General features: G+C 47.6%; 4 protein-coding genes across 5 annotated transcripts in view; all 4 read right to left on the reverse strand.

Moving 5' to 3' along the window:
* Positions 1 to 14,692: 14,692 nt before the first annotated feature.
* Positions 14,693 to 40,989, reverse strand: LOC141979967 (extracellular serine/threonine protein kinase FAM20C-like). Its single transcript, XM_074941582.1, has 12 exons — positions 40,953 to 40,989; positions 39,266 to 39,349; positions 31,611 to 32,438; positions 28,532 to 28,707; positions 28,305 to 28,383; positions 26,033 to 26,125; positions 24,438 to 24,553; positions 23,595 to 23,775; positions 22,113 to 22,222; positions 16,580 to 16,661; positions 16,268 to 16,327; positions 14,693 to 15,930 (listed from the first exon to the last, which is right to left on the reverse strand). The coding sequence occupies exons 3-12, from the start codon at positions 32,105 to 32,107 to the stop codon at positions 15,657 to 15,659; spliced, it is 1,668 nt and encodes a 555-aa protein (XP_074797683.1). The 5' UTR covers positions 32,108 to 32,438; positions 39,266 to 39,349; positions 40,953 to 40,989; the 3' UTR covers positions 14,693 to 15,656.
* On the reverse strand, positions 36,774 to 41,091 carry DNAL4 (dynein axonemal light chain 4). The gene is made up of 3 exons (XM_074941583.1): positions 40,953 to 41,091; positions 39,266 to 39,349; positions 36,774 to 38,205 (listed from the first exon to the last, which is right to left on the reverse strand). Exons 1-3 carry the CDS (start codon positions 41,022 to 41,024, stop codon positions 38,041 to 38,043), a joined length of 321 nt encoding a protein of 106 aa, XP_074797684.1. The 5' UTR covers positions 41,025 to 41,091; the 3' UTR covers positions 36,774 to 38,040.
* Positions 41,092 to 55,608: 14,517 nt separating this feature from the next.
* NPTXR (neuronal pentraxin receptor) lies at positions 55,609 to 78,982 on the reverse strand. Its single transcript, XM_074941585.1, has 5 exons — positions 78,351 to 78,982; positions 59,401 to 59,623; positions 58,487 to 58,740; positions 57,729 to 57,908; positions 55,609 to 56,886 (listed from the first exon to the last, which is right to left on the reverse strand). Exons 1-5 carry the CDS (start codon positions 78,960 to 78,962, stop codon positions 56,662 to 56,664), a joined length of 1,494 nt encoding a protein of 497 aa, XP_074797686.1. The 5' UTR covers positions 78,963 to 78,982; the 3' UTR covers positions 55,609 to 56,661.
* A 52,597-nt stretch (positions 78,983 to 131,579) lies between these two features.
* The window catches only part of CBX6 (chromobox 6), a 14,048-nt gene continuing 2,315 nt past the window's right edge, over positions 131,580 to 143,312 (reverse strand). The window contains exon 5 of one of the 2 annotated variants that reach the window (XM_074941587.1): positions 131,580 to 133,775. In XM_074941587.1, the coding sequence (XP_074797688.1) occupies positions 132,864 to 133,775 (912 nt within the window). In that variant the 3' untranslated portion in view covers positions 131,580 to 132,863. Of the gene's footprint in view, positions 133,830 to 143,312 lie in introns of both variants that reach the window. The other variant, XM_074941586.1, reaches the window with a different exon arrangement.

Raw genomic sequence — 143,312 nt, forward strand, 5'->3', positions numbered from 1 at the left:
GATTGCGCTCTATAAATATATCAGAGGGATAAATATTAGAGAGGGAGAGGAATTATTTAAGCTCAGTACCAATGTGGCCACAAGAACAAATGGATATAAACTGGCCATTGGGAAGTTTAGACTTGAAATTAGTCGAAGGTTTCTAACCATCAGAGGAGTGAAGTTCTGGAATAACCTTCCAAGAGAAGCAGTGGGGGCAAAAGACCTATCTGGCTTCTAGATTAAACTCGATAAGTTTATGGAGGAGATGGTATGATGGGATAACATGATTTTGGTAATTAATTGATCTTTAAATATCATGGTAAATAGGCCCAATGGCCTGTGATGGGATGTTAGATGGGGTGGGATCTGAGTTACTACAGAGAATTCTTTCCTGAGTATCTGGCTGGTGAATCTTGCCCATATGCTCAGGGTTCAGCAGATCGCCATATTTGGGGTCAGGAAGGAATTTTCCTCCAGGGCAGATTGGAAGATGCCCTGGGTTTTTTTTGCCTTCCTCTGCAGCATGGGCACAGGTCACTTGCTGGAGGATTCTCTGCACCTTGAAGTCTTTAAACCATGATTTGAGGACTTCAATAGCTCATAGGTGAGAGGTTTATAGCAGGAGTGAGTGGGTGAGATTCTGTGGCCTGCATTGTGCAGGAGGTCAGACTAGATGATCATAATGGTCCCTTCTGACCTTAATATCTACAAATCTTTACAAAATACAGTGAAACCTGTATTAAACAGTGCATTTCCAAAAGGCAACACCCTGGGTTAAGCAACTACATTATGACATCCACAAGTTTTCCAATGCAGTTTGGTTCAACTTTTTGTTAATGAACAAACTCTACCTGGCAGATGAGTTTTGAGGCTCTCTTTGCAGATTGCTTAAGACTTTTTTTTCCACAATGTAGACAAAAAACCTGCTTGGAATTGCAGTCCCCCCTGAGGTGAGGAATGGTAGTTGGTGGTACAGTATGCCGTACACATGTGGTACAGGGAAATGTTGGCCAAAGACATTGGGGCAACAACATGCTCTTAAGAAAAGTGCAATGGAGCCTTCCATATCCATGCAAGACAGACAGGGGACTTGAAAAACATTGACAAAGTAGGACATTTTAATTAAAAAACAACACCCTGATTATTTCCAAGCATGACAAAGAAAGATCAGTAGAATGCTATAAAGCTTTGAGAGGGAAGATAAGAATCACAAGGTACATCTGAGACCTCCAACAAGTCCTTTAGCAGGACAGGAAGAAACAGTCTTGACAGTCAGGATAGTTTAAGGATAAAAACAAACAAGCATGGTTGGGGTGGGGGGTGGAAAACACCTTTTGGTCCTCCTGTGTTTATCACAAAATAGGGCACAAACCCATTGTTTCACCTTAGGTCTCACCTTTCAGTCTCAAGATAGGCTGAAGTATGTAAATGAGGTGACCAGAAGTTATGTCAGCTACAATAGCAATCTCTTAGACCCAGGGTCCCACTTTCAGGAAGAAAATTAAGGTGGCTCTGCAGCATCCAAAGCAGCCTGGGAAAGGAAGATCACCTTCCCTCATTCATAGCCAAGGGAAATGGATAGATTTTTTGCTGTTGCTAGAAGCAGCCAATTCGCCATTAAACCACAGCTTCAAAATGTTGCATGAAGCAAACTTTCTCTACAGTAAAAATAATGACTAGATCTGCTTTGTATTATTTCCTTTTTCTCTTCCTGGTCTCTTCTGTTTCTTCTAATTCAATCCCTTTTCTACAGGCTTGCAGAATCTGTTTCCCCACAACTGATTTATCTGTGGTTTTTCACCCTTTACTAATGTTCCCATTGATTCCCCCCCGCCCCATCCTTTATCTTTCTTAACAATCATTTTGTTTTATGATTTGTCTTTCTTCTGTCACATAGGCCCCAATCCTGCAAAACATTTAAGCACAGGACTTCAGTGGTATTTCTTGCATGCTTAGGTGCTTTGCTGGATCAGGATGTAGTCTCTGGATTGGCCAGTCCATTCCATCTGGCCATAATTCACCCCTGAGGACTCTGCCATTTGGATTCCTTTGGAAACCCTGAGTCCCCAGACTGGAATCCTTCTTTTCAAAAATTCCTGCATTAAGACTCAGAGTCCCTGTGTTTTGCAGACAAAATTACACAGGATCGTTTCAGGGAACAAGACAAGATGTCACGTTTATTATAATATAATTTGATTTATGACCAATAACTAATATCTAACACCTATGTATACACACACACACACCCCAAATGTTCTGCAGCTGCTGTATAGTTACCAGTCCTGAATGTAGCTTGAGTTTGTGGCTTGGGTTCGTAGCTTATGGCTGCTAACTGGCCAGGAAAGCCGGGCACAAGGAAGGGCTGGGTCTCTGTTGGGCATGCACTGATGCCCTTCCATGTTGGCAGCAGAATGTTACCCTCCAAAGTCTTCCATCTCATCCATCCTTTTTGTAGGCTTTAGTTTGAATCCAGAGTCTATAGGTCTTGCTGTGTCAAGCTGCCTCTGGGTTCGGTGTGATTGATCACCCGTCAATTGCAGACATGACTTTCAGCCTAAGACCTGGCTTTGATGTTTTTTCAATTGTTCTTTTGTTCTTTTCTTTTGAGGGTGGACTTCTCTTACTTTGTCAGGGCTGTTGTCTGCATCTTCAGCCACTGGGTGTTTATAAAAAGAAAAGGAGTACTTGTGGCACCTTAGAGACAAACCAATTTATTTGAGCATAAGCTTTCGTGAGCTACAGCTCACTTTATCGGATGCAGGAGCTGTAGCTCATGAAAGCTTATGCTCAAATAAATTGGTTAGTCTCTAAGGTGCCACAAGTACTCCTTTTCTTTTTGCGAATACAGACTAACACGGCTGTTACTCTGAAACCACTTAAGATGAGCTAATACCAGCAGGAGAGCCGGGGGGGCGGGGGGAAGAGAAAACCTTTTGTAGTGATAATCAAGGTGGGCCATTTCCACAGTTGACAAGAACATCTGAGGAACAGAGGTGGGGTTGGGGGGGGAAGAGAAATAAACATGGGGGAATAGTTTTACTTTGCGTAATGACCCATCCACTCCCAGTCTCTATTCAAGCCTAAATTAATTGTATCCAGTTTGCAAATTAATTCCAATTCAACAGTCTCTCGTTGGAGTCTGTTTTTGAAGTTTTTTTGTTGAAGAATTGTCACTTTTAGGTCTCTAATCGAGTGACCAGAGAGATTGAAGTGTTCTCCGACTGGTTTTTCAATGTTATAATTCTTGACGTCTGATTTGTGTCCATTTATTCTTTTACGTAGAGACTGTCCAGGTTGACCAATGTACATGGCAGAGGGGCATTGCTGGCACATGATGGCATATATCACATTGGTGGATGTGCAGGTGAACGAGCCTCTGATAGTGTGGCTGATGTGATTAGGCCCTATGATGGTGTCCCGTGAATAGATATGTGGACACAGTTGGCAACGGGCTTTGTTGCAAGGATAGGTTCCTGGGTTAGTGGTTCTGTTGTGTGGTTGCTGGTGAGTATTTGCTTCAGGTTGGGGGGCTGTCTGTAAGCAAGGGCTGGCCTGTTTCCCAAGATCTCTGAGAGTGATGGGTCGTCCTTCAGGATAGGTTGTAGATCCTTGATGATGCATTAGAGAGGTTTTAGTTGGGGGCTGAAGGTGATGGCTGGTGGCGTTCTGTTATTTATTTTGTTGGGCCTGTCCTGTAGTAGGTGACTTCTGGGGACTCTTTTGGCTCTGTCAATCTGTTTCTTCACTTCAGCAGGTGGGTATTGTAGTTGTAAGACTGCTTGATAGAGATCTTGTAGGTGTTTGTCTCTGTCTGAGGGGTTGGAGCAAATGCGGTTGTATCGTAGAGCTTGGCTGTAGACAATGGATCGTGTGGTGTGATCTGGCTGAAAGCTGGAGACATGTAGGTAGGAATAGTGGTCAGTAGGTTTCCGGTATAGGGTGGTGTTTATGTGACCATCGCTTATTACACTTTATTTAATCAGGACAGGCTGGGGCTGGAGGTTGATTCCATCATCCATATATACCTCATTCACACATCTAAACTAAACTAATAAGATTACAGCAGGGTTTTGCAAAAATGAAGGTTGCAGCAAGCTTTTACAAAATTGAGTGAGCATTTTAAAATGGAGTTTGGGACAAGTTAAAATGGAGTTTGAGTTACAATATGGACAAGTGTAAAGAATAGAAAACAATGAACAGAAGTTACAATATAGAAAAGCATAATGAATGACAAACAGGAACAGAAGTTGCAATGTTGAAACAGTGTCAATTTCAGGGATTTAAGCAGCAATTGGATTGAAAGTGAAATTTACAAGGGCAGAGACCTGAACAGCTGTGGCTCTTAACAAGCAGCTTAATTGTCAATTAGCCAGTTATTGGGGTACCTGGTTTTATGAATGAATGTAGTTTCATTCATAAAACTTTACTTATGAAGTTATATTAATAAAGTGAAGAATTAAAAACAATTTCATTTATCAGTTCTACACCTGTTGGGGCAGGGGTGGGGGAGCAGTTGGTGATCTCTAGCTCACCCCCAGTGTATCTGGACAGTTTATCCCTCTGATATTGCTCCCTCTCTTTAATAGGTGGTGGTGGAGAGTGGGGCATGGGTTAATTCCACCCCTACTGAGCACCTCTGATGGCCTGGCCACTTCACGGGTTCTCATATCCTAGGGTTGGGTGCTGCTTCTGCTTTCAGGAGTCTGACTATGCTGGGAACTGTTTATATGGAATGTCAAAGAGATAGAGCCAAATTTAGCCCCAGGGTAAGTGGGCACGTTCTCACTGACTCCAAATCCTTCACACTAGCCAGGTGCCTTTACAGCCAGTATTGGTTACAGCACCTCCTGCAGCTGTAGGAATCAGTCATGCCCAAACAGTGCTCCTCTTTTTCCCTCAAGTCCTTTCCCCCTGTTCCCATCCTCTCTGGAAAAAATGATCAGCACTCAACCTAGCTCACTCAGCAGGCACTTGACCTGCCCTCCTCTGTCCCGCTCTCTCATGCCATCATTATATAATTGGGGCAAATTTCCCCCCATTTTGGGAGAGAACAGGGGCTGCCAGCCTTTTAACCAAGCCAACACCCGCCCACCCCCAAGAAAGAAAGGAAAAAAAAAATCAAAAAATCTCTCAAACCCAAACACAGAACAACAAAGCCCCTGGTAACTATTAAGGACAGAGGGCTGGGCAGGAAATATGAAATTCCTGTCTCCTGGAGCCAGCACAATGAGTGGTAATTTCTGCCATTTCACAAGCATAAAACCTGGGGGGAAAATATGCTGCCCGTTCATCTCTAGAGACATGGGTTCACAAATGACATGAGATTAGTGGGTCACAGCCTATCCCCAGTCAATGTTTTTTTTCTGCTTCTCAAAAGTCAGCGTAAGGATGTAGAATCACAGGTGCTGGAGACGGCAAAGACCTATTTGGATACTTCTCGCACGTCCCTGCCTGCCCCTTGCCCAGAGCAGGGCTGTTCCTTATAGTACATTCCCAGGGCTTTATCCCATCCCTTCCCTTGGGAGGCTAGGTCACAATGCAATAGGCCTGCCACAGGCTGTCAGGTAGGAATGGTTTCCTGACATCCAGCTAAAATGTTCTCTTTGCTCAACTTCATCCCATTTTGGCCGTGTCTCCACCAAGCTCTTCCTTAACACCCCCACCATTGTACAGCTGCTTGTGCAGCTCTACCATAGGCGTGTGCAGCACATTTCATTAGGGTGTGCATCCAGCGAATTTTATTTATTAATTTTTTTAAAGGCAAACATTTATTGCATACTCAATCATAAAGGACATATTTTTATTCATCAAACAAACTAAAGAAACTAAAACTTAACTAAACTTAATGTTTTTTAAATTAACTAAACTTTACTTAAAAAATACAAACTTAAAAAATGAGACACAAAATACCAAATTTTTGCTGTAGTGATAACCAGGCGTATACAAAGATACAGTCAATTTTCATGATCTTTGTCTTTAACCAGATAATGAGCTAACGCAAATTGACCAAAACAGATTAAGGTTTCTTCATCTTCCTGTCCTAGAGAATGAGACGTCGCTCACCAGGTGTTATGGACTTAAATTCCTCAATCACATCATTGTAATTTACTGACGAAGCCAATTCTTTTCAATGTACAAAATCATGAGTGAGTCGAGGCACTGCTGGGACATTGTACTTCTTAGTTTGTTTTTTACATGTGCTAGTTTCAAAAAGGCTCTTTCACATGAACAGCTTGTAGCAGGTAAGACTGCAAAGCATTGAGTAGATTTGTAAAAGGCCTGGAACATGGAAGACCGATCCAATTCCTTTAGCCAATCAAGCCACTCTCTGATGGTGTTCGTAGTGCTACCTTTAGGAACAGAACCGTCATAACCCCAAAGCAATCTGACTTCAGCTTCCAACTCATCCAAGGACACTTTACATTTGTTGGCAATGATTCTCATATCATCCCTGCCAATGTCTAAGCTCAGCAGTTTTCCCTGGAGTCACAATTTTACAAGTCTCCTGTTCAAATCGCTGGTCAATGCCGGTAATCACTGAGTCTAGGAGTGAGTAAAATGAAGTTATGCTCTCCTGCTCCTCTTTTGTATCAAAGTGATGCTGGGACTCAAATGCGTCATCAATACAAGTGGACATTTTTCTCTTCTTAACTGGAGGAATTGATATATCATTCTCTACACGCATTTTCATACTGTCATTGAAAATAGACTGAAAATATTCTGGGCCACTTCTCATCGCAGCCAAAGAGTTACACAAGCTTTTCACCCCCGTCATTGCAGTAAGTAAGTTGAGATCTGGAGCCTGAAGAGCCTTACTCACTTTTACCACCATCTGTAGAATAGGGTACAGCATGTGAAGGGCAAAGATGAACTTGAATGAATTTAGGTTTCAGAGTAGCAGCTGTGTTAGTCTGTATCTGCAAAAAGAACAGGAATACTTGTGGCACCTTAGAGACTAACAAATTTATTTGATGTGACAAAGCTCTGTCCTTGCCTCTGTAGGTCCTGCGTTTCCTGGTGGATTTCGCTAGCCTCAGAGGCTCACTGTGACCCTCCATGTAACCTTTCTCTCTCTAGAGACAAGGGTCACAGTCTATTGAGCCATTTTCATCATAAGCCAGCAAGGGAGGTGAGGAGAAGTTATCCTTCCTTGCACAGTCTCTGTTGTCTCCCAGTCTCAGTGATTAATCAGGGGGCAAAGGGCTGGGGGAGGAGCCTGGGCCCACCCTCTACTCCGGGCTCCAGCCCACGGACCCTAATAGTATCAGCTATGGTAGCTGACCTTTTAGAAACATGACAGGTACAATTCTCTGGGCTACTTCCCCCACAGCAGCCCTCACTTCCTCAAGCTCCACTTCACCCTTACCTCAGGGCCTCCTTCCTTGTGCCTGATATGGTGTGTACTGCTCAGTCTCTCCAACAGTGCAACTTCCTCCCACAGCTCCTGACATGCACACCCACCTGACTAACTGAGAGGCTTTTAACTAGTTTCAGCCAGCTCCTGACTGGCTTCAGGTGTCCCAATCAACCTAGCATTCTCCCTGCCTTCTGGAAAGTTCTTAATTGGCCCCAGGTGTCTTAATTGACCTGGAGCAGCTGCCATTTCACTTATCCTGGTACCAGGGATTTGTTTAGCCTGGAGCTAATATATCTATCTCCCACTACTTTTCTATAGCCATCTGGCCTTGCCCCGTCACATTGAGCATAAGCTTTCGTGGGCTACAGCCCACTTCATCGGATGCATGCAGTGGAAAATACAGTAGGAAGATTTTATATACACAGAGCGCATGAAACAATGGGTGTTACCATACACACTGTAATGAGAGTGATCAGTTAAGGTGAGCTATTACCAGCAGGAGAGAAAAAAAACCTTTTGTAGTGATAATCAAGATGGGCCATTTCCAGCAGTTGACAAGAACGTGTGAGGAACGGGGGGGGGGGGGGGGAAATAAACATGGGGAAATAGTTTTACTTTGTGTAATGACACATCCACTCCCAGTCTTTATTCAAGCCTAATTTACATTATAGTGTGTATGGTAACACCCATTGTTTCATGTTCTCTGTTGTATATAAAATCTTCCTACTATATTTTCCACTGTATGTATCCCATGAAGTGGGCTGTAGCCCACAAAAACTTATGCTCAAAATAAATTTGTTAGGCTCTAAAGTGCCACAAGTACTCCTGTTCTTTTTTTAATGAATTTAGTTCATGGATAAGGCCCCTGGCTTTTATTTTAGCATCAGGAAGGCGAGTTGTTTCGATATTCTCTTGTAAAGCTTGTAAAATGATGGAGTAGTTTTGTTTTACAGCAGCCACTGCTTCTGCTCTGCATGCCCATCTTGTGTTTGACAGGGACTTCAAAGTCTTCAACTGGGATCCTACTTCTTGTGAAATCTTCTCCATTACTGCATGTCGCACAGGACTCCCCTCCATGAAGGCATAAAGAGTCTGAATAACACGAAAAAAATCAAAGACAGTTCTGTTTTGTTTACTTGCAGTGCATGCATCTTTTAGGACAAGGTTCAAACAATGCGCATAGCAGCATACATAGAGTATTTCACTGTTTCTTTCTTTACATTTCATTTGAACTCCCACAGTACATCCAGACATAGTAGATGCGCCATCAAAACAGACAGACATCACTGATGACCAGTCAATTTTAGGAATGCCAAGGACATCTTTTAACTGGTCAAAAATAGACTGAGCATCAACTGTTAATAGTCTCTGAACAGACACAAAATGTTCAACTGGACTATGTTTTTCATTGTCAAAATACCGCACCACCAAGGACATCTGTTCATGGTGTCCACAGTCAGTAGTGTCGTCGGCAATTATTGAGACCATTTTTCCATTTAGTAAAGACACGATCTTTTGTTGCACAATGTTGTGCAAGGCTACAATTAAATCATTTTGGATGTGATTACTCAGATAGGTAGCGTTTCGAGGAGATTGTTGCACGTGTTTTGCCATTACAGGATCATATTTTTGGAGCATATTGACAAGATTTAGAAATAAGCCTTTCTCAAAACTGTCAGCTTTTTCACTGTGACCCTGAATGGTCTCCCGCCTTTCGCCAAACACAGAACAATGCCAATCAGTTGCTCCATTACACTTCAGTTATGGCAGCGTTCTTCTTCTTGCTTAGATAGATAAGCCTGCTTGCCCTCATCCAACAATACATCAATAGGTTTCCCTTCATTAAAACTTGACCATGAAGAACAGCTCGACACATGAGATTTTGACAGTTGGTGGTTTTTAAAAGATTCATTAGCCCTATGCCAGTTTCTGAATCCCTTATCAATAAATGCTGGATCAGTGTGACCTTTGTTTGCTGCATCATTAAAGGAGACGAAACGGCAGTAAAAGCAAAATGCTGCATCCTTTGATGGGCTATATTCTAACCACTTATGCTTTTCATACCAATCGGACTGAAAACGTCTTTGTTTCTTCCCTATTTTACTTCTAGGAAACATACTCAATCTAGGCTGATAAGGACCTCTAGATAATTGAGACTGGCCTTCTAATCTATTTTTTGGAATATCACAGACCAGGTCATCAGATGGAACATTTGATGGCTTTGAATAGGAACTACACTGACCTGAACTAAGAGAGACAATCTGTTTCTGTTGGTCATTACTCAGTTTATTGCACGCATTGGAACTGGTGGCGGCATTATCTTCATGTAAGTTCTTAACCGAGGAGTCCGAGGTATTTGCACTACCATCAGCACATTCATTATAATTCAGTTTGTCTGCTCCTTTTCTTATCTTAACAACGAACCGATCCATATTTTAAAATTAAAAGGGGGTATCATACGATTGAATTAAAACATAAAGCCACGGGCTTGTTATGCTATTTCAGTAGAGTACACGCGACAAAGATTACAAACACTGTAGACCCTGCGTTGGGCATGCCTGACCCGGCCACTTATATAGGTCAAAGAATTTTCTAGAATAGTAGTCAGAGGGGGAGGGGAGGACCAATGGTAATGCGGCGCCGCAGTAGTGGGGACGCATGCTGCGAGTGAACGCGGGCTTTCTATACATTTCCACAACATCTATATCACGCAGTTCGGCGCTTATTGCATAGTACAACATAATACAGCTGCGAAACGAAGCATTTCTGATGGTATCTTCTAGATTGAGCACTGAGTCCCATTGGGTAGATAGAAAGATTAACCTAAATAATCTATTCAGAAGCCTGTGGAACCCCATAAGATTGGGTCCCTAATCCATGAACTATTAGAACTCATTTACAAAACTTTTCTTAAATATTACATTAATATATTGTCTCATCCCTTAGAATTAGAATTTATAATCCCTATTCCATGATGAGATATAATGTATCTTAATTAAAACTATAGATATGTTTTTTCCTCAAAAATCCAATTTAAATAAAAAAATCTGATATTTTTGTTTTTTTTTTAAAGTCATTAATTTTTATCCACCCTAACAGCTAGGCAAGGGGGGGATTGGGAGGGGGGGAGGATTAGTCCCCAGCAGGAGCGAGGCAGGGGCCAGGGGCAAGAGCACAGTGGGAAATGGGGAGCATTGGTCACCAGCTGGAGTGAGACAGGGGCCAGGGGCAAGAGGAACACAGTGGGGCAGGGGGGGAGGATTAGTCCCTGCTGACTGGAGCAAGGCAGGGACCAGGAGCAAAAGCACAGAAGGGCGGGGGCTAGGGTTAGACCCTGGAGCAAGGGAGGGGCTGGGGGTAAACTGCAAGTGCAGCAGGGCTGGGGAGGGGGTAAACAGGATCCCTCTCACTCCTTCCCACATAAAGTGGGTACCTACCTTCTCCCTGGTTCTAGCCCATTCTCTTTGTTTCTCTCCGCACCGAGCTGAGGGTGGGGGTGCACTGAGTACAGGGCTGGGGGTGCAGGGCCTGGGAGGGAGTTAGGGTGCAGGAGCAGGCTGGGGGTTGGGGTGCAGGGTCTGGCCAGGAGCTAGAACGAGGGATGGGGCTCAGTGTTCGGGCAGGAGGTAGGGGTGTGGAGCACTTACCTGGGGCAGCTCCCATTTGGTGCGAGGGGTGCAGGTGGATATGTGGGCAGGAGGGTGCAGGAGCTCCCCGTTTGGTGCTCAGGGTCGGGGTGGGGATGTGGGGGGGTGCAGGAGTCAGGCCATGGGGTGTGGGGGGGGGCTGGGTATGTATGGGGGGTGCAGGATCAGGACATGGGGTGTGGGGGGCTGGGTATGTGTGGAGGTGCAGGAGTCAGGGCTGGGGTCATGTGGGGGGGTGCAGGAGTCAGGGCAGGGGGCTGGGGTGTGTGAGGTGGGTGCAGGAGTCAGGGCTGGGGTCATGTGAGGGGGTGCAGGAGTCAGGGCATGGGGCTGGGGTGTGTGAGGGGGTGCAGGAGTCAGGGCTGGGGTCATGTGAGGGGGTGCAGGAGTCAGGGCAGGGGGCTGAGGTGTGTGAGGGGGGTGCAAGAGTCAGGACTGGGGTCATGTGAAGGAGTGCAGGAGTCAGGGCAGGGGGCTGAGGTGTGTGAGGGGGGTGCAGGAGTCAGGGCTGAGATCATGTGAGGGGGTGCAGGAGTCAGGGCAGGGGGCTGAGGTGTGTGAGGGGGGTGCAAGAGTCAGGACTGGGGTCATGTGAGGGAGTGCAGGAGTCAGGGCAGGGGGCTGAGGTGTGTGAGGGGGGTGCAGAGTCAGGGCTGAGATCATGTGAGGGGGTGCAGGAGTCAGGGCAGGGAGCTGGGGTGTGTGAGGGGGGTGCAGGAGTCAGGACTGGGGTGTGTGAGGGGGTGCAGGAGTCAGGGCAGGGGGCTGGGGTGTGTGAGGGGGGTGCAGGAGTCAGGGCAGAGGGCTGGCAGTGTGTGAGGGGGGTGCAGGGGTCATGGCTCGGGAGGTGGGCTGGGGTCGTGGGGGTGCTCCCAGCCCCCTGCCCTGAGTGGCTCACAGCAGGGGGCTGGAGAGGGGTATACCCCGATTCCACCCCCTTTCCCAAAGCCCTGCCCCCACCTCTTCTCCACTTCCTCCTCTTTCTCCCCGGCACACCGCTGGAGGAGGGGCGAGTGTGCAGCACGCTGGGGGAAGAGGCGGGCGCTTGGCTGCCGTGGAGCCGCGGGGCAGAGCCCGGGGCGCGCAGCACCACCGAGCTTCTGCCGCTGCAGGGGAGAGCGGGGGCGGAGAAGAGAGGCCGCCCCCCATCTCCGGCAGCCCTTTTTTTTTTTTTTGCTTTTGGGGCAGCCCTGGGCACAGCCCGTAGTAGCACTGGGGAGAGCTCTAGTGGGAGCAAGGCTCTGGTGTTCATAGGGCCAGGTCATTTAACCAGCGGAGAGCAGGCCTAGACAACATGGGGCTGACGCCCTGGCAGCCAGCCCACACCACAGCTTTCCCCACCGCTGGGCTGGACTGCAGGGTATGTCTACACTGAGTCTCAGCGCTTGGGTCAGCTGACTTGGGTTCACTGGGCTCGGGCTGCCCGAACCGCAGTGTAGATGGTCAGGCTGGGGCTGGAGCCCAGACTCTGAGAGTCACCTGCCTCACTGGGTCTGAGCCCCCAGGCGCCAGCCCAAGCCCCAACCTCTACACTGCAATTTTACAGCCCCACAAGCCTGAGTCAACTGACCCAGGCCCGCTGCGGCCGAGCTGCCGGTCTTTTATTGCAGTGTAGACATACCTTCAGTGCCACCAAGGCCTTAGTGATACTCCTTTAAATCCCACCGTATGCCCCTCTGTCCTTGTTGTGTACAACTCTGTTACTCGTAGACTGAATCCCCCATTTATCATCATTGACCAAACTAGATGTATTTAAACTCTTTTAACCTCTCCCTGTAACACAAGCTCTCCATTCCTTAAAGCAAGAACACCAGTACCTAGCATATCCTGGACGCTACCACAGCCTAATAGTAGCACCAGCACCCCCAACCTTGCTAGCAGCACCTGCCTTCCCCCTGCCCCCATCGCAGCTTTTGTTGACGGAAACCTACTGCAGATTAATTTCCAACTCCCCCTAGAGGGATTAGAGGGATAATCTAGGTGCTGAGCCACCAGGGCTAAATATGGTGCTAGTCCCTGAATAGATCTGTGCCATTTAAAAGAACAACTCTCATGTGTGAGAGAAAATTCAAGCAGGGGGCATTTGAAGAGGAAAGGCAGATTAGTGATCCTGTTCTCCCAAAGCCTTGGCTGGCAAATTTATGTGTCTCTTTGCTGTGCCTTTAGATAACTGTGCTGGAACTGCAGGCTCACTTGCTCTCCTCCCCGCCCCCCCAGACCACAGTCCAGGTTCTTCCAAGTGCAAAATCATGTAATCCCATCAGTAATTAAAAGACGGATGCCTTTTGTTCCCATGAGAGCTGCAGTGATGTCACCATGGCACAGTTTGTGAAGGATTTATCAAGAAAAACGGAGGAGGGAAAAGATCTGGGGAGACACGTGATCCAGTAGTTTAGACACAGGATGGGAAATCTTGAGTGCTAGTCCTGGCTCTGCCAATGGCTTCTTCTCTGACCTCTCACTTCACCTCCCAGTTCCCCATCTGTAAATGGGAATTACCCACCTTGCAAGGGAGATTTGGGTTCCCTACCCCCGATTAATACAGTACCTGAGCACCCCAGTTTTTAATGTAGTTCTCCTTATAATCCTGTCCTGAGGTAAGGAAGCACAATTAGTTCCATCTTACAGAGGGGGAACTGAGGGACAGGGAGGCTAAGTGACTTGGTCAATGTCACACAGGAAGTCTGCAGCGGAGGAAGGATTTGAATCCAGCTCTCTCCAGCCCCAGGCTGATGCCTGGAGCACTGGACCATCTTTTATCTCTTTTTTTGGTTGTGAGGATCTAGCAGGTAAAGTGTTGTGAATGTGAACAGTCCTGTATATTGCTATTACCCTTATTCAGGGAGAATTAAGAAGTGGTGAAAGGCAATTATATGAGAATCTGCAAAGGTTTGCCTCCTTATTGGAGGTTGGGGTGGATTCTCTCCATGGCTCTGTGTACCAGGGATTTGATCATTCCAGCTCCGCTGGGGCTTTTCTACCACACTGGACTAATTTTCCACCATTGCTGTCACTGGGGCAGTTTCACTGGCAGGAGCTCTCCTGTAGGCTATCTGCCAATGTTTTTAACCACTGTATCATCCAACCCTGCTCAGAACAGGTCTAGAGATTTAAAGTGCCAGCAGTCACTAGCACCTTGTTTTCACGCTAGGATGAGGGCAATGATCTATACCGAGCAAAGGAAGAGTACAGTGTAATGGCAGTGGCACAAGCTGAGATGCCAGTGAAGGTCTGCAGTGGCAATACGAGATCCACCACAATCACAGTAATCAGGGGATAGCCGTGTTAGTCTGCATCCACAAAAACAACGAGTCTGGTGGCACCTTAAAGACTAAAGGTGCCACCGGACTCCTTGTTGTTTTAATCACAATAACGACTGCTTTTGCTTTACGCAGCTCTTCTCTGAATTCTCCAAGCTGCGCACAGCAAACTAGTAGAGGAGTCATGAATGGAACCCAGAGGAGTCATGAATGCACCTCCCCAAGCCACACACTAATCACTACACCATGCTTCCCTGGTGACCTGATGCACCCCCATAGCCCCCCAGTTACTGTGTCCGTGAGTTTCCAGCCACGGCAGCGCAGTCCCAGCTAGGCGAGGGTTATTTATTAACTCACACGTCACAGGCTTATCTCTGAGTGACAAAAACACTGAAACACCTTAAATGTAGACTAAGAAGCTATGATTTTTTAATGTGACTGTCACTGTACAGACAGGGAGTTCCCACTGGAGGCTTTCCCCCTGCAAAATATTCATGTTATTTACTTGTATTCCAGCAGTGCTTTGAGACGCTAACCAAAATCAGGGCCCCATTGTGCTAGGTGCTGTGCAAACACATAGTGAGAGACAGTCTCTGGCCCAAAGAACTTACAAATAAACAGACACAGGTGAGAGAAAGGCATGATTATTATCTCCCTTTTATAGAAGGGGAGCGGAGGCACAGAGAGATGAGTGACCTACCCAAGGTCACAGAGGCGATGGCCCAAAAAATGAACCCAGATCTCCTGAGTCTCCACAAGTGTCTTATCCACAAGAGCAACCTTTCTCCCTAAGTAGCCCGGGGTCCTTAGCCTTACCTAAACCCAGGCCTACACTACATACTCCCTTCAAGACTATAACTGCATCGCTCAGAGATGTGAAAAATCCACTCCCCTGAGCAATGTCGTACCGACCTAACCCACCATGTAGACAGCGTTATGGCGGCAGGAGAGCTTCTCCCACTGACATAGCTACCGCCTCTCAAAGAGGTGAAGTTATTATGCCTATACGAGAGCTCTCTCCCATTGACTTAGAGCGTCTTCACCAGAAGTGCTACAGCGGCGCAACTGTGCTGATGCAAGTTTCTAGTGCAGACTGGCCCTGCTGGCTCCAGGACTCTGTAGGAGCTGAACGCTTACCGGAGTTTGAAATCTACTTCCCTCCCTCCCCTGGGTTCACTATGTAGGGTTCCCCCCTCGATTACAGCCAGACCTCCCATTTGTCTCTCTTTGCCCCACTCACTTCCCCATCTAAACTGTCTCCCTCTCCCCACCATCAGTAGATCCAGGGACTATGCCCCCAGTATGGGCACCTAGCCGTGGCTGCACCAGTGCTGATTCTCGTTCAGCAAGAGTCCAGATTGCAGAGGCAGCCTCAGGGCTCATGGTGGGAAGTAGTGTCTGCTCAGCCCATCACGCTTGTTTGCTCCTTGTCTCTTGGTGCTGCCATATCCCTTTTTGCAGCTTTCCCATGTCATCCACTAGCACTGCCTTCTGGCCTCCCTTTGCCATGCACACGCGCACCATGTCCAGTACTCGCTGGAGCCGCCGGTCCAGCGCCTTCAGGTGAGGCTCTGACAGGATTGGCGAGAGGTGGTCTGAGGCCAGCGACTCCCGCATGACATCACTGAGGCGGTACGGCTCCGTGGCAAGCAGCTGCAAGCGCAAGAATGTCGACTTCTTGATACTAAGAGTGGGGGTGAGGGGAAGGGAAGAAAGGAGAAAACAAAAATCAACCAAGTAAAGGGACAGCTGCAACAACACGTGATATTCATGCAGTGCCGTCCATCCTGACTGATCCACTTGCTCACCCACTGCTGAAACAGACACCTCTGGGGTGGGCCACAACAGCCACTCTACTCCATGTGACAGAGATCCTGCTTTTCCACTTTGAAAATCCAGTCGCCCAAGCCCAGACAGGGCACTTCCTGAACCAGAACAATCAGATTTCCACTGATTCCTTGGAAAGCTATCCCCTCGGGGGTGGAATGGGGCAGGAGGGAAGGGGTAAAGAAAGCCATTACCTGCAGCACTGCTGGAGAGGGGCTAGGATGGACATTTCATCATGAGAATGTCTTCCAAATCTAAGGAGAGCAAAGAGAGTATCGATTTCCTGAATGAGTGTAATGTGCCCCTTATGGGCTGTGCAATATTGTCCATCCCACCTGGGCCAGAGACCTCAACAGCAATATGGCAATGACATCACAAGCAACGTCTGGACTGCCACATCATTCCCAGCATGTGCAGAGACACCCCCGCCAGAACCTTCCCCTGGCCTCCCTGTGTCTGCTGTTCTCCATACTCCTTGTCAGCAGGAGTCCATCTCCCACCATTACCCTCGGCCGTTGTCCAGGTGAAGGAGGAAGGTGTTGTTACCAAACTTCTCAAAGGTCTCATAGTGGTGTCGGTCCATGTTACCTGCAGAAGGGAGAGGAGAATGGGGAAAGGGGAAGGGCAAAGGGGAAGGGGGAAAGCAGCAGAGAAGATAAACTGGACATTCTGCTTTAAGCACATCCTGCGCTCCAGGGATAGCGTAGACAAAGAGCACGTCTACACTACAAAATTATGTTGACCTAAGTTACGTCGACACAGCCACCACAGTAATTATATCACTTTGCTTGTCCACACTATGCTTCTTGTGTCAGCAGTGCATGTCCTCACCAGGAGCCAGGGGCACTGATTTAACTGTCAGTGTGGGGCATTGTGGGATGGCATCTGAAAGACAGCAACGGTTGATGTAAGCAACGCAGTGTCTACACAGACACTGCGTCGACCTAACTACGTCGACCTAAGCGCGACACCTCTCGTGAAGGTGGAGTTATTAAGTCAGTATAGTGGGTGAGTTTAAGTTACATCAGCGGGAGCAACATTTTAGCGTAAACACTTACAGAGTTAGGTTGACGTAAGCTGCCTTATGTCAACCTAACTCTGTAGTGTAGATCAGGGCAAAGAAAGTGTCTCAAGGCTCATGGTGGGGAGAGGCTCAGTTAGGGCTGTATGTAGCCTTTCTCCTTTAGAGACGTGGGTTGAATGTCTAGTGGGTCATCAGTGAAATGAGTTTGGTGGGCCTCAAAATCACTGCTTGTTTGACAGGAGTGGCTATTTCTCTTCAGGGGAGGTCCCAGGACTAGGACAGTGGGAGATGCTACAGCTCAGGTCTGTGTGCTTGTAGTGTGGGGAAATGGAACTGCAGGAGAGAGCTGCATGCCAGGCCTGAAGTGCAAAGGTACAGCTGTGAGTGTGGAGGAACTGGGCAGGACTGGAATAGCTGGGAGTGGAGTGAAGCAGGTGGAACTGTGAAGGGAGAACTACATGGAGAAGATGGCCTGGTTTCTATAGATCCTCAGGGAGTGAAGATAGAAGCTAACATATTTTTGGACCCCTGATGATTATTTTTGAACATCCATGGAGATCATCAGAGACTAGAACAAAGCAGTTGAGATGCCGATCTTTAAAAAAAGGAGAGAAGAATGATCCTAACAATCACCACCCAAGATAATGGAGCCATGCGCAATAAACAACACAAGATTTATCAATAATAGATCTTGTCAGTCAAACTCTCCTGCTTTTTAGATAGAATGACAAAGGTGGTGGCAGTGGGTCACATTTGGATCTTAGTAAAGCATTGGATATTGTGGCTCACAGAATCTTACTCTTAAAATTGATGTCAATATCATCTTGGATATGTCACTGTCCTGTGGACTGGAACCTGGATGAAAACGCTAAAAAAGACTAACAAGCAAGGGTACAGTAGTGAGTTAGAGGAGCAGCCTAGAGACAGGTACTGCAGAGATCAGTGGTGGAGCCATCTTAGTTAACATCTGGAAGAGGGAGGGAATAGCATGTTAATGGTTTTCACAGATGGTACTCAACTGGAAGGAGCTGCAAACCCCAGTGAGGAGAGAGAAATAACAAAAGGAATTTAACAACTGTACTGCTTTAACTATACTGCTATAGCTAAATCACCCATGGTTCCTGGTTCCCCCACAAGGAATTGCCATGAGACGCATTCCAACTTCACTCTAATTAAAGCAAAAGCTATAGGTTAAGATATTATGCTGAGCAAGGATTTTGACAGAATTGTACCAGTGTCTGGTGGGATTGACACAGAACCCTAAAGAGAGCACATCAGACTTGCTGGATGTGCTAGGGATCCTGGCAATCTGATTTTGTCTGCACCTGGAGACCCTGCTCAGGGACAAAATATGAAGCAGATCACGTCCACAGACTGTTTTTCCACACCCTGCTGACAGATTTATTGACAGCAGCATCCAGACCTCACCTGCAGTGACCTCAAGAGAAGCAAGGTCTGATGAATTTCTGCTTGAACACATACATTCAGTGGTAGTACTGGAAGCAAAAAAATCAGCAGAAAGTGATTGGATCTGCTTGTCTCCAGATACCAAAATTCAGTCTCATGGAACACTTACTATGTCAGGACCCTGAGAACTGTAAGGCGCTGTAAATGGCCAGGGAAACTCCCGTAGAGTTAAACAGCTAATCATGACAACAGAGATAAGCAGACAAGTCACAGGGATCAGACTGACGGTCAATCAAGTCCAGCCTCCTCTCTTTAGCAATGGCCAGTGCAATACACTTCAGGGGAAAGTATAACACTTGCTTAATGGACGATTTATCCAGTAATATGCCTATGCGGGGAAACAAGTGAAATAAGCTAACGGGGAAGATCTCCAAAGTCCCTTGCAGGACACTGGTGAGATACCAGCCAAGGAGATACCAGGGATGTAGCTGTTGTCCAAGCAGCAGAAAGAAGAGTCGAGAAGAAAAATGGTGAACACTATTCCAGTATGTTGTCAGGCGTAAGGCATCCAGGTGCAGCAAAAGGCCTGCTCCAGAGGGTGAACACTGGCTAGCACAATGACACAGGCCAAGATTTTAAAAGGTGGTGATTAGTGATTTGGGGTCTCTGATCTGGGACAGCTTAAAAGGCCTGATTTGCAGAGGGCCAGCACTCAGCACCTTCTGACAATCAGGCCACTTTAAGATGTCTCAAGTTGGGCATCTAAAATCACTCAACACTTTTGAAAGTCTTGGCCATAGTTCCACATTTATTCCAGCAGAAGAAAATTAGAGAGATGGAGGCATGTTCTGTTACAGACCCCTTACAGTTTGGGGAATCAACATTCAGACATCTGCTTAAGGGAACAACCTTGAATTCTGGGGTCAAAGTACAGAAGTGTTTGAAAACATGGATAATGCTAACAGAAGGGTCAAGGGAGGAAAATGGCCTGCAGAGAAACTGGGAACTCCCAAAGAGGGAGTGAAGTTGCAATGCTCAGCAATACATTCGTAAGTCTTATTGCCCACAACAGCATGCCCCATTAATCCGTCTGGTGGTATTTGATAGGGTGTAACCTGAACTGAATCCCGGAAAAGGACGAGGCAGATAAGTAGCAGAATGAAAATCGAGAAAGGGATGAAAGAGAAGAGATCACTGAGGACAAATCTAAGACATTAATTTCCAAGTCTAAGTTGTGTGTGGGACTTGGAGGATCAATCTGTCCCCAGCATGGAGCTGAGACTGAAGGCCTCCAACTATTCTCACTGCAACAATCTGGGGCACCCTGAAAGCTATTAACGGACAATAGCCATAAATGGAGCAGAAGTAAGTCCAATGGCACCAGCAGCAAAATCAGCCTAACTGCTTGCATCAGTGACAAAACATAGTGGAAAAGGGAAACTGTCCAAGTTATGTAACCAGTTAAAGAGATTGGGACTCAGCAGAGACAACAAACAAGCAGTGATCAAGACATGCTCTTCAGATCCCTCAGTGAACAGAACATTGTGAACAACACCGAGGCACAGCACTGGAATACGTCCACAGCAAAGAAGAAGGGTCTGAAACAGGAGGGGTAGGAATGAGAGTGGTAGGGAAAAAAACACTAACAGCATTAGCCAATGACTGGGCAATAGCCATCACTGTCTTTTGGCTGAATGCCCCTGTGCAGAAAATGCTGTATATTGACTGTAGCAAAGGTTCAACAGCTTGGAGATAAGTTAAAAACACTAGCCACCCAGTGTAAGAGCACAAGACATATAGGCCACATAGATTTACATCCCACATGGCCCCACTGAAGTAAATGTAAGTTCTTCTCCCATCCTATGACAGACATTTAGAACATAACCAACTGGTTTTTATTCCTGGCTTCAATCATCAGATGTGGGGTTACAAAAGATCAGGTCCCTGTCACATGGCAGGGGTCAGGATGCACTGACTCCGGATGTCTACCCAGCAAATCAAACCCTGTGGCTGGCCTGTGCTAGCCAACTTGGGCTCACACGGCTGTTTCATTGCTTTGCGGACTCCCGGGCTTGGGCCACAGCCCAAACTCTGGGATCCTCCCACCCTGCAGAGTCCAAGAGCTTGGGCTCCAGCCAAAGCCTGGAAGTCTATACAGCAATGAAACAGCCCTGCAGCCCAAGTCCCGCGAGCCCAAGTTGGCAGGCATGGGCCAGCCACAGGGTTTTCTTTGCTGTGTAGACATACTCTCTGTGGCTACCGTAACAGCAGGATTTAACCGTTTTTTTGACCCTTGCTTCCCAATAGATGGCACCATAATGCTCTGAATGCCTATTGTGAGAAGGGAGAAGACAGATGAACGACAAAGCTCATAGATGCTATCGAGCCTTATTGCCTCAATTTAAGGAGTTCCCAGGGCCACAACAGCTGGAGAATGGGATAATTTCATTAGTTGGTACTATTTCTACGACCTTTGCACGGGAAATTGTGACTTGTTGGCAGTGCTCGAAGGGGAGAGCCATTGGCTGTACACTTCAGCCCGGAAGATGCAAAAACAGATGTAGAAAATGCTGGCCAGCTAAGCAAAGCAGGATGCTGAAGTTAGATGTGTGGGGGTGCAAACCTTGACACAGATAAGATAAAAAGGCACCTTTACTAAAAGGAAAGTAGCTCTCCCAATGTGGTGTAGACCAACAATGCTGTAGGTTGGTCAATAAGGAAGCATGTGAAAGGACAATATTATACCCACTGTTGTGAATGTTACCCTGGAACACTTGACAAGCTGGGCTTCATCCTCCCAAACAACAACCTGAACCTCAGTGATCTAGGGCAGGTCATTATGGTGCCAGTGGCATTAATAACAGTCAAGAAGGAAACGGCTTTCTGCTGGTAATGGAGAAAGTGTAATATATAACCGGAGTGCTAAGAACAACATTTCAGAACGGGGGAGAGTGGATGAGCCCAGGGTTCATTTGGTTTAAAACAGAATTAAAACAAAATTCTGGAAGTGAAAATTAAGTGTAATGATGGAAATACCTAATATGGTGTGAAGTGCAATACCAGAGTGCAGCCAATAGAGGGCAGAGCATGGGACTCATGCGGTAACACTGAGTAACAGCTGTGAAGGGGTAGTGTGGGAAAGCAGGCAGGGAGACAGACAAGTTCCCCAGAAGGGGCCCTGTCATTGCCCTGTGAGTTCTGTCTGATCTATAAATAAAAGCAGAAGTGGCATGCAGGATCACGTGCCTTCCCAGATTTGCTGCTTGGCTTGTACTAAGCATGCTCAGTAATACTGCTGAAGCCAGCTGCCCTGACTCTGCCCTCCTACTATCTGCAGGCAGGGGTTGTCTGTAGGGTTGCCAACCCTCCAGGATTGGCCTGGAGTTTCCAGGAATTAAAGATTAATCTTTAATTAAAGATTATGTCATGTGATGAAATTTCCAAGAATACAGACAACCAAAACTGGCAACCCTAGTCGTCTGTGAATAAAAATGTCTATGCAAAAGCCTCAGAGCCTCCTTGCAGGCATGAGTGTGTCACACGTGGGCAGATCTGTAGCCCCAGGCCTGGGAAGGCACGGGCAGGTTGTTAGAGGGGCACACACTCACCCATCAGGAAGTCAAGCACAGTCATGTCTATGAGGTTGAGCAGGCGGGAGCCACTGTCGTAAGGTGGTGTCTTTCTCACCTGAGCACAGTAATTCTGATTCAGCTCCCACCTTAGAAGAGAGGCCGAAGGGAGAAATCACAGGGTGTCCTGGGCTCCGGGAGTGGGGAGATCATCACAGAAACTTTGGATGACTCTTTTTAACCATTTGGGCTTCCCTGGGCCTTCTCAACCCCCACACCCAGGAACGGATTTCAAGGGACACTCCATGGTAGATGTCTAGGGTTGCCAACTTTCTATTCGCCCAAAACCGAACACCCTTGCCCCACCCCTCCTTTGAGGCCCCACCCCTTCTCCAAGGCTCCACCCACCGCTCACTCCATCCCAGCCTCACTTACTCACTTATTTTCACTGGGCTGGAGCAGGGAGTTGGGGTGCGGGAGGGAGTGAGGGCTCTCGCTGGGGGTATGATCTCTGGGGTCGGGCCAGGAATGAGGGGCTGGGGGTGCAGGAGGGGGCTCTGGGATGGGAGGTGGAGCTGAGGGGTTCGGAGTATGAGAGGTGTCTCCGGGCTGAGGGAGAGGGTTGAGATGTGGGAAGGGGTGAGGGCTTTGGACTGGGGGTGTGGATTCTGGGGTGGGGCCAGAAATGAGCAGTTCAGGGTGTGGGAGGGGACTGTGGGCTGGGACAGGGGGTTGGAGTGTGGGGTGTGTGTGAGGCCTCTGGCTGGGGGTGCAGACTTTGGGTGGGGCCAGAGATGAGGGGTTTGTGGTGAAGGAGGGTGCTCCGGGCTGGGACTGAGGGGTCCAGAGGGTAGAAGGGGGATCAGGGCTGGGGCAGGGGGTTGGGGCATGGGGGGGTGCAGGCTCTGGGTAGTGCTTACCTCAAGCAGCTCCCTGAAGCAGCAGCATGTCCCCTCTCAGGCTCCTATGCAGCCAGGCGGCTCTGCACACTGCCCCATCCACAGGCACCACCCTCGTAGCTCCCATTGGCCGCAGTTCCCAGTTAATTGGAGCTGAGGAGCTGGCGCTTGGGGCGGGGGCAGCACACGGAGCCCCCTGGCTGCCCCTACGTGTAGGAGTCAGAGGGGGGACATGCTGCTGCTTCCAGGAGCCGCATGGACCCACGGCAGGCAGTCGACCGCTGTGCCGTCGACTGGATTTTTAATGGCCCAGTCAGCATTGCTGACCGGAGCCACCAGGGTCCCTTTTTGACCGGGTGTTCCAGGCAAAAACCGGACACCTGGCAACCCTCATGTCCCCTCTCATGTGTGGCCATGGTGTGGGGAACACCACCACTTTCAGCTTGCATCCCTGACCCAGTGCCTTGACACTGTCTGTACCACCTTCCCCACTCCCTCCTCTTCCCCGCACAGCTGTCAGTCTTCCTGTCCCGCCGCCATATCTCTCCTGCAGCCCCCATCCCATTGCCACACTCACCACCCACCCCACTTGCACCCCTAACCTCCCCTCCAACACACTTACTCCGCCTTCTTGCTCTTGTGGTACGAGCGTCTCCAGGGGCTGCGCCAGGAGTGGCGTTTGGCCAGTTCCTTGTCGGGCAGGAGGGCCGCCATGGAGCCCTCGAGCTGGTCCGGTTTGCCACACAGGGCGTGCTCCGTGGAGCAGTAGTAGGAGCACTCGCCGAAGAAGCAGACATTGCTGGCTGGGGGGAGCCGGTCAAATCAGGACAGAGCAAAGGTCAGCAAAGAGCAGCAGTCCCAACCCACCCAAGGAGTAACAGAGCCTATCCGGTGAGTGCGATGGCATGCTGCCTGAGGAGAGCTCACCTGCAGAACGTGGACAGTAATTCTGTACAGCAATCGATCTGGATTAGAAGAGAGCAGGTCTGCTATCATTGTGCACTTAACCTAAAAGGGCTCCAATGTGGCTGGAACGCAGCAAGGACATAGCTGGGATCCCACTATAACACCCACAGCCTGAAATACATGGCTAGCAGGAGATCAATGGGCTGGGGGAGAGGACATGCCCACTGGTAAAGTCGTTGGGAAGCCTTGTATCTTGGGAAAGAGGCATTCAGGCAGGTAACTCCAAGGGAAGATGGGATTCCTGGGCAGGTAATCCCTAGTGAGATGGAGCAACCAGGCCGATAATCTGGATTGGAGGAAGACATAGAACCCAGGCAGATAACCCGGGAACGGCTCCAGAGCACTCAGGCAGGTGTTCTCTTTCAAGATGCACTGCAGATCATTCCTTAATCACATGTGGGTTGGGCAGTGGCAAGTGGGGCGTGAAGCTGCCTGTCACCGGAGTTGCAGTTCCCCCCGCAGCAGCCCAGCCGGGGAGCTTGTGACAGAGAACACTCACCTGGGGAAATGAAGAAGGTTCTAGCCAGTTTCTTGTCAGTTGTGATGTCACGAATCTCCTTAGTTATATTCACCAAACGGCCAGACACTGGGGGGATTCTCCGGAAATCCAGGATCCTTCGGGGACAAGGAGAGCACACAAGGAACTAAACAAAACGCAGGACCAAAGCAGTTTCTTCCCTAAACTGAGTGCTTGTTTCACAATGAGATGGAAGACGCAGCAATAACAGCAGCATCTGCAGCGACTTTAGCTAGAGTAAAAATGACAAGGGCTATTGATCACCATGCTCTGGTGTGTAAGATGTGGGCTCAGGAAAATCTCCGCTACTCCACTGTCGTAATATTGCACAAATTAGGTGCAAATCACAGGGATTTTGCACCTTCCTCTGAAGCTTCAGATACTGGCAGGTGTTGGACATGGGTTTCTGGGCTAGATGGCCCCCATGGGTCATTGCCCTGCTCTCCCTTTGGTGGAGGTTGTTTACAGGTGATCTGATCCAATACAGCAACTCCTAAGTTCCTGGAGAAGATACGCTAACGCAGTGTTTCTCAAATGCAGCCACCGTAGCCACATGGGGCCACCAGGGGCTTTTCTTGCGGCCACAGCCTCCTGGACTGTGACTGGGGGGGATATGATGGGGAGCAAAGCAGCAGCCCCTCCCCCTCCCTGGTGCGCCAAGATGCACTCCCTTGGTATTGGTTGTGAGGGCTGCCAGCAGGGGTTGGGCCATGCCCCACTCTGGAGACACCTGAGGCACAACACTGAAGGAGCAGGCAGCCGGTGAGTTCCCCACCTTCCCATGGGTAGTGGGGCTCAGACTTTGGGCTTCAGCCCTGGGGTGGCGGGGCAGCAGGCTCTGGCCACAGGGCTTTGGTCTCCAGCCCCAGGCTCTGGCTGTGCAGTAGCGGAGCCCCAGGTTTTGACCACATGGCTTCGTGCTCCATCCCCCAGTCTCGGGGCTTCAGGCTCTATCCCCCCGTCGCGGGGCTTCGGACTATCTGTGTTTAGGAGAGGCCTGTACTGGAAGTGCCTGGGGTCAGTATTAGGGTACATCAGCAGAGCTGTGTGGCAGGCCCAGAACTGGCCAGGGGTAGGCCAGTGGGGATCCTATGGGTCCTGACAAGAGTACATGGCAGAGCTGGACTGGGGGGAAGGCGAGGGGTGCTCTAATGTCAGGATTGAAGGGTATTGACAGCTGCTTGTATCAGGGGGTCCCAGGACTGCTAAAGTAGGAAATGCTGCAGGTCAAGACTGAGGTGCATTGGCAAAGGCATATGCCTTCCAGGGCCAGGTTTGGGCCCATTGAATAAGCAATGTGTGTGCAGGATCTTATGAACGAATGAACGTGGAGCTGAATCTACATAGCATCGTAGATGTGCATGATGTTTTGGTGCCATACACAATTATTTCCCCAAGGTGCTAACAGTTTGAATTAGGATTCTCCTCTTTCCCCACCAGATGGAGAAAGGGGGCTCCCTGCAGACGGCAGATCCTGTGGCTAAGATCTCAGGGCTGCTGCCAGCCCCCTTTAATAGATGTACTTTCTGTCCCCTGAAGAACAGAGCTGGGAGCTGGAAGGGCTTTGAGGCGCGCACCTGTCCAGGTGAAAGGCTGCTATTTCTGCATTGTGTCGTTCAAAGTCCGAGAAGTAAAAGAAATCTGCTGGGGTCTCTTGGTCCCGGGTCTGCCTGAAATGAAAGGGAAGGGCAGGGATGGGACAGAGGAGGTTAAAGCCTCCAGTGCCGAGTCTAAGCCTGCTCACCACTATGGGAGAAACTTAGAATCATTCACTTTCTGATCTAGGTGCATGTTTTATGTCACTTCCCTCTCCAAACTCACTGTGGACACCAGAGCTGTGGAAACCACCTCCCATCCCCATTTATGAACTGCCCCAGTGTCACCCTATCATTTTCTATATGTTTCATAGATTCATAGATTCCAAGGCCAGAAGGGACTATTATGAGCACCTAGCTCAGTGGTTCTCAACCCCTGGGGCTGCTTGTGGCCCAATCAGCACACAGCTGCAGCCCATGTGACGCCCTCAGGGCCATACAGCACACAGCTGCAGCCCACATAATACATAGAGAGCTGCATATGTGGCCCACAATGGTAAAGAGGTTGAGAACCACTGATCTAGCCTGACCTCCTGTATAACCCAGGCCATAGAACTCCCCCAAAATCATTCCGCAAGCAGATCTTTAGAAAAACAGCCAATCTTGATTTAAAAATTGCCAGTGATGGAAAATCCACCACGGCCCTCAGTAAATTGTCCCCATGATTGATTACTCCCACCATTAAAAATTTACACCTTATTTCCAGTCTACATTTGTCTAGCTTCCACTTCCAGCCATTGGGTCATGTTATACCTTTCTCTGCTAGACTGAAGATACTTATAGCCTATAGGGTGACCAGACAGCAAGTGTGAAAAATTGGGACGGGGGTGGGGGGTAATAGGAGCCTTTATAAGAAAAAGACCCCAAAATTGGGACTGTCCCTATAAAATCGGGACATCTGGTCATCCTAATAGCCTATAAACAAGTCACCTTAACTGTCTCTTTTTTAAGATGAACAGATTGAGCTTTTTGGGTCTATCATTGTGTCAGGCATGTTTCCTAATCTTTTAATCATTCTCATGGCTTTTCTCTGAACCCTCTCCAATCTATCAACATCCTTCTTGAACTGTGGACACCAGAACTGGACACAGTACTCCAGCAGCGCTTGCACCAATCCCAAATACACAGATAAAATAACTTCTCTACTACTACTTGAGATTCCCCTGTTTATACATCCCAGAATTGCATCTTTTGGACACAGCATCACACAGGGAGCTCAAGTTCAGCTTATTATTCACCAGGAAACCACCCTTTTTCAGTCACTGCTTCCCAGGATAGAGTCCCCCATCCTGACATTCTTCCTGTTATTCTTTACATATACATGCTGTAGGGTGACCAGATGTCCCGATTTTATAGGGACAGTCCTGATATTTGGGGCTATTTCTTATATAGGTGCCTATTACCCACCACCTCCTGTCCCGATTTTTCATACTTTCTATCTGGTCACACTAACATGCTGTCAGGCCCATAGAGAGAAATTAGCAGCCCCAGTACATCGTGTTGGCTGGGGCCTCACCCCTCCCATTTCTTTATTTATTTACACAGATATTACAGATGTTTTGGGGGGCACCCTGCTCGGGACCCCCTGGTACAACCGTCCTCCCTGCCCCCCACCACTTGTAAGTCCTGCAAGTTGTGCAAACAATATACAAAATGACAGGTTTCAGAGTAGCAGCCGTGTTAGTCTGTATTCGCAAAAGAAAAGGAGTACTTGTGGCACCTTAGAGACTAACCAATTTATTTGAGCATAAGCTTTCATGAGCTACAGCTCACTTCATTGGATGTGAATATCCGATGAAGTGAGCTGTAGCTCTCAAAAGCTTATGCTCAAATAAATTGGTTAGTCTCTAAGGTGCCACAAGTACTCCTTTTCTTTTTGCGAATATACAAAATGATCCACTCTGAGGATTTGCTCCCCTCTACCACTAGAGGTCGCACCGCCCCATCAGAAACAAACAGCTGAACAGCACATCTCATTTGTTCCCAGGAAGAAGGTGCCAGTGGGGGAGGTCACCTCAGGTCCCCACCAGCTTCCCTTATAGGGGCCCTGGTAAGTAAGCTCATGGAATAAGGCTAGAGTCCCTGCCTCCCTCAGTCTCCTAGCTGGATTTCCTCACCAGGTAATGAAATGATTTACAATGAGCCCAAGCCCAAGCCCAAGCCCAAGCCCAGGGTGTTTGGATCCAGAATGTTGGTACAGGCCCATTTCTGGAACTGACGGGGCCCTGGCCCCTCTCCTGCTGGCCTTACTCACTTCATGGGTTTGAAGAGTGCCTCCCCGTAATTTGGGAACGTCATGATCAACTTCAGCTGGGTCCCTCCAGGTTTCTGGACTGAAATGATACAGACGAGAATCAGGGCCAGGGCAGGAGAAAAGGGGAAAAGAGAATGAGGAGAGGGACAGACAGACAGACTCAGAGAGAGGGACAAAAAGCAACGCAGACACGGAGGGCACACGGGGGAGGCAAGCGAGACTGGTACCTGAGCCGATGATTTTCTGTGTAGCCAGTTCCTCCAGCAGGGTAGGGGTGATGGGGTCCTGCCGGGAGTACAGCTCATAGCGATTGATGCCAATGTGGAACCTGAGCCACGTGGGGTAGGTATCATATGGGGTCTTCCCAGTCGGAAGGACCATCTCTGCTTTACTGCTGCTGACCCTGCAGCCCCAAAGCCACCACCGCATAACAACAGGGTTTAGGACATGCACAATGTACTCTCCATCTCCAAAGTGTTCCCGTATGGTCACACCAAGACAAGATCAGCCCCTTCTCACACACCTATCAGCAAACAAGAAGCTGGGAGGGGACCGGGTGGAGAGGAGCAGGGGTGGCGGGTATACGAGGCTTGGGGAGGCTAAGCCTCACCATACGGGGCAAGCAATGCTGGATGTGGCACACCTCCCTTTGGAGGCGCCATGACCTGCCTCCTTTGGAGCACTGCCAGCAGTAGGGTGACCAGACAGCAAATGTGAAAAATCGGGACAGGGGGTGGGGGGTAATAGGAGCCTATATAAGAAAAAAGACCCCAAAATCGGGACTGTCCCTATAAAATCGGGACATCTAGTCACCCTAGCCGGCAGAAGCTCCTGAGAGGTGGGGATGCCACCAGCACCTGGACCATGGTGCTGCCCACGCTCCGCCCCAAGGTCCCTCCCCGCCCACGGCTTGCTCCTCTCTACCCCCTCCCACTCTGTCGCTTGCCCCTAAGGCAGGAGGGGGCAGAGAGAAGGGAGCGTCAGGTGGGTGGGGCATCAGGGGAAGGAGGCCGAGCGGGAGCAGGGCTACAGTCCGGGTGCCGGCGCCCCGCTTCTAAGGAGCTTCCAGCACTCAGATCCAGCCTCCCCAAACACAAGAGTCATGCGCAGCCGATGGAAAGGAGATAGGAGGAATGGCAATACAAAGAGAGGGTGGGAGAGCACTCCCTGCTCTTCCAGGCCTAGGCTCCTACACACACCTCAGTCCTGACCTACACCATCCCTGGATCTTCCTGGACTGGGCCTCTCCAAAGTATCCTCTGCATCTGGTCTTACCAGATGACAAGTATTTTAGGACAGACTAAACCTTTGGCTCACAGTGCCTGCTGGGCACAGAAGAGGGAGGATGCATTATTTGATGATCCGAGAAGGATTCCACAGTATCACTTTAAGAAAGACAATAGATTTAAACCTCTTAGTCCTGCTTTGCATGTATTTTAACTTGGAGTCCAAATCTAACTGAATTTCCCCCAGCATAAGGATTACCACCAGAGTGTACAGTTAGTTGTATGATACCAGTTACTTTAAAGGAGGCACCTGTATTTATATATTTTTAAATGTTAGAACAAAGGAGATTCAGAGTTATTTTCCAGAAACAACCTTAACACCGACCCTTTATCCTGACCCACTATTTCCCTTTGATTAGTTTGTCCTATACCTCTGATTTACCTGGGGAGAGGAGTTCACGTTATCTCTGTTAAAACTATCATACAGTGTAGTTTCTGCACACTTGCATTATGATGTTATATTACAGTAGCACCTAGGCCCAGAGCCTTAAATGTACTTAGAAGCCTAAATAGCTTTGAGGATCTGGGCACTTGAGAATAGGGCCCCATTGTGCCAGGTACTGCACAAGCATAGAACAAAGAGACAGTCCCACCCCCAAAAGAGTTTATACTCTAAATCTACTCCCTCCCCTGGAAGTATACTGAAAACTACATCATCTAATAGTTATACCTTAAACAACACATACCCATCTTTCCGGTTACATTATAGACATATGACAAACTAATCCTCTGAGATAGATAGGGTTAAGATTGTTTGTGGAATATAGCTCTGAATTTCCATTCTTTCTAACTTCTATTTTTAATAACTACAATGTGGTTCCTTTCAAGTAGCTACTATGTATTTACAATATTAATTACCAACTGGCTTTTATTTCTTCATCTAGGAGTAGTGGTGACATGGGCATGTGGGGACGCAAATAACCACATACCAACAGTGTGATCGGTGCACCACCAAGTCCCTTGCAGATGAGAGAACATCTCATGAAATGCAAGGCAGGAAGTAACGCTGAGATTGTAGGTAACTTAACTGTTGGTCATCTCATTTCAAAGGGGGGCAGTCTGGAGAACAGGAACGCAAATGGTGAGTGCTATGGAGTGGGGGAAGAGGACTTCCTATGCACTGCGAGATTAAAGACTATTGAGTTTGGAAAGGAGATGAGGCGATAGAATAAAGGTACCTTATATAATAAAATGAATTGTATAGAGATTCCCATTTGACTTCCTTTCAGGAGACAAGGACAAGGGGGCCCTCCCATTACAAGGAAGTACATTTAAAATGGACTAAAGGAAATACTTACTCATATCGTCTGATTTTGGCAGCCCAGTGAGACACTTTAAAGGGGCCTGATTGTCAGAAAGTGCCATGCACCTGCCCTCTGAGGAGCCTCCAGTGCAGCTCGCAAAATCACTAGTCACTTCTGAAAACACAGGCCATAGCCAATAACCTGTGGAATTTACTGCCACAGGACAGCTGAGGCAAATAGTTTAGTAAAGTTCAAAAGGAGGCCCTTTATGAGATGTGGAATAACAGTGACTCTGACTAGGATAAAGTTACAATGGCCCATGCTCCTGTGCAGAAGCTGATCACCCACTGAATTCAAAACATCCCCACCCCCACCAAAATATGGTATGGTATTGCACAGTTAGGTGCATTATGGGGATTTTGTGCCTTCCTGCAGAGGATCTGACAGTGGCCACTAACGGAGGAAGGCCCATGGTTGGCTTTATCTATACATGGGTAACAGCTTAGGATGCCACATTTATGGTCACAGCTCTGTGCTAGAACACAAGCCCTGCAAGGCTGGCTGGCCAGCCGGCATTGCATCCTTGCATTCTGGGATTGGGACCTGGCTCTTCTAAACCAAGGGGGGAAGCATGAGTTGGGACATCAAAATAATTATTTACCCAGGGTCCAAATACATTTAGGGCCAGCCCTGGCCACGATACCACTTTAGATGGACCATAGGCTGGTCTGGTTACTGTGTTCCTAAAGAATACACTGGGTCAGGTGGTCTCTCACCATTCATCACTCCCACTGTTTTTCAGCGTGAACTTCTCTTTGGGGTTGACACTGAAGAGCTTGTCTTTCTTCACCAGTTTCGGGATTGGGATCCTATAGAGGGGATGCTCAAAGAGTGCTGCCATCTTTGACCGCCCTGTCCATGCCGACTTCACATCTTCCCACTGGTGCTCAAAGTCACCATCTCTGAGAACCATCTTGCTTCCACCACCTGCTGGTGGCCTCCCTTCCAGTGAGCGGGAGCCTTTCTCCAAGGAGCCATTGCTGCCACTGAAATCCTGAAGGATCCGCAGGCTCAACTTTTTTTGAACTGAGACTAACGGGCCAGCTGGTGGGAAGCCCAAGGGGTTTGCTGCTTTTGGGATACAGCTGCAGGAGCTGGGAGCAGCTGGGAGAGCCAAATCCAAAGCCATGTGCATCAAGAGAGCCAAGAGGAGGAGAAAGAAGAGCAAAATTTTAAACTTCCTCTGGAGCAGAATCTGCAGTCGGCGTAACATCCTCTCCAAGCTGATACACGTGGCAAGGAGCGAACATCCACGTGTGGGTAGGATAGAGTTAATACTTATGCGGTGTGATCCCCTTGCCAAAAACAAGAAGGATGGAGAAGTCCCAAGCAGTGTAGCACCCTGGATTTAGAGTTTCAGCGTAAAAAAACAAGGGCAATGCAGAAGTTGGGGTTTGCAGGTGAAAACTAAGCTAGCAACACCTGTCACCTTCTCTTCTGCTGCTGTTGCTGTTTCAGGACAAAAGGTGATTGTGTCTCTCCATGGCAGTGAGTCCGGAGCAGCTCCAAGGTCCCTTGTGGAGAGGACCCCCTGGATGTGGCAGCTGTCAGCAGGACAGAGAGAAGAAGGGAGGTTGCAGCTTGGTTTATCAGTGTTGATAAGAGAAGAGCAGGCAGTGCCAAGGTTAGAGTGAACAGGGCAAGTTCCAGATCAGTTTCAGCAAATTGTTCAATGACAGAAGTGACTGCAGACAATCCCCTCACCTAATCCACCCTGCAGCTTCTCTCCCAGACTGCTCTTCACATACGCACTCAAGTACCCCCCCTGTTCACACTGACATACAATCGTACATAGCCCCACACACTCACCCTGACATACCCACTCACATACCCCCCAGTCACCTTGCCATATACACTAATATGCCCCCATCTACATCTGCATTTATATCTACGTGCATGCACCTACATATTCATCCACCTATAAAGAACTTGCTCCCACCTCCTGCTCACAATGGGACACTCACAGATAACCACACACATATGTAAATATATTCACTCAACCACATATACACTAACATCCCCCCTCATACCTACAAGGCCTCTTGAACATACCAACCTCTTCACTGACATGTACACACAGAGACACTCATACTGGATATATCAACAATTTAAGTATTGGCAGAGCTAGAAGAGAGGGACGGGACTGGCACATCAAGGGTGGCTGCAGATCAGGAGTGAGGTGTGCTGGCAAAGCTGCTTTAGGGGTCCCAGGCTTGTTGCTGTAAGTCAGGAGCAAGGTGGATGGTACAACTGCTTTGGGGAATCCTAGAACTGGAATAATAGAGGATGTTTTGGGTCAGAATTTAGGTACATCATCAATTCTGGGGTGGGGTTGCAGCACTGGAATAGCAAGGGGTGCTGATGTCATGCTCAAGGTGCCATGGAAGAGTTATTCAAGTACCTGCACTATATGATACCTGCCCCTTGCACTACATTGTTTCTGCTGATACCGCACTTTACAGAATGGGACAAGTAGGAATCAGAAGTGTGAGAGAGAAAGCTGCATCTTCACTAATGGGTATGGAGGATTTCAATCTTTTTGAAGAGTTCCTTAACCCTGGGAAACCTTCCTGCAGGAAATTCACCTTTCCAGTGACGTATAGTCACACAAAGCTGGTTCCATCAGGAAGGCCACAGAGGTAAACAGAAGGGAGAGCTTCCCGGATTTAACCAACCCTGCAAAGCTTGCAATCACAAACTTAATGCAACAGGCAGTGGGACCCAGACCATCTTGTGGGTGAGAGGCCAGCACTGGGGTACAGGAGTCAAAGAGATGCCAGTTTTCCCTTTTAAATCTTCCTTTCACCTAAGAGATCTGGGGAAAGGAGAATAGATAACTCAGGGGGCTGGGGCTAAGATATGAAGCCCTTCGTGGCCATGTCAGCAGATCCAACCTGGGCCCAGGTCCAGGGGGCTGGATGGCACCAGTGGGCACACACAGAGCCCCACTTTCTTTACACACATTCCTCTGACTCAGTATCACTTCCCTCCCTTTCACACTTTTCTTTCTGACACAGTCATACATTCTCTAGGACACATGCACACTCTCTTGAACACATACACACAGAGCTGCTGTGGAGAGAACGATGAGTTCTCTGCTTGCTCATGTCCCATGGTGCAATGGTTGCCTAGTAACAGTCTCCAGCTGACGCTTTCGGCCGCCCCAGATTCTGACAATGCTATATTTCATTCCTTGGCGCTGCAGTAATAACATGGCCGATAGTAAATGCACAGGTCTTATTTCCCCCTTTAGTCTCTGCTAAAGACATTAACTCTTAAGTGCATCCGTGTTCTGGGCTCACATGAGCAGAGCTTTCCAGCAAAATGACTGACTTCAAAGTCCTGCTGACCTAGCCAGGCAGCAGGGAGTGGATAATGCTGAGGGACTGGGGAAGGGCTACAGAGCCCTTCACAGGGCGGCCACTGGTTCCAAGCTGGCCCTGGCCTGGGGGAACAAAGTGGCTCAAAGGGATTGTGGATGGAATACAGACCCATTAGGTTCCTGCTTCCCAAAACCTTTTACCACCATAAGCTATTCAGTGGCTTATGTCAAATGAGTTGGTTACTGCTTTGTGAATGGGGACCCCCCACAACTGAGCAGTGGGGTTATCTCCTATGTCACAGGGACAGGTCCGAGCTGGGTCAGCGTGTGGGGACCCCACACCTCCCCGGGTCACAGAGCTGGGTTTGAGGTCAGTCTGTGTGCAGGGATCCCATACCCAGCTTGTGGGCTCATCATCATCATCAGTGTATGTGCGGGAGCCTGCCCATTCATAAAGATCCCAGCCTTACGCGAGAAGTGTTCAAAACCCTCATCCCTTGTGACAACAGTGAGTTAGTGTCACAGTGGGAAGCAGAAAGGAGGCTGGGCACGGCGCTGGCAACCCTCAGGCTCTGCATCACTTCAATGCCAGCATTAAATATTAACCAAAAGATTTTTCACGGAGTCAGGTCTGAGCCTGCAGCGAAACGAGAGATGGAGCGCTTCAAAGCCAACACTCCTCATCTGGCTGTGTAGCAGTGCATCTGGTTGCCATGACATCATTGCAGGGAAGTGATCAGATTCCTGCCTCCCATCCCCTGCCTGCTGGAGTTGAGTCACCCTTGGGGCAGGGAGTCCATGATGGTCATTCCCTCTGCGACCTTTCCAGTGCTTTCATGGACTCAGGGACTCCCCACCATGCAGTCCAATAGCAGAACGTTATGGATCCCTGCTCCCCTTCGCAGTAAAGTAAGTCACAAATGATTCACTGCTTATAATTGGATTTTGAAGGATTGTGGCCTTTCCCAACTGGCAGATAGGAAGGGTCATGCTGGTTGGTGCCGACACATGCCACCCTGCAGTTTTCCACCTCCCTCCCCACCTGTGACTCAAGCACTGTTTGATGCTAGGATGATGGTAACAGCACATGGACTGGGTGACAGAAAAGTTACACTAGGACAAACCTCTCCTCTCCCTGCCCCTTAACACAGGAGAAACACACTTGCTGCCAGCCCAATAGGCATTTCCTTGAAACTCCATTGCACTCATGGAACACGTTTGTAAGGTACGCACTCCAGCCAATAGTGAAAATGACTGTGGCTACTCCCAGAACAGGGTAGGCCCCAGAAAGGCCCAAGATTGCTGTCTGTAGAGGGAAGTGCTTGTTGGGAAAGGCATAGGAGAACATGGGAACCTCCCAGATTCCTAAAGCAAGTGCAACTGGGGTAACTGAGGGGTTTTATCTTCCTGACGTGGGGTCTAATTGCTGGGGACCAGCCAACTTCAGCAGAATGTGCTTGTTTTGTGCAGGTCACAGAGACATGGCTACAGCCACATGACCAGCGGCCAGATAACAGATGACTGGTGGGGCCAAGAGATTGTTTGCTGAGGTAACCCCCCTCCCTCTGTCTGATCTCTACAGGTCAACCTGACCCTAGCATGGGCACCCATGACCAGGATGCGTGTGTGTGTGCGCACACGTGCACAGCTATTAACTATTCATTAGCATGAAAGAAATAAAATTAAAGAAACTAAAGTGTCGTTTCAGAAACACCATAACAGCTTGCAAACCCACAAGAGGCAGGGCCTTCCAGAGTCACTTGCCTTACTTACCCTCTGGGCCCTAAGGAACGTAAACATAGCACTGAGGAGGATGGAAGACTTAGAACAAAAGGACCAAGATTTTCATTGGCTAAATGTCTGGATCACCCTGGAGCCCTTTCCAGTAGCACTACGTTCGTTTTAAAAAAGGGGGAGCTGGCTCATTTGTGGGATGCAGCCTGTAGTTTCTATGAGGTAAGAGAAACGGAAGTAGATGGCTCAGGGGATATGGGGATTTGCTACTCTAAGTCCCCACTTCCACATTGGCAGGAGGGGAAAATTTATTTCCCATCTGACAGGTGAGGCCTATGTGAAAGGACACAGGGCCTTTGCTCCTACTGCAAGTGGCACAGATAGTCTCATTTAAAAAATAAATTCTGATGGCTTTTGTATTACTAGATTATTTGTTTACAGTAGAACCCATGGTATGCCAAACATTTTTCAGATGTTCAAGAAAGGATGGGCCCTGTCCTTAGAGCTCACAATCTAAAGCAAAACAGAGATTAGGGGACAAATGGGGATTTTTTTTTTTAAAACGCAAGTCAATTATTTCCATTTTTTTCTTTCCAAAGGCCTTGTGGATAGACAAGAACTGGCAGGGACTGTAGCACTGTTGGGCTCTTGTCTGAGAATGCCAACAATTCAATGATCCACAGAGACTCAAATCCATTTTAGAGGTTGCCCCTTTAGATCAGGACTGAGGCAGATTGGCAGAAGGTGTGGAGCGTGAGTAGTTTGCCCTGCTGCTGCTCATATTGAACCTGCTCTAGAGATAAACAGACGACTTTGCTCTCCAGCATTGTTGATCTGGCAACCTTCCCTCAGCACTGAATCCTTCCACCAGCACAAAACCAAAATTAAAGAGGACAGAACTCCTTCCTCCCACTGCTACAAGTCACCCAGCCAACAGCAGAATAGTGAAGACATATCCCAAGCATGAAGTCTGAACTAAATCACAGTTGGCTGCCTTCCCTTTGTGCCCCCACCTTGATGGGTTCTAAAGAGAAAACCTCAAACACAAAAGCCACCATTGTAATAAACTTTTTATTGTTAAAAGAAATCCCCATATTCATATAAATAAGCCATATATGTAAAATACAAGTAGGTTCATTCTCTCTCTTAACACCTTCCCCACAGCTTCAAAAAGATAAAACAGACTCAAGAACAAATGTATATTAAATCTCTGATGACTGACAAACTGGCAGCTCACATGGAGCCCCCCCCACTACCAGCCTCTAAACAAGATATGGAGTGTGCACAACACTGGCACCTATGGTGTGCAAAGAGTTTTTGCCTCTCTTAAGGATGCATTCAAATGCTGTATTGAGTTTTCACCCACTCCCCCGTGTGCCAGAAACTGCAAACATTTTAGAGCTATGCCGCTGCTCAGTGGGTGTGAAAAGGAGGGGTCAGTTTGCATAGCAACCACCCACTGGGTTTGGATTTCTAAATTGTCACTTTCTTCTCACACCCAGGCAGCTCAGCTGTCATGTTCTTGTCCCAGAGAGTGGGAGAGAGGTGCAGGACAGCAGACTTAGCCCCCAGCACTGTTTGGGACAGTGGGGGAGGATCCTTCACATGACCTGTTCCAAAAGGTCATCCTAGATAGGGACAGAAAGAAAATGAGAGGGGAGGAATACTGTCAACATTGATCATCACCTTTCCGTGCTGTAGGAGGGACTTCAGAGAAGAGAGAAAATAGCGTGGAAAGACAGGAGAAGAAGATGGCATGGCTGGATTAGCACCCTTTTCCCTTTCACACACACTCCTAGCTCTGATGTATGGCTTCATAAACAGCACCCCACGGGATAACCTACACACCAGATCCCTTCCTGCCTAACTTTATTGTTTAAGCAACGAGACACACAAGATCAAAGTGAGATACCCCTTGAACTTGGATTAGATAGCTCAGCAGATTTACACACGCACAGACACAGCGTATGAAAAAAAATCCCCAAATTTTCCTATTAAAAATAAAGCCCTGCCTCAAGATTGTACAAAAACCTGTGAAAGGAATGAAGAAATCCCTTGTTTGTGGTGAGCCTTGGACATGAGGAGATGTGTCAGGAGCACTTCCAGACACAAACAGCCAGGCTGCCGCCAAAGAACATGTACAGCAGGTTCTTCACCTCGTGGGTGATCTCAAAGCCAAAACCCTCACCAATCACTACATGCCACGAAGAGCCAAACTTCTTGTCCATTGTTTCTTTGATCATCTTAGCAGCACTCTGAGGAATAAAGAGAAAGAGTCCAGGAGTATGCAGAGGGAGCAGCAGGTCAGAGAGATGGGAGGGGTGTGTTTGTGCATACAAATTCCCCACTGTTGCCCTCTCTTTAACATGACTTTCAGGAGGAGGGTGAGAGTTAGGGTGAGGTTACAGTACAGCAGAGCTCCACTGAGGAGTACCCAGACTCCTTTGCTGCAGACTTCTGAAAACCCAGTAGGAGATATTAGAGGTCTGTATTTAGAACCTGATTCTTCTCTCACTCACACTGGTTTGAATCAGGACTTGGCCCATTTAAGTCACACAAGAATGAGTTTGACAGGAGAATCAGATCACTATTCTTTATTGTTTTTGAGGGAATTCCTTTTTCCTTGCAGTGAATCAGCAAGACACAACTTTTGTGACTGGGCCAGGCTGTAAATACCTCCTTCCCCCCACACCACACATCAGCTAGAGAAGGGATGGGAGATGTGGGGAGATGCTGGAGAGTGGCACAAGGCATTTTTCCCAGCCTGGGGGGCAAATGGAAGATATGAAAAACTCCCCCACTCTCCCTTCTAGTTCTTACTCATTCCCAGCACTGAACATGCATTGTAACAAGCAGACTGTCCCCTGTTGCTCAGCCAGAAATCATCTGAGACCAAGGGATAACGGGATGTACTAGACCAAGTATGTTAATTCAGGAGGGAGCAAAACCCCCTTACCTGTGCAGCGCCCCCAAGTGATACTTGGATCAGAGACCTCTCTCCCACTTCGCTCAGAATACAGAAAACTGGCTTACAAGAGCCAATGGGACGCAGACTAAGTTAGAACATGCCTGAAGCTTCTCTCAATGCTCGGAGCCTAGTCTGAGACTCCAATCACCTTTCCTCCCCCTTCCCTTTTCTCCTTGTGCCCAGTGCAGGAACAAAGCAGCAGAAAATCGGGACCAGAGTGTCTGACCTCCTTTCTGCCTCCCCCTTTACTCTTGCTCCAGAAGATTCTCCAAGTATGGAGACACATAGACAGAGTGATTGCAACCAGCATGTCCAGACAAAATAACCTTCTTCGCACTGACTGTTACCTCATTGTTGGTGGCGTATTTCTCACAGGCGGTGACACACAGCTCCATGGCCTCCACTCGCATCTCCTCTGGCATGTCTGTGTGCTGGGAAAAACAAGCAAACAAGAGGGAGCTCAGCAACCCAGAGAGCTGGGCACAAGACAGAAGAGCAGATAAACTGGTGTCACCTGCTCCCTCCATCATGCCACAGCTGTGCCCTACAAATCACACATGCTAGCTCCTCTGCTCTGTACCACAGAGGACGCAAGAGCATCACCAATAGGAGCTCAAATGCCAAGGGCCTGAGATCAGAAATAGCTCTGCCTTTGGAGAAATGCAAATGTTCAAGATGGAAGAGGCTTATTAGGTCACCTCTTGTTCATCCCTCCCTCCCAGTCAATGCAGAATTGTTCCCTTCTTATATTCCAAAGATTCAGTGATTTAAGTTACAAGTGATGAAGTTTCCAATTTTTCCTTTAGGAGAGTATTCCACAGCCTAACATACCTTGCAGTGATAGCTATTTGAGGCTTTCCCTTCGCTCAGTTTCATCCTTTCACTCCTAGCTGTACCTCTGGGATCCTCCTAAACCATTCCTTTCCCTTCTTGGTGTGCTTCATTGCCACATAGCCAAGTTAGACATATTTAGGGCCAAATTCAGGAGTGTTGTGAGCAGTGGGGAGAGTTGGAGAAGAAAATGGGTGTAAGTGACAAAGCAATGAGACTTGTAACAATTTGGCATTCCTTGTGTTTCCAAGACAAGCATGACACATACAATGAGTCAAGGTCTGCTCTCAGTTGCATCAGTGTAGTCAATGGGAGACCAGAGTAAGTGAGGGCAGAATAAAGGGTTGAGAAGAGGGAGGTATATGAGAAAAAAATAACTAAAGGGGGAATTAAGATAAAGGGAAGGTGTGTTAGTTGTTCTCCTTCTAATGTCTTTTTCCTATACATCCCACCCTCTCCTGTACGGCCTCAACATGTCAGCTGCACTCATTTCTGCACAGCCACTCAATGCCAAATAGGTAAAAGTTATGCTCCGTTACTACTTACAACTAGTTTCTGAACAATTTATACTACTATTTACAACACTGGTGATTATAGCCTTGACACTCCCATGGAACTGCACCTGTTTATTCCAAGCTGAATTTAAGATTTATTTATCTTAACCTTTCCTCATAGATCATAATATTTTGTGCTCATATTTTGCTAAAAGTAGGTAGGCAGCCCTTGGATATTACTGCAATAAGCCCTACAGGGAAATCTAAGTTACACATAGTTTCCCCTCTGTTCCATTATCTCATTGCCTAGAGAGGTCTTTTTTCTAAGCTCCTCTGAAAAACCCCAAGCTGCACAGAGTACCCTGAATGTGGTGGGAGTGCTGTAAAGGCAGCATGTTCAGCGCTGAAGGAGTGGGGTCAGAAAGGGATTGCTTTCTATTGCCCTAGCTCGCTATGGCTGACTGAGTGGCAACATTAGTAAACTTTGGAGCAGGCTGCTTCTAAGTTGCCTCACAGTAGAGTGGAACATGGGGAAATGGTAGGAGGGTGCAGTCCTCAGTCAGAATTGGTATGATACGATCATATTCTTGTAGCTACTCAGAAGTTGAGGACAAACTGGTTTGGAGGGTAGGTACGAATGAAATACATTTATCTCCCATCCTTGTACCTTGACATTCTCATGATCATACATGCCCACCCTTGTTCTTACCCTGATCAGCGGGAAGCTGTGAAGTCTTTTATAATCTGCCTCCTCCTTTTTCCCCTCCCCGGTGTCTGCCATGGTCCTTCCACCGTGACCCTGAGAGGGGGCAGAGGTGCCTACTTAGGACCAGCCAGATGCTGCAGTGCAGGTGGGCGAGAGGGATGGAACTCTCAAGAATCAGGGAGAGCACAGTTTCAGCAGAAGCAGGTGGTTCTCTGCCCAACTGGTTAAAAGAGGGGGGGGAAGAAAGTTTAATTTTAAAAAAGTTAGTTTGATCACTATGAGAAGCAAGATGTGAATCCTGCCATCTCCTCCATTGCTTACTGCTTCTCCATACCTTTTCCAGGGTATATAAATTAACCTGGAGAACTCTGTTACAAGATATTACAGAGACAAAGAGCTTACAAAAAGTTGTCACTTTCCATAGTCAAGACTTCAAATGTGCTGCACCTCTCAGGGGCACAACTCCATAAAGAGACATAGGGCTCTGACTTGATGGCAGCTTGGTTGCTAGTGAGGGGACAGGACACAGTGAAATTACAGCAGTGCTTTCCAATAGCCGAACAGAGAGCATAGCATCAACCATCCCCTGCCTTAGGCTGTTGTCCAGTTCAGGACACAATACAGTTTGCAATGCGGCCAAAGTATGCATGCAACAGGAACAGATTTTGTGTGCATTTCAGGATGGAAATAGTTAATGCGTTGTTTTGGTTTGTTTTTCGACTTCTTTTTTCAACTCCAGGGTTTGCCAATCAGGGAAGTGCCACATCAGACTCTGTTGCACCACTTCTCTGGGCCTGTGCCTGGCCAGTCGCTCAGAAGGTGACACAGTCCTACAGCACTCTCTGATGGGCAAATTCAGAACATTTCACCTTGGTCTCCTCTCTGGTTCTCCTATCTGGCATAAGACACTCCCCTATCCCCTCAGAGAAAACAGGAGCATCATAAGAGGTCCTGACAAGCTAATGATCCATCACTGGGCAATGACACACCCAGCACCTCTTTGAGGCCATAGTAAAGCCAGTCTACAGACACACTAACTGAAGTAACAAGTACTAGTGCTACGGATTCTCCCAGAAGGGATTGTGGGAGTTTTACACATCCCTCTGAAATACTCAGTCAGCACTGAGTCACAGATGGTGGAAGACAGGATAGCAAACTAGATGGCTGGAATGAGGCAGTTGCTTTGAGTTGTTGCGGTGTTTCAGGTTTATCTCCCAAACGTCACACCCACAACCCCAGGCCCCATGACATACACAATCCAGCTCCGAGTCCTTCATATACAGCAGACAGTTTAAACACACAAACAGGTTGGGAAGAAATGCTGTTGAGAGGCATTTCACCCATAAGTCTTTTAATTTTAAATGGAGCTGGTTTATAACAACCCCACGGAAGCGTCCTTGGAGACCCGTTCCTGTTTTGCGGCATCAGACCCACTTCTGAGCACTGCACCTCCTTCACACACCCCCTGCTCCAGGCATCGGACCCACCTGACATGGGGGCGATGGGGGGTAGAGGGCAAAGATGGTCTGGATGGAGGAAAAAAATCACACACACATAGAGAATGTTTTGGGCCTTGGTGTTTTATGCAGGGATCTTCACTGGGTGATGGGCAAGGGCGGGTTATCAGAGCCCCCCCCCCTCCCCCGCACAGAGCACAGTGGAGACCCCCACTGGGTGGCTGGGGCCATCAAGCCATAGAAGGACAAGAGCCGCCCCACACCCCATCACGGAGGGGCCCTGCAGATCGCACAGGCCGGGGGAGGGGCTATCACCAGAACCTAGAAGGGACTGGGGGGAGGGGACGGCGCTATCCCGGGCGGGGGCTGGACCCTGGCTGCGGTGGGAGCCCCCGCTGGGTGGAGTCCCTGGCTGGGTGGAGGGGGTCTGCCCGCTGACAGCCCTGGCTGGGGGGGGCGGGGCAGGGACTCGGTCTCACCTGCGCCTCCTCGGCTCTGAACCCCAAAATATCAGCTTCGCTCGGTTGTTAGGGAGAGAGACGTGCTTGCCTTAGCAACCAGCGCCGGAAGTCCCGCCTCCCCTTTCTCATTGGTTGGTTTGGAAAATTCGAAACGTCTTATTGGTTCCAAGGTTTGTCGATGGCGTGAAAGGGTCCTTCCTCCTCCTCGGGGCTGGGGTGGTAGGCGTCCAATACCTGCCTGATCACATGTGAGCTCAAAGTATTGGGAGGGAGCCCCTGTGTCAGTGGTTCAGGTTCTTGAGGGGTTGTGCTCAGAGCAGGCACTAGTTCCTCAGCGTCACGGGATATAGCTCCCACGCCCTGGCACGGCACCCTGACAACACAGGGCCACCCACATAGCAAAACCCTGCCCGCAAGAGCATGACACTGAGGCTGCCATGCCATGCCAGTGGTGTGCACAGCACCACCCACATTGAGATAGCAGGGTGCGGGGAGACCGCTGCACCGTGCACTTCCATGCCCTGGCACCACCCATGCCATGACAGTATAGCACCAGAGGCTGCTCAACAAAATCTACAGCCCTAGGCAACACTTCCATGTGCCCCATACCACTCAAATTGACCCGGCTGCCGATCTGTCATGACAAAGGTGCGGCCAGGCCAAATGTGATTTGCTAGGCAGCTACAAGTGGCGTCACACCCTGGAGTGCGGCATTGCAATATCACTCAAATTGGCGCAACAGCCCCTCTGTCATGATGGAGGGGCCAGCTGGATCAAATCTGCCACCCTTGGCAGCTGCCCAGGAATCTGCTACCCTAGGCAGGTGCCTAACTGATATATAGCTAGAGCAGCCTCTGCATGGCACAGTGAGACCTGCATACCATCACATTGCCATGCCATGGCATAATGCATGCCATGACACTATGGCATTGTGACACGTCCATGCCACAACACTATCCATGCCACGGCGCCACTGAGACTGGCAATTCATAAAACTGCCCTACCGTGACAACACTGTGAGGGCATCCTGCCTGGGCATCACTGTGCCACAGCACTACCCACTCCAAGACGCCTTCATGCTGCTGCAATGTGCAGACCTGCCATGCTGTGATGTCATGACACTTCTATGCCACCCCAACACCTTGTCTTCTCGTGCTGACATTACCTTGAGGTTCACATCCCTGTTCATTAGTCCTCTGCAACAAGATCATTGCATTAGCAGCAGTGCTGCAATGCCACCTCCTTCCCCCTTGGAGGTGGGGAGTGTAATATTTTCAATAGACAATTCTTCAAATAGATCAGGGCAGTTCTGGGGCCACTTGAGGGCTTTATGAGCTATTTACAGCATTGCCACAGACCATCAAGGTTTACAAATGGTACTGAGCCCAAAAAGGTTGCAAACCAATACTTTAGGGCTTGTCTACACTTGAAAGTTAATTAAGATTAAGGCAAGTTGTGAATTTACAGACCAATAGCTGTTCCTGAATAACTCTCTTAGTCTGGAATATGAGTGCTTTGTTCCTGTTTAGCTTTAACCCACTTTCACCCATGGCTATGCCACTTCCTTAGCATGATTATGGACAGTTGTGGCCTGGGAGAGGGGTGCCCCTGGACACCAGATCTGTAGAGAAGGGGCCATTGCTACCTAACCTCAGGCTTTTGGCTTGAGAAGGAGACTTTTCTAATCAGCCATCAAAACCTAAAGACCCTGAACTGTGCATTCTGATCAGACAGACTGCAAAGACAATAGACCTTGAGCTCTACCATTATCTGAACACACTTAAATTTTGGATGTAATGTTTTCGGGTTTAAAAAAACATTTTTGATATTAGGCCTCCACCCCTTTTAAATAGCAGAGAGTGCGGCTGGGAAGGGTCTGGAAAATCTCAAGCTTTTGAGTTTCTCATTCTAAACTCATTTGGGAGAAGCCTAAGACTTTCATGTTGGGGAGGAGAAAAATGCCTGTATGAATCTGGGGGGCGGGGGTGAGGAGGGGTAGGGGAAGGGTGTTATGGTTCAACAAGGAGCTGGCGTGACACTAACCACTCTCCCCCTCCCCTCCGGCCTCAGCAAAGACCTTTATACATTTCATTTCTGCTTGCTTTGAGGGTTTTCTATACCTGTAATTGTCTATGAAATCCTCTACGTCCCCAAAGTGCTGCATCTCTCGCTATAGAGTAGGTCTGGTAAAAAAAACAACAGAATTTCTGTCCTGTCAGAAATTCTGAGATTTTGAAATTTCATTTAGTCCTGAATTGGGATGAATAGTTGAAAGCTCAGCATTTTTTGCAAAATGAAATATTCTGAAAATATTTTGTCGCCACCTTATGAAAATGTTTCATTTCAATAAGGTTGAAACATTTCATTTTGACTATAATATAATATTAAGTAATCAAACAGTTTTAATGATTTCCCACTGAAAATTTGGACAAAGTCAATATGTTCCTGTGAAACATTTTGATTATGTGGAATCAGCATTTTCAGATGGAAAACTATTCCTTCAGAAAATGTTGATCAGCTCTACTGTCCAGTTAGCCAAGCATTGACCCCCTTCTAAACTAGAGGTTGAACAATTTAATAGGGCCTTTGGGCTAGATTAGCCCAAAGTCAATACATGAATGGCATCCCCACCAGCAAGCTCCAACAGTGTCCCAGTGGTTCATTTCCCTTACTTAAAAATGTGTTAGTCTGAAATCGTCTAGCTTTAACTTTCCATTGGCTTTTGTTGTACCTTTGTCTGCTAGATTGAAGAGCCCATTATCAAATTTTTGTTCCCCCTGTAGGTTCCCGTATGGTCTGTGATTGAGTCCTTTGTTTGATCTAATCCTAAACTCTTGGCCTCAGTGATATTTGTGGTGATGAGTTAGCTATGTGCCAGTATACAAAAATGTTTCTTTTGATCACTTTTAATAGTGTTGCCTCTCATGTTCATTGAATGATTTGCTGAGAGAGGGTAAAGAAGAGAGTTCACTTTATCTTCTCTACACCATTCCTTGTTCTCTCTTTCTCTGTCATGTCCTCTTTTAATCGCCACTTCTCTAAGTTAAACAGCACCAATCTTTTCAATCTCTCTTCATGTACAAGTCTTTCCACCAGCTCTCTGAGCAGTGTCCCAGCTCTGGATTCTTTTATTTCTGCTATGGCTTTTGATTTGGGGTGACCAGAACTGAAGCCAGTATTCAAGGTGAGCGTGTGCTGTCAATTGATATAGTTGCATCATAACATTTTCACTCTGACTTTTTTATTCCCTCCTTTATGCATCCTGACATTTTGTTTGCTTTTAATTTTAATTTTTTTTTTTTTTGGCTGCTGCTGCACAAAGAGCAGAGGTTTTCACTGAGTGGCCCACGGTGGCGCTCAGATCTTTTTCCTGAGTGGCCACATTTAATTTAGAACACAGCAGTGTGTATAAGTAGTTCCAGTGATGCCTTCCAGTGTGAGTTACCTTGCACTTATCTGTCACCATGCTGTCCAGTCGACTATCTTTTTTGGTCCCTCTGGAATTTCTGTTTTCAATAGCTTGACTAACCAACAAAATGTTGTGTCATTGGCACATTTTGCCACTTCACCCTTCACCTCCTTTCCTGATCACTAATAAATAAACGAACAACACTGATTCTAGCACAGCACGTTGGGGCACCTCCTAGTAACATTTTGCCATGTTGAAAATTGACCATTTGTCCCTACTGTTTGTCTTCTGTCTCTCAACCAGTTTCTAGTCCATTGCAGTATTTGATCTCTCATGCCATGACTATTTATTTCCCTTAATAGCTGCATAGAGAGGACTTTGTCAAAGGCTTTTTGAATAGCTAGATAAATTATATCAACCGGGTCGTCTTTATCCACCTTTTTGTTGACATCCCCAAAGAATTCTAAAAAATGAGAGCGATATGGCTTTCCTTTGCACAGCCTGTGCTGGTTTGTCCCTAGCAGAGCATGTTCATCTAAGTTATATTATAACGCTACCTGGTAGTGACGTGAGTGTAATTTTGCCCGGATCACTCATAGCACCTTTTTGAAGAGAAGTACACGTGCAAACCTCCAGTCCTCTCGTGCAACGGCTGATTTTAATGAGATGACATCTGATGAAGTGAGCTGTAGCTCATGAAAGCTTATGGTCAAATAAATTTGTTAGTCTCTAAGGTGTCACAAGTCCTCCTTTTCTTTTTGCGGATACAGACTAACACGGCTGCTGCTCTGAAACCTGCCATATTTTTGTTAGCAGCTCAATGTCACTCCTCCATTCCTTCAGAGATCCCTGATGAAATATCATTGGGTGCTGGTGACTTGCTCTTCTTTGGTTGATCAGTTTGCCCCAGCCCCTCCTTTTTCAACACCTCAGTCTGATTGCACCTCATCTTGGTTACCTGAATAAAGTAGGTCTGGGTGAAATATCTCTGCAGCGCTGGATACAGTGAAGGATGATGGCAAAGAAATCAAGGCTGCTCTGCCTTATCCTCCTTAGTTGTTTCCCTTACTCTCTGGTAATACAACAGATGCTCCTGATCTTTTGCCGGTTGCCTGTTCCTAATATACTTAAGGAATTTCTTATTGATTTCTATGCCTTTGGCTATTTGCTGTTCCACTTGCTTCTAACCTTTCTAATTTCCACTTCACATTTTACTTGTGGCAGTTTTTGTTCCTTTCTATTGTTTTCCCTTAGGTTGGATTTCCAGGTCTGAAGGGATACCTATTTGGCTCCAATAACCCCTACAACCTTGCCAGTTAACCAGACTGCTTTGCTCCTTGCTTTCCAGCATCCTTTTTTGTCTAGGAGCTGTGATGGGGTCCCCTCACTACAGGGGCAACTCCTTGTGGCTGGGTCTAGGAATTAGCTCTCTCCCTGTCTGGCGCCCCCATTTGTCAGTTGCTCATGCTGTGGCCTCTCTCCATGACTCGGGATGCTCCCTCTTTGTGACTCAGCCCTCCAACTAGGTCATGATGTAGTCCCACCAGACATACTGTCCAGATGCTGCCTCAGACAGTCTTCCAGTTCACATTTCCCAGCCCTGGACCCCTTTGCCAGTGTCTGGTAGGGGAACCTGGGGCTGCCCACTATTCTGGGTTCCAACCCAGAGACCCTATGACTAGCAGACTCAGATCCTGTTGCTGTTTACCAGGTATCTTCCTATCCCACCTCTCTATCTCCTAGCCTATCCCTGGTTTATCATCAGCGATTCCTCTGCTGTCCATGGCTACTCCACCCTTCTCAGTCTCTTGCCAGACTTCCCAGTCCAGGGCAGGATCTAGGTCTTACTCTTCTGCTGGATCTCCTTCTTGTCCCTAACTCCTTTCCCCCTCCAGGGAGTGACTGCAGTTGTCCTCCCTGCAGCCTCTTCCTGTACTCACTTCCAGGCTTATAATGCTAGCCCAGCTCCTCCCCCAGCTCGGCTTCATCTGCCATTAGGCCCTGTCAGTCTCTGGTTCCCCTCCAGGTGAAACATCTAAGGTTAATTGGCCTCTCCTTGCCCACATTAACCTGCTCAGGGTTTGTGTGGGGCAGACACCCCAGCACAGGGGCATGCATGCCTTCTGTGACTTTGATGGGCAGCTTGCCGTTGACTTCAGTGGAGTCAGGATATCATCCCAGAAGCCTCCAGGATGAGTCTAAGGACTGTAGTGTCCTGGGGTTTTGACTATAGTGTCTTTTTGCCTGGTTTCCTCTTTATTTCTTTAAATCCCCTTTTCTACTATTTAGTACCACAGTGGTCACTTTCGGATGATGTCTCCCTAGAAGATGCTGCTCTAGTTATATGGAAGATCCCTATTACTTAGTGGCTCAGTTATGGCTACGTCTTGAACTAGCTTCTGTGGGTTGCTGAGGAGTAAGACTCCAATTCAGCAAAGCACCTAAGCATATGCTTACAGGCCAGATCCTCAAAGGCATTTAGGCACCTAATGCTAATTGATTTCAATGGGAATTAGGTGCCTAAATCCCTTTGAGCATCTGGGCCTAAGTGCTTCTCTGAGTCAGGGCCTAAACTGAGAATAGCCTCTCCTTGGCTGTGGCTGCCACAGACGTAGCCTTAAAATTTCCCACCCGAGCTAGCACCAGACACAGCTCCATGAGCAGAAGCAACAGTGGAGAGCTTGTGCAGACTGGCTGCCAGTATTTTAACCACCATCTCGTCTAGCCCTGCTCAGAGCAGGTTCGGATGATACTATGGGTAAAACTCTAGCAGATGCCAGTGCCTCATCTCTACTAGCACCCCCACTATTGCTACCCCTGGTGGAGCTGTGCCAGTGACAGCAATGGTGAGAAATATTAAGGAAAAAAGTTTAGCGTAGACCCAGCCATTGTTTGCTTTCAAACCAGCTGTTCTAAGAAGTTTCTCCTGTCAACCTTGTCCCTGGTATGACCAGTTTACTTGTGGGTAGCTAAAAACACCCGTTATTACTGTATGATTGGATTTCTTGCTCAGCTGAACTCCCTCAGCATGGGAGCACATGAGCACGACACATACACACATACTCAATGCTATTTTCTGATCGAGAGGCTGGTAGCACCATCCTCCTCGTAGATTTGTATTCTAGCATTTGTATTCCTACCGCTTTCATCAGATAGTCCTCTCTGTGCAGAAGTGTTCTCTTTTGATCCTATAGAATCTGTTCCTCTTCCACTTGGGCCCCTAGCTAGTCAGTTCTTCCTGTATAGTTTATACCAAAGCACGACAGTATCCCATTGATTTTGTTTGTTTCAGAAATGTCTGTTATAACAAGCGCCTCTCCCATCTAGTTCACGTCTGTTTTGTCTTTATGCTTTCCACATTGGTCTATGGATATTTATAGCTTTTATTTGTGACAGTGCACCTATTTTTAATTAGCCCCTTTATCTGACACCCTGTTACTTTTCTAGAAAGTCCCTCTCTTTGATCCAGCTCTGCTTCTCCTCCATGGCAGCTGAAATTTCTGTCCTAGTATCAAATAGAGAGTCAACTTTGTAGGCCTGACATCCCCAACAGACACCTTGCTCCAACCTGAATGCGCCTTGACAACTGTCAGCTTTCTCTCTGCTTGTAGGCTAAATAAATCTTGGCATTTTGCTGCACCAGCAACCTGGTTCCACTTTGGTTAAGGTGAGGCCCACCACTTCTATAGCAGCTCTCTCCTTTCTCAAAAGTGCCCTGGTGCCTTACATTTGGATGAAGTGAGCTGTAGCTCATGAAAGCTTATGCTCAAATAAATTTGTTAGTCTCTAAGGTGCCACAAGTCCTCCTTTTCTTTTTGCGGATACAGACTAACACGGCTGCTATCTGAAACATTACATTTAGACTGTGAGCTCTTTAGGCAGGGATCCTCTCTTTGTGCTGTGTTTGTATCGCATCTAGTACAATGGGGTCCTGGTCCAGGACTAGGGCTCCCAGGTGCTACCCCAATACACATTAGCCCCTTCTTCTATATGTTTTCTGATCCATGTGTTGAGTCCCGGATGGTCCTTCTGTCTAGCTTGCCCTTTGTGAGGAACTGGAAGCATTACAGAGAAAGCTACCATACCTGTCATAAAAGCCCTGGATTTAAGCCTTCGTCCCAATAATCTAAGGGCTTGGCTACACTTGCGAGTTAGAGCGCATTAAAGCAGCCCCAGGTGCCCTCGCTCACTATCCGACCACACTGGCAAGGCACGTAGAGCGCCCGGACTCCACAGCTAGAGAGCTCCTGGTACTCCACCTCGGCGAGAAGATTAACGCTTGCTGCATCTTGGCTGAAACGCTCGGGTGTCAGGGTGAAAGGAGGTGTTGCATTACTGCACTCTGATCAACCTCCGGAAATGTCCCACAATCCCCTTAAGTCAAGTGGCCACTCTTGTCATTGTTTTTGAATCACTGCAGGAATGCAGATATGTCCTTTGAAAGCTCCGTTTCTGACAGCTGGCTGCTTATCTTTGCTTCGAGACAAAGCAATCATTAGTGTGAAATGCTGTGTGAGAGAGAGAGAAGCCGGGGGCAGGGGGTTCTGCTGCTGTCTGAACTTACAAGACAGCATACTGACATGCTCTCAGCCCCCCCAAAACCCACTCTCTTCCCCCCACATACACACAACACACTCCCTGTCACACTCCACCCCACCCCCCCCCATTTGAAAAGCACGTTGCAGCACTTGCATGCTGGGACAGCTGCCCATAATGCACTGCTCCCAATGCAGCTGCAAGTGCCGCAAATGTGGCCACGCCAATGCGCTGTCAGCTGTCAGTGTGGACAGACTGCAGCGCTTTCCCTACTGCACTCTCCGAAGGCTGGTTTAACTCAAAGCGCTCTACATTTGCAACTGTAGCCATGCCCTAAGTTTAGCTTCCAGGACCTCTCCCTCATACCAATCCGCACCAGGAACGCGGCGCTCACTAGCCATTGTCTAGGTGTCTCGGCAGCTCCACCACCTTTGCCTCAAGTTGGCAAGTCACTGGATGGTTCTTAAGCCCCCAGAGGAAATCAAACATAAACGTCACGTTTATTGTTCACAGCTTTACAAAAGAAAAATAGATATGATACATATACACACGTGCGCACGTGGAATCTCATGTCACGGATGTACAAAAGAGAGAGAGAGAGGGAGCGACTTGGCGTAGTTGTTTCCCTCCCCCCCCCCAGTCATGGTGCACTAAGATCACAGTGTTTTACAATTTGAACATGATTGTGTTTGAGCCCCCCCACATACGTCCCTCCCTCCAGCAGGGCGTTAGCTGCATCTCAGTGTGAACATAGGGCAGCTAGAGGAGAGGTAGGAGATCCAGTCAGAACAGACACTAGAATAATCCAGGAAACAACAATGTATTTGTCTGTCTCCCCTGCACCCCCACTTCCCCACCCTGTGTAGTTGAGAGAGAAAATGGAAAAGATCCTGCAGGTGGAACCACCAGACATGGAAAGTGGAAGGTTTTGAGGAGGGGAAAGCAAAACACGACACGAGCAATCACAAAACCCCAAAGTACCGCCCCCCGCCCAACAGTGTATGCAGACATCAGTGGCTTCACGCAGCTTGGAAACACTGAGTGGTCATGCACTCCAAAGGAAAATGAACTCCCCCACCTGCAGCTTCAAGTCCAGCAGCTTTCAATCCCGCGCCCCCCAAGCTGCTTCCCCTCTAAGGGTGCTGGCTCTTTCCCTGCACTCTGGTGAAAGTCCATCCTCAACTCCCCTTTTCTCCCACACCTGCTGAGCAGCTAAGAAGCACAGGCAGGCTACCTCCACATGTCATTAGCAAGTGACGGGGCTATGGAGCAGGCATGACTACTCAGACTGGACTATCTATCCTTTGGGATATTGTTTTCCCTTCCTTTCTGTACTCTGGCCCCAGGGAATTCATCTTGGATTCCACCTACTCTCCTTCTTGCTCTCTAATGTTGATCTGGAAAACATGCCCCAGGGAGCACCTCTTCCCCCTTTCCTTTGGTTAGCTCACTACAGAGGTGGCACCCACCACTTGGTGGGCAGCCCAGGAAAGCATTGTCCTAGCTAACCCAGCCATGCTGGCCCTTTCCCAACTCCCAACTGCCTTTGAACTTGATATGCAGAACCTTTTCTGCCCCAAAGATCCTCCACCAGAAGGCAGCACAGAGTCTAGCAAAGCAGGTGCAATGGCCAACCATGAGCACTCCCACCAAGGAAAATACCCTCTGCCCGCAGCCTACCAAGGGGAGTCAGTGAAGAAGGGGAAATGCAGATTGTTGGCCAAATGGAAAGAGGAAACAAATTGGCTCTATTTCAGAAGAGACTCCAGTTGCAACCCTGAGACCAGGGTGTAACGACTTGCTTCGCTTTTCCCCACCAAGGGCTGTAACTGAGGCCTTTCCAGCAGCAGAGTGGGGAACAGCTGGTTACTGACCCAGCATCTAAGTGTTCAGGGTCAGATAAAATACAAGAAGAAGCCTTCAAACCCCAAAGGGCCTGATTCATCTCTCACTCTACCAGTGACACTCCAAAGCAACTTCAGTCAAGTCAGTGGAGTTACATCAGGCTGGTGCCAGAGAGAAGAATCAGGCCCTGAACTTGTTTTAGGGGGAAAGATTTGGGATCACAGTTTGCTTTTTGTCTGCATGCTTCCCAGTCCTGGCTGCAAGTGGGACATGCCCACCCCAAATCCCTGCATGGCTGGGGGGTGGAGAAAGAAGGCTGAGCAAAGGAACACACCCAGCTGCAATCCCAGGTTTGAAAAGCTGCATTCTGAGTGGCTCAGAGAGAACACACCCAGTTTCTACGCTACAGCCAATCAGATTTGGACCTGGTGCAAATGAAACTCAGTTGACTACAATGGAGCTGCTTTAACATAAGCCAGAGTTGAATCTGGCTCAATCTCTCCATACATACAGCAGATATGAAAATATATAGCATAGAAAGAGAACGCATGCTGGTGTGGTAGAGAGGCTTGAGCAGCATGGGATGACCACATTATTCCTGGGTGGCACAGCGCTGAGCGAGTTATTCAGGTCATCCTAATTCAGTACCAATAGAAGACTCAGAGCACCCTACCCCCTCAGAGAGCCTGTTTAGGCCACAGAAAAATGCTTTAAGAAATGGTGGAGAGGTGCTAACAACATTATTGGAACTACCTTGTATCCCTCTGCTTGTAGTCAGGTTCCCTGCATACCAGGAGTCTAACTGTACTTGTCTCAAAGGCAGGGGTGAAAGTAAAGGACAGAGCACAGTTCCATCCCCCCTGCAAAAAGCAGAGGGAGCGCTCCCCTCTCTCTCCTTGCCTAGAGCAAACGTGCGGCCTCCCAGCTCCCCCATCCCTCTCCCCTGGTGCAGAGAAAGCTCCTTGTGCTGTTTCCATCTACTTTTTTTACCGCCCAGAGGGAAAGGTCAACTTGTGCTTTTCTAAAACCTCTAAAAGGCCTTTCTAATACACCATCACGTCATGGTTTTGAGGTCAAGATACCTCCTGATCTATTAGAGCTGGAAACAGAAACTCCTTGTCAGTAGTAAAAGCATCTGATTTTAACTTTGGTGTGTCACAAGATATTGGACCTTGTCCGTGGGTGGGCATCCTGAGCACTCCAGCTTTGTAATTTTGGTGGGGGGAACATTCCACCTCTAGAGCAGGGAGAATTAGGGAACATTTCTTGGCAGGTTGGCTGGTTTTTAAAGGCAGCTGTTTAAATTGCTTCAGAGGTTTGGAATGTTCGAAGTATTTCCAGTGGAGATGGCTTATTGGACAGAGTGCAGGGGAGGAAGCCAACAGTGCCTGATAAATGCATCTTTCATGTGGCTAGCACCACTCCCTATATATTATAAATGTGTGTGTGTGTTTGCATTTACTGTATTCTTAGGACTAAAAAGGGTTTGCTGATGAGATGGAGTTTGAGTCGTATTATATAAATATAGCTATCCATAAAAAAAATTATCAGTAAAGTTGGCATTAGCTTTGCCACCCATCATATTGGCTGTAACTACCTGCTTTCCAAGAGGGTGTAAGATGTATTTGATTGACTAGGATTGGAGGGGGTTGATGGGTAGGGACAGTAATAGATTGATGGTAATGCTGTCAAGTAGCTTTAGGCCCAGCATTTAAGTGTGGTAAAAGCACGGCCTCACAAAATTTACAATGACAAATGTCAGGGCATTGGGGGGGGGGGGGGGGAGACAATGCTTTTCAAGGAGGACTGGACTATTGGAAACCCAAACACAACAGCCAGGGCCGGCTCTACCAATTTTGCCTCCCCAAGCAGTCACCGCCGAATTGCCGCTGCACCCGGAAGAGCGGCGGGCTGCTGCCCAAAAGCCGCTGCGGTGGGAAGAGCGGCGGAGCTGCCGCCGAATTGCCACTGCGGGACACGGACTGCCGCCCCATTCTGAATGCCGCCCCAAGCACCTGCTTGGAAAGCTGGTGCCTGGAGCTGGCCCTGACAACAGCATCAGGCTGGGGTATAGGAATTAGGAAGTGAAACTAAAGCAGAAAGTGAAACTGACTAGGCTTGTTTCCTGGTCCCAGTTCAGTGACATGCAAAAAGCAAACAAACTGCATCAGTGAGAATAAGGCAATCAGGCTGGGATTTGGAGAAGAGCCTAAAGGAGTTATGTGCCCAAATCCCATTGAATTTCAATGGGAACTGAGTGCCTAGCTCCCTTAGGTTCCTTTGCAAAACGCAGTCAAAGGCCTGGTCTACATGTAAAAGTTTTACAGGATAACCATGTTGGATGGGGATGTGTGTGATTTTTTTTAACAAAAGTAGTTATAGTTGTACCAATATAAAGTGCCTTATACAAGCAGAGCTTATTCCACTCCCTGAACCAGAATAAGCCATACCAGTACAAGTATTTTGATACCCGTATAACTGCATCCACACTACGGTCGGGGTTAATTTGTTTTGTTTGCTACTTTAACTATGCGGGTACAGTTAACCCAGCAAAACTTTCTGGGGTACTCAAGCCCTTCGCATGTTCTGACTCTGTTGGCTTCAGTATTAGGAGGAGCTAGCAGGTGTAACACAGTCAAGGCTTTGGTTTGAAGTCTGTGGGACAGATTTGCCCCCTGCTTCTGCAGGCAGTGCCAGGCTGAGGGGAGAGAGCACCTCCAGGAGAAGGCAATTAGTGTCCCCAATGTGTGCTCCATGGGAGGAAGGGCGGGGGGGGGGGAGGGGGTCCACACAGTCTGCCCGCAGCTCCAGCACACTGAGGCCGCACCAGCTGTTACCCTGTGCTGCTTTTACCCTTCCCCTACCCAGCACCATTCACTTCTGAGACTGGATTGATCCCAGGCAGGGAGTTCCTTGCATCACCCTCCCCCCCCGCCCCCCCCCCCCCCCCGTATTTCAGGCTGACTTCCTCCTACTGTGAGCTGTCCACCAGGGCTTGGGCCAGTGGAATGAATCTGGCCCTGTGAGTTTTGCATTGACAGTCTCCCTTTCAGGGGATTTAAAGGGGATGTGGGAGGAGTGGAGGGAATGAACACTCCTATTTTAAGAAAGGAAACAAGAATGGGACAGCTTTTGAGAATCGATCAGGGGCTTGTTCTTGTCCCACATCGTTCAGAGGCTACAAGACTTTTTCATGTAGTGAATATTAAAAGTCTGAGTTTCTCAAATCTGCCGACAGGATGGAGAAGCCCAAACTAAATGGGATTTGAGCATCCAAATGCCCCTAGGGCAGCTGTGAGAAACTCAGCCTTAAAGTATTAAGTTCTACCCAGGATGAGTTTGGCCCATTTGTGGGGGAAATGAACAAAACCTGTTGAGTCCTCTGTGGAACCCAGGCGTTGGTATCTATAGCAGACGGGGGGAATCCAAGGGGAATCCCAGCTGGCAGGACCATGGAGCTAATATCTGGAAGAGGGTTTTTCACTGTGACACTCCCAGTGGAACATGCAGTGACCAGAGAAATATTAGCTTGGGTATTCCCAGTCAGCCAGTGGCTTCCCCAGGACCAATGCCCCGCCAGCTAGGCTCCATGGCCTTTGCAGTTCCACCTAGTACCCACGCCAGACTATGCGATGCTAGCAATAGGATGTGCAGAGAGGAGAAATGTTAGCTTGGGAGTTCCCAGTGTACCTATGGCTCCCTCATCCTCACACCAGAGCCACCCCTGGTGGTGCCATTGTATGGATGGTTGGTGGAGGGCCTTGCCACTCACTTATTACGAGTCAAATAGGCCTTAACTGGCACAATCAAACAGACAGCGTCAAATTTCTTTGAGTTCAGATGGTTTTCTTGCTCCTCCCTCCTCCCTCCCCGAGTGGATTCAGAACTCAAGATGTTTCTATTTGGGAAAAAGGGGATCCCTGCCGCCTCATTCCTTAGGTGATGTGGAGACAGGGGAAGTCGCTGTCATGCTCCTTTCCATGGGTGGGGGTGGAGGGGGGTTCTCATGCCTTCATCCTCTCCTCACACATCTCAAAGCTCCACTTGGTGGCACCCCCAAGGACCTCCACTAGTTCGTCGTCCCACTGGATCACGTTGCCTTGCAGGTGGGAGGTGCAGTTGGCCAGGCCCAGGATCTCCGTGGGCGTCAGGATGTGGTCCCATATGTTGAACTGAGCTATCTCACCGACGAAGGCCTGGGTTGCGTCAAATCGACCGCCCAGCGTATCCTGCACCAGCACATTGGGGGTGGGGGATATCAGCCCATTAACAGAGAAATGGTAGAAAGTTAGAGGGAGAGACAGTGAATGAGAGACATACAAAGGAAACGAGGGGGAGGGAAAGAGAGAGAGAGAGAAAGGAAAAGTGAGAGGAGAGAAAAGGTGAAATAGAGAGGGAAAAAGAAGAAACAAACAGAAATGGAGAAAAAACAAAGGAAATTAAATGGCAAGAGTGAACAAACGAAAGAGAGAGACATAGAGAGAAAGTGAGAGAGAGACAGACCAGGGTAGAGCGAATACAATGAATGAATATGGCCACTGCATTACTCGTGACTACCTCAGATTTCTCTTCTGGGGGATCCCCTTTCCCAGGTGATCTGGAGGGGCGCTGTTACTGTAAACACACCCAGCCAACAATGGCTGCAGACTGAATATGGCATTGCCAAGCGAACTCCCACCCAAACTCCCAGGTGCTCTACAACCATCCGGGGGCTATAACTGAGCTTGAACCTGGAAGCAATCAGGGAGGGGATTCCAAAAAGAACCCGGGCTCTTGCTGTGCAGGGCTGACACGGGCAGTATGCTCAACACCCTCCCCTCCACCCCCTCCCAGCACCATTGAGGAGAGGATGAGGGAGGCGGACACTGCATCAGTCAACAGTGGTCCCTCTGATCAGCTGAGGAGCTGTCCTGACCAGCTCCAGATAGGGTGGTAGCTGCAGTCTGGGCAAAGTGCTAGAGGGGACACCAGTTTTCTGCTTTTGCAGCTTACAAATACCCCAGAAGGATGTGCATATTCCACAGAATACCAGGTTAATTGTTCCCAAGATGATGCAGCAACTGCAACCTACCTGCTCCTGGCCCAGGATTATCACCCCGTGGGGTTTGATGGGATGCCAGGCGGCCAGGCTCTCACTGGACCCGCGCTGCTCACCATCCTCATATGCCCACCACACACCATCCCGGGTGGTCCAGGCAATGCAGATGTGATGCCATTTCCCATCCTTCAGATTTAGGGGCAGCTGGGCAACCTTAAAAAAACCCAAAACCAAACCAGGGGTGTCATGGGGCTGCCTTAAAAGCCTCTGCGCACCCTTGGCATGTTGTGGGACAATCTCTCCCAGCAGTCACTTGCAGCAGCAGGTCAGGAGTCCTGCACAGACCTTCTCCCACTGGCTCTGACATGCAGCAGCCTGATGTTCAGGGATAGTGTAGAGGGGAACTGGGAGACGCAGGGAGGAGGCGAGGAGAGATCCTCAGGACTGTGCCTGGAAAGAGGAGGATCCCCTCAGGAGGGAGGAGGTGGAGAGAGGGAAACAGAAAGGAGACAAATAAGAGAGGAAGGGAGAGGTAGGAAAGGGGAGGGGGAAGGAGCAGGGAGAAGGAAAGAGCAGGGGTGGGTAAATAAGGTTTCTGAATTAGAAACAATAGGATCTGGTAGTCACGCCTCTCCCCTCTCCAGGACAAGGGGAAGCATGGATGTAATCCCGATCAATGGGAGTAGGGTGGGAGGCTCCTCCCTCCCCCGGCTCCCTCTCCCCAGGAAAGGGTGGCATACACGCTTACTTCCGCCTATGCTCCCTGCTCGGAGGCTCTAACCCCTCCTGACCTTGTCGTTGATGAGCAGCTCCATGGGGTTGTGTCCCCACTCCATCAGCACAATCTCATTGGCTTGTCCAGGGGCAGAATAGGAGAAAGGAGTGCCCAGCCCAGAGGAGGCCTTGGACTTCAGCCACATGCAGATTGTGAAGGCGAAAAGCTCCGGCAGGCTCTTCTTCATGCGTGCATACATGTAGTTGGTCCGTACAGGGATGGTCACCTTGTAGGCATCTGGAGGGTTGAAGTCTGGTGCTACTGGATGCTCTTGGGCAAACAAGGAGAGGGGGGAAAGAAACAGGGCTACAGGTGAGTAACAGTGGGAGCTGCAGAGGGACTGTCCCACATGGAAACACTGAAAATTAAACCAATCCAACACTAAAATCAACCCTACAGAATGGAACCCTCGCTGACAAAGGCCACTGACAGCACTTGCAGCTCAGCACCATCCTGCCTCCACGTACAGCACCAGCTCAGCTGCAACTGTTAACAACCACTGTCAGTGGTGGTTCTGTTTCGTGGCATAGACAAGGCTGCATTGAAAGGGCATGGTGCAATCAAACAGGCCAGGCAGCAATAGCCCAATGAGCACAGTGCATAGGAGAGATTTGAAAGAACACCCTTACTGCTCAATGTCTGGCCCTTCAGACTCTGTGCCCTATATTTGAACCTGGCCTGAGTCCAGGTTAGATTGTAATCTCTTTAGGCCACAGGCTGTGTTTCCACTTATTTGTACAGAGTCAGATACACTGATAAATAATCGTTAGAGTGACACGGTATTTCATCTCTAGCCCAAAGCTACCCTTCCTCCTGATTAAGAATGGTGAGGCACCGTCATGTGCATAGATGGCAGGCGGGGGATAGGATTTTTTGAATCAGCCACGAGCAGATCACGGTTTAATCAGACTCTCCCCTACCAGTACTGACCCTGTTCCAACTCAGAGACCCGACTCTGGAGAACACTCAGCTCCTTCTCCACCTCTTGTTGCTGCTGGTCATTGTTGCTGGTAACGGAGGAGTGCTCTTTCTCCAGAGACAGTATCTTGGAGAGGAGCTGCTCCTCTAGCTCCTCCATCTCGGTGTGGAGCACATCTCGGGTCAGCACAGGGGAGGAGGTGGTGGAGATGTTGGCTCGTGCTGGGAGCTCCTGCTGCACTCCGGAAGAGAGGTGAAGAACGGGGAGGGGAGAGGGAAAGGAAGAAAGACAAAAATCAGGGATAAACATAACCACAAAGATGGAAACAAATTACCCAGCCCCATCACTTCAGAGTCACCTGGGGATAAAGCCCTGGACTTCCAAGTCAAACTGGTTGGTCTTTAAGGGCCTCTGTCTTCATGTGACCCTCACCTTTAGGAGACTCCATTAGTTTCATTACAAACATATCTGACATTAAGCACGTCAACTGGTTACCCTTCATGATCCTTCCCTGTTACCTTGGGGTTGAATAGAGAAAGGGACTTCCATGGATGTCAGTTCTGTCTTTGGACAAACTTTCTCAGGAGACCATGGGGCTGTGACTGGAAATTTTGTGAGGATTTTCCCAATGGCCAGCGTTGGACACTAGATGGGGGGGCTCTGAGTTACTACAGAGAATACTTTCCCAGGTGTGTGGCTGGTGGGTCTTGCCCACGTGCTCAGGGTCCAACAAATCGCCATATTTGGGGTCGGGAAGGAACGTTCCTCCGTGTCAGATTGGGATTTTTTCGCCTTCCCCTTCAGCGCGGCACATGGGTCATTTGGTGGTTTAAACTGGTGTAAATGGTGAATTCGCTGTAACTTGAAGTCTTTAAATCATGATTTGAGGACTCCAGTAACTCAGCCAGTGGTTAGGGGGTCTATCACAAGAGAGGGAGGGTGAAGTTCTGTAGCCTGCGACGTGTGGGAAGTCCGACTAGATGATCACAATGGTCCCTTTTGACCTTAAAGGCTCTGAGTCTATAACAGTGGCTGGGGCTGAGCAAGGAAAGATCAGAGGTCCTCTCCCTCCCTGCCGCTCTCATCTCCGACTTTCAGGCGACTGTCATTGTAACATCACAAAGTGGTGCTGTAATCCTCTTAGCTCAGCTCAGTCGCTGCTCTCTCTCTGTGTTTGTGTGTGAGGTCACAGCAGTTAGTACACGGCAAGGTGTGGGGAGGACCCCAACAGGAGATAAGGCCCCAGCTGGTAAAGCTCCCCACCAGGGTGTGTATTAACTTGTATAACAGAATCTTGGGGTGCAGTGGCCGCACCTACAGTGTCTCCAGTTGCTGGGAGTTTAAATCCCAGTGCTGAGATTTACAGATCATGCCTGCACTGCCCACCCCAAACTCTCGAAGTCCTACCTCCCCATGGACCAGGCTCAGAGTAAAACCTGCACTGGACTCTTTGAGGCAGGCTCTGCTTTGGCTATTGCAAAGCCCTAGTCAGGAACATTGAGGGCATGTCCCAAGATGTTACGGCATTTTCAAAAGACCCAACCATCATCCTGCAGGCTCCCTTGCGGACACCAGGCCAGATGGGAGAAGGGGATGGTATTACTCAGTGGTGGTGGAAGCTGCGGTGAGAGGGGAGAGCTGAATGAAAGGGTGTTGCCCTTGGGGGGCCCTGCTGCACAGCGTTTGTCTATGCCCCTGTCCATTCTGGCAGAAGGGCTCAGTTCAGCCAGAGAAACCCTCCTATTCAACCCCATCCCCAGCTGACACTGTTCACAAGGGCAGGGTATTGTCTTAGCCTAAAATGTGCTGCCTCCTGTACGTAATCAGTTCGGTGATGGCAGATGGTGCTGTGGGAGTCGGCGCTCGACACCATCCCACACGCCTCCTGCTCTTAACGCTAGCGTGGTGAAGGCGAGGTGGCTGCTGCCGAGATTCATTCCCCCTCCAATATTAGCTCTTCTCTGGACTAGCTTACATTCTCTGCCTCCCTTTGTGCTGGGCTTCACAAATCCTCTCAAGGCTACTGATGCCAGGGCCGGAGTGCCTGTATGTGTGTGTGTATGTAACTGTGGTCACCTTTCACCCTCTTCCCGTTCCAGCCCTCCTCCTGCCCATGCGGAATTGAGGAGCTGCCTCATGCTATCTCCCATTCTCTTCCCCCAGAGAAACAAACTTCTTTTATTTCCCCCGTGTATCCCTCTCGCTATGTTAAGCTTAGTGCTCTCCTACAGACGCAGGGTCGGGTGGGAAAGAACAGCTGTGACGCTCAGCCTTTGCCCCCCAGAGCTGGCCTGAGATGAGGTCATGGCACTCAAGGCTTGTGGATAATCACTGCTTAGTTAATGACTTGGGGAGAGGGCATTTGGGGGTACGACCAGCTCAGGTGAGCGCTGATATCGGCTCAAAGTGGCAGGCGAGGAAGGAAAACGTGCCACGGGCAGGGAAACTGACCTGAAAGATCAAACACTGTCTCTGTCTCTTGCTTTCTTTCCAGGTGTCTGGAGCACAGGTTCTTCCCCCACCTAGTTTGTCTGTTTACAGGTAACCAATCCATCTCTGCCTGCCTGCCCCGCCCCTGCCTGTGGCGTATTGGTCTGTTTTTATACACATGTACATCTGTCCTGCTTTTCCATCAACGCCTCCTGCCTCTTTTCGAGTTGGATTTGCAAGAAGTATTGATGGTTGGAAAAACCTTCCTCATTGAGACATCCCTCAATTGATAATTCCTGCTACAGACCTAGACTAGAGAGAGGAAGGATACAAAACACCATTCACTGACCAGCTGGGATGTCAAACTAAGCGCCTTGCACCCACCTCCAATGAAGCATTACATGAAAGTCCCTTCCACTCATCTCTAGTGAGATGTTACACCAATGTCGCTTCTGCCCCTCTCCAGTGGCTTGTCCAGTTGGGAGTGAAAGATCCTCTGGCCCTTTTGGAAAAATTCGGGGGCTAATTCTGATACCCAAGCAAATCTTTTCCTCACAATAAAACAGGCTCCATTATCCCAGGCCATGTGCTCGCTCTGTCAGTTGCTGTGCTCCGAGGTCTGACTGGGGATAGGGCACGGCAGGGGGAGTGGTGAAGCCTTCCCCACGCCCCACCAAAAATCCCCAACTCCACCCACAATCCCAGAGTAGCTAGAGATCTGATAAAAGGACCAGACATGAAATAGTTCATAACTGAAACTGACATCTTTAGGGTTAGAATCAACTCCCCAGTGACAGGAACAGAAGCTCTTAATGCCACTCTCAAGACCAAAAGTCTACTTTGTGCATAGGATCAATGAGCAGAGGGGAATGGAAAAGGAATCTCTGTACACACCACATGGTGGGCTGGGCCACAGCTGCTCCTCTGCAGGACTGTGATTGAGGATGAGACCCCTGGGCATGCAGTGCTGGGGTTCTTGCACTGTCCTCTGAAGCACCTGCTGCTGCTGACGGTCAGAGACAAGATACTGGGGTAGACGGTCTGGCAATTCCTGTGCTCCTATGAATCTGCAGGCCACTTCACTGCACCTCCACCTGCCCACACCTTGACATAGGGTCACCGTACATGACCTGCCTCCCCACCCCAACACACAGCGGAACCCACAGCAGTTAGTTCCACTGTACTTAAGACCATCAGTGCTGACAGGATTGGGGCAGCATTTGCAACATAAGAGCAGCAGCAATGTCTAATGTTCTTCATCAGTAGATCTCAAAGCACATTTCATGACTGTCCCCATTTTACAGATGGGAAAACAGAGGCACAGAGAGGTGAAGGGATTTACCCAAGTCACCCATCAGGCCAATGGCAGAGCTGGGAATAGAACCCAGGTGTCCTAAGTCCTTGTCCATGCTCTAACCACTAGGCCACCCCCCCACACATAGCATTATCATTTCTCTCCACACTGCATTGGGTCTGTCTTCTGAAGGTCTTTTCCACAGCCCTAAAGACTAGAAACTGAATGCTAATGTTCAGTGAGAGTTTCAGTGTAGAGCTGGTTGAAAAAAAGGAAATTATTTTCCATACATATTTTGAATGAAATGAATTTGTTTTAATTTTTGTGTGTGTGGAATTTTCCACTTCATCAACCAAATGACTCAGAATGATTTTTTTCTTTTAAATTCTTTAGTGGGAAAAATGGAAACATTTCAAACACATTTTTCACACTGTTCAAAAATCCATTTGTCATCAACAGAAAAAACCTTTTAAACAAGTTATTTTCCTTCCACCCTGCTTAGATGTTAAAGAAACTGATGGGCCTGTAGGCTGTTTTACTGCAAACTGGCTTGGTCTGAGCCCAGACTGCACTGCCAACAGGCACCTCACCACCATGTGGGCTAGGAAAGGGATCCAGAGAAAATTCTCCATTTTCTGCTTTGCTTCATTGGAAACTGTTACAGGGTGGTCACTTCCTGTGTTTTCACAGCCTAGAAGCTTCTGCAAAGGCCAGCAAAAGTGGATTTCTGGCTGATTTCTATTATCACTGCCAGCAGCACGTCCGGTTCCCTAGCTGGGAAGAACTGGTATTGCCCAGAATCCAAATGGGGATCTCCAGCAGTGCCCTCTAAGCCAAGCATTTCTATTCACACGCAAAGCGGGCCCCACCCAGGCTAGCTCCATTCTGTGCTCCACTCCTCCGGCACCCAGAGCTTAGGGAGGAACACTGAGACTCAGAAGTGTGGCTAGTAGACACCAGTGTGTGACGCATTAACATGTTGAAATCCATCTTTCCTTGGACTCCAGAATCCAATGCCAGCATAATTTCATCCCATGCTACAGGACAGTTTCTATTTCCCTGTCAATGCCCTGAGGATTCCGCACCATCATTTATCTCTGCTTCTTGGAATATATCGACACAGCAAACCTCCCCCGACCCTCCAGGGGTAGCAAGTCTCCAAGCCTGGATCAACTGACTTGGGCTCATGGGGCTCGCACTGTGCGGCTAAAAGTAGCAGTGTAGATGTTCCGGCTCAGGCTGGAGCTCAGGCTCTGAGACCCTCCCCAGTCGCCAGGTTTTGGAGCCCAGGCTCCAGCCAGAGCACAAACATTGACACTGCTCTTTTTAGCCCCACAACCTGAGCTCCGTGAGCCCAAATCAGTTGACCTGGGCTCTGAGTCTTGCTTCTGTGTTTCTTTTTTTTGCTGTGTAGACATACCCTTTACTGGCCAGAAGGGGATTGGCTGTTAAGGGGACACGAGGCCCTTTTCCTGCACTGGGGGCTAAGAACACTGTTCCACAGTATTTCAGCCTGTGGAACAAAGACCAGAGCTGGGAATTAAACCAAGGTCCACTGGACCGCTGTGCAAAGTGCTGACACTTGGATAGACAGATGTGTTGTTTGACTTGTGCCCTATTTATCTATCTAATCTATCTATCAGCAATTATATTTTTATAAGGGTGACATACATTGCTGTGCTGGGCCAAAGAGAGATCCCAGCTGGATTCCTGTCCTAGACCTCTGGCTCAGGGGGAAGGGGAAGGAGGTTCCTGCACCCCTGTGGTGGCCCCTTTGGCTAACATGAGAACAGCTCTCTCAGGGTTCTAAGAGAAGTCTATTCAATTTGATAAACAGGCACAGAAGATTCCAGGCCTGGTTCTGATTTCCCTCACATTGGTGCAAATCAGGAGTCCTGCTGCTGAGCTCAGTGGAGTCACACTGGCATAAAGCCGGTGTGAGTGAGAGGAGAGTCAGGCCCTCTGTCTGGGAGTCTAACTGGAAGGTTTAAACAGGTAGGAGACCCTATCTGGGAAAGTCTTGCATGCAGCTTTCCCACTGCTGGCAACAAAAGTAACTCCCAAGGGAATCACAGACTTGGAATAGGAGTTATTCAAGCTAAGCAGCAACAAAAGAACTCATTAGCATGCCCGGAAATTTAAAACAAAGCGGCTCTGTGTAATTAGATTGAAATAAGCAAATAGGCTGTAGGGACTCCATCCAAAGTGGACTCCATTCAAGCAAACCTATACAAATGGAACAGCTCCTCCACCTCCTTCTCCTCCTACCAGCTCTTCCCTAAGCTCTCACTAGCATGCTCAGGTACATATTGAATTTCCTCACTCCTGCTCTCTTCAGTTAGTGGTGGCTAGAATAGTCTCTTCCTGTAGTTAATCCACACACGGTCTTTTTCCCCTGAAAGGGAGATCAGTGTTTGGCATTCTCTGCCCCCCTTCCAGGTTTTGGTGCAGGAGCTCTTGCGGGTCTCAGATCATGTATGTTGTGAGCTCTCAGATCTTGACTGAAGTGTTGGGTGGTGTTGAAACTTTAACAAGGATGTTCCTTCATCAAAATCTTCATTAGTCATAGGAGTTATGTAGGTGTCCAGATAAACAAACTAAAATTATAGAGCCAGCTCTTCAGATGATGGTCTGGTCCAAAGGGTTTTTAAACAGTCTGACTAAAATCGCCTTCTCCTCTCTACTGGTTGCGTGAAGTCACTAGTTCAAGAGTTTTCCAGGGCAAACAAGACCTGAATTTTTAATGTAAACAAACAAGCAGAAACCTCTCACACACACACTTTCAGACCTTCTTTATTCATCATCAGTAGAGCTGGGTGGAGAAAGGGAGTCCCCTTTCACACAGGCTTTAGATACTTTGAAATCTGGTGTCATTCCAATTAGGAATGAAAACAAAATTCTTTGCAAATGAAGCCCCTGCCCCGGAGAAGTCCACCTTGTGTGTTGCCATGGAGCCATGGGCCCTGTAAGCCCTGGGCTTCCCAGCCCCAAGGCAGTCTGGCGAGATACCCTGAAGCTGCAGACCCAGGAAGTACTGGGGTCTCCAGCCCTGGGCAGTCCAGCAGGCAGGCTGCTGAGGAGCCAGGAGGGGGCAATCTTGTGGGAAATGAGGCAGTTTTGAAACCTACCTGGCAAAACATTTTGACTCTATGAATGAGCAAATTCTGATGAAAAAATGTTTGGTCAGAAATTTGCCGACCGGCTCTGATCCAAAAGAAGCAAAGAAAGGGCACAAGCTCATTTTAATATTAAGTTTTGCAGGTCACCTTAGTAAATCATTAGATTCATTGAGTTTAAGGCCAGGAGGAACCTTCATGGTCAAATAGTATGACCTCCTGCAAAACACAAGCCAGAAAACCTCACCCAGTAATTCCTGAATCAAGCTCATAACTTCTGTTTGAGAGAAAGATATCCAGTCTTGATTTAAAGACTTCAAGCAATGGAGAATTCACCACATTCCTTGGTAATTTATTCACTGGTTAATTACCTCACTGTTAAAAATGTGGACCTTATTTCTAGTCTAAATTTGTCTGACTTCATTCTCCAACCACTGGGTCTTGCTCTGCCTTGTTCTGCTAGGTCAAAGATCTGTCTCCTCTCAGACCAGAAGTCAGGATGGAGTCCTGCCCGTCAGCATGTTGGGTGTGTCTCCTTTCTTTGGAATGGTGTACTGGGATGGTCTAGGATCAGGAAGGCATATTCCACACAATCTATTTCCTGAGAAAGAGCAGGGAGGGCTACTGGTGAACAACTTTCTTTCTCATCTTCTTTGCATTAATAATAACAGCATTAATAATAGAGCAACAATTCCAGGACTGTCCGGCAAAGACTCATGCAGAGAGATGGACTTCCTAGCAACCTAGTAGGTGGGAGAAGACCAGCTGCCTCTGCTGTGCTTTTTTAGCTAAGCCGGTGATAGCGGAACCTCTTTCTGAATAATAATCATTTTAAAAAAACCATCACAAACTGCATCACTTCTCTGGTTATTCTATCAAGGGAAAAAACATCCCCACTGTGGGTAAAATGAGGCATAGAATATACTTTTAAAATACAGATGAATTGACAAGAAAATGATCCATCAGCAAAGACGTGATGGTTAGAGGGGGGTGAATTCTCTCTTTAGTCAACTGCCTGCTGAGTACTTCTCTATCCTGGCCTCCTTCAGGGCAAAAGATGCTTTAATTGCAATTACAGTCATAGAATTGTAAGCATTAAAGATGAAAAAGATCTATTCTGCTATCTAGTTCCACCCCCTGCCACCAGCCAATGCAGGATTGTCTTCTAAAATCTATTCCCTGGTGGTATTTCCATTCTAGCTTTAATTGTCCCAAACAACAGGGCTCCCACCACTTTCCTTGGGAGACTATTCTATAGCCTTTGAAGTTCTCACTGTTAGGAAAACATTTCCTGATCTCCAGCCACATTTTCCCTTTGCTCAAATTTGTGCCATTACTTCTAGTTACTCCCCATTGGGCACATGGTGCTTTTGGTGCGGGCAAAATGACACATTGATAAAGACACAGAAAGGAGAAGAGAAAGCTGAGGAGAGGAACATCAGGGAAGGGGGATGGATGGAGAGGAGGGAAAGCTGAATGAGTCATTTACATGCCCATGAGAGGAATAATTTATGATCAGGTGTGTGTGGGGGGTGCCCTGCTTTGTTTTGGTGGGGTTATTTACTTGTGCTCCCTGTTGGTTTTAGCTTTTATTTATTTATTTACTATTACTGTTGCTGCGGATTTTGAGGGCTTTTCTAATCCATTTAGGCTGCTTGGATATTACAAAGGCTGCAGAGATACTGTCTGCTACACCCTTTGATTGTTCTAGCTCTGGATTTAAATGCCATGTCCCTGTTTATATGTTCAGCTCCACCTGTTAATAGAAAAGAGCTCTTGTCACTGTTGTTAGCATCATGACAATCTGCCCTACACTGATCAATAAAGGTTTGTTTCTCTCCCTCATTCCCTCTGACTGACTGCCTTTTCTTTCTTTTCCTTCTTTCCTTTCTTTCTCTGTAACATCCTTTCTTTCTTCTGGCAGCTTCCTCCATTTCTCTCTCTCTCTGAAACTTTTCTCTCTTTCTCTAGCTCCCTTCATACCACGTTCTCTCTCTAATTATTTTTGTCTCTCTCCCCTACCTTTTCTGTCTCTTTTTGTATTGATCTCTCTAGCTCAGTTTATCTGTTCTCTCCCCTGACTCCACTGATTCCTGGATGGGTCACAAAGATGATCTTGTATCCGATCTAAGGAGAACCAGTCTGCAGTATTGGCTCTGGCACTGCCAGCATATGGGACGATGAGCCCTCGTAACCTGCCCACACACGGAGCATTCACTTGTCACCACTTTCCCTGTGTGCTGACTGAAAGGGACAGTAAGAATGTCATCCCACTTCCCTAGCAGAGAACCTCAATCAACCCTAGCAGGGGGGCAGTGCAAAATCGGACCTGCGGAGCCCCAGACAACTTCAGAAAGCAACAGAAATCAGTGGTGGGTGGGAAGGGCTTGGCAACTGGGCAGGAGACAGTGGAAACTGTCACTGTGGAGCAGAGCATAAGGTTTTGGCAGCTGGGAGGGGGTTTGTCTCTGGAGAGCGGGGAGGGAAGATTTCAGAAGCTGTGAGAGGGTCAGTTTGGGGCTGCAAGGAGAGAGGGCTTCAGAAGCTGGTTGGGGTTTTGGATGATGGTGCTTGTCCCTGGGAGTGTTAAAGAGGGTTCCACTCTACATCACCTTTCACATGGAGGTGGGGGGGTCAGCCAGATGGGAAGGTTTGTGCTAGGTTGGGAGATGCCAACAAGGGCCCCTGCACCTCAAAACTTGGCTTGTGCTTGGGGTTGGCAGCAAAGAGCATGATTTTTGGACAGGCTCCTCTGGGTTAGCTCATCTCCTAGGAGAGGGTGAGGAGCAGTTAGGATTGACTAGTGGGATCTGTCTGGCCATTCCTATAAGGACTCTGCTTGGCCCAGGTGGGAAGCAAGACAGGAGGTTTACGGAGTATGAGGACATCATTTACAGCTCTCCCTGGAACTATCATGTTAGCCTCACTCTTTGTGGGAAGAGACAAAAACGAATTTGCCAAACGATTGGATGGTGAATGGTTCCCGCAGGCTTTCACCTCCAGGTCAGCAGTTCCAGCCTGGTCCCAGGCCAGTGGACCAGGAAATAAATACCTCCTGACATGTGGTCAGTGGCTTGTGCAGAATTAGCTGAGGGGTGTTTCAATCCCATTCCTAGTAGGACAGATTTTCACAGCACAAAACCATCATCCCATCGGGGGCTTAATTGCCCAGCTCACCAGAGAGGCCCAGGATTGACAGGGCCATGGACACTGAACTCCCCACATCAAACATAAAGGGCTTCCCCTACAGTCAGCATTAAGATAGAGTGGAGTGATGGAAATTTTCACTGCCGCCGGCTGAGCTGTGCCCTGTGCTGGCAATTTCAGTTTCCAGGGCTGCCAGTCTAGCACCTTTCCCCTCAGACCAAATGACTTCAGAGCCGTAACTGCTGCACTAATGTCATTTTCCACTGCCCTTTTGGGAGGAGGGAATGTACGGAATGAATTCTGAAAAGCTGTTCATTCAGCTCAGTGCTACCCACCTGCCAAAGCGAAGGCAGCAAGTGGGGGGTGGGCAGCGGGAGCTTCGTTATGCTTTTGTGCTGCCAAACCAACAAAAAGATTGAAATTTGCCAGTTAATATTAACCACATTAAATGTCAACGTCTGGAGTGGCGGGGGGAAGCCAACACCTTGGCAATCTGTGAGTCTTGGGACTTGATTGGTTTCTATTCATTGTCAAGCAAATGCACTTTCATTTATATAAGGAGATCAAAGCCCCTCGTTTAACTAATGCATTACAAAATCTGTTCCCACTGCTTTTGTTACAATCTCCCCCCCCTTCCCTTCCTCCAATATGTTCACCTTAACTGCTAAGATAAAGAGGACAGGACAAAGGACTAATGCCCCGTATACTCATGGGAAACCTCTCAGTCTAGATTGCATCACTTGGGAGCCATGGGACCAGTCCTCCTCCTGTCTTTGCAGAGACTCCTCTGGAAGCAACACCATTGTGGTTCCACTGTGCAAGTGGGTGTAGCAGAGGTCCATAAAGGGAGCTCAGCTTTGTGGGGACCCATGCACACTGGCATGCAGGAGACAGGTGGAATTGAAGTGGTTTGCGGAAAAAATGGGGCTGGAGAATTCTTGTTATCACAGTAGGACCTAGAGGCTCCAGCTGAGACTAGGGCTCCATTGTGCTAGGCACTGTACGTACACATAGCAAAAGAGATTCTGCTCCTACATGGATTCCCCCCCCTCCGCCCCGCCAAGCCTCACTTCCTCCTCTCCCCCATGGAGATGGCCACAGGTGCTACTGTAGCATTAGGACTGCATTAGCCTGAGCACAGCCGTTCTACAGCCACTCTGCAGCCTGGGGCTGGGCACTGCCTCAGTACACTCGCTCCATATGAATGACAAGAAACCATTCCTATCAGAGAGGCTTGTTAGACTGCAGACCAGTCTCCCAGGGGAAGAGGTAGAAAGCCCTGGTGCTGAAGTCACTTAAAACTCACTGAGACAAAGCCACTACAGATGTACCATAGAGAACCACCTTACAGTGGAGGTGGGGGTGGAGAGTGGACCAGATGTGACAAAATAGCCTTTTTCCACCTAGGATCTTTTTTTCCTGGTTAGAGGCCCAATGTCTCTGCTTTGCCATGAACTGAAATGGGATGGATGTGCCTGTTTTTCTCCATAGCAGATTCCCTTAGACAAAGGTACGCTAGTAATTTATGTAATGGGCCAAAACATTACAGTTTACAACAATGACATGGCAGTTACTGGGTGATTAGTGTAGAATAGTATTGTGGTTTAATAAGGGTTAGTTCCTTTATAAAACTCTGGATTGGCCTGTCCGTTTCCCTTCCTCCTTTACCCATCTCAGATGGGTGCTGGAGTGGAGAAGGCTCCACAGACTGAAAGCAGCAAATTGGGGTTAAGGTTAATTGTTTTCTCTTAAGTTTGGGGCTGAAATTAAAATAATTTAACTGGTACCTCTGGCATCACTGGCTTTGCAAGCCAAGAACAGATGCCCAAGCATAGGTATGCGTGTGTGTGTCTAGAGAGACATGGAGAGAACGTGAAAAAATGAGAAAAAAATACTGCACAGGAAGAAGAAAGGAAGACTCGCTTGGCAGACTGAGCGGCTGGCGGGATTAAGCAATTGGTTATAGAAGCTTTTATCTCTAGGCACCTGTTTGAATTTAGCCTGAGGTTGGTAGTGTCGGAAGAGTTGTTCCCATCTGACGATGGCTGTCTGATGGCCTATGTGAAATGAGTTAGGTAACCCATTCCATTTCCATAGTGGACAGGTGTCCACATTCCACACACAAATCCAACACAACGGACGCTGTTCTTCCCTTCTCCATCTGCAGTCTCAGCAGGAAGGCTGGGGGCTGAAAGGCCCAAGGATACCCTCAGCTGGTAGGGGTCTCTTCAGAGCGAGCTGGGTGCACAGTTGCTGAGGGTGGTGTGCCTGGGAAGTGTTATTGGTTCTGTCTGTTGTGCCCCTGTTCTTTGGGGATAGGGGATTCCAGCCTCCAGGATTATCAAGCCAGCCTGTCTCACCACAGCTAAATCACTTTAAAAAAAATTAAGAACGAAACTACTTAATAGGGGTTTTTAAAGCACCAATAAATCCTGTTATGTCTGACAGCCACACTAACAGCATCCAGATTATATTAATAATCTTCTTTCAGATCCCTCCCAAAACTCACTTCTCCTGCAAAACCTGCAAATGTTAACCCATGTCAATAAAAAGACTGTCGCTTAATGTGCTTGTTACCAGATAGATGCTCTAAGACAGAACCTTCCTACGAGTCTCCCAGTGCATTTGGTTTTGTCTGTCTATTGAGACTAAGCTCCTGAGGGCAGGGAACAGCTCTTTTTCTATTCCTTATTCAGTGCCAAGAGCTCTGTCAGTCCCAAAGAAAGACTTCTGACATGACATATCCCCACCAATTGATCCTTTCCCCCCACTTTATCCCCCTCCCACACACAGACAGAATTTTTATCTTTAAAAAAAAATCCTTAGCAGAAAGCAAATAAAACTGGAAGCTGAGGTGCAGAGACACAACCCAGCACCACAATCTGGATCGAAAAGCATAGAAATCATAATTAGAAGAGACGTATTAGGCCATATCTTGTCGAACTCCCCTCATCTCCAACTACTGCAGAATATTCCCCATACAGTTTATTTTCTAGAGCTTTGTCCAATCCTATCTAAAAGTGCCAACTTGCTAGGGCTTCCACTACTTCCCTTGGAAGACTGTTCCACAGGCTAAGAAATCTTGCCCTTAAGGAATGTTTCTTAAGATTCAGGTGAAGTTTACCCTTTGCTCAATTCCATCCTATTGCTCCTAGTGATACCCACATTGAACAATTCCTCCCCCTCCTTAAAAACAACACCTTTCAAATACTTGTGGTCTGTTATGTGCTCAGCTCTTTTAATCTTCCTTCTTTGGTCAATCACTCCCATCCCCAATAATTTTGGTTGCTTCCTCCAGGTTGCTGACAACTTCCTCTTCCTCTGCCCTCTTCTTGGCATCAGGTGCCGAAAATTGAATGCAGTATGTTAGAGGCTGACTAATCAAGCTGTGTCAAGAGGGACTATCATTTTTCTGCTTCATAATGGGATGTTTTGTCTTGTATTAGCTGTAGGGTGACCATATTTCCCTATGCTGAATACGGGACACCTGGTAACCATTACTCGTATTCAAGCAAGTTCAATGGCAATCAATTGTACAAACGTTCAAACTAACATCAAGTTGACTGAGCCCCTGTTAAAAAGACATACTGAGTAGTTGGATTATTTTTATTTACTGTCGTATCTTTAAGGCTTTAAGGTTCACATGGGGAGGGGTGACACACATACCCCTTCCCCCCCAACACACATGGGGAGGGGTGACATACACTCACTCCCGTACATGGGAGGGGGGATACCAAATGACCTGACCCTCCCTGCCCAGTGCTCTCCGTCCTCCATGCCTGGCTGAGCCCCCGGGACGGACCTGCTTGTCCTGGTACCTGGCGCCACGTCTTCCCAAGGCAACATACTGGGCAGGGACATGCATGGTCACAAGCCTCCCTCCCCAGATTTCTGACAGGGTTCACACCAGAATGTGGCCAGCAGAAGCCTTTCCACACTGTGCAGGGGGGAAGTGATAGGAGCTGCTTCCAGCCACAGGGGAGCAGGAGGGAGGGAAGAGATGATCTGGCCTATGCCTTTGCAGAGCTCTTCTCTCCCCCACACCTCCGCTCCCATGTGGCTGGAAGCAGCTTGTCCCTTCCTGCATGCACAGTGTCAAGGCAGCTAACACCTCCAGGCTGCTGCTGGCCACCGACATAGGCCAGCTGCCTCCAATCCCCTGGCTACAGTGCGGGCAGGAAGGGGTTAAGCCCTAAGGATGCATTGTGCACCAGGACCCAGGGAACCTGACTGCCCGGCCTTCAGTGAACCCGGCCAGAGAGATGGCTCAGCAGGGGAGGGTGCCTAGGGGATGGAGCAGTCCTGCGCTCCCTGGGGGGGGGCAGGACCCGAGGCGTGGGGGGACAGGGGGATGAAGAGGATGCTAAGCCCCTGCCCTGGGGGCTGCTGTGAAGCCTTCAGGGTCGGGGCGTGAATGGACTGGAAATTGCTTTTCCCTTCCCTCTGCCACCAATCCACAGTTTAGCTGAGGGATGGAGAGGCTTCCCCATGCCAGAGCTGTGCAGGACTTTGGCACATGCAGGGCTTGGCTCCTCCTGGCCAGCACCCTGGGCCAGAGGGTCTTGGACTTTCCCAGAGCACTGGCCCTGCCAGAGGCAGGGCCAGTGGGGGAAGGAAGGAGCCTGCCGGCCAGGCTGTTGATGAACTGAACGCTCCGACCAGGGGCTGGTTCTCCGCACAGTGCTGGGAATGGGACGCGTCCTGCCGGGGTGGATATAGAAGAGCAGCAGGGTTGGGGGGGGGTGAAGGGGCAAAGCAGGGAGAGGACAGCGAGAGGGGAAGCATGAAAAGGGCCGATGGGTGGGCAGCAGAGGGGACATGTCACCAGCCACTGCATGGCACCTGCCCGCACTCAGCAGCCACCGCAGCTCGCAGTGCACAGCCACTGTCTGCTGGAAACAGGACAGGGGGTGGGGCCCTGCTGGCTGAGAGCTGGCATGCAGCAGGGGCTGTGCTGATGGACCAGCTTGGGGAGCAGCTGGCCCCGTGCGCTGCATCTTCGCCCCGCCACCAGCCTTGCACACCCACCTCCATCGTTGGCCACTGGATGCCCACACCCACTGCAGGGGGTGGGCGGCTGGCAAGCAGAGATCTGGCCAGCAGCAGGACCCACCAATACTGACGGGGGCGGGGAGACAGAAAAAACAGGACAATTTGCCTGTTTTTAATAAAAAGTCGGGATGCCTGCAGGAGGGCTTAAATACGGGACTGTCCCTTTAAAAATGGGATGTCTTGTCACCCTAATTAGGTGTGACCAAGTGCAAGCCCATTGTGTGGGCTCTGTAGGAACAGTGAGATCTCAGACTGTGGAATAGCCTCCCAGGGGAAGTGGAGAAGCTCAGTAGTTTCCGACATTTCGTACTGCACCAGACAAACAACTGGATAGTACGTTACAGTCAACAGCCTTGCAGCATGGAGATTAGGTGTAATCTAATAGACTGTCTCCACCTCTGACTTCTAGGGTTTGATATTGTATTGGACCATCACATACAGTAAGTTCTAACTGACATGCTTTTCAGGTTAGAGCCAGGGAAGCCTTATCCCAACCTGTCTGTGACATTCTACCCTATTTATTCAATTGCTTGATCCCTTGGCCTGGGTCTGTGAGGTGCTGAGAATTTACTGCAAAGTATAAACACTCTTGACTCCCAGAAGATACAATACAGAGCACACTCAGTCCACTTGCCATCATCCTTTGATGCATTGATATTAGCCACATCAAGTGGATACTTTTTACATGTTTGTGCCTCTCTGCCAAATGCTGCTTTCATTTGTAGACTCACTGAAGCTATTCAGGTTTCACTGGTGCAACTGAGAGCAGAATTTGGCCCTCTGTGTGCATATCTGTCTCCCTCTTTTTACTATGTCAGTGCAAACAGAAATAAAGAAACAGAAGAAGGAAGGTCCACCAATGACAATACTTTCCCTCACCTTGCCCCCCAACCTCCCGGACACCTTGCAACTGCCATTTGAAATCACAGGAAACAGGTCAAAATAGCTCATACATTATAGAACACCCCACCAGCTCCTGAAATGGGGAGCTGCTTTTTGGAGGCAAAGAACTGTGACTTATGTCATGGCACATAATGGTACAGCTAAAAGGCATCACATTATCCACCTTGTCATCTCATGATGTTCAATGAGATGAAATGTAATGCACACTCACCATCATGTATACTCTCTCTCTCTCTTTGAGTTTCTCTGTGTTGTACTGTCCTTCTGTGTGTGTGTTTGTGTGTGTGTGTGTGAAAGAGAGAGAGAGAGAGAGACTTTTCCTTTCTACCCCTCTGTATGTGTCCAGTTGTGTTTGTGTGTTTCTCTCACTCAGTCTTTGCATCTTTCTGACCCTCTGCCCATGTGTCTCTCCATTCTGAAGGGTTTCTTTGGGTATGGTTTGTCTGGCTCTCTCTCTAGATGGCTCTTTGTCTCCTTGCATGTGTGTCTTGGTGTGTCTGTCTCGCACTGTGTGTGTGACAGTCTTTTCCTCGGTTCCTATGTGTGCCTCTTTCTCTCCTCTGTGTGCATGTTGTTCTCTGGGAGCTCACTAGTTCTTCTCACTCTGCATGTCTGTGTGGATCTGTAATTCCATGCGTGTTTCATAGTCTGTTCCTACGTGTGTGCCCTTGCCTCTCTCTTTGTCTCGCCATCCTGCATATCTGTCTCTCTCTGTGTCTTTGTTTGTCTCTATCTCTTCTTGTGTTTTTCTTCATATCTGTTGCACGGATAATCTGAGTGGCTTCATGTATTGTGTTAGCTCTTTCTCTCTGTGTGTATCAGCCTCTCTCTCTCTCTCACTGTATGTGCCTAAGTGTGTTTCTCTCCTTTTCTCTCTTTCTTGCACCCAGAAAGTTATTCCTGATGACATTGTCTCTGGGAGAGGGATCATCCCTGTCCACCTATCTCTAGATTCCATGCTTATAGGATTCCCCCAACATATAGCTCTCCCCTTTCCTGTGTGGAAGATGATGAGCTGTCTTCATGGCACACTCTTCTCCCCCGTGAATCCACGGAGAGCCCTCCAGGGGGTGAGAGACATTGATGTGGACAGGTGAGTCAGGATAGGCTCTGACATCAGCCTGGGTTAACTTTTCACTCTCCCATGCTGAGAGCCCCCTTTTCATTCATAGATAGAAAAGGGTGGGGAATCCCTTGCAAGGGAGTCAGATGCAGGGGGATGAGTGGGCCCTGGAGTCAGTCATGACATCCAGGTTTCTATACAGATGGCCCTGACCTCTGACAGATCTCCTGAGATCCAAACAGATCTTGGGAAGATCCTTGGGTTCTGAGTGGCAAATTCATGCTCATTCCACAGGGAAGGGGCAACCCTTTACTCGCTATAAGAAACATGTCTCCTCATTAAGTACCCAGATGACATGCTACCCACCTTGAGTAAAATCCTGACCTCACCAAAGTTATGGACTTCAATGGGGCCAGGATTTCACTTCTTGAAGGTACACAAATCCATCAGTATCTCCCAGCTTGAGATCTAGCCAGAGGGCATTTCAGAAAGAAAAGAGACATTTAACTCACTTTGCAAAGGTGTATATCATCTCTGAGATTGCCACCATCCACTAACAACATGAAAATTCAGTTTCCACACACAGACCCTCCCACACCCACCGACCACGGGGAACAGCTGTTGTATGTCTTTATGTAAGGCTGGCTTTCATCCCCTTGTAACCAGACTGGAGACTGAAACACTGGCAGTGACCCCAAAGCAGAGACAAGAAGAGGAATAGCACTGCAGGCAAGCAGAAAATGACACAGAGCCCTTTCTTGATGTCCAAGGCCTCACTTTCATAATTCATTATTTCTTATGTAAGCAATATTCATTATTGTTAGGAAATATTCTGCCACCTTTGCTCCCAGTGAGCAGTACAGAGCCTTATTCTGCAAGCAGTCCCATTGCAATCAGTGACATAACTGGATAACTAAGGAACTACTCATTATGTGCGAAGGCAGCAGAATCTAGCCCTACTAACTCCATGGTGCTACCCTCACCCACAGCAATAGGACTATGGGCAGAGTGAGGTACTACTCTGTGGGAGCATTGGTGGCCTGCTCTGGCCCTGGGCAATTAATAGTATAGCTATGTAGGGAATGGAGAAAACATGGGTTCAAAATAAACTCGATGGTGGAGTTGAAAGGGACACACGTCCGCATTTATGAAGGAGAGATGTCTACAAAATGTTTCAATGGATACCTATAAAATGTCCTAAGGTCTTTTACATAAGTAATAGTCTTTGAAGGGAAGTGATGAAAGCCCCATCCCCTGAGAGTCAATTAAAACTAGGCTGGAATATTCTGTGGGGAACAATCCAACATTGGTGGGGCATCTGGAAGCGTGAGAGGAGGGCATGAAATATCCATTTTTATGTATTATATACACACATATTATATTATATTATATACACACATATATGTATATATACACACACACGCAATATCCCTATAATTTCCATCTCTGAATTCTATGAAAGCTACTTATTTTATTTCGATGGAAGCTTTTTATCAGAGGAAATCTCACATCAAAGAGTAGGGAGAAACCAGAGAAAAGGTGGCAAGGAATCAAACACACACTCACACATATTCAATCCATTATACTGTGTCCCCATTTCACCACCACCGCCCACACAGCCAGCCACCCACCCATGGGCCCACAGTTCCCAGAGCCAACAGTCAGGACTTGCCTGGCTGGCTCTGATTTACCACAGTACATTACATCTCTGATTTAATTACATGAAGTATTCCAATACACTAACCCCCTCTCCCCCCAACCCCTCAGGCATTGGCAATCTAGGAAAAGCCTGGAGAGGGCCGTGCAAAGCAGGGGAGGAGAAGGCTCAGCCGTGGGAGCTGACAGGCTGAGGGGCACGGAGTGGGGAGGAAGGAGAGGAGGGGGAAGAGGGGAGATCGGCAGGGGAGGGCGCGGGGCTGCGGGGGGACGGGATGGGGGGGGTGTTTCACGCCTTGCCTCTATCTTGTCGATCCTGTCTTTCAGCGACCGGACAGCATCCTCCATCTCCTGGACCATGGCCGGCGAGTCCCAGGGCAGGTCGCCCATGGTGTCTTTCCGGGGCCCGCCCCAGAGAGAGGCGCTGTCCTGGAAGCTCCGCTCCAGCCCGTTCTCGCACTGGCTCAGCTTGCCCGTCAGCTCGCGGATGGTCTCCTGGTGGCTCAGGATCTGGTCCTTCTGCTGCAGCGCCGTCTGCCTCAGCTGCTCGGCCGCGGCGTGCAGGAAGAAGAGGTCCCCGGCGGGCGCGGGGCCGTCCCCCGGCGGGGGGCTGTCGGAGGGGCACTCGGCCGGCAGCGGGGTGCAGAGGAAGCGGCTGAAGAGCTGCTGCTGCTGCTGGCGGGGCCGGGCGCTGCTGGAGAGCAGCTCCAGCAGGGAGTCCTGGGGGCCGCCCGAGAAGCTCTGCCCAGCACCGTGGAGAGCGCCCGGCCCCTTGTCGGCGGCGGAGGCCGGCAGCAGGGCGGCGGCGGCGGCGCTGGAGTCATTGTCAGCACCCTGGAGAGCCTCGGCGGGGCTGGCCGCAGGGTGGACGCTCGCGATGATGCAAATGATTGCACCAAGGAAAGCGAGCATCCCTGCGGCCAGGAGCACGGCCAGAAACTTCAGGGTGGCAGCTGCGCGGGGGGCCCGGCCAGGAGAAAACAAGGCGGGCGGGCGGCCGGGGGGAGCGGAGGGAGGGCGCCCCGGGAGCGAGAGAGCGCGAGGCGGAGCGGGCGCTGCCTGAGGAGCCCCCGGCTGCCTTGTGCCGCTGGAACCAGCGCGGCGCCGAGTGTCTCCGGCTGGGGCTGGAGCTGGGGGGGGGGGGGGGGGGGGCTGATGGGCACGTCACTGACTCTGCCCCTCCGGGTCCCCTCCCCGCCCTTCCCCGCACCCGTTCGGCGCCGGCCCCGGAGCGCAGCCCGCTGCCGGGGCTGCCCCGCCTCGCTCCCGCGCTCAGAGGCGCGAGAGGGGAAGGAGAAGAGACCCAGCCTGGGAGCTGCTGCTGCTGAGCACCGCAGCCCCAGCCAGCGCAGGAAATCAAATACAATCCTCGGAACCCTCCCACCCAGCTGGGAGCTGGCATCGCCCCCTCCCTGGGCAAACGGGGGCTGCCACTTCATGGACTGGGGCCCCACTCCCAGAATCCACCACCTGGCCCCCTGCAGCCCACCTAGCCCGGGCTGTTAAACACATTTCTTTAAGCAAGGGGGTAGGGTTGCCAATTTCGGTAGGTTTCATCACATAACATCGTCTTTAATTAAAGATTAATCTTTAATGCCTGGAGACTCCAGGACAGTCCTGGAGGGTTGGCAAGCCTGCAAGGGGGTGGAGGTGGGGAATCATACAATAAGAATAATTTTAAAGCAACAGCTAAGAGCTGCCAACGGGAACCCATCAGAACCCAACAAGAAGCTGCCAATAAGAACCCATAAGAGGTTTGTTCTATTTCCTTTTATTTTCTTTATTGCTATGTCAAATAGGAAAAGGCTTTGTCTTCTGGGAGGTGTTGAGCGTTTCAAAATGTTAGACACATGAGTGGGGTTGTTAGGTGTCTCTGAGTCTAAAACGAATTGCTTTCTTCCTTTAAAAATTATTAAAGGTAAATAACTATACCCAGAAATATAAAGCAGCTCCTCCCCTAGCCAACATTACTGAAGTGCCATGCACACCGGTAGCCTAAAGACAATTAAATAAAATCATAGCAGCCCACAGGCAGCCTTCCCAGGATCACATGTGTTCAGGAGTTTGGGAGATGTCTATGGGTAGGACTGTATATTGTATAGGAAGGATTAGATTTTTATTGGTAAATGTTGATTTTACTATACCTGCACAGAACAATGAGAACATGTTTCCATTAAATAATAATTAAATAATAAGAAAATGCTGCTTGAGACCTTATTAAATTATTTAGACTTTTGAATTGGGCTTTCTATAAAGGGACTAGCAACTGGACAGTAAAAACAGGTCTGAATTGTTGACTTAAGGATATTTACTTTGTGTATTTGGACACATGATGTTGACAAATCATGTTTTCACAGCTTATAAAGCTTTAAATTTTTGAATTGCAGCATCAGCTGTCATTAAATAATGATCTGATCCCACTCCCAGTTTTCTACATTTGTGAACATTTAAACTGATAAAAATTAAAAATGCTTTAAAATAAACCTTGATCTTTTCAGTCAAAATTATATGGTCAAAAATCAAACTCTGCCAAGGTTGTTTATGTGCCTGACCCAGAGCCCAGTGATGTCAGTGGAAAGACTCCCATTGGCTGCAATGGGCTGTGGATCCAGCCCCATCTGGTGGGTGCCTGAAGGTCTGTGTGTCCTCTTGGTGGGTGGGTGCCAGCATGAGTGTAGATGTGTCATGTGAGGAGCCATCCATGTGGCATCTTGTCATCACATGGATGCAGGAGAGTGTGTTGGCATGCTTGGGTGTTGGAACCTCGAGTGTGATGGGGTCTAGCTTTTGGATGTCAGTAGCTGGATGGCTCTCCTTGCTTTATTTGACTGTAAACTGTTGGCCTGTCTTCCCAGCCCAGGAAGGAATCAGCACCATGTCCAGATCTCTTTCAGGTCCGTCCCTCAGGGAATGGTTTATTAACTCAAGCAAAAACTCACAAAGAAACACATGACAAAGTTATTTTGCTAACCAACAACTATCCATAGAGGCCTAGAGGCCTTTCACTCTGCCTGCCTCCCTCTGCTCCAGGGCCACTCACAGGAGCTTACCCCCATCCCACAGCTCTCCCTGAGCTCTCTCAGTCCTTTATAGGGATCTCCTGCCTCCTTCCCAGCTGGGTGTGATAACAGAACAAGGCTGGCTGCTCCTAGGCCCCCTGACCCTTAATGGGGCAGACCACCTTGTTACATCTACACTCTCCAGCTCCTTGCTTTTCTTGCTACACCCTCTCTTTCTGCCCTGTTGGAGTGTAAGTTCATCCACTTCAACCAGCTTGCGCTGACTTACCAACATGTAATCTGCTACACCATTTGTCATCTTTGAATTTGGCCTATTAGGATGATGAGGGTTTACAGGTATAAAAGCCACAGTCAACATTAACAGAGACAAAAGGAGAGCAAGAAGCCTCAATTCCCATGGAGAAGCAGCCTCCAATGGGATGTTCTAAACATGCATTTCTCTATATTCTTCACAAATTGGTCACTAGTTACCAAGGAATTAAAGTCTTAAGTAGTTCAAATATAAATGAAATACCCAAATTTTAGAACCTCGGGGAAGATAAGTTATCAGAATTCTCAGTGAAAACTTGTGGTACCAATTATCCTTAACATAAAAGTAAATACGCCCTCAGTCTTTTCCTTTAGAACATGAACAATTTCCCTGGACTAGGCAATAGGTTTTGGAGGAATTTGACTTATGAGAAAAGACTAAACTACCTAAATATGTCTAGATTTGCCAAAGTTTAGTGCTTTCCTGAGGGAGGATCCCAATGAAGATATGATAATTCCCTTCAAGCATATGAAAGGTGTAAACACCAAGGAGAAGTAGGCATTGTTCAGAGTGTTCTTCTTTGGTCCACAAATGAAAGGGGCTGGAGATCTTGTGAGATGCATGTTTTCCCCTCCCTGCAAGAGTGCTTGTTCTTCCTGATTTCAGCTGACCCATAAGGCCTGAGTTAGAGGTCTAAACTCCTATACAATGAATAGGGAGAAATAGGCACCTTAGTTCATGACCCATAAAAGCCAACATGCTAGGTAGGGAGCCACCTAAGCTAGCCAATGGGGGGTGCTGAGGAGAAGGGTGTGTACTAAGGAGGTGCCTATCTCTGCTTAGTTATCCATGAATGGGGAGACACTGCCTGGAGTCCGGCTGCTCAGGCATCCAAGGCATTTCTTGTGGCAATGAGTTAGGTGCCGGCCTTGCACCACACAGTATGTCTAGAGGAGGAGGTAGCACTACCCATGTTATAACTTTAGCCCAGTGTTTAAAGCACTTGCTTGGGATGTCAGGCTTGACAAAGCCCTGGCTGGGATGATTTAATTGGGGGTTGGTCCTGCTTTGAGCAGGGGGTTGGACTAGATGACCTCCTGAGGTCCCTTCCAACCCTGATATTCTATGATTCTATGTAGGAGACCTAGGTTCAATTTCCCCCTCTCTGACAGAGTGGGAGAAGGGAGCTCCCGTCAAGGCTGAATCCTCACTCTGGCACTTTGAGTGCAGAAGGTGGGGGACTACAAGGATTTTAAAAATTAATACTGGCCACTCCAGGCTTGTGTTAAACTCCCAAGGTTACAGGTTTTCTCTGACCTTGGCTTGGTAAACGCTGCCACCACCCAAATGCAAAAAAACCCCTTAGACCCAGAAAGGAGCACTTGGGAATTCCTCCCTGTGGGGTACCCTAAAGCCCTTTCACACAAACCCCCTCCAGGGAAGAGCTGAGAAAAAAAACAAAGGAAATTAGCTGTTGCTACTAGCTAATCAAACAACATGTACAAACCTCTTAGGATACCAAAATTCAATCCTGCTCTTAAAAAAGGTAAATTTTATTAAAAACAAAAAAGAAAGAAAATACATCTGGAATTTAGGCTTTCGCTAGATTTTAAAAAGAGCAATTCCAAAAATTAAGCACCCAAAATAGCTTTCTTGGGGGGTTCAGATTAAAGGTTACAAGCAAACCAAAGCATCTGGGGTTAGCACAGAGGCGTCCATTAGCCATAAGAAATAAACAGAAATAACCCTAATCGCGTCTTTCTAAACATTCCTGATCTACTTACACATTTGGGAGTTTCAGATAAGTAATTCTAAATATGATCTGATAATTTATGATTATACCTGGCTTAAAGCTGCTTACAGCATTGCTTCTTTGTGTGTCCGCTCTCCGGAGAACAACCACAGACACAAATGGAAAGCTTCTTTTCTGATTTTAAAAAGTTCTAGCCTTCCCATTGGCTCTTTTGGTCAGGTGCCTTTTCTTTACCTGGGGGACTTTGTTAACCCTTTACAGCTAAAGCAAGCAGAGAACAGCCACCAAGAGGGACTTTATATTAGGGTGACCAGATGTCCTGTTTTTAAAGGGACAGTCCCGTATTTAAGACCTCCTGCGGGTCTCCCAACTTTTTCTTAAAAACTGGCAAATTGTCCCATATTTTCTGTCTCCCCTTCCCTTCAGTACTGGTGGGTCCCATGAGCAGTGGGGAGGGGGGTCCAGTGGCCGGCGATGGGGGTGGTTGTGCAAGGCTGGTGTTGGGGCAAAGCTGCAGCGCACAGGGCTGGCCATCAGCACAGCCCCCACTGTGTGCCAGGGCCTCCCCCCCCCCCCCCCCGCATTCTGTTTCTGACCAGCACTGGCTATGGGCTGCGGTGGCTGGTGAGTGCGGGCAGGCGCCAGGTGTCAGCCAGTTACATGTCACCCATCAGCCCTTTATGTGCTCCCCCTCTTGCTGTCCTCTTCCTGCTTTGCCCTTCACTCCCCCCAACCCCACTGTCCTCCATATGCCTCCCATCCCCTGTTGGGGCACCTCCCGCTCCCAGTGCTGTGTGGAGAACCAGCCCCTGATCGGAGCGCTCAGCTCACCAACAGCCTGGCTGGCAGATGTTATGACTCTTTCCTTCCCACAGTGCCTGTGGCTGGGTCGGTGACCCAGAAAAGCCCAAGACCCTCCGGCTTAGGGTGCTGGCCAGGAGGAGCTGAGTTCTGCATGTGCGAAAGCCCTGCATAGTACTGACACAAGGAAGCCTCTTTGCTCCTCAGCTAAGCTCTTGAGTGGCAGGGGGAGCAATTTCCAGCCTGTTTGCACCCCAACCCTGCAGACTCCACAGCAGCCCCCTGGGCAGGGGCTTAGCACCCTCTTCACTCTCCAGCCCTCTGCCCTAGGTCTTGCCCCCAGGGAGCGCTGGACTGCTCTGTCCCCTAGATACCCTCACCTGCTGAGCCACCTCTCTGGCCGGATTTGCTGAAGCCCCTGCAGTCAGGTTTCCTGAGCCCTGGTGCACAATGCATCCTTAGGACTTAACCCCTTCCTGCCTGCGCTGTAGCTGGAGGACAGGAGGAGGCTATGTATGTTGGTGGCCAGCAGCAGCCTGGAGGTGTTAGCTGCCTTTCAACACTGTTAAGGCAGGAAAGGACAAGCTGCTTCCAGCCATAGGAGAGTGGGGAGGTGGGGGGAAGAGATGAGCTCTGCAAAGCACAGGCCAAGTCATCCCTTCCCCTGACTCCCCTGCGGCTGGAAGCAGCTCCCGTCCCTTCCCTCCCACAAAGTCCCGAAAGGCTGCTGCTGGCCACATTCTGGTGTGAATCCTGGCAGAAATCTGGGGAGGGGGGCATGTGAACCTGTGTGCCCCCTGCCCATGTGTTGCCTTGAGAAGATGTGTTGCCAGGCACCAGGAGAGGCGGGTCCAAGGCATGGAGGGCAGAGAGTGCCAGGCAGGGAGGGTCAGGTCGGTTAGTCACCTCCCTGTGTGAGAGAGGTGTACGGGAGTGTGTGTGTCACGTCTCCCTGTGTGAACTCTACAGCCTTAAAGATAAAAGGTAAATAAAAAGAATCTAACTACACAGTATTTCTTTTTAACAGGGGCTCAGTCAACTTGATGTTAATTTGAATATTTGTACTGCAGAATTCTGATTGCCACTGAATTCGCTTGAATATGAGTAATTTTACCAGGTCCCATATTCAGCATAGGGAAATATGGTCACCCTACTTATAGCTAACTGGCTGCCTGGGTGTCCATAAATGGGAGCTCCCGCCCCTTCATTTATCACTTGGCCTCCCCATTCAAATCCTATCGCTAACTCTAAGCACTGAGCTATGGGGTAGGCCGATGTGAGGCTCCCTCAGCCTCTCCTGCCAAAGCTTATTTACAGTGGAACAATTAACAACTCCTGGAGCAGGAGGACTGGCTGCCCCGGCTCTCCTACCTCACAGGTGGGTGGGCTAAACACTGGACTACAGAGTCACTCTCTCTCTTTGGCCTATTGACTGTTCCACTAGGGATAAATAGTTAAATAGTCACTAGGCCAGAGAGAGAGAGAGACTGAGCTGAATGACTTCAACCGGAGAGACTGAGGGAACCCTACATCAGAATGTCCCCTAGCCCAGTGGTTAGAGGAACTCTCTGCTGAGAGACAGGATTTGAACGAGGTGTCTCGTCTCCTCCTCTGGCAGAGTGGGGGGAATTGAACCTGGGTCTCCCACATCCAAGGTGAGTTCTCTAACCACTGGGCTAAAAGCTATTAAGTGGGCAGCACCACCTCCTCCTACTTCTCATCTTGAATGGTAAGCAACACACCTACTGGATTGAGCCCCATGCAACTTAGGTGGCTGAATGCCTGTCTTCCCCAGGTTTGTGAATAGCTCTGGGGCCTAGGAAGGAGATAGGCACCCGGACAGCTAGCGTGAAGCAGCAGTGCGTATACACAGAGGCAGAAACTTAAGCACCTAGGGAACTTTTACCCTGCAAATTAAGGCACCAAGTGAGTTTAGGTGCCTATGGGTTTGGCAGGATTTTGTGGATGTAGCAGAGCTTAAAATTGTGACTTCGGCATCAATATCCCAGACTTAGGCACTTAAGTAACTTTGTGGATCCTACCCCCAGTGACTTGACTCATTTAAAAAAGGATTGAATGGAGCACTGGAGAATATACTATAGGGAATAGACCTGCATTAGCCAGAGGTGGGGAAGTACAGACAAGACGTGACCTACATTAATAAGTATTTTCTCTAACTCCTGTGAAAGAGAGAGCATAGTGAGCAGAGCTCTCTTCCTTGGAGGAAAGATGTCAGGGCAACTTAACAGAGAATATCAGACTGACAAGTTTATATTCAGAAATACAAGGAAATCTGCTGCTATCTTGAGAGTAATAACCCTGTGTTAATGTTCCCCTTATAAGTGTCCTTTACATTAAGTACGACTTTAAAGTCCTTTGCACTGCAGTGTTTGACTTATACAAAGGTACACACGCTTTTCCTGTCCCTGTACTGCCTATTTCTATTCTCCCCTCTCTGCAAGTACAAGAGAAGCAGTAGGTGCAAAGTTTTCAGGCAATTTATCCAAGTGATTTTTTTAATCAGAAGAGCCTATTCAGAGATTGCCTCCTTCTGCTGGTTTGATAGCTACCACTCTGCTCTTGTGCTCAAGACTTACGCCACCCAGAGAAGGAGTGAGATGTTTTTTCTGTATTTGAGAAATAAAAAACCACCACCATCACATTACAGTGGACCTAAACAACATGCTCTGTACCCATGGTTTCTTTCTCCTTGATAGCTTCTCTTGTAGCAGTTACTGTTAATAACCAAGCCTGTTATAGGCCATGAACACACACACTTCCCCTCCTCGACAGGCTGATATCACCAATATGCCAGTATACAAATGAAGAACTAAAGCAGAGAGAAGAGATGGATGGAAACCAAATGAAATTGATTTTAAGCACCACTCAATAACAGCATGAAATATTCTTCCAGTTGGCAGAGGGGGTGAAAACAGCTCTAACAGTGGACATGAAATATCGAAGTCTACATCTTCTAGTACCACAAGCAGTAAGTGCCCAGGCTTGTTTTACTGGATATAAGCAGAATGAGGAGGCACAAATCCTCCCCAGGGCCAGCATGACACTTTGGGGTTAGGTCAAATTTAGCCGTGTTAGGTCAATTTTAAAATGAATGCGTCTACACAACCAACCCCGTTCCGTCGACCTAAAGGGCTCTTAAAATTGACTTCTGTACTCCTCCCCGGTGAGGGGAGTAGTGCTAAAATCGACCTTGCTGGGTCGAATTTGGGGTAGTGCACACACAATTCGACAGTATTGGCCTCCAGGAGTTATCCCAGAGTGCTCCAGTATGACCGCTCTGGACAGCACTTTGAACTCTGATGCACAGGTACACAGTAAAAGCCCCGGGAAATTTTGAATTTCATTTCCTGTTTGGTCAGCGTGTCAAGCTCAGCAGCACAGGTGACCATGCAGTCCCCTGTATGGGGAGAAGAATCTGTGCAGGCCGAACTCCAATCAAAAAGAAGAAATGCTAATATAAATGCCAAAATTGCACAGAGCATGGTGGAGAGAGGCTACAACAGGGACACACAGCAGTGCTGCATGAAAGTTAAGGAGCTCAGGCAAGCCTACCAAAAGACAAAGGAGGCAAACGGTTGCTCCAGGTCAGAGCCCCATACATGCCGCTTCTATGATCAGCTGCATGGCATTCTAGGGGGGGACCCTACCACTACCCCACCACTGTCCATGGACACCTGCAAGGGGGGAGTCTCACGCAACAGGGAGGAGGATTTTGTGGATGAGGAAGAGGAGGAGGAGGAGAATGAGCAACAGACAAGCAGTGAATCTGTTCTCCCCGGCAGCTAGGACCTTTTCATCACCCTGGAGCCAATACCCTCCCAAGGCGGGATCCCCGACCCTGAAGCCGGGGAAGGCACCTCTGGTGAGTGTACATTTGTAACTACAGTACAGGGTTTAAAAACAATAGTGTTTAATGTTTGATTTGCCCTGAAGAATTGGGATGCATTCGCAGCCAGTACAGCTACTGAAAAAGTCTGTTAACGTGTCTGGGGATGGTGCGGGAATCCTCCAGGGACATCTCCATGACGCTCTCCTGGAGGTACTCTGAAAGCCTTTGCAGAAGGTTTCTGGGGAGGGCTGCCTGATTTCGTCCTCCACGGCAGAACACTTTACCACGCCAAGCCAGTAGCAAGTAGTCTGGAATCATTGCAGCACAAAGCATGGCAGCGAATGGTCCTGGGTTTTGGTTGCATTCAAGCAACATTTGGTCTTTATCTTTCTGTGTTAGCCTCACGAGAGTGATATCATTCATGGTCACCTGGTTGAAATAGGGGAATTTTTGTAAGGGAACAGTAAAAGGACCCTGTTCATGCTGGGTTGTTTGCGGTTGGCTAAAAGGGATCATCCCAGAGAATAGCCATGTGGTGGGGTGGGGGAAGGTGTGTGCTGCACATCCACCCGAAAACCGTATCCCCTCCTTTTAAATGTGAAACCCAACTGGCATTGCTTGCTATGGGAAAGGATGGCGCTGCAGTTTGAAACCATTCCCACACGTTATGAAGGCGGAAGAAGCCAACCCCGCATACCAAAAGGCTTACCATGGCTGCCTGGAAAACAAATTCTGTTGCCCAGCCTTTGTGATGTGTCACCATACCAGCAGGCGCTCAATATAAAAGGCAAAATGCGACCTTGTACCTAAAGCACATGTGCTGTCTTTGGTGAATTGCTTGATTCACTGTGAAAGAGTCTCCCTTTTGTTCTCAGAAATGTATCATCTTAAATTTTACTCTCCCTTTTTATCTCCCCCCAGGTGCAAATGTTTCTATGCTTCCCCTATCATCTCTATCCCTGAGGTTATCGCAGATTAGAAGGTGAAAAAAACGCACTTGCGATGACATGTTTTCTGAGCTCATGCAGTCCTCCCGCACTGATAGGGCACAGCTTAATGCATGGAGGCATTCAGTGGCAGAGGCCAGGAAAGCATTAAGTGAGCGCAAAGAGCAGAAGCAGGAGGCGATGCTGAGGCTAATGGGGGAGCAAATGGACATGATGAGGCATCTGTTGGAGCTGCAGGAAAGCCAACAAGAGCACAGACCCCCGCTGCATCCATTGTATAACCACCTGCCCTCCTCCCCAAGTTCCATATCCTCCTCACCCAAATGCCCAAGAACGTGGGGTGGGAGGCTCTAGGCACCGAGCCACTCCACTACAGAGGATGGCCAAGCAACAGAAGGCTGTCATTCAAACAGTTTGATTTTTAGTGTGGCTACAATAAGCAACGTGGCCTTGTCCTTCCCTCCTCCCGCACCACACCCCACCTGGGCTACCTTGTCAGTTACCTCACTTTTTTTTTAATTAATAAAGAAAGAATGCATGGTTTCAAAACAATAGTTACTTTATTTCCTTTGCCAGCTGTGATTGAAGGGGGGAGGGTGGTTGGCTTACAGGGAATTAAAATCAACAAAGGGGGCAGATTTGCAGCAAGGAGAAACACACACAGCTGTCACACCGTAGCCTGGCCAGTCATGAAACTGGTTTTCAAAGCCTCTCTGATGTGCAGTGCACCTAGCTGTGCTCTTCTAATCGCCCTGGTCTCTGGCTAATCAAAATCGGCTGCCAGGCGATTTGCCTCAACCTCCCACCCCGCCATAAATGTCTCCCCCTTACTCTCACAGATAGTAAGAAGCACACAGCAAGCAGCAATAACAATGGGAATGTTGGTTGCGCTGAGGTCTAACCTAGTCAGCAAACAGCGCCAGCGAGCTTTTAAACGTCCAAAGGCACATTCTACCACCATTCTGAACTTGCTCAGCCTATAGTTGAACTGCTCCTTACTACTGTCCAGGCTGCCTGTGTATGGCTTCATGAGCCATGGGAGCAAGGGGTAGGCTGGGTCCCCAAGGATAACTATTGGCATTTCAACATCCCCAACGGTAATTTTCTGGTCTGGGAAATAAGTCCCTTCTTGCAACTGCTCGAACAGCCCAGAGTTCCTAAAGATGCGAGTGTCATGCACCTTTCCTGGCCATCCCACGTTGATGTCGGTGAAACATCCCTTGTGATCCACCAGTGCTTGCAGCACCATTGAGAAGTACCCCTTGCGGTTTATATACTGGTTGGCAAGGTGGTCTGGAGCCAAGATAGGGATATGTGTTCCGTCTATCACCCCACCACAGTTAGGGATCCCCATTGCAGCAAAGCCATCCAGTATGAGCTGCACATTTCCCAGAGTCACTACCCTTGATAGCAGAACGTCAGTGATTGGATTGGCTACTTGGATCACAGCAGTCCCCACAGTAGACTTTCCCACTCCAAACTGATTCCTGACTGACCGGTAGCAGTGAGGCGTTGCAAGCTTCCACAGGGCTATCGCCACTCGCTTCTTAACTGTCAGGGCAGCTCTCATCTTGGTATTCCTGCTCTTCAGGGCGGGGTAAAGCAACTCACAGAGTTCCAGGAAAGTGGTCTTACGCATGCGAAAGTTTCGCAGCCACTGTGAATCATCCCATACCTGCAACACTATGTGGTCCCACCAGTCTGTGCTTGTTTGCTGGGCCCAGAATTGGTGTTCCACTGTATCAATCAGCCCCACTGCCTCCATGATATCCCAATTGCCACAGCCCATGCTTTCAGGAATGTCTGTGTCCATGTCCTCATCACAATCATCCTCGTGCTGGTGTCTCTTAGCCCGGTTCTGCATATACTCCAGGATAATGTGTGAGGTGTTTACAATGCTCACAACAGCAGTGGTGAGCTGAACGGTCTCCATGCTTGCTGTGGTATGGTGTCTGCACGTGTAACCCAGGAAAAAAGGTGCGAAATGATTGTCTGCCGTTGCTTTCACGGAGGGATGGAGGGGCAACTGATGACATGTGCCAAAAGCACCCTCGACAATGTTTTTGCCCCATCAGGCACTGGGAGCTTAACCCAGAATTCCAATGGGCAGTGGAGACTGCGGGAACTGTGGGATAGCTACCCATAGTGCACCGCTCCGTAAGTCGATGCTAGCCACGGTATTGAGGACACACTCCGTCGACTTGATGCGCTTAGTGGGGACATACCCAATTGATTGTATAAAATCGATTCCTAAAAATTGACTTGTATAAAATCGACCTAATTTCATAGTGTAGACATAGCCACAGAGTCAGTGTTCATAGAATCAAAAGAGATGGAAACAGAATATTGAACTCTGGCTAGTGCAGAATTGTTCCCTACAGAACCAGTACATTCTTTCCAGCTACTGTAAGCAACCCACCCCATCACTGTGATTGCTTCTTGCATTGTACAATACCCACAGGAACTGCCAGACCAGTTCAAACCAGATGTCTATCTAGGCCAATACCACTTCTCAGACAGCAACCGGGACCACATGCTCCAGAGGCAAGAAATCCTATAGTGGACAATTATAGAATCATAGACTTTAAGGCCAGAAGGGCCATTGTGATCATCTAGTCTGACCTCCTGCTTATTGCAGGCCACATAACCTCACCCACCCACTCCTGTAACAGACATCTAACCTCCAGCTGAATTACTGAAGTCCTCAAATCATGGTTTAAAGACTTCAAGTTACAGAAAATCCACCATTTACTCTCATTTAAACCTGCAAGTGACCCGTGCCCCATGCTGCAGAGGAAGGCGAAATCTCCTCTCCGCCCAGGGACTCTGCCGATCTGACCTGGGGGGAAATTCCTTCCTGAACCCAAATATGGCAGTCCATATGAAAAGTTCCTTTCTAACCTTATCAGTCAGCAACTGGCTTATGCTCTGATGCATGAAGATTTATGCCTGTGAGAGCCACCAGGCAGGGATTCTGTTTGCCAGTAGTGAGCCAAGGATGGATTCAGATCCTAGCCCGGACCCTGGCTTACCAAAATGCAGGATGAACTCTCACTATCAAGAGCTATTTCCTGCTATTCTTTATAATCCCATTTGTTCTGTTCCATTACTACCAGATCTCCTTTGGCCCTGCCATACAGAATCTCTTTCATACCTTAGGATTCACACCCTTCAGATATAATTGCAGAGAGTTAGTCATTGTTATCCAGGGTTTTTGGCACTCTCTCTACTTTTGGAAATCCATCCTCACTGGAAGAAAGCCTCCTGGGAGATGCACTCATGGGATGGAACGAGCAAAAACTGCAGTCCTCCATTATCAAAGAAGAGATGAGGTTGTTGTGATCCCAAGGGGAAGGGTAGAGAGATGAAGTTGTCAAGTGAAGAGACTGGCAGGAGAAAGGATTGGGAGAATGGGACCATGGAGAAGTAGACAAAGCAAGGGGAAGAGCAATACACAGCACCACAGAGGAGAGGAGCAGGGAAGCAGGATGGAAAAGGGAAAGTCTGGTGAGTAAAAGAGAAGATGGAAAAAGATGTTGGGGCGGGGGGTGGGGGGATTAAAAGCCAGAAAGAAGGGAGAGACACGAGGAAAACTTCAGGAGAAAAACAAGAGACGTGGAAATAAAGAGAAAGGATGAAAGGAGCTTGGACTATAGAAATGGGAGGAGAAAGGCAGAGTGAGGATGCACCCAAATGAAAGGTTGTATACTCATCGAATGTTAAAACCCATTGCAAAGAAAGGTGTATCATTGGCAGAAAAGGGGAGCTGAGAAGCAAGAGGTGCACTGGTTGCAGCTGCTGGGTGTGGGTGGAACATCTGTCTAGAGCCTTGGGATGTCGTAGGGGAAATGTAACCGAGTGCTAGCAGCTGCATCCGGATCGCTGACGTTGCTGCAGTATGAGGTTGGCTTCAGGCTCAGCTGTGAGCAATTAAACCCTCTGTTGGGAGATTGCCAGCACCTGAGTGGTAACTACTGGGGCTAATGATGTCATTGGGAGGATCTAAGTAGAAGGAACAGGAAGGAAGGGGCAGTTCAGAAGCTGAGCTGTGCTGGGGAGGGAGGCTGGCTGTGTGGAAAGTGCCAGTTACATGGTCAAGGTGTTTAAAAAAAAAAAAAAAAGCAGAGGAACAGAGGAATAAAAGACACACACGGTGCAAGGAAACCAGCTGTGAGCTGACAGAATTGGGCTATACTGTAGAGCACACTGGGTAGCTGAGAGAGCCCCCTGTGACAGGAGGGATCCCAGCGTCTTAACATTTTTCAAAGGCTGATAGGTAATTTCATCCTGACTTCAGCTGGTGATCAGCGTGTGATGCCCTGAAGCATGAGGGTTAATAGCCCTTGTCATTTGATCCTAGCTAATGTTACTGCAGATGCTCAGGGTGACCATAGATCCCGTTTTGGCCAGGACAGTCCCTTTTTTAAGCCCTGTCCTGACTTTTTTGGCCGAAGTGGGCATTTGTCCCATTTGCTCTGGCCAATTTGATCAGTTGTAAGAGCAACGAGGACAAATGCCCACTTTTGTCAAAAAAGTGTGATGTAGTGCAGAGGAATGTGCGGGGGAGGGGTGAGTGGCAATGCCAGCCCTGTGCAGTGGGGGAGGCAGGCAGGGCTCGGGCCAGCGACCAGGCAAGCCCTGCACAGAGGTGGGGGATGGAAGGGCTCAGGCCAGCCCTGCGCAGAATCCTGTTTTCCCTTTGGGAAATATGGTCACCCTACAGATGCTGCTTTTAGTCTTAGAGATGCCTGATCTTTTTGAAATTTTAACTAAGCTATTTGTCTTAGTTTCCTATAGCAGTTAGTAACACATGCTAATTCTATGGCACATGTAAAAAAAAATCTTTGTTTTAAAGTGGTCACCTTTTCATTTCATCAAGTGTCCCCACAATTTTTGTATAAACAAGAAAGGACACGCTTGTTTTGGAAGGGAAAAAACATATTTATAGTCAGGAGAGACCTGTTTTAAAACAAATTTGAGACTATACTTTAAAATCCCTAGGCCAGCTCCTCAGCTGGTGTGAATCACTAAAGTGCCAATGCAGCTTGCTGATATACACCAGCCGAGGACCTGGCCCGTTATTTTAAAGGTAGAGCTGAGCAAATGTGACGGGAAAGAGCAAAGAAGCCAGTGGATCATTCTGCTCTCAAGCCTGCTCTGCACTTAAAAGTTTTACCAGTATAACTCTGCTAGGGATGTGATGTATGTATTTATTTTGCAAAGATAGTTATGCAAGTATGAGCCCCGGATATAGATGCAGTTACTGTTACAAAGATACCTGACAGGTTTCAGAGGGGTAGCCGTGTTAGTCTGTATCAGCAAAAACAACGAGGAGTCCTTGTGGCACCTTAGAGACTAACGAATTTATTTGGGCACGAAAGCTTATGCCCAAATAAATTTGTTAGTCTCAAAGATATCTGAGTGGTTCCTGAACTGGAATGAGCTAGACTGGTCTAAGAGCTCTTATACTGGTATAACTGTCTGCACTAGGATTTGATTTGCCACTTTAACTATACTGGTACAGTTAAAGCAGCCAGCCTGTTAAGTGTAGACAAGCCCTCATTCCCAGCAGCCCTGAGAATGGAAGAGAAAGGAGAAACACCCTGCTGTGTCTCATCAGCCACGGAAAGGGCGAATACAGCGCTAACAAGATACATCCTGTGATTATTGCGTGGCTAGAGCTTTGCTGATCTACTCACTGTAAACAAGTTATGCTCTGAATCCGGCCCTCCTTTCTGTTTACTGTGAGTGTATTTGGTGTCCATAGGTATTTACTGAACAGCTTTCAACCCAGGGATTGTTGATGTTCTGGTCACTTTTACTGGCTGCTCATGATGTCTGCGCAGCCAGCTAAATCTCCATGCTATTGTTTCTGCCCACTGACTGGATGGCACTTTTAAAACAGAAAATACTTGTTTGTGCACAAATACTCTTGTTTGTTCATATGAACAAACCCCTGTTCCCAAGTCACCATCCCCTAGACTGAAACCCCTTGAATAAGCATTCAATAAGAAGGGGCAGGGACATAGCCAAACCAACAGCCATTTGCAAACCCCACAAACATTCAAATGCTCTTTTTGCTCTAATCACCCAGCTCTGATCACGACAGTGCATGTTGCATACAAAGGTGTGGCTAACTGTAGAGAGAGAGCAGCACAATCTAATCACTAGGTCTGGGGCCTGCGAGTCAGGTAACTTGAGATCTGTCACTAACTCATAGTCACCCAGGGCAAGTTACTTCATGTCTCGGTGCCTCAGTTTTCCTATCAGTAAAATGGGGATGAAACACCTCACCTACTTTTGGAAAGCTGTGGGAGGTCCTTCGATGAAAGGCGCTCTAACAGGACTGTACTGTTGTTGTTTCAATGCTGGATAACACTGAACATCATTACAGATTAATGCAACATCACTTGAGGGGCAGAGACCACCTCTCTCTGTTTTTGTACAGAACCCGGCACCAGTGGGGCTCTGGTCCATGGCTGGGGCTCCAAGGCACTACAGTAATAAATAATAATTATAAAATAATAAAAGACACTGCAACATCAGGCTATTAGGATGAGTGTGATTCCTGTCTTTTTGCAAGGCTATTGAATGATGAAGAGCATCTCCAGCTGCTAAAGGCTGGGTACCAGCATCTGAATGCCTTTCCTTCTGAAGGAACTGCAAGTGTTTTATATATATCTATATAAATGTGTGTGCTGTATAAATCTGTAGATAGGTGCATCTCCTTCTCCCTCTCAGTGATGCTATGCAAGCATCAAGTAGGAGGAAAATGAGGAATAGCTCGATAGAGAGGAAGGATGGTCTTACGATTGAGGCAGTGAATAGGACCGTAGGCGCCGACTCCGTGGGTGCTGCTCCAGGGCTGGAGCACCCACGGGTAAAAAATGGTGTGTGCTGAGCACCCACCGGCAGCCCCCTATCAGCCCTCCCTCCCTTCCTCCTCTGTGCCTCCTGCCCACCAGCAGCCCCACAGATCAGCTCTTCCCCCTCCCTTCCAGTGCCTCCTGCGCGCCACAATCAGCTGTTTTGCTGCATGCAAGAGGCTCTAGGGGGGATGAGCAAGGATGCAGCATGCTCAGGGGAGGGGTGGGAGTGGGGTGGGGTGGGAAGAGGCAGGGTGGGGACTTGGGGAAAGGGTTGGAGTGGAGGCGGGGCCTGGGGCAGAGCCAGGGTTTGAGCATCCACCGGAAGATTGGAAAGTCAACGCCTATGGATGGGACACTGAGATTTAGGTTCAATTTCTGGGTCAGACACAGAGTCCCTGCGTCACCTTGTCCTAGATCCTCAAAGGTATTCAGGCTCTTAACTTCCATTGAAATCAGTGGGAGTTAGGAGCTTAAATACCTTTACCTTGGCCTTCATCTCTCTGAGCTTCTGTTATACACACACACAAAATGGAGATACTTCCCTTGTCATCCATTTTGTCTATTCGGATTATGAGGCTCCCCAAGGCAGCAGAATGAGGACAACAGACTTCAAAAAAGCAGACTTTAACAAATTCAGAAAACTGTCAGGTAAGGTCTTATGGGAAGAAAATCTAAGGGATAAAAGAGTTCAGGAGAGCTGGCCGTTTCGCAAGGGGATAATATTAAAGGCATAACTGCAAACTATCCCCATGCAAAGGAAAGACAGGAAGAATAGTAAGAGGTCACTATGACTCCATCAGGAGCTCTTTAATGACCTGAAAATCAAAAAGGAATCCTACAAAAAGTGGAAACACGGACACATTGCTAAGGAGGAGTACAAAAGAACAGCACAAGCATGTGGGGACAAAATCAGAAAGGCTAAGGGCATGTCTACATGTACAGCGCTGCACTGATGCAGCTGCATCGCTGCAGCATGTCTGGCGAAGACGCTCTATGCTGACAGGAGAGAGCTCTCCAACTGGCATAATAAAACCGCCTCCGTGAGCTGCAGAAGCTATGTCGATGGGAGAAGCTCTCCTGCCGCTGTCCACCTCGCCACTTATGTCAGTGTAATTTATGGCACCCGGGGGTGGTTTATTCACATCGATTCACAGCGACATAAGTTCTGCTGACAGAAGCTGTAGTATAGACATAGCCTGAGACACAAAATGAGTAACACCTAGCAAGGGACATAACAGGTAATAAGAAGAGGTTCTTAAATACATTAGAAGCAAGAGATAGATGTGCTTATTTTGCTTCAGTCTTCACTAAAAAGGTTAATGGTGACCAGAGACACAATACAAGTAATATTAGCAACAAGGGGCAAGGAACACAAGCCAGAATAGGGAAAGAACAGGTTATAGACTATTTAGATAAGTTAAATGTATTCAAGTTGGCAGAGCCTGAATAAATTCATCCTAGGGTACTTAAGGAACTAGCTGAAGCAACCTTAGACCTGTTAGCGCTTATCTTTGAGAACTTCTGGAGTATGGGTGAGGTCCCAGAGGACTGGTGAAGGGCAAATATAGGACCTCTCTTTAAAAGGGGAAACAAAGAGGACATGGGGAATTAGAGACCCAACAGCCTAATTAGATATCTAGCAAGATACTGGAACAAATGATAAAACAATCAGTTTGTAAGCACCTAGAAGATAATAGGGTTGTAAGAAATACCCAGCATGGATTTGTCAAGAACAAATCATCCCAAACCAACCTAATTTCCTCCTTTGACAGAGTTACTGGCCTAGTGAATGGGAGAAGCAGTAGATGTGATATATCTTGATTTTAGTAAGGCTTTTTAAACAGTCCCGCATGACATTCTAATCAGCAAACTAGGGAAATGTGGTCTAGATGAAATTACTATAAAGTGGGTGCACAATTGGTTGAAAGACTGTACCCAGAGTAGTTATCAATGGTTTGCTATGAAAGTGGAAGGATGTATCTAGAAGGGTGCTGCAGAGGTCAGTCCTCGGTCTGGTACTGTTCAAAACTGGCATTAATGACTTGGATAAAGGAGCGGAGAATATGCTTATAAAATTTGCAGATGACACCAACTGGGAGGAGTGCAAGCACTTTGGAGGACAGGATTAGAATTCAAAACAACCTTGAAAAATTGGAGAATTGCTTGGAATTCAACAGGATGAAAGTCAATGAAGACAAGTGCAAAGTACTACACTTAGGAAAGAAAAATCAAATGCACAACTACAAAATGGAATAACTGGCTAGCTGATAGCACTGCTGAAAAGGATGTGGTGGTTATAGTGGATCACGAATTGAATATGAGTAGGGCTGTCAATTAATTGCAGTTAACTCATGCGATTAACACAAAAAAATTGTGAATAAAAAAAATTGTGATTAATCGCAGTTTTAGTCGCACTGTTAAAAAGACAGAATACCAACTGAAATTTATTAAATATTTTGGATGTTTTTCTATATTTTCAGATATATTGATTTCAATTACAGCACAGAATACAAAGTGTACAGTGCTCACTTTATATTATTTTTGATTACAAATATTTGCACTGTAAAAATAATAAACAAAAGAAATAGTATTTTGCAATTCACCTCATAGAAGTACCATAATGCAATCTCTTTATCATGAAAGCGCAACTTACAATTTTTTTTTTTTTACATAACTTCACTCAAAAACAAAACTATGTAAAACTTTAGAGCCTACAAGTCCACTGTTAGGATATAGATATTCAGGCCTGCCTGTAAAGGCCTATACTTTAAGAATGTAGGTATATGTTTATCATTTAGCTAGTAATAGAGGTATACAAGAAAGAATGTGTGTAAGGGTCTTCTCTCACTGTCACAGTCTGAGGCCCTGTTCTTAGGCCAATGCCTTTGGCTAAGCAGCAGAGGCAGCCATAAGCTGGGAAGCGACCGGTCACATCCTCACATTCCAAACTAGTCAATATGGGGCTGTTAGGAAGGTGATCTGATCTATCACCTCCAGAGAAAGGGAAGAGCCTAGAAGATGTAAAAGGAAATTTAGGTTGATAGTTTTCTGTCTGGTAAGAACTCACCTATCAATAGACACAGCTGGGAAACCCTAATGTCTTTATAGATGTAGTTGTGAAATCCTCACTTCTGTATTGTTTTGTCATTATAGTTCCCACTTTGCTTTTATTTGCATGATCTCTGTCTGGTTCTGTGATTGCTTCTGTCTGCTGTATAATTAATTTTGCTGGGTGTAAACTAATTAAGGTGGTGGGATATAATTGGTTAGCTAATCATGTTACAATATGGTAGGATTGGTTAGGTAAATTTCAGTAGAATGATTGGTTAAGGTATAGCTCAGAATATTACTATATAAATTAGGGGCAAACAGGAAGTAAGTTGGGATTCGAAAATAAGGAAAAAGGAACTTGGATTTAAGCTTGCTGGAAGTTCACCCCAATAAACATCGAATTGTTTGCACCTTCGGACTTCGGGTATTGTTGCTCTCTGTTCATGCGAGAAGGACCAGGGAAGTGGGAGAGTGAAGGAATAAGCTCTCTAACATCCACTCAGTCCTATTTCTTGTTCAGCCAATTGCTAAGAGAAACAAGTTTGCATACATTTACAGGAGATAATACTGCCTGCTTCTTGTTTACAATGTCACCTGAAAGTGAGAACAGACATCACATGGAACTTTTGTAGCCGGCATTGCAAAGTATATACGTGCCAGATATGCTAAACATTCGTATGCTCCTTCATGCTTCAGCCACCACTCCAGAGGACACGCTTCCATGCTGATGACGCTCATTAAAAAAAAAATGCATTAATTAAACTCGTGACTGAATTCCTTGAGGGGAGAATTGTATGTCTCCTGTTCTGTGTTTTACCCGCATTCTGCCATATACTTCATATCATAGCAGTCTCATATGATGGCCCAGCATGTTGTTCGTTTTAAGAACACTTTCACTGAAGATCTGACAAAGTGCAAAGAAGGTACCAATGTGAGATTTCTAAAGACAGCTACAGCACTCGACCCAAGCTTTAAGAATCTGAAGTGCCTTCCAAAATCTGAGAGGGACGAGGTGTGGAGAATGCTTTCAGAAGTCTTAAAAGAGCAACACTCCGATGTGGAAACTACAGAACCCAAACCACCAAAAAAGAAAACCAACCTTCTGCTGGTGGCATCTGACTCAGATGATGAAAATGAACATGGGTCGGTCCGCATTGCTTTGGGTTGTTATCGAGCAGAACCCATCATCAGCATGGATGCATGTCCTCTGGCATGGTGATTGAAGCATGAAGGGAAATAAGAATCTTTTGCACAACTGGAACATAAATATCTTGCAACGCCAGCAACAACAGTGCCATGAGAACGCCTGTTCTCACTTTCAGGTGACGTAAACAAGAAGCAGCATTACCTCCTGCAAATGTAAACAAACTTGTTTGTCTGAGCGATTGGCTGAATAAGAAGTAAATCTGAGTGGACTTGGAGGCTCTAATGTTTTACATTGTTTACCTACAGAATAAAATAACCTGCAGTTATTTTTTGTACATAAGTCTACATTTGTAACTTCAACTTTCATGATAAAGAGATTGCACTACAGTACTTGTATTAAGTAAACTGAAAAAACTATTTATTTTTACAGTGCATTTATAATAAAGAATAAATATAAAGTGAGCACTGTACACTTTGTATTCTGTGTTGTAATTGAAATCAATATATTTGAAAATATCAAAAAATATTTATATAAATGGTATTCCATTATTGTTTAACAGCGCGATTAATCACGAGATTAATCGAGATTAATTTTTTAATTGTGCAATTAATCACAATTAATTTTTTAAATCACTTGACAGCTCTAAATACGAGCCAACAATGTGATGCTGTTGTAAAAAAGGCTAATGTCATTCTGGGATATATGAACAGGGAGACATGGGAGGTAACTGTTCCACTCTACTCTGCACTGGTGAGGCTTCAGCTGGAGTACTGGGTCCAGTTCTGGGTGCCATGTGTTAGGAGAGATGTGGACAAATCAGAGAAAGTCCAGAGGAGAGCAACAAAAATGATGAAATGTTTAGAAAACCTGATCTATTAGGAAAGGTTAAAAAAATTGGGCATGTTCTGTCTTGAGAAAAGAAGACTGAGGGGGGATATAATAGTCTTCAACTATGCTGAGGGCTTTTATAAAGAGGACAGGGATCAATTGTTCTCAACATCCACTGAAGGACAGATAAGAAGTAATGGGCTTAATCTGCAGCAAGGGAGACTTAGGTTAGATATTCAGAACAACTTTCTAGCGATCAGGGTAGTTAAGTACCAGAACAGGTTACCAAGAGAGGTTGTGGAATCCCCAGCCTTGGAGGTTTTTAAGAACAGGTTAGTTAAACACCTGTCAGGGATGGTCTAGGTTTCCTTGGTCCTGCCTCAGCACAGGGGGCTGGACTTGATGATCACTCAAAGTCCCTACCAGCCCTACACTTCAGTGATTCTATAAGGCAGAGACAGTCCTTCTCCGGGTGTACAGCACAGTTGATAGGGGCCCTGATCACAGCTGGAGCCTCTAGGTGCTACCATTATACCTACAACAACTTTCCATTGAAACTGCAAGGCAAAAATGGAGTTTGGCAGATAACACAGACTGGAATCTACCCAGGCTGTCAGGGCCTACCTCCTAGACTTGTAAATAATGCCGTAAGATCTTTATTAGCACTAAGCTCCATGGGTAGGCTCTGGGGTTTAGTCTCAGCCCTTATGGCCTTTCTGTTGGGGTGGAGTGGGGTGAAAACAGCAGGAGACAGCCCCTGTTTAGAAGGGCAGGAGCAGTGACAAGCAGGGTTGGTGACAGAAGCCTCTTTTAACAGCAGCTTTTAGGTTCAATCTAGAGGGGGAGATTAAGGGATTTCTTTCTGAAGCCCATCTGTAATTAATGGCCAATCAGTGTCTTCAACTGGCAGCTCTTCTGGAGGAGCTGAATCTGACAGGGCAAAGCTGTCAAGCATGCCAGCTCCACTGGGGCCTTTGTATTAGGAGATGCAGATGACGGAAACTGGGCTCAGGACCATTGGCACAAGGGGAAAGAAACCAGCAAAGCTGCCCCTCATGCCAGGCGGACCCACTGACTGTGTGCTATGAAACGGTCCTCACAGGGGACCAGACAGCTCATGAGCTGGCCAAACAGAAGGGAGGAGGACTTGGGGGAGCTATGGGGAGGGGAGGAAAAATTAAATTGGGGGAGGAGGGGTAGTTGATGAGATGTTTGGGATGCCCTGAAGCATGAGGGTTCGTAGCCTGGGGGGTTCTGCCCTCCCCCCTCCCCCCAATATATATATTGTGAGACTCTAGGTGCGATTTCCCACAATCTGGAGCCTTTCAAAACAAACACGCATGCATCTAAGCACATCCACCCGGTGCTTAAAAAGAATGTTTTAGTACAGTAGCTTGCCAGGGCCAAATCATGCTCTGAACTTGTCAGCAAACAGTGCACTCCTGAACCACGGGGGCCCAAGTGCCCTTGCCTCTGGGCAGCACTCTAACAAATATTCCCTCTCCTCTTCTATCCCCACTGCTCCCATTTCCTTTGTGAGATTCCACCCTCGCTCTCGTCCCTCCTGCTCCTCCTGAGAGGCTGTTCAGACAAATGCTGCCAAACCTGCAGCCTCAAGAGCTTATGGGGGGCTCCTGCCCACCAAGGCTGGGCTACAGTACTAGTGTGATGTACTCATGTTCCAGTGCTGTGTGTGGTGAGGAGAAAGAGCTGCTCTGTGCTAACTGAAAGCGCTCCAGCAGGAGCCCCTGGGGAAGAGGAATGTCTTCTCATTATTGCACCTCTGGCTGTTGCACAGAGCTGTCTTCCCGCCTCCCCCTTGTTTGACAGGAAGCCTCCATTTGCTTTTCCAGTAACACCCTCCACAAACAGCCCCTCCTCCTCCAGGTCTGGACATGTTTCTTATTCTCCCTGCCCCGGTGGGGTTGGATCCCTCTGCCAGCTGGCAGGGCAGACAAGATTGCTGCATGCTCAGTGCAGGGCTGCACGCTCAATCCTGGGCCTTGCAGCTGGAGACCCAACCATGTGACTTCACAGAGGCTCCCCAGACTGTCTTGAATGGGCCCTGCCCCCACACACCTGATCTCTCTCCCTCACCATCCTCCTGAAATCCACTCACTATTTCCCCCAATTGAACCCTTCTGGTTTTCCCCTATTTTCCTACCCAATCTGGTCTTTTGGCCTCATTTCTCCTCCTCACACACTAAACTGTTTCCCACCAAAAATCCCCTTTCCTCTTCACCCCTCCCATCAATTCCAGACCCCTCCCCAATGTATTCAGTAGACATCCCCCGCCCACACACACATCCCTTCTTCTACAGTACTCAATTCAAACCCCTCAAAATAATTCAGCTGCGGCCTCTCCTTACCTCTGACCTGTCTCCTCCTCCCACTCACCACTGCTGGCCACGGCAGCCCCTCCTGGCCAGCTGGCTTTCCTTCAGAGTCTGTGTTCCCCTATGAGGTTCTGCACCACAGCAACAGGGAAACTGCTGTCCTTTCCTAGACTCACAAGCATAGGTGCTGGAACTAGCAGTGCTGGGGGGGCTGCCACAGCCCCTGGCTTGAAGTGGTTTCCATCATATCCAGGGTTTACAGTTTGGTTCAATGGATCTCAGCACCCCCACGATGCAAATTGTTCCAGCACCTCTGCACATAGGGGTGTCTCTGCTTTCCACCCTCTCTGGGAGGCCATAGAGGGAGGGAAGAAAAAGTGGGAGAAGGTGTGAGGAAATCAGGTGGGATGTCTAGTTGATGGCTAACATAGAGAAAAGGTGGTGGAAATGGAGGACTGGGGAAGGGAACAGTTGAGTTCCAGGCATAGGGATGAAAAGGGGCTAGTGTTTGTAGGGGAAGAGATGTGGTTCAGGTGCAGTGACAAGAGGCAACCGGGAAAGTAGCTGTTGTCCACCTCCTCCCCGTAGTGATGGGCCTGCTTGCCTGGAACTGGTAACCGGAGTCAGAGCCTTTCCACTCTAGATCACTAATTCCAGTACAGGCCTGCCTCATGGGGCCTGCATGATTCAAAGGACTCGGGATCATATCCAAAGCCCTTCAGTTTAGCCACTGATTCCAATTCGGCCCCCAGTCAGGGAGCGTGATTAGCTCAGGGACTTGGGGGGTGAGAAACGGAGCATGTCACAGCTGGATCGCTCTCTGCCGGCTGATGATAATGAATTCTATGAAAGAAGCATTGAGGGGTGCGATGCTAGTCTTTGAGCTGCCCTGAAGGCAAGAAAGCAATTTTTCTTCCCCTCTCTGTGGCACCTGACAGGAGACAAGGAAAAGGGGTGTGTGGGTCACTCTGCAGGTCAAGTCATGGCATGCCACATAGCAAAGTCTGTATCAGAGGGGAAGGAAATGAGGGCTTTGGTGCCCTCTATGGAAAGGAACTTACCAGTGACTAAATATTACACAGGCAAGGGGGCACTGCCAGAATCAGGCAAAAAAAGAAAAAGAATGAGAGAAGGGAAGAGCAGAATCTTCAGTACATCTCTCCAAAGCCTCCAACCTACTTACCCATACAAAGTAGAGGCAGCAGGCTCTCCAGCTCTGGACTGAGGTTAGACTCGTGCTACCAGGCCTGCAGTCTGGCTGTAGAATATGTCACTGAACTACCAGCTACAGCCATCTTCAGAATTAGAACGTTACCAAAGACACCAAGAACAAGGGACCCCACCACATCTCCTGTCACATCATAGGCCTCCCTTTGGCTCCCCAGAGCTCCTCTGAGTCCAGAACACAGTGACCTGAGAGAGTCTAACTCCTGGCACTCCTGCTCACTTGAGTACCTCATTGGCTCTGAGTGGAAAACAGTGAAGGAGAGGGGAGTGGATGGGAAGTAAACAACCGTCTAAAGTTAGTTATGTGGTAATTTTCCAGCACATTGTGTTGGTGGTGTAGTTTTGGGCTTGTTGAGTGTCTGCAATATGGCAGATCTAATTGTGCCGTTGGCTTGAATTCTCCAGCCGTGCGCTGCTTCTGTAGGTGACTCATTCCTAAGCAGTTCAGCTTTGCTGGTGGGCCAAAGTGTCTTGTTTCTGGACCACAGACGCCAGCTTCCTCTGAGCCACGGGGATGCTCAACCCCCCGCTCCAGCCCTGGCCCTGCCCCCTTCCCCCAAACCACCACCCTGCCTCGCCTCACCTCTTTTCCACCCAGTTCTGCCCCCCTCCTCCGAGTGTGCCCCATCCCCGCTCTTCCCTTTCCTTCCCAGCCCCTCCTGCACGCTGCAGAACAGCTGATCATGGTGGGCAGGAGGCGCTGGGAGGGAGGGGGAAGAGCTGGCGGACGGGAGGTGCTGGGAGGAGGGGGTAGCGACGGAGCTGGCTGCCGGTGGGTGATAATCACCCGCTAATTTTTTTCCATGGCTGCACCTATGTTCTGGACCCTGTGATCCCATGACTTCTCCAATCTCAAAGTCTGGTGAAGTATTCTAACATTCTAACCTGTTCTCCACCACAAATCCCTCTCCTCTTCACCCCCTCCCATCAATTCTGTGCCCCTCTTTCCACCTTCATGGACAAAATGGTGATGCTTCTTTGGACAGTGGACCAGTGAAGCCACTTTGCTTCTTTTCCCTCCTTAGAGCAAAAGCTGAGTCATCATTTCTATATGCTTCCACACACTAGAGACCCATGCAACAAGCCTGGAGCCTTGACTGTTTGGACTGATTCATATGAGTGAAGGAGACTGGACTAGATGACCTCTAGAGATCCCTTCCAGTCCTATGATTCTATGATATACAATCCCTTCAATTGCATTTGTTAGATTAGCACTGATCATAAAACACATTTTGCTTTTCCCAAGCCTGTGAAAGATGGACTTTCAATATCCTATTTCACCCACTGGAGATTAGGCTCTAGCTGGGTATATCCAAAATTTAAATTTGATATTGAGGAAGTTTTAAGGATTAAAGATTAGTGACAATGAATCAGTCACGATTCTATGAGGCTATGAACACAAAAGAAGTTCAATAAGTATGTAAAGCTAAGAAAATAGCCCCTTACAGGGAATATCTCAGGTCAAGAGATGAGAGATTTGCTCATGGAATGTGATCAAAAGGCAGCAGCAGAAGCAATCCGAATGCAAATGATAGCAGACAAGCAGCACCTTGAGCATGAAGAAAAAATGGCAGACCTTTGATTGAGGAAGAAGCTAGCAAGTGAGGAGATGGAGGAAAAAAGCTCTCAAGAGGCAAATGGAACAGCTGCAAGTTGAGAAAGAAGCACATCACAACCAGATGCAATCTGCCACACTCCAAATTCAAGTCCTGGGAGTGCAACAGAGGCTGCTACAGCTGGGAATTCCATCCCCTCTCAACAGCAGAGACAGGGATAAAGTCTGTCCAATTTATAAAGATTCTGAAGAATTTTTATCCACCTTTGGGCATCTGTGTCATGTCTAGAAAATTCCAGATGAAAAAACGATGGGGTTTCTCCTGACCAAACTGACTGGTAAAGCAAGGCAAGTGTTCAATGAAATGAGGGCAGAGGATTACAGAAAGTTAAAAGAAACGGTGTTGAAATGTTTTAAGATTACTCCTGAGTTTTATAGATTGAAATTTATAAATCTCAGAATGTCTGATAATGCTGCTTATGTGGAATGTACTTATAAATTGCTTGGTTTTGTTAAAAAGTGGAATACAGGAGCAGGAGCTTATGGTGACTTTGATAAACTGTTAATTACACTAGAAAAGTTGTTAAACATGGCTCCTGAAGAAATCAGAGTAGCAGTCTGTGATACAAAACCTGATTCAGTCTTACAGGCAGAAATAATTGCTGATGAATACATAGAAAACAGGGTTCATGATGGGCATAAACTCCAGGAAGGGTAATCTCTATGCACCCCAATTTAAAAGGGATGAAGGGTTTTAGAGTGAACCAAACTCCAATTTTATTAGAAAGACTATTGGGAGTCCAGAACATAAAACCTCTCACCCTAAGGGGAAAAGGGTTATCTGCCACCGATGTGGGACCTCTGGTCATATAAAACCGAATTGCCCAAACCTTAAAAACACCCCACAATCTGCACCCATAATAAATTCCAATGCTGTTACTCTGAATACAGAGGCTAACCAGATAAGCACCAACACTGCCCCTTTGAGTACAAATGCTAACCTTGCAGGTGTTAATGCTAGCACTTTAATTCCAAATGAGATGGTGAAAGAGGAAAATAACCTCAAATTATATTAGGAGTGAGATGTGGAGGGGTAATGAGGAATTCATAAAGTGTGCAAAGGTCAGTGGAATTGTGTGTACAGGATAGTGAGACGCTGCATCTGATATTACTTTAGTTGAAGGGGAATTGGTCAGAGAGGAACTGCTTTGTTGTCAGATAAGAGTGTGAACATATTGTCTCTCTCTGAGGTGTCTGTAAAAGTGCCTTTGGTCAGAATCTGGGTTTTGAAGGTGATATGGTGGTTCGTATGGTGGTTCGTATTAGAGATTTGTTACCTGCTGATATCTTGATTGGTAATGATCTTTCAGCTATGTTTAATCAGGTTAATATCGTGACCAGGTCACAGGGAAAGTATGACTCTGATGCAGATACCCTGCATGATGTCAGTAAGGGAAACTGAACAGGCAGAGAGTGTATCTCAGCTTGTGCGGATTGAGAATTTGTCTGATGTGTCAGAAATGGCTCTGAACTAGAATGGAACACAGAAGGAGTTTATTATGGTGCAGAAAAACTATGTTTCATTAGAGAGGGCCAGAATTGATTATCAGAATCAAGCCCCAGCTGGGGAAGGGAAAGGCAGATTTTTCATGCAAGATGGTTTGTTGTATAGCAAATCTCTACAGGGAAAAAGCATCCTCGTGGTAGTATTTGCAAACAGCTTGTGATACCAGAGGGATATAGAAAAGTTAGCTCATAACGGTCCATTTGCATGGCACCTGGGAGTGGAAAGAATGTGTGACAGGCTAAAGCAAAATTTCTACTGGCCTTATCTTTTTGAAACAGTGAGGGATTATTGCAGAAGCTGTGATTTGTTGTCAGAAGTGCAAAGAGACCTAGTAAGGTATCCCTGCAGCCGTTACCCATTATCGGGGAGGCATTTGCAAAAGTGTCTGTGGATATTGTGGAACCACTCTCTAAACCTTCCAGTAATGGGAAGAGAGATTTTGCTACCAGATAACCCTGAAGCTGCAGCATTGTCTAATATTGAGGCAAAGACAGTGGCCACGGCACTGCTTACTATTTTTAGCAGAGTGGGTTTTCCAAGATACATTTTGTGAGACCATGGTGCAAATTTTATGTCTGTTGTTTTAAAGCAGTTATGTGAGATGTGTGAAGTTAAACACCGAAAAACTGCTCCTTACCACCCAGAGACCAATAATCTGGTGGAAAGATTCAATGGAACATTGAAAGCTATGCTGAAAATGTATGTGATCAGGCACCAGAATGACTGGGACATTTTGCTTCCATATTTCCTGTATGCGTACAGGAGTGTATCTCAAGAATCTACAGGGTTTGCTCCCTTTGAGCTACTGCATGGAAGGCAGGTCAGGGGATGCCTCGATCTGATCCCTGATTCTTGGGAAGGCAATACTGAGAAGACAGAGCAGCCAGTGGTGGAGTATGTCTCAATTTAAACAGAACTTACAAGCCATGATGGATTTGGTTCAGCAGAATCTTAAGAAAACCCAGGAAGTTCAGAAGGCTTGGTGTGATAGGCATACTTAGGAAAGGGTGTTTGAAATTGGAGATATGGTGCCTATGCTAGATCCTGTGAGAAAGAATAAAATGCAAGATATTTGAAATGGACCCTCAGAGGCAGTGGAAAGAGTTAACGAGGTTACCGATAATGTGAGGAAGCCCCATTGGCAGAGGAGTTGTATAAACAGTGCATGTCAATAGATTGAAGACTTACCATGAAAGGAAAGTTGTGAATATGATTTGCTGAGCTGAGGAAGAGACTTTGTCAGCTTTGTCTGTCCCTTTAATTGATATGGTTACAGAGAGCAAAGAGGAGACACAGCTTGAAAGCACTGAGTTGGGGGAGGGTTTAACTCCAGCTCAAAAGGAAATATTAGCTCTATTGAAGCATCATAGGCAGACATTCTCAAATCGGCAATGGTTAACTAGCAAGAAGATGCACTCCATTCAAACCACAGGTCCCCATCCAGCTATGAGCAGGGTTTACCGAGCCGAGGGAGAAATGCAGAAACAGATTCAGGAAGAGGTGGAGATCAATGAGAATAGTTACTAGGTCCAAAAGCACATGGGCATCTCCTATTGTGATAGTACCCCAAAAGGACAAACCCTTGAGGTTTTGTGTGGATTACAGGAAGCTGAATGCTATCACTCAACCTGATCCTTACCCCATGTCCAGAATAGAGGATCTGCTAGATATACTGGGAGGAGCAAAATTCATAAGCACACTGGATTTAACTTAAGGGTACTGGCAAATTCCCTTAGATGCTGATACCCAAAAAAATCAGCTATCATAGTGGAATCTGGTCTATATGAATGCAAGATTTTTACCATTTGGATTGCAGAATTCAGGAGGCTCATAAGTGAAGTCCTACAGGGATTGGAATCTTTTATAAGGGCTTATCTAGATGATCTAGCCATCTTCAGCAGCTCTTAACAAGATCACATAAATCACATGGAGATTGTGTTACGAAAGCTCAGAGAAGCCAACCTGACTGTTAAAGTTTCTAAATGCAAATGGGAGCCTCAGAGGTATCAGTCCTGGGACACAGGGTGAGCAGTGGGCTGGTTCGCCCAAAACCCTTGAAAGTAGAAGCCAATAAAAGCTGGCCTGCCCCTAAAACAAAGAAGCAGGTCCAATCCTTTATTGGTTTGGCCAACTACTACAGTAGGTTTGTAAAGGGGTTCAGGGACATTGTTGCTCCCACAACTGACCTTACAAAGAAAGGAAAACCAGACAAGGTGATGTGGACAGAGGCCTTTGAACAGAGCTTCCAGAGCATAAATGAAGCTTTATCTAGAGAACCTGTCTTAGCCAGCCCTGATTTTGAGAAACCATTCCTGCTGTGCTTGGATGCTTCCAGTATTGGATTTGGGGCAGTGGTCATGTAAGAAGGGGAGGATGGTAAGAAACACCTGTGACAGGGTCAGGCCAGATGGCTACAGGAGAGTGATAGAAGGCAGATATATTAGCCCCAGGTTAAGTAGGTCCCTTTTCCCTGGGTAAGGTAACAGGGAAGGTTCCAGAACAATCAGGAACCTTCTGGAGACAATTAAGACTGACAGGCTGATTAGAACACCTGCAGCCAATCAAGCCTAGGGAGGTGGTAGAATCTCCTTCCTTGGAAGTTTTTAAGGTCAGGTTTGACAAAGCCTTGGCTGGGATGATTTGATTGGGGATTGGTCCTGCTTTGAGCAGGGGGTTGGACTAGATGACCTCCTGAGGTCCCTTCCAACCCTGATATTCTATGATTCTATGATTTAAGAAGCTGCTAGAATCAATTAAGGCAGGCTAATCAGGGCACCTGGGTTTAAAAAGGAGCTCACTTCAGTTTGTGGTGCGTGTGTGAGTAGCTGGAAGCAAGAGGCACTAGGAGCTGAGAGTGAGAACGCATACTGTTGGAGGACTGAGGAGTACAAGCATCATCAGACACCAGGAGGAAGGTCCTATGGTGAGGATAAAGAAGGTGTTGGGAAGAGGCCATGGGGAAGTAGCCCAGGGAGTTGTAGCTGTTGCACAGCTGTTCCAGGAGGCACTCTAAACAGCTGCATACCACAGGGCCCTGGGCTGGAACCCGGAGTAGAGGGCGGGCCCGGGTTCCTCCCCAAACCTCCCAATTCCTGGTCAGACACAGGAGGAGTTGACCTGGACTGTGGGTTCATGAAAATGGCCAAACTGAGGGCTGCCGTGAAACTCCAAGTCGAGCAAATCCGCCAATAAGCGCAAGACCCACCAAGGTAGAGGACGAACTTTGTCACACACCTCATTGCATACTTAAGCAAAAAGCTAACATCAGCTGAGCAAAATTATGCAACAATAGAGAAAGAATGCTGTGCAATTGTGTGGGCTGTTAACAGAGGTGAAGGTAAGCCGGTACTCCGGGAAGGCGTACAGGCAAGCAGCAGAAGCGAGTTATATGGCTTGTGGCTCCAGCAATATTGAGGGCCCGGGGCCCGGCTCCACCAATGTTCAGGGCCCGGTCTCCCCCCCGGTCCCACCTACAGCCCCCCCCACACCTTCCCCGAGTGTCCCCTGGTCCCCCCTTGCTGCCCCCGCAGGCCTCCCTGGGTCCCAGAGCAGAGCCTCCATGTCTCTCCCCTGCAGCTCCATGCTGCCTCCCTGCCTCAACTGCCGCCGCAGGGTCCTAGTGCCCCCCACCCCATAGTGGCAGGGCAGGCTGCCCTTCCCCTCAGACCCTTTCATTTTCCGGTGGAACCCTCCATCAGTACAGCAGCCCCCCGTGCCCGCAGTCTCCGCTCCTGCCCCCTGTTGGGCAAGGGGCAGCCCCTTCCCCCACCCCAGTGAGGCTACAGTGAGGGGCAGCAGCAGGGGACAAGGTGCACATGTGATGGCAGCCCCCCACCATGGCACCCACCACAGGGGAGGCGAGGGGGATTCCTGGACCTGAGAGGGGCCCTAGAAGCATGTGCAGTGACAGTGGTGGGTGTGAGTATGCTGCTGAGGGGGAGAGGGGGGTTCCTACGCCAGAGCTCACTTCTGCCAGCCAGGAGAGGGCTGGGGGGAGTCCTCCTCTCTGGCTCCAGTCCTGGGGCAGCCTGCCTGCACCCCAAACTCATCGCCAGTCCTGCCCCACCCCAGAGCCCACACCCCCAGTCAGAGTCCTCATCCCCCCACACCCCAACCCTCTGCCCTAGCCCTGAGCCTCTCCAACACCTCAAACCCCTCATCTCCAGCCCCAGCCAGAGCCCTCATCCCCCCCACACCCTAACCCTCTGCCTCAGCCCTGAGCCCCCCCACACCCCAAGCCCCTCATCCCCAGCCCCACCCCACAGTTCTCACCCCTGTACCCCCTCCCATCCCCAAACTCTCTCCCAGAGCCTGCACCTGAACCCCTCCTGCACCCCAATCCCCTGCCCCAGCCCAGGGCCTGCACCCCAGACCTCCTCCCTCACCCAAACTCCCTCCCAGAGCCTTGAGCAGGTGGGGGGTGGAGTTGGGAGGCCAGAGTTTGGGCAGGGGCAGGTTCTGGGCACCACCAACGTTTCTATAAACCTGCCACCCCTGCTGGCAAGAGCCGGTGCGCCATACTGGGGCGGACCGGCTTCCCCAGGCGGCAATTTAAAGGGCCTGGGGCTCCCAGCAGTGGCTGGAGCCCCGGGCCCTTTAAATTGCTTCCAGAGCCCTGCTGCCGGAGCCCTGGGGTAGCCCCGGGCCCTTTAAATCGCCGCTGTAGCCCCACTGCCGCTACCCCAAGGCTCCAGGGACGATTTAAAGGGCCCGGGGCGGTAGAGGCAGCTGGAGCCCCAGGCCCTTTAAATAGCCCCCGGAGCCTGCTGGAGTCCTGGGGTAGTGGAGGCAGGGCTCCAACGGCTATTTAAAGGGTCCGGGGCTCCCACTGCCTCTACCACCCCGGACCCTTTAAATAGCCGCCGGAGTCCAGCCGCTGCTACCCCAGGGCTCTGGCAGCAGGGCTCTGAGGACGATTTAAAGGGCCCTGGAGGGTAGTGGCAGCCAGAGCCCTGCTGCTGAACCCCTGGGGCTCCGTCGGCAATTTAAAGGGCCCGGGGCTCCGCTGTGGTAGTGGCAGCTAGAGCCCCGGGCCCTTTAAATTGCCCCCTTTAAATCGCCCCCCGAGCCCCAGGACTCCCAGCCACCTCTGCAGCTGGGAGCTCAGGGGGTCATTTAAAGGGCCCAGGGCTTCCAGCTGCTGCTACCACAGCCCTAGCCCCGGGCCTTTAAATCCTGGTTTAAAGGGCCCGGGGATTTAAAGGCCCTGCCTCTTCCGGTAGAGGCCACGCCTCTTCTGGTTGAGGCCCCTCCCCCTCCCCAGGACTCCGGAGTATCGGCAGCAAGTCCTTTAAGTTACTTTCACCCCTGGCTGTTAAGCAACTTATACCCTATTTGTACAACAGAAGGTTCACCACATTAAGAAATCGTGCACCTCTCATACGGCTACACAGAGCTAAGGGAACCAATTCCAGGTTGCTTCGCTGGAACATAATTCATATTAAAGGGAACAAAAATGTAGTGCACATGTACTGCCGAGAATGGGGAACTCCTAAAGTGCATCCAGCAGTGTCTGGGACACCCCTTTCTGCATCAATTTTGTATTGGGAGGGGGTGACACTAGCAAACCAGGTCAGGTTAAAACCAGCAGACCAAATAAGCTATGTATGAACCTTAAAAACATCTCAGGAGACATTGCAAGATAGGCCAATTGTTTCATTGTGTATACCTAACAAAGGGATGTTAAATGGGCTGGTAAACATAGACCCATTCACTTGCGTTGATAATCAAGACTAAATGCTAATTGTATTTGTCTATATTTACCTACATCTTGTTAGAAGTGTATCAATGTAATCAAATTAGCTTGTAGTTGCTAAATCCTTTTCATGTCTTGTAATGCTACATTACTGTACTCAATTGTTTCTAGTTCAAAAAGGATATGTTGGAATTTAGATGAAACTGGTGAAGTACTAATTTTATTGTCCTCATCTCTCTTTGAAACTTGTGAATCTACATTGTGGACCACCTGCAAACCGTCTTGGTAGCTTGAATGGCTATTACTAAGTGTATTGTTGTTGAATGGCTCATTGGGTATGGATCACAGACTGTGGGCATTTGCTTTTCATCAAAGCCCATATGGTGAGGATGCCTGTCAGCTTGTCAGCCTGTTTCACCTATAAAAGAAAAACCTTGGGAAGAATCCTGCAGCTCTGATCTTTCTGGGTGCTGTTAGAGGGCTATTCTAGATGCATGACAGAACTCCCCAAATCCATTTCGGAAAAACCCTGAGGCACTTATGAAAGGACTCTACAAGACTTATGCAGAATTAGCAGACATTATTTCTCTGCTAACCACAGGCACCGACTTTCCATTGTGCTGGGGAGGTGCTCGACCCCCGGCTCTGCCCCATACCCCACCCCACTCCACCCCTTCCCTTAAGGCCACACCACACCTCGACGCCCGTCCCATCTCTTCCCACCCCCACTTCACCCCCCACCCTGCCTCTTCCCGCCCCCGCCCCCTCCCCCGAGCGTGCTGCATCATCACTCCTCCCCTCTTCCCACCACCCCCAGCCTCCTGTATGCCATGAAACAGCTGATTGTGGGGGGCAGGAGGAGCAAGGAGGGAGGAAGGGGGAGGTGCTGATAGGGGGGCAGCTGGTGGGTGCTTAGCACCCACCATTTTTTCCCCATGGGTGCTCCAGCCCTGGAGCACCCACAGAATCGGCACCTATGCTGCTAACAACTGGACTCATATAGCCTGATCCAACTGTAATGAATCTTTTCTGCTTTAACTTTTTAATAACTCTCCTTCCTTTTCTTAATTAATAAATTTTCATTTCAGATTACTAAAGAATTGGGTTCAGCGTTGTATTTGGTGAGATAGGGAGTATATTTTGACCTGAGGTATGTGGCCAGCTCCTGGGAGTTGGAAGAACCTACTATATGTGATTTCTCGTTGTAATAATCATTTATCACAGCAGTCCAGTTTATCTGGGTAGTAAACCAGAGGCTGGATTGCCTAAGGGGAGACTGTTTGTCACTCCATGTTAAGCTGGTGTAGTAATACAGGAGTACTCATTTGTTGCTGGTTTTGTTAAATCTAATTGTAGAATATACCATCAGTGTGGGTGTATCTGCCCTATTTTCTCAGTCTGTCCTGAGTTGGGCATTCTCAGTTGTGACCCGCTCTAGGCACCATGACAGATGGTTACAGAGAAAAGCCTGAAAATATGAATTGAGTGCAACCTAAATGCTCAGAAACCAGACCAATAAAAAGAATTCACTTTTTTTTTTTTTTTTTTTTTTAAGCTTTAAGCCAATCTCATGATTTTTTGAGAGGGAGAGGCCTGACTCGTGATTTTTAACACTGGGGTGGGGAGGTAGAAGCACTGCAACCATCCACACCCTTAAAAAGAAGATAATGCAAAGGAGGAATGAACCCTGATCTGATATAATAGCTTGTCTAAAGTGATCACTCTCCTTACAATGTGTATGATAATCAAGTTGGGCCATTTCCAGCACAAATCCAGGTTTTCTCCCCCCCCCCCCCCCCCCCCGCGGATTTGTGCTGGAAATGGCCCAACTTGATTATCATACACATTGTAAGGAGAGTGATCACTTTAGATAAGCTATTACCAGCAGGAGAGTGGGGTGGGAGGAGGTATTTTTTCATGCTTTGTGTGTATATAAAAAGATCTTCTACACTTCCCACAGCATGCATCCGATGAAGTGAGCTGTAGCTCACGAAAGCTTATGCTCAAATAAATTGGTTAGTCTCTAAGGTGCCACAAGTACTCCTTTTCTTATAACACTTTTAATTCCCAAAGTAAGTGTTACTCCTGGGTATTTAAGCAACCACTGCTTAAATACCACCAAGGCACAGAGAGCCCAGCCCCCAGGACACAGGTGAGGAATACACTGATTCAAATACCACTCCAAGGGGAGGGGGCAAGTCCACGTTGAAGAGGATTGGCTGAGCTGTGGGCTGGGGCATCAGGCAACAACCAGCCAGAGGGTGTTACTCTCCCTTGAGTCCCTCTTGTGTTTTGTCTTAGCAACACAAACATAAGCTTACAGTACTGGAAAAGTTTCAGAGTAGCAGCAGTGTTAGTCTGTATCCGCAAAAGAACAGGAGTACTTGTGGGACCTTACAGACTAATAAATTTATTAGATCATAAGCTTTCGTGAGCTACAGCTCACTTCATCGGATGCATAGAATGGAATATTATATATACACACACATACATACATACACACACACACAGATAAATTGGACATAACCATACAAACTGTGAGAGGCTAATTAGTTAAGATGAGCTATTATCAGCAGGAGAAAAAAAACTTTTGTAGTGATAATCAGGAGGGCCCATTTAGACAATTGGCAAGAAGGTGTGAGGATACTTAAGGAAACAGATTTAATATGTGTAATGACCCAGCCACTCCCAGTGTCTGTTCAAACCCAAGTTAATGGTATCTAGTTTGCATATTAATTCAAGCTCAGCAGTTTCTCATTAGAGTCTGTTTTGGAAGCTTTTCTGTTGCAAAAACGTCCAACTTATCTGTATGTATTTATGTATGTATGTATGTATGTATGTATGTATGTATGTGTGTGTGTGTGTGTGTGTGTGTGTGTGTGTGTGATCTTACTATATGTTCCATTCTATGCATCCGATGAAGTGAGCTGTAGCTCACGAAAGCTTATGCTCTAATAAATTTGTTACTCTCTAAAGTGCCACAAGTACTCCTGTCCTGAGTACTGGAAAACTTGCCACATACACTTTATTAAAAACAGTTTAACGTAATTAACCACACTGTAATGCTGATGGACTAGCACTAAAGAAGTCGCGCTATAGAAAAAATTCTGATTTATTGACAGAATGATGCAAATAATATATTTTTTTAAATTTGTCAACATTTTATTGGAAATATCTATGAAGAGGTATTGAAACAAGGATTTGTTTTTAATTAAAAGCGATCTTTCTGGCTTTTTGGCTGCAAAATCAGTGATAATGTCATCGTATGACAAAGACAAAGTGATGTCTTCTTCGATTGCAAGAATACCAAGACCAGTCAATCATTCCTGACTCATTGTAGAACGGAGATAATTTTTAATGAGCTTTAGTTTTGAGAAACTCCATTCTCCTGATGCTACTGTTACAGGAATTGTCAGGAGAATACGAGTGGCAATGTACACATTAGGATATATGTCAACAAATTTGCTGATATGAATAAACTGTACAATGTCCATCACCGATTTTGCATGTGGCAACATTGATGCAAAGGTACTCAATTCTTTGAACAGTTCAAGTCCATTTAAATCAAAACTATCACCGTGCTTCAGGAGGCTCTCTAGGTTCTTGCACTTTGTCATTTGCTGCTCTTGTTTTCCTATTTCGTTGAATTTAGTTATGTCATACAAAAATCCAAACTCTTCATGGTGTGCTCATAAGCTATTAAACCTTTCATCAACTGCAGATATTGAGTTATCCATGACAACATTAAAAAATTCAACCTCAAATTTCTTTTCTGGATCGTCTATGGGCTCATCTGCGCCTTCGTATTCCTCTTGCCGTTTTTTCCTTCAAACTCGTTTCACGTTCGGACATGGAAATTTTGGTTCTACACCGAGTGCCTGTGCAAGCTCTCTTGGTGTAACCTGTGCTTCTTTGAATCCATTTTCTCTGTATTAAAAAGTCTTGTGTGTTGTTTAGTAAGGTAAGTGTTGAATCAAGCTGCATCACTGGACTCTGCATTATTTTGCTTACACTTGAGATTTTAACAAGAATGTCATACCAGATTACGACTGATGTTAGAAACTTGAAGCTGGATATTTCAGAGGCCAATGACTGTGCTTCACTTTTAGCTTTTGGATCTCTGGCTTCTTCCAAAATAGCAACCAGTGCTTCGTAAACTTCCTCAAATTGATATCTCAATGTTTTTGCGCTTTCTACTCCGCTTTCCCAGTGGTAATACCATTGACATGTGCTTTGAATATTTGCCATCGTTGAGTGGAAGCTGAAAAGAGCACATAAATGCATTGCAGCAAACCAAAAAAAGAAATAGCTTCTACAGAACACTTGGCCATATCACACAAATCAAATTAAGGCTGTAGCATGCACACAGAACAAAAAAGGCTCGTGGATTTTCTGCCAGCAATCTAGCTTGCACGCCAGAAATGCATCCTCTCATATTGGCACCATTATCATAGCCTTGTCCTCTAATGTTCATTACGGACAATCCCATTCGTTTTAGTTCATCAAGGAGAGCTTTGAAGAAGTCGAAAACCTGTAGTGTCCTCTACTTCTAAAAATGTGATAAATGATTCCTTAACTGTAATCTGTGCTGAATCACTAATGTCGACAAATCTCACTACTAATGACATCTGTTCTTGATGACTTATGTCCGGAGTGCAATCTAGAATTACGGCAAAATATTCTGCCTAAGTAACCAATGAAACAATTTTGTCTCTCAGTTTATCACTCATTAGCACGATCAATTCATTTTGAATTCTTGGTCCCAAATAGTGGTCAAGTATTTCATTTTCAGTTAGTCTTCGGAGATGTTCACTCATCACTGTGTCAAATTTTCCCAGCAGTTGTACAAGGCCCCAAAAAGTTGCCATTTTGGGGCTGGAATAATTTCTCAACGCTTCCTCTAAAAGCAAGATTGTTTGTTGATAGATATTCAACAATAGATAATAGACATTCAAGAACACGACACCAATGCGGCTCCTCTGACTCCAGCAATCTTTGATTTTGGGCATCAAGAGTTGTCTGATTTTTTAACCTTACACTCAGCTCACAACATTTGTGCATACTTTCAGTGTGGTGTTGTGCCTTTTCATGTTGCGGTAATATGTGACTAAGATTTTTCCAATCATTAATACCCATGGTTGCTATCTTAAAATTGCAACTATTGAAAAGCTTGCATGGGAAACAAAATATAGCATCCTTGCATTTAGAGTACACAAGCCACTGTCTGTTTACAATTTCACCATTAGAAAGTCTTTTGTAGTCATTGTTTTCTGTGAATTTCCTACCTCTAATGTCTTTAGGATATTCAAGACCTTTTATTCTCCCAGGGCCTCTCTCAAGTATAATGGCATGGAATTCATTGTTTAAAGGTTGCGGCCATGTGCCAATGTCATCTATATCCCATGCTAGTACAGTTTCAACGGTTGTAATTTCTTGTTTTGTGTCTCCATCTCTTTCAAATGATTGTTCTGTGTGTTGTTGCGTTTCTTGAGCTTCGTCTGCATAAAAATTTTCTTCGGCAGTTACTTGATGATCTTGATCAACTTCGTTGTTTTCATGACGTACAAACTTAAGTAGAGAACCCTTCTGTGCTTGTACAGCTAATCCTATTTCATCTTTCCCTTTTCCTTTTTGTGACCCGGAAAGTTGTTTTCGATACGACATAACTAATAAGGGTGTTTTTTAAAGAAATAACTGTTTCAATTATCAGATTATCAGAAATATTATTTAAAATAACTAATATAAGATAGTCGTGACTCTTTGACCTTGAGCTACTGTGAAGACACCTCACAAGGCGCTCCACCCTGACTGAGACACAGTAGAGTTGGAAACCCATGTCATTTTTACAAAGCCACTTTTTAGTTTTAAATGTATAGTGGGCATCAGTCTTAATGCTAGTTACAACTCTCTATAAACCTTATACTGTAACTAGATCAATGGCATTATCCAGTTTAATAAGTTGGGTTTCCAAACAGTGGCAAAATATAACCCTAGTTTTACTCCTAGGTAAAGCACAAAGTGACCAAAATGAAGTCAGCACAGAATCGTCTCATCTCGATTAAGGTAGCACAGAACGGTTACAGAAGTCCTATTGTGCCTTATTTTTGTTTGGAAAGACATTAGCAATAGCAGCACATTTTGGGCACAGCCAGAAATACATGATAAATCACTGCCTCTAAAGTTCCATCAAAACCTGACATGTTCACAGCTCTTGCATGCTCTGCTGCACAGATTCTGCACAAGGAAGTGTCCCTGGCCTTTTTAACTCATATTAACTGTGTATTTACTTTATGAAAGTTGGACAAAACACTGTGAAAACGTAAGACATTGGCTGCCCAACCTCTGGGCTGGCAAAAGCTATACTGACTCACTGGGGAAAAAGAGCAGGAGAATCTTAATACAACATACGGTCACTCTATACACTAGTAAGGAGATGCGCATATTACAGTTGTTGGAGGGCTCTATTTAGCAGTAACAGGGCTATTGGAAAGCCAGTCAGCATTTTTTGTTTCTCTGATGAAAACTGGCCCACTCCCTGCCCCAAACAATTGTCAACAACTTAATTTTCTGGTTTTGGCTAAGATATTGATTTAAAAAAAAATATTGAAATTGGATTCAGGATTGTTAGCAAGCATTTTTGGCACACAAAGTTGTTAAATGACAATCTAAATGGCGACACAGTACTGCCTTCATGCTTGGCTCACTCACGCCCCAGGCTGCTGCTCCAACAGCTGCAGCAGAGGAGGAGATAGGTGGAAAACTGCAGGACCCCAAAATCCACCTCTTGGGGTGCAGAGTGGCAACAGCAGCAGCAAACCCTCAGGTCCGATCACACGCCAATGGGCACCACTGCCAGCCTAACGGACCATGGTGAAGTTAGCACAGCATCTGATTTCAGGGACGTGGCACCTACGGAGCCACAGCAGGTCATCCTGCCCTGCGCAGCTCCCCGCAGATGAGATGGATCGCTGCCAGCCCGGGGGAGAGACGTGTTCCCCAGCTAGGGTGACCAGATGTCCTGATTTTATAGGGCCAGTCCCGACATTTGGGGCTTTGTCTTATATAGGCACCAATTACCCCCACCTAGGGTGACCAGACAGCAAGTGTGAAAAATCAGGACAGGGAATGGAGGGTAATAGAAGCCTATATAAGAAAGAGACCCAAAAATTGGGACTGTCCCTATAAAAGTGAGACATCTGGTCACCCTACCCCAACCCCCGTTCTGAGTTTTCATACATGCTATCTGGCCCAGCCAGCTGCGTGTGACCCTTCCAATCCTGGCTGGCTGCCGAGGAAGTGAGTTACTTTCACTTTCATTCCTCAGCACGCAGCCAGTCAGCGCCCCCCTTCCCCTCACCCAACCCAGACTGCCAGAGGGGAGGTGGGAAGGGGTGCTCCGTGGGGAGAAGAATGGACCTTATGGGGGGGGGGCAACAAAGGATACTGCAGCCGCTGAGCCTGCCTCACCTCACGCCGAAGGAGAGAGTCACACTCACAGGTGAGTTCCTCCTTCCCCCTCCCCTCCCCTCCCCAGAGACCCCAGCAGCCAATCTCCTCCCTCAGACTGTGCCGCATTCGGTTCTCTCTAGGACCCAGCATCCCTGCTCTTACATGCTCCACTGCTTCCCATCTGTCCGGACTCCCGGCAGAGTGGTGCCCTACACGGCTGCCTATGGCTAAGGACGGCCCTGGGGGGCAGCTGTCATGCAAGTGTGCAGGGCCATTAATTGCCTCCTACTACACAGGACTGCGACTCTGGGAAATGTGCAGGACATAGTGAATGGTTTTGCAGCAATGGGCTTCCTGAACTGTGGCACACAATAGATAGCACACATCTCTATTTTAGCACCAAACCACAGAGCACATCGAGGGAGAAGGCTATTTTTCTATGGTAATGCAAGCACTGGTGGATCATCATAAATGCTTTCCTGACATCACTGTGGGCTGGTCAGGGAACGTGCATGATGCACACATCTTTAAGAACACAAGACTGTTCAGAAAGCTACAATCAGGGACTTTCTTTTCCAGCTGGTGGATTATCATCAGGAATGTTGAAATGCTAACAGTGATCCTGGGAGACCCAGTCTACCCCTTGCTCCCATGGCTCATAAGGCTGTACACCAGGTACCTCAACAGCACCAAGGACCGTTTGAATCACAGGCTCAGTAGGTACAGAAAAATAGTTGAATGTGCCTTTGGTTGTCTCAATGGTCAATGGCATTGTCTATTTACGAGACTGGACCTCAATGAAAAACAATGCCAAAGATTGTTGCTGCCAGCTGTGTGCTGCATAATATCTGTGAAGCGAAGGGGGAAAAGTTTCCACCAGGCTGGAGGGTGGAGGTGGAGTGAACAGCTGCCCGCTGAATGTGAATAGCCAGATACAAGGGCTATAAGAAGAGCTCAACACGGAGCTATATGGCTCAGGGAGGCTCTGAAAGACCATTTTAATAGGGTTCATAGTAGTGTGCTCTAGCTGGCCTTGGTCTTTTGCAGCCCAGTATGAATCTTGTAGCGAGTGCTGTGTGTGTAGTAATATAACTTTGTCAATGCACCTTTTAATACTGTCTGAGAATGATATTGTGGGTTCTGGAATAAAATGAAGTAACAGGAAATTGGGGAGTGTCAGACATGCTCAGCACCAGCCAGCATATGTTGTGAACGAATAAAGATGAATTATGTTTCAAAAAATAGAATTTTATTCTGTAATGTGAACCAGGCAAATGATTAAACATTTAGAACTTTATAAAACTTGATAAATTAAGGGAACACAGCTTACAAAGGGGAAAGAACTGCCATTTTATATTTCAGGTGCGCACACACCAACCGTGTCTCTCACAGGTCCGTGTATGTGCAGCTGTGATGGTCTTTAATGTCCCCCGAATTGGATTGGTAGGGGCAGTGCAGTGGTCCCTGATGCCATGTGGAATGTTGAGGGGTGGTGTAAGGAGGTCCCAACATTGAGTTGTCTACGGGCTGCAGAGGGAGGTAAGCCTGGGATTCTTGGACCTACAGCTCTACCAGAGTCTGCAGGATCTTGGTTTGCTGCCTGAGAAGCACCATTATGCTCTGGTGCATCTCCCTCTCCTCTCCACTCCCTCCTTCCCCATGATGTCTGCAAGGGTCATCCTCCAGGCCATGTTCTCATTCTCTGATGCAGCACAGGCTTACAACATGTCCTGAACACATGATCCTGAGTCCTCTTCTTTCTCTTTATCTGGCTCAGGCTTTCTGTGGGTCTGGAGGGGTAGACCCTAAAGGCCCCAATAGCAGCAGCTGCAGACAACACACAGGAGTACCACTGTCAGTATATTCACAACAGAAATCAAACTTTAGGATACTGGACTCACACCTCTTGATCCCCAAAAGTTGTGAGCACTGCATTCTCACTTCTCCTTGGGATGATACAGTCCTGTGCCAGTCACAGCAGCAGCCATGGCGAGTATGGCCCTTGGGCTGGGGAGATGGTTGGGGAAGTGAAGGAGGATAGCTCAGTTAATATAGTTGTATAGAGCAAAGGAAGTGAATAGTGGCACTGTTTTCCACCGGCAGGGGTGATTTTAGCTAGTAACCCACTTCTGAGGGTAACAGCTGCTGCTGGCATCCCGATGCCCCCTGGGCCGGTATGCTGCTAGCCTATGTACTACAATGGTGCCTGTTGAAGTAATCACTGAGTGGCATGGAAGAGTGTTCTACTGCAGCAGAAGAAATAAGGCAGCCCTCCCCAGAAACCTTTGGCAGAGGATTGCAGAGTACCTTCATCACAGTTTCATCACGATCTCCTTGGAGAATTCACAGGACATCCTGGAGAACATAAAACAAACTGCTCTGCATGGCCCCCTCTGTCTAACTCTAGAGGGGGATGAGAAGCAGATAACACCACCACGTCTCTTGGTTGTTTCACTACCTCTTCTAGCATAAATAAAAAGAGTGAATCAACAGATGTGTCCTGCTAGTTTGGGGGGTTCCATCTCTAATTTCAAAGCAAACGGCATAATTACCCTGCATCAGGCTCGCTCTTGTTTGACTGTCAGAACTGGCTGGACTGCGATGGGGTCAAAAAATACCCTGGCTCACTGTGCAGCTGGATCCCCTGGTCATCTGTCCCCCATACTCCTCCTTGCTGTTCATAGCAGGGTCCTGTGACTCAGGCTCCTCCAAAGTATCCACAGGGCTCAGGTGTAGGGTCTCTCCCAAGGATGGCATGGACCTCTTTGTAAAAGTGGCAGGTCTACAGCTCTGCACCAGATTGATTGTTGACCTCCCTCGCCTTCTGTTATGCCTGCCACAGCTCCTTGGCTTTCATGCGGCATTGCTGCTGGTCTCTCTTCTAGCCCTTCTCCTGCATGCCCCAATGAACCTGCTCATAGATGTCAACATTTCTATAGCTGGATCGGAGCTGTGCCTGCACTGCCTCTTCTCCCCACAAACCCAGAAGGTACAAAACCTTCTGTCTACTGCAAGTAGCTGGCATGGGCAGGTGAGCAGTTGCACATAACAATGGAGTGTTGCTAGGTATTTGCCAAGCCGGGCAACCAGGAAAGGGAGTTTCAAAAATCTGTGGGGCTTTAAAGGGGAGGAATAGTTTCCTGTCCACCTGGCCCATGGGAAATGGAGTTCACAACAGTGACCAGAGTGGTCACCATGGGGCATTGTGGGACAGCTCCTGGAGGCCAGTAACAGTTGATGTAAGTAACACAGTATCTACACTGACACTGCGTCGACCTAATTACATCAACCTTGACTCTCCACCACTCAGAGAGGTGGTGGCGTTAAGCTGCCATACCGGGGCAGTTATATTGGCAGGAACAAAATTTAAGTGTAAACACACCCATAGCTGGGTTGATGTAAGCTGCCTTGTGTTGACCTAACCATGCAGTGTAGACCAGGCCTTAGTGACCAGATCTGGTGCCCACAGGCTCTTCTGGGCCAACTTGCAGCAAGCACTGAAGACAAAAGGAGGGGAAACAGATGATGAGCATAGACTTGTCTTGCCCCACATCTAGATGGGTTTTCAATATGCCTCTCATTAAGCGTTTTAAATAGAAGGCAGGAGTTCGGCATTTCCACATCATAACACTGAGATTGTTGTTTTGCTTTTAGTAGAAAAAGGGCACCAGGCTTCCATCTCCTCTTCTTCTAGTTACGATAGATTTTGAAGTCCAAGAGCTACGTATGAGTCAGTATCAATAACAAATAGCCGTCAGGTTTGTCCAGGTAGTTAACAGGTCACTTGTTGCCAGAGTCATATTGGGATTCCAGGTGAATGGATGCCTCCAGAGGAAAACATCTGTGTGTCTGCCTCTGAGAGCAGCAGCCCAGTTCCTTGTGTTTTTGTTTTTGGGCAGAAGTTTGGCTCGAGCTTTGTGCTTCATTTGTATTTGCTGCTGTTTTGTTTTTAAATATGGAAACTACCTAAAGAGCCAAGTTAACAGCTCTGCTAGTCTGTCCCCAATTACATAAAAATTGAAGGGCAAAAGACCTATTAAGACCTCTAGTCCATTTTCCAACACTCCTCGTTAGACAAGACTGTTACCTGCAGTATATTCTCCTGTGCTTTGGCGAAGCTAGCTGTAAGTAACAGAAGTGATGGGGCGGACACTGCTTCCCTTGGCAGGTTAAAACATCGCCACTCACCTTTGAAAAATCACAAAGTCATATACACACAAGGCAGGCAACAGGCTTTGGAATGTAACAATTTATTGGGGTTAATATTTTTCTTTAACTCCCCATTTCTGGCATCGATACAATACTCAAGAGCAGCAGAAAGAACAAAATGTACAAGAATACGAGAGTAATTAGCACAAACTGCCCCCAAACCCAGAGCAAGCCATTTTTTCCGCTGGAAACGCCAATGGGAGGGGGATCCTATCGCCCCACCCCGCGTCCCATCCATCCACTCTAGACAGAGTTTAGCCAGCTGGGAACTGGATTAAAATAAACAAACGCAAACACTATATTTAAAAATGAAAATTACAAGACAAAAAAATATATAGATATACAATTCATTCGTGCATGATTCTTTAATTAAATGCATTTTTCAAAATAAAAAAAAGTTACAAGATATTTAGGTTTATTTTAAATTAAAAAAAGTCACCACCTCCCCTCTCTGGGTAGGTCTCCAGTTGGCTCTGGGTGTGTGATTCCCAGCTTGAAGAGACATACTTGTGCCAGCTCTCAGAGCTTGCATACTAAAAATAGAGTGAAGCCATGGTGGCACAAGCCACAGGACGGGCTAGTTGCCCCGAGTACATGCCCGTCTGAGACCCTAGAGTAGCTAGCCAGTCCTGAAGTTCGCACTGCCACAGTTACACTCTATTTTTAGTGCATTAGCTCAATAAGAAATAGTGTGAATGTCTCCTTGAGCTGGGAATCACACAACCAGGTTAAAGGGTAACCATACCCTGTATGCCAAGTGTGGGGTAGGTATGGGGGGGTATATGGGTTGCATCAGGACCATCACCATTATAGAAATTAAATCAAAATCTCTCTCTGGGATAAAGAGTAAGGCCCTGATCCTGCAAAGACTTATGCACATGCTTAGCTTGAAGCAAGTACTTCTAGACATCAGTGGAACTACTCGCCTGCTTAAAGTTAAGTACTTGCATAAGTCTGCAGGATCTGGGCCTCAGTTTGGCACCTGGGGAGGTGGAGGGAAGAGGCAGATGTGCAAGCCCTGATTCCCACCCCCCCTTGCAATTTTCCACCCAAAATTTAAAAAAAAAAGAAAAGAAAAAAAAGAATCCTCTACTGTTAAGAGGAGAAGGGGGGGGCATGGCAAGTAGTTTAGCTCCAAAATTTAGATTTTAAAAAAATATGATGGTAGATTTATTTATTCTCAGAACTTGAATGAAGTTTCCTCCCCCCACAACAAGGAAACCCACCTGTCCCTGCTACACTGGAAGAGTCAAGGCTACTCCTGGGGAACCAGGAAGTGATACTGACCAAGTTAATTTCACCATCCTAGCGGAAGTGCAAAGAAGAAAACTGCAATAATGGGGAAAATTTACTTGGATTTAAAAAGACACGTTTCCTGTATGAGGCCCCAATCCAGTAAAGTACTTAGATCCATAACCACCCGCTTAGAAGTTTCGTGCATGCTTTAAGTGCTTTGCTGAACAGGGATGGATTTAAGCATGTGCTTCGATGCTTTGCTGAATTGGGGCATCATGGGGTGTTAGCTAATACAGGGATTAATGTTTAAACTACTTAACCTGCCATTACCCCCCATCAAATTAATCTCTCTTGAATCACCCACTACTGCCAATATTTAAGATCACATTACTCTGATTTCTCTTACTGATGTTCTCCTTTGGGGTAATCACCCTGTTTCTTTCCTCTGCCACACTATTTCCCCAGTTGCAGCCATATCTCAATACCCTCTTCCCCATACCAGTCTTAGATTGGCCAGAGAGTGCAAAAGTGGGGCACTCCACCCCCCAGACTGAACATGCTGTCTCTGCAGAAGACCCCAGACAGCACCCCCTTGAGGGACAAGAGTGGAATATCCCTAAGGGATTGATGTGTCCTGTTAGGGTGGAAAGCAGGTCTTGGATGCAGTTCTGCATCGAAGACAGAACTCTGGATGGTCCTGTAGGGTTTCATCCTGTGCTAGGCAGCAGAAGGTGGGAAGGACAGAAGAACTGCTAGAGGTACAACCCTGGAAAAACTGGTATCTTCCTTTGTTACCTGACAGATTCTTTTTGGGGGGCGGGGGAGAGAGAGGGGAGGAGAAGAGAAGGGACTTCCTGGTCTCCACTTCTTGTAAACCAGTGAGGGCTATCTCAACCTTGGAAGTGAATAGCATGTTTTAATGAGAATACAGGACCACACAGTGTCAACACAACTGCCTCACTGTGGGGGAGGAGACGACTAGGAGCAGTAGGGACGCCCAGATCTGATGCTGGATAACTGACGTGGGGAGGTTATGCAGCAAATGGAAAAATAAGGGTGGGGGAAGAGGAGATGAGAGATTCTGCTCCTCAGAAATGTACACACTGCACTTTTGGAGGAGGGCCAAAACGCTCCCTCATTCAAAGCCAGAGTGACAATGCAATGGATTTATAAAATATCTGGGAAGGAATGAGTTGGTTCTGAAGCAATACTCAGCCCTTCTATAGCTCTGTATGCACATTACTAAATTTTAGCCTCCCAGCATCCTCTACAGGGCATTGCCCCCATGGTACAGACAGGGGAACGGAGGCAAAGGGCAGTGAAGCAACTTGCACAAGGTCACAGGAAATCAAAAGAACCCAGGAATGCCTAGCTCCCAGCCCCAAGAGCAACCCTCTGAACTATTATGTGTTTGACACAGGGATTGGGACGGATTACGCGGGGGGTTCTTTTATATATATATATATCTATCTATCTATATATATCTATATTCATATAAAAAGTAAATAAGATCCCAGCTCTTGCATGATATTGGGCAATCCAAAAAGCAGCAAAGCAAGCAACACTGGAGAAAAGGATACATCAGGCCAAACAGTGCAAGGCCTCAGTTAGAGGTGCAGGGGTGGGAGACGGACAAGCACTCCTCCAAAGGGACATGGAGCACTTAGCCAGACACCCATTCTTGGTTTGTTGCGCCTCCCTGCTCAAACCCTGGCTATGGAACTGGAATCCCACACCCGCTGGCGAGAAGGGCCACCCCAGTTGGTTACGCTACTTTCTCCTCCCACCATCCCACATCCACAGACACCACTGCTGACGTGGTGTAGAGGGCGGGACTGTGGGGGAAATGACTACCTGCCAGCACTGCTGCTCCCCCACCCCAACCTGTGCTTTAGCTTGGATATCCACAGGGAGTTCCGACTCTCCATCCCCAGTACTGTCAGGTCCATGAAGGAAGTTAGATTGACTGTTGGGAATATTGCAAAGCGCCTGAAACTTCCTTTAACAGCAGAGGCGAGGAAGTGGATTTAATGACCCAGGAAGACTCAGCTCAGACAGCACCCATTTGGTAAAGGAGGGAGGGTACCTTACCTCCATCCCAGCAGGGGTGGCAGGAGAGGGGTGACTGAAGTACAGGAGATGCGGAGACACTCCCCCATCCCCTGAAAAGACACAGCAAGTAAGTGGCTCACCTAAGATTAGAAGACAGAACTCCCCACTGGGTCTACATACATCCTGCCATCCCTGCAAAGGCTTTGTATCCTTGTCAGCTCCATGCCCATATGCGAGCTTCAGTGAGACCAGAACGGAGTGCTGAGCAAAGGTGGGAGATTAGTATGTATGCTCAGCTCAGGACTGAAGCTGTAGGTCAGGACAGAGGAGCACTGGCAGAACTCAGGGGTGAAGAGTGGAGAAAATGAGTTCCCAAGAACAGCCCAGAGAAGGGAAGATACAGTTTTGTTTTTTTACCCAAAATGCACAGAGGAGACCCTGACAAGCCAGAAATCTTAGAGTCCCATATCTAGTAACTTATTACATTCAGACACCAACGCCTGGTTCCCATCCTCTTTCTTACAGTCACCCCAACATGGCAGATGAACAATATGCAGCAAAGAAACACAGTGCAGCCTTGGCTGGGAAAGCTCCCTCCACCACTATGGGACATTCACACATCCCACAGTCCAGGAGACTACAATCCTGCGCTAGTAAAAACCCACCAACCCCATCCTGGCTCTCACCCCTACATGCACTCGATGCACCCCAGCCTTCCCAAGGAGAGGGTGATCCCCACTTGTCCAAAACTTCAGGTACACGTAGCGGTTTCTGCTTCCTCTGAAGATCTGGTAGTGGCCATTGCCAGAGGTGGGACACCAAACTAGACTGGGCTACATCGGGTTCTGCTGTGGCAAATTCTGTATTTAAAATGCCATTTCCACTAAGCACTGAAATCAGTGAGCTGATAAGACAAGGAAGGGAGCTTTGCCTTGTTCTGAGTGAGCGTTTATTTTGCTCTTGGGGTGGTTATCTAGCAAGAAAGATGCAAGCCAATCCAAGATCTCAGTAGCTCCACTCACATGCCATTTCCATTTTACCAGCCTGGCCCAGACCCCATCAGGTCAGGATTTACCATTCTGCAACAACTTTGGCACCACTGTACCTGGGAAGGGGAGAAAAATACAGAGCCTCCGTCTAATTTCTGGAGAGGGGGCAGGGAAGGGAAATGGTAGTGCTGTTGGATGGAACTCATGCCAACACTTGGGGAAGTGGGGAAGAGAAGGGTAAATTACATGGGTTTTCTCCAAAACAGGACTTGCCTCTTCAAATCAAAAATTGCTGGTTACCCCAAGGACACCTTCCTCCGGTTCAAGTGAGCCAGATACCATCCCAGACACACACTTCAACACTACAAAATACTCTCTTCTCTAAGGACCATCTAATACCACTACAGTTTGTGCAATCACTGCATTTATTATTCATTTTTAAACTCTCTCTCTCCCCCTATAGAAATTTCATTTTTTAAAAACTTCTTTTTTCTTTTCTTTTCTTTTTTTTTGAAAAACTATTCATTTCACTTTTTCCACTTTCCATCATAAAATCTCCTCTAAAAACACAACAAGAGAATAAACATGGCACAGACACAGACTGTTCCCCTGGTTTTGGGGGAATGCTTTTGAATACTCCCCCCCACCCTACGCCCTCTCTGAAAGGCATGGATTGGACCTCCCTTTTATCTTCCAGTAGGGAGGGAGGAAAAAATAAATGGGAGATGGAAGGTGAGCATAACCCACATTCATACCAGCGTGGGGTTTTGTCAGCCTCTAGTGGCTGGACCACACAAAGATTTATGAGACTGCTACTGCCTGTTCTTTAAGCTCAAGCAATAGAGACTCATGCTTTTAGATCCAGAGGTTCAGGGTTCAATCCCCACAGGTGATCCACCCAGGTGGGTGGTGACAAATGGAGTCAAGCTACTTCCCCTGACTGGATTGCACGTCTTTCCTACTGAGAGAAGATCTACGATACGCGTTCCTCCAAAGCCCACTGCCCCTCTCCCGTCTTTATAATTCCAGGAAGAAGGGTCACCGAGCCCCCATGCAATCCTCTGGCCAATGCTTCAGAGGAAGGCGAAAACCACTTATGGAAAAATCCAGGAACACCAAACAACAGACATCAGGAGGGAAAAAAAAAAAAAAACCCTCTAACCAGTGATCATTTCTTGGCTAAAACATGTCAAGAGTTTCCTATTAAAGTTCCCTTTTTTCTCCCACTTAAACTTTTCAAATATTTCTGAACTTTATTACCACGAAACAAGAACGCCATCACATACACGCCAAGAGTAACCAAGCAACCTAAAAAAAAAAAAGTGACTGGCTGGCATGCATCTACTCCGTAAAATAGTTCCTCTTATCTTGCAGCCTCATAAATTAATTCCTTTTTAAAATCATCTCTTTTTAAACACAAGTCTCCTTGTTATTCTCCCAATATAGATCTCCCACCTCTCCAAGGCCTGCTTGTTTTTGAAGTTACCATGAAATAAGAGAACCCTGCATGCGCAAGGTGAAGGAAAGATGCAAAACAAAGCAAAGACAACAGGCAGGTATTAATTCACATACACGCATACATATCCAACAAATTACAGGAAGCCTTGGACTGATGAATGAATGGGGAAGTCTCCCCCACCCTGTATTTGGTTTTGAAATATTCTGCTGGATTTTAAAAGTTTTGTTTAAAAAACCCATAAAAGATGGGCAGTTTTGTGGAGGTGGGTGTTGTGGTTATGTGGGTATACAACTAACCACATATGGGATCATCTCTCAGATTGGCTACACACAAACTGGAGCTAAACTCATTTGAATTCACGTTTTTAAAATTTTGATGCAAGTTTCTGTGTAGACATTTATTTTGCAGTAGGTGAGTTTTAAGGCTGGTCTACACCTAAAAATTAGATCACACTAGCCACGTTGCTTATGGCTGTGAAAAATGTTGTGCCCTGTGCAATGTAGTTAAGTCAACCTAACCCACATTGTAGGCGCAGCCAGGTCAGTGGAAGAATTCTTTTGTCAACCAAGCACCTCCTCTTGAAGCGGTGGTTTTATTACACCGACAGAAAAACACCTTCTGTCACTGTAGCAAGTGTCTACGCTACAGTGGCATAGCAGCAGCCATAGCGCTTGTAGTGTAGACATACCCTTCAAATCCAGGGTGTCTGCATGCAAAACCACAAAAGGGGTGAATTCCACCCAATTTAGTTATTTTGGTGGCTGCGTGACAGAGAGAGAGACTCTCCTTAGAGCTGAGTTCCTTTCTCCTTCCCCCAGTACGCGCACCCCTGTAGGCATATAAAGAATTATGGATCCCACAACAGGCGACCCCTCCCACCCCCTTTTTCCCCGTGGTCAGGGAATCAAGGCAGACACTTACTGCAACACTAATTTAGATGGACTTTATCAGCCCCTCTTCCCCACACCCGAGTGTTTCACAGATTCGGCAACAGAGGAGAGGGGAAGTGAGGGAGGGGTATCTAGCCACAAAGCTCAGCACTGACACAGAGTCAAACAAGCCACGAATGGCAAAGAAGAGCGCTTTTGCACACTTGGACATTAAGAGTATGTCTCAGGGAACTGGAGGAAGCCACATCATCGCCTGCTTCCAATTACAGAGGGTGGGGGCGATTCCAGATCCAATTTCACACTGAACATGTAAAAACAAGGAGTTGGGGAGTGGGGGGCGGGGGGGGGGGGCAGATGAAGGAGAGGCAGGCAGGCAGGCAGGCACGTACACACACACACACACACACAAACAAAATGCAAGACACGGTAATTCTTACAACAGGTTCTTAGCACCTTTGGTTGACAATTGTAGAGGCAATTTCAGATCCTGGAAATGGTTGCAGTGAACCCTCTCCAACGCACCCACCACAAACAGATGAAACCAAGCAGGAAGAGTAGCAGATCTTCCTTCACACCCACAAGGCTTGTGAAGTGATTCAGTAGACCCAAGGAGGCTTATATTTTTCCTGGGAGGTAAGACCTGTTGACCTCATCCTGCTGGGGTAATGTCATGCCAAGCCATTGCTCCTCCTGAATTGATGGACGGATGTGTGGCTTTCCCACTTCCACTAGGAAAAGGCTTAGGAAGGGTACGGCATGCCTCAGACCCGAGCAAGTGCAAGTGATGAACACAAGGAGGAAGATCCAGGCTGGAAGTGACAGGCCCAACAAAGCTCAGACGACTGGAAGATCTGGAAGGGAAGGAGCAGAAGGGAGGAGGAAGGGCCCAGGCGGTCTCAAAGTGCCCATACAACTGCCAAGTTAGCACCAATAGTAAAAGCAAGAAGGAAGTGAGCCTGGGGCATGTGTTGTAGGGGTGCAACCCCCCACTTGAGCTCTGTTGCAATTTCGTTCTAACCCTGATGCTTTACCTTCTGATCTCCTTCCCTCCTCTTCCTCCCCCTCCCCCCGATAGTATCCCTCTCCCAGAGATACAGCCAGAACTACTGAAGCTGGATCATAAGAGACAGCTAACCCATGCCACAGAGAAGGGAGAGGGTCAGAGCTGCCCTGGGAGAAGGCAGGGTGAAGAACTGGAGAAGTGGAGGAGTGTGTGTACAGTGCATGGCAGAGGGAGAAGGTGGAGGGGAGCACAGCCCCTTTCAAATGCCTTATCCATCTCTCCAGTAGTAGGAGTTCCCCCAGACCTTCAGAAAAGATGGGGGGGGGATCCTTACCCACCCAGCCCCAACACACACACACACACCCCCGTTGTCACCCAGGCTCCACACCAGTTTGACAACATGTTCTTTGAAGACAAATGATCATTCCCCAGCCCAACCCCTCGCAGCTGTGACATCTGGGAACTTCAGACACCTCTGCCCTCCAACTCCCACCCCAGTCTCCAAGCAGAAAGAAAAAGAACCGGGGAAGGGGATGGGGGGAGAGCAGGAGAAAACTAACAACAGCCATTCACACCATGACTTCTTCCAGCAGAGCCTCCCCTACCCCCCCGAAGCTGGAAGCCAACTTCTCACTTGCTGCCTCCTCCACCCGCTGCCACCTTCTCGAAATCCTCTGCGTTGCAGAACTCCTTGATGGTGACGGTCAGGAGATTGCTGGTGACATCTGTGACCACCACGTTGGAGCAGGGGGACATCTCAGGGCGCCAGTCGCCAGCCTCCTGCTCCGGGTCAGAAGAAGAGAGGGATGATGAGGGCGTCTGGCCCCCAGCACATCCCCCGGGGGGAGAGCGCTTGCTGGTGGCTGCTGATTCTGGTGGGATCGACAGGTCCAGGACCTCCGACTCGCGCCAGTCAGGAATGGCAGGGCTCAGGGTTTCGGGAAGCAGCTTTGGGGGAGAATCGTCTGGGTCGGAGGAGGAGTGAGGGGTAGGAGAGGGGCAGCCTGAGGAGCTGGAGCTGTGGGCATCGTAAGGGGTGGAGCCCATGACAAGCCCGCAGGAGGCACCTTGTGAGCCTCCTGCCTCCATCTTGCCCTCCAGAGATGTGGCTGGTGCAGCGGACGGCTTGTTGTACAGCGAGAAGGTGCCGAACTTCATGTGGCGGATCTGGGTGCGGAGGATGCTCTCGCTGAACTTCTTACTCTTGCCAATGACGCGGTTTCGTGAGGGGATCTTTGGACGGGCCAGGCCCCCTCCCCCACTCGCGGCCTTCCCGCCCTTGTCAATAACCTTGAGGTTGAGGATGATGCGGTTGCGTTTGGGCTCACGAGGCTTCACCTTGCGGTTGATGATGCGGACGGTCTCGGAGAAGGGCGAGACTGGCGGACGTATGCCAGCCCCTCCTCCCACTCCCCCGCCGTTCTGGGGGTCTGGGCGGGGCAGGGGGCGCCGGGACATGCGATGACATCGCCGGATGTCTTTCTTGAGCCGGTGCACTGCAGCGCTGGAGTGCAGCTTGGGTGACGAGGTGCTAGAGCCAGGCTTGACAGAGAAGTGTACATCCCCAATGTGAAGGGCCTCCGCCTGGGCCCGAGCCTGCGGTGGTGGGGGAGAGAGCAGAATGGAGTCAGAGACGACCTGAGATTTGCCAGGCCTTGAATCGGGGGCACCTCAGCTTGTGGTGACAAGACCACATGAGAGGCACCCTGTCAAGAGCCAGAGGGCTACACCTTGTTTGTATACAAATTACACATTTAAATGAAGAACTAAATGCACAGGACCCTAGTACTAAGGTAACCCAGTGGTGAATGGCTGCCAGAAGTCCCCCTCAGTGCCTGTCACAGCCCCTAGCTATGGAGCTTTGGTTCTTTAGTTCAAGCTGTAGCAGCTCCTGCTTTAGCTCCGGAAGTCCCCTGTTCAATCCCCAATGCATCAGCCAGGACGGCAGCTGTGACACTTGCACCATCTTTGACAGATGAGAGAAACGACCTGCCGGTGTGTGTTCAGCAGCAATGAAAACAACCAACCAAGGAACTCAGAGCCATGGGAAAGGAACAGCAGACTTCATCTGCAGACTGTTACTATCAATCACCATGAACGGCTCCCTCCACAAACAAGGGAAGTTAGTGCAGGGCAGCCGGTCAGGTTCTAGGACTTACCAAGGACTGCACTCGGAGGAAGTCTGAGACTAGGTCTACACTACAGACTTATGTCGGCAGAACTACGTCGCTCAGGGGTGTGGAATATCCTCACCCCAAGCGACACAGTTATACAGCTCTTACCCCCTGTGTAGACAGCGCTATGTCTATGGGAGGGCTTCTCCTGTAGACAAAGCCACCATCTCTCGAGGAGGTGAAGTACCTACGCTGACAGGAGAAGCGCTCCTGTCATCATAAGTACCATCCTCACGAAGCATGCAGTGCTGCTTTAGTGCATTTCCTTGACCTCCCCCTTCTTACATGCTCCCCTGAAAGAGGAGCACAAAGGAAAGTGCCCAGGGAGCCTGGTGCCAGAGATTCTAAAGCTACACTCAATTGTTACTATACTCTGTCACCAGGAGAAGGGGCCAATCATCCTCATAAGCATCTGGTGGTTGTTGGTGGGGTTCAACACCAAGAAGTTTATTTGTGGTGAGTAAGCACCCCAATGCGCGCTAGGCACTGTCTGAATGTAGGGAGCAGGGACTGCGTCCATAAGCTCACAATCTAGAAGACAAACAAGACAAAGGATAGGAGAGAGGAATAAAGCAAGCAAAGTCCCATCCAGACTATTAGTTGGTTAATTTCTTGTAGGTGTCATGGGAGAAATGGATCTTTAGGAAGGGTTGATGGAGAAGGTAGTGGTCTGATGGATACTGTGAGAGGAAAGTCTCAGATTCAAGGTTCAAAAAGATACTGGACATAGAATCATAGGAGTGGAAGGGACCTTGAGAGGTCTTGTAGTCCATTCCCCAGTACTCAAGGCAGGACTAAGTATAGACCATCTCTGACAGTTGTTTGTCTAACCTGCTCTGTCACTGGAGATTTTTAAGAGATTTCACAACCTCCCTAGGCAATTTACTCCAGTGCTTAACCGCCCTGACAGTCTGGAAGTTTTTCCTAATGTCCAACCTAAACCACTTTTGCTGCAATTTAAGCTCATTGCTTCTTGTCCTATCCTTAGAGGTTAATGAGAACAATTTACTTTCCTTCTCCTTGTAACAACCTTTTATGTACTTGAAAACTAATGTCCCCCCTCAGTCTTTTCTTCTCCAAACTAAACAAACCCATTTTTTTTTTTTCAATCTTCCCTCACAGGTCATGCTTTCTAGACCTTTAATCATTTTTGTTGCTCTTCTCTGGACCTTCTCCAATTTGTCCACATCTCTCCTGAAATGTGGCCCCCAGAACTGGACATAGTACTCCACTTGAGGCCTATTCACAGCACAGCAGAGCGGAAGAATTACTTCTTGTGTCTTGCTTACAACACTCCTGCTAATACAACCCAGAATGTTTTTTTCTTTTTTTGAAACATCGTTACACTGTTGACTCATATTTAGCTTGTGATCCACTATGACCCCCAGATCCTTTTCCGCAGTACTCCTTCCTAGGTAGTCATTTCCCATTTTGTATGTGTGCAACTGATTGTTCCTTCCTAAGTGGAGTACTTTGCATTTGTCCTGATTGAATTTCATCCTATTTACTTCAGACCATTTCTCCCGTTTGTCCAGATCATTTTGAATTTTAATCCTATTCTCCAAAGCACTTACAACCCCTCCCAGCTTGGTATCGTCTGCAAACTTTATAAGTGTACTCTCTATGCCATTATCTAAATCATTGATGGAGATATGGAACAGAACCAGACCCAGGACCGATCCTTGCGGGACCCCACTTGATATGCTCTCCCAGCTTGACTATGAACCACCGATAACTAACTACTCTCTGGGAACGGTTATCCAATCAGTTATGCACCCACCTTACAGCAGCTTCATCCAGGTTGTTTTTCCCGCTTTTGTGTATGAGAAGGTCACGTGAGACAGTACTGAAAGCCTTATTAAATCATATAGATATGATATACCACTTCCTCCCTATCCACAAGGCTCATTACCCTATCAAAGAAAGCTATTAGGTTTGTTCTTGATAAATCCATGCTGACTGTTACTTATCACCATATTATCTTCTAGGTATCCGCAAACTGATTGCTTAATTATCTTTCCAGGTACTGAAGTTAAGATGACTGGTCTGTAATCCCCTGGGTTGTCTGCATGGAGATCAAGAATATGTGGAGTTATCATAATTAATGAAAATGCAAATTTTGGAAGGGATGTTAAACCTCACGTTTTAGGATTTTAGCGTAGCGTGTGTGTCAGGGTGTGGGAGGAGGGGGAGAAAGAGCAGATTATCTCACACATGCCTGCTGCGGGGTCCCTACACCTTCCTCTGAAACATCTGGTGCTGGCCACCGTCATAGACACGATATTGGGCTAAATGGAACTAGGGCAGGTGTAGTCAATACGCGGACTGCAGGCCAAATCCAGACCATGAGATGCTTTTGAACAGACTGCAAAATCTTTTTATTTACTTATTATTACTGTGGTGTGAAAAATGTTTCTCTGGAATCTGGACCTTGACCAAGAAATTTGGACCTTGACAAAAAAAATAATTAACTAACCCTAACCTAGGGTCTATCGTGGTTTCCGATGCAATTCTTATATTCCTATTCCACCCCTAGGTTCCTATGCAATTCCTTTGTTCTTATTCTCCCCCTAAAAACCAGACTTGTCCTGCCCCTTCAGATGAGATATTCGTTTAACATGACAGATTAAGTAGTGAAAGGCACCTGCTTTTCTCAGAGAAAAGAGAGCTGCTCTTCCCCCTCCTCCCCAATAAATGTATCAGGAGTCATATCTGCTAACATTTGGGACAAAAGTTTTTAGTTCTTCTTAGTCCTGTAGAGCCATGACAGCTCTGGCAGAGTGAGCTGGAATTTACTCTGGCTCATGCATCAGCAACAGGATTGTCTGCAAGCAGCTAACTACATTTTCATTTGTAAATTGAGATAGTCTGATTTGGAGACAACAAACACGGAACCCTACAGCGTAATTTTACACTCGCTTTTCAGAGCAGAGCCACACTTTAAATGGCGCCCTGCAAGGATAAGATGCCCCATCCCCTTTGAAACAGACTCTCCCTCATCCCAAACAGTCACTCTATAATTCCCTTCCCCCCAAAACCCAGTCCCGGACAGAAGTAACCAGACCTTTTGGCCCCACACCCATCATTGCCTTGCCAACTTAGAATCAAATGATTCTTGTACCATCTAGTGACCACAGTGAGAACTGCAGTCCCCAGGATACAACATCCACTTTCTCACTTCGTCCTCCTGACACTGACACTGACACTCACACGCACACAGCTCAGGACAGGCTCTGGGGAGCTAAGGTTTTAAGCTGCACTATTATCTCCCCTGCCTATCTCCCCAACTCCTTATATCTGATCCCAAAAGATTCCACTCCTGCTGATTGCCCCTACCCTGCCCACTCCAATCCCAAGTTATGACAACAGCACAGGCTGCAGGAAGCCCCAAACCTCTCAAACAGCCCTGCCACACAATGGGAGAAGTTTGGCATGGAGACTTGAAGGCATGTAGCTCATCTCTGGCTAATACAGGGCTGTTCCCTACAGTAAGCTCTCCAGTGCTTTGTCTAGTCTAGCTGTAAGTGGCTCCAGTGATGGATGGGGGCTTCTACTGCTTCGTCTGGAAACAATTCCACAGTCTAAAGGCTCATGTACACTAGGCGTTTTATACCTGGAATTAAACGATTGTCAAATAACTCAAGGTGGTTAATGTATTTGTAAGGACAGTGTTTGCCACTCCCCAAATGCTTACTACAGGCCACAAACATGTGTTTATCCTCAGCAAAGCTAAAAATCTCTAGCACACACAAATCCTCACAGATTTCACTGTCAGGCATGACGTCCTAATGTGCATCCAGAGTTTCTTTGGCTCAGACTCATCCATTATTCCATGGCCTATGTGCCTTACAGCACAGATATTCAATTCCTAACCCAAAGAGCCTACAGTCTAGTATGTTTCAATAGCTCTTTGAAGCCAAATAATTCCTCACTCTTTTCATCACCATTTAAATACATACAGATGGTAGTGGTTCATAGAATCTCAGGGTTGGAAGGGACCTCAGGAGGTCATCTAGTACAACCCCCTGCTCAAAGCAGGACCAATCCCCAATTTTCGCCCCAGATCCCTAAATGGCCCCCTCAAGGATTGAACTCACAACCCTGGGTTTAGCAGGCCAATGCTCAAACCACTGAGCTATCCCTCCCCCACTGGTTCTCTTCAGACATCTTTTAACCAAGCTATTCTGGTCCATATTTTACTTTGAATCGGTGTCTTCTCTCAAACATCATTATCACAGCTCCTCAAGCATTTTTACTGCTCTTCTCTGAACTCCCTCCAGTTTGGGATTATCTAGCGGTGTGGTGAGGTGCAGGGACTGACATCTCTTATTCCAAGCGAACTGAAGCCATATAATGAGGGATTATTAACTCCCTGATAGCTGGCATGGCTCCCCCTGTACAACAAACCCATAAATCCCCTTGTCTTTTTTGCCACTATATCACACTAATCTGATGTCTAATTTGCTTTTCTCTATCACACCATGGTGTGTGTCACTCTCTCTCTCTTTTAGAAGTATTTCTGCTCTCAAAGTTTCTTATGCTCATTGAATACTTGTGTCCCAGATTACTTTACATCCCAGAAGCACTTGTCTGCATTTTTCCTGGTTGAATCCATTTCTTATTTCCTGCCCATATTTTATTTCCCTACCCTCATGAAACCTTGTATTTTACTATCCTATGAATGGAATTAACATGCTGGTTTTCTCCTCTGACAGATTTACAACAAATAGGCTAAAATGGAACCTAACACTCCCTCCAACTCAATATACTGCTGTTACTCATTGCTTAGTTTACATTCTTTGCGACGCTTAGCAATTCATGTTAGAGTACACATACCCAAGTCAGCTTGAATTCATTTCTCAAGTAAAGTTTCAAGAAACAATATCAAACGCTTTAGTGAAAATCCAGATGTCCCAACTACCGTGTTCCTTCCAGACACTAGTCCAGTAATTCTACCAAATATGTGATCAAGTTTGTCAGATATCATTTACAAACGCTCCTCTCTTCCCCGGAAGTTGATAGTTTTACTGACCCATTCATTTTCTCCTACTCCTGGTTATGTGCCTGCTTCCCTCTATACCTGGAGCTACCTCCCAATCCCAGTTTACAAAGTCTTCTTCTCACTCAAATCTCTGCAAGAAACACACTTCTCCCTGCTGAAGGCTCAGTTCTTCTATGGTGCTCATAAATTGTAAGGGTTCATAGTTTAAGAAAAAAAAGTTGATCCTTTCTCTGAACTTCACAAGTGCATCTTAAATGCCTCCTTCAGATGGTAAATTCCTTGGAGTGGGAACGGTCTTTACCTTGGTGACTTAAGAGTGGAAGATGTGTTCAGTGCTGTACATAGAATACCCTGTTGGTGAAAACTGAACCGGGATCAATCAAGATAAAAGTCTGCAAACGTCTAGAGATTTTGTTCTCATTTAACAGAGAACAAAGGTTGATTTACAGCATAGTAATTGCTAGGATCACTTTTTTCCCTTCTTTTGGAAATCTGGATCACATTTGCTCCGCCCCCTAATGAATTCTCATCAGCTAATAGCTCCCTACTTCTGTTCTTTTTTAAATAATTATTGCTAGTGATCCAACAAATAATTTAATCAGTTCATTCCCTTCACACTCTAGGATACACATACTGAAGACAGGGTGAGAAGTACATATTCAAGTTCCCCACAAATCTTACTTTACCTAATTTATGTCAATAACTCTACAAATAGGAAGTAATAAAGGATGCAACTCTTTTTTGTTTTGATTCAAAAGAAAACACTTTAGTAGCTCTGCCGTATTTACACGAGTCCCCCCTTATTTATTAGTGCATCTGCTTTGTCTTGTACTCCCCCCTCAAATAATATATTTATAAGAGCCCTTATTTCCCCTTTCACCTCTTTGACTAGCATTCTGCAACCTTTAGCTGACAGAGCAACAGAAAGCTGTGGCTCCTAAGCAACCCTACCATAAACTGTGTTTCCCCACTGGAGGGAAAATGAATGCTATGAGGGAACAGATTTCAATTTCAATCCGCTGAGGGGTAATTTATGAACAGGGAGATCAAAAGCGGAGTTTGAGGGAGGAAGTTGCTTAACACCATGTTGCGCCTCCCTCCACTTCAGTTTACAGACTAAAGTAGGTCTTGCAAGCAGCAAGAGGGAAATCCCCTATCGTCTATTACCGCACGCTCTCAGTACTACTACTTCCTCCATTAACACCCTCCAATCTTTACCTTATTATTTAGAGTGACTGAGAATAGAGATCTCTGCAAGCTGAGCAGGAGGGTCAGGGACATGTCCTCCGATAGCACATGCATGACTTTATGGAGTTGCATGTGACCCTTGCATTTCCCAAGCCAACAAAGCTGTGAGGAAAGAAGTATGTCAGGGAGGTGAGAAAGGAAGACAAAAGTTGCATGCAAAGTATATGTGTGGGACAGTTAATGTGTCTCTATTACTCTGCATGAGCTTCCATTTTTCCCCAGACTGAATCTTATTGATATTTCTAAACCCTCAAGTAACCTCCTACAGACAAGATCTATCAGGGATGTCAGATTAATAAAGGTTGGAAAGGACTGCCCCACATCAGCCACTCCAAATTCCCCTCCCAAAGCAACAACTTACGTTTTCCATAAATTAGTGTCACCTTACAGGCTATTGCATGCCATGATCCCCCCTACAAGTAAACTTGTCCTCTGGGCTTCAGCTCTTCATCCATGGGAAAGTTTGACTAATATCCAGGGAATACAGCCAAACCTTCTACCCAAAATACTGTAGCTGAAGCCCACACTTTCAGTCCTGCCATCCATGATGCAAGAGCGTGTCAGTGATATCACAAACACTGGTGTGATATCCCTTAGCGATCCGATAGAAAAGTCAAGCATTCGAAGCCTGACTTAAGGCACCAATGGCCAGATTTATAAAACAATCAGGTGCCCTAAAATGCAGATAGGCACCTAGTGGGATTTTAAGAAGTGCCCAAGCAGATTAGGCACATAACTCAATTCAAAGAGTAATTCCTTTGTAAATCTGGCTCCAAATCAGTATTAAGATAACTAAATAAATAAGCAAACGGAATTTCAAATCAGGCCAGTTATTTAGATGCTGTAATATGGATTTAGAAGCCTAACTTTAAACACCACATTTGAAAATCTTGGTCAGAAACATTATATATGAAACCATTCATTACAAGTGCATGCTAGCCTTTTACAACCAGTCGTGGTTTGGTTCTGTATTTAATCTCCATGCCTTCCAGTTCTAATCGGTTGAGTTTGCCAGTCAAAAAGAATATTGTTCTAACTGCCAGCTCTGCAAACTCCCCCGGGGACCCAAGAGTCAAGTTTCTCCCCCGTGCTTCAGAAGTCCTCATCGGCAAGAGATTCTGCAGTCAAAAGAACTGACAACATGTTTAATGTGCAAGACAGAACAGAACCCTCCTTCTCCTCCTGTAGTGGCATCAGTCCTGCAGCATTTACAGGAGTCAAAACCTTGGCTTTGGCGGACAGAAAGATAGGACTTCAGTACAAAGGACTGAAGGGCTCTTTTAGCTGATTTTCTAACTAAAATCACATTGCAAAATTTCCTCAAAAAAAGTTTGGACAAGTTCAGATGGTACTAAACCAAAAGAGAGTTATTTCTTGCTGTCTAGTCTGACTTCTGATCCAGCCCTAAAAATAACACCCCAAAGAAACCAGCAACTAAGGGAAGTCCCCAACACAACCTCATCTCACCAGACCTCCTCCCCAGAGGAGACACCAGCAGCTCCTGCCCTACTCAGTGCTCCCCACAGTGAGGCATCAACCTAGCAGTGGTGATTTTTTGTTCCACGCTTCACTCTCCTCTCCAGCGTGACAAGCTAACTATAAGCACAAGTCAGAGGATTACAGTAACAGTCAAGTAGATTTCAAGAGTTGGGGAGGGAAAAGAATTAACGCAAGTCAAGACGCCAGTGAAGGAATATTGTTTGTTGTGGTAGTGTTTAAGAAATTATAGGAATGCTTATTTCTTGAAGTGTCAGTGATTTGTGTCCCCCAACCCCAATATCTTTTTAAAATAGAAAACCATTAACTAGAAATCTAATCAATTTAGACAGTAAGTCAGAAGTAAGGTGGATTCAGAATCTGCACCTGTTTCTGAGATGCCCTGCCAGCTCTTTGCAACTATACAATCACATGTTGCTATATATAGTATTACACATTTAAATTTTTTAACTAAATGTTTCCTTTCCATGTTGCTCCGTCCCACACACATAGAAGAGGAAACCCACTGACTATTCAGGGAAACTGATTAGAGCTGTCAAATACTCAATGTAAATAAAGAAGCAAAAATTAGAATGTTTCTTTTCAGATTTCAAGTGTTACAAGTAATAGTAGGTTAAAAAAAATCAAACAGAAATGTTATTTTTAAGTCAATGGTGTCGCCTTAAGCTTTCCTCTGCATTATTAGACTCCCAAACACAAGAAGATCTAAAGCATAAGTGTCAGAGATAAAAACTGACTATAGAATGAAACTGACTAGCTCCATTTCAGGGAGTGAAGTGTAAAAAGAAACACACTCATTAGTGGGGAAAGCAAACAGATTTTTATCGTTTTCAGTTTTTAATTAAGGAAAGAGTAACAATGTAGACAAGGTGGTGGTGGTGGCGGCGGCGGAGGGGGAGGGGGGAGAATGTTCCAATCACAAGCAGTGCTTCCTAAAAATTTTCAGAGAGCTCCCCAATTTTTACCAGAGCATCCAGAAAACCCCAGGAAGATTCTCCCCACAATGTTTAAACTATGTCTGCGGTCCTCCCATATGCTCTATCCTTCCAAAGCAGATAACAGGGGGCATCCTATTGCAATGGTTCTCAACTTTCCAGAATATTGTACACCTTGTAGGAGTCTGATTTGTCTTGCGTACCCCCAAGTTTCACCTCACTT

The sequence above is a fragment of the Natator depressus genome, chromosome 1, assembly GCF_965152275.1.
Source record: "Natator depressus isolate rNatDep1 chromosome 1, rNatDep2.hap1, whole genome shotgun sequence".
Classification (NCBI taxonomy): domain Eukaryota; kingdom Metazoa; phylum Chordata; order Testudines; family Cheloniidae; genus Natator; species Natator depressus.

Bases quoted from the DNA above. Each gene is read 5' to 3' on its own strand.
- LOC141979967 (XM_074941582.1), bottom strand. From the start codon at position 32,107: ATGTTACGCCGACTGCAGATTCTGCTCCAGAGGAAGTTTAAAATTTTG. The intron at 28,708-31,610 runs GTGAGAGACCAC...TTGGGGCTGCAG, and splicing joins AACAGTGGGAGTGATGAATG to GGTCAGCAGCAGTAAAGCAG. The intron at 16,328-16,579 runs GTAATGGTGGGA...TGCTCTCCTTAG, and splicing joins CACCTGGACAACGGCCGAGG to ATTTGGAAGACATTCTCATG.
- DNAL4 (XM_074941583.1), bottom strand. From the start codon at position 41,024: ATGGCAGACACCGGGGAGGGGAAAAAGGAGGAGGCAGATTATAAAAGA. The intron at 39,350-40,952 runs GTAAGAACAAGG...TGTTTTTCCCAG, and splicing joins ACAGCTTCCCGCTGATCAGG to CACACAGACATGCCAGAGGA. The intron at 38,206-39,265 runs GTAACAGTCAGT...TTTATTCCTCAG, and splicing joins AATACGCCACCAACAATGAG to AGTGCTGCTAAGATGATCAA.
- NPTXR (XM_074941585.1), bottom strand. From the start codon at position 78,962: ATGCTCGCTTTCCTTGGTGCAATCATTTGCATCATCGCGAGCGTCCAC. The intron at 59,624-78,350 runs GCAAGGCGTGAA...TCCGGAGTGCAG, and splicing joins ACAGGATCGACAAGATAGAG to CAGGAGCTCCCAGCACGAGC. The intron at 57,909-58,486 runs GTCAGGAGGGGT...GGTTTTTTTAAG, and splicing joins AGCTGCTCATCAACGACAAG to GTTGCCCAGCTGCCCCTAAA.